Below are 115,472 nucleotides of genomic sequence, written 5' to 3'. Positions count from 1 at the left end.
TTTGCGTAATATATGCAGGCCCCGCCCACAGCCTCCGCCAGGCAGCCCTTCCGGCCAAACGGAGCCCTTCTCATTAGCATAAAGCCTGCCGGCCGCTGCCTATTGGACAACAGCGGCGCCCTCTTTTGCTTGACGCTGCCAGCCGGGTTGTAGTGGCCTGATCGCAGGAATTCGATACTTTGCCTAATTTATGCGGACCACGCCCACGACGTTTCTCAGGGGCGCGACGAAATTCCCCTGTATGAGCAGAAAATGTGCCCCGCCCCTCAGCGGGTGGTGGCCTTAGAAGCCAAGAGTTCGATTATTTGCATATTCCATACAGGCCACGCCTACAGCTGCAACCGACCGTCCTTCATTAGCATAATATAGTAACTGGGGGACTGGGCAACAAACTGGCCGATGACATTCAGTGATGATCAATGCAAAGTAATGCACGGCGGAAAACATCATCCCAGCTATGCGTGTGAAATGGTGGGGTCTGAATGAGCTGTTCCCACCCAGGAAAGAGATCTCGGAGTCACTGGGGAGCGTCCTCTGAGAACATTAGGAAAGGGAGAGATAATCAGTCAGAAAATATCATACTGCCCTCTATAAATCCATGGTACACCCACACTTTGAATACTGCGTGCAGATCAGGCCGCCCCATCTCAGAAAAGATATGTTGGAACTGGAAAAGGTTCAGAAAAGGGCAACAAAAATGATTCAGGTCTGGAACGGCTGCCGTATGAGGAGAGATTAATGAGACTGGGACTTTTCAGCTTGGAAAAGAAACGACGAAGGGGAGATATGACTGAGGTCTATAAAATCATGACTGGTGTGGAGAAAGTAGATAAGGAAGTGTTGTTTACAACTTCTCATAACACAAGAACTAGGGGCCACCCAATGGAAATTAACAGGCAGCAGGTTTAAAACAAACAAAAGGAAGTGTTTCTTCACACAACGCACAGTCGACCTGTGGAACTCCTTGCCAGAGGATGTTGTGAAGGCCAAGACTATAACAGGGCTCAAAAAAGCACTAGATAAATTCATGGGGGATCGGTCCATCAATGGCTATTAGCCAGGATGGGCAGGGAGGGTGTCCCCAGCCTGTTTGCCAGAAGCTGGGGATGGATCACTTGAGGATTCCCTGGTCTGTTCATTCCCTGTGGGGCACCTGGCACCGGCCGCTGTCAGGAGACAGGACACTGGGCTAGATGGACCCTTGGTCTGACCCAGCGGGGCCGTTCTTATGTTCTTATGTAACATCTGGTTCACTAGCATAATAAATGCACCTCCCAGTGGAAGAGCAGATTATACAACCAACTGCCTCTGGTCACCTCATTAGCATAAATTATTCACACAAAGCAGATCATTAGCATAAGGCCTCCACTCAGCCCACACTAAATTGTGCCCAACCTAAACTCCCCTCAACGTGCCAACAGGAGTCAGGACCCAGGAGTTCTGGCTCCCCTCCCCCCCCACCCCGCCAACCAACCCCACTGCCCTCCTAGAGCCAGGAGAGAACTCAGGCATCCTGGCTCCCAGCCCCCTCCCCCCAATGCTAATGAAGAGACATTCCCATATGTAAAATAATTTAATCTGGCTCATTCTCATATCATCTTTCTTGCTGGTTCAGGGCATGTCGCTGTGGATCCCCGGGGGTGGGGGGGTGTATTCGTGCATCTTACATGGGTCACAGCACCCCCTGCAGGGGAGCTACACCCCGTCCACAGATCCCCAGTGTCTGTGCAAGCCAGTCCCTCCCTGCTACTCCCCATATGTGTCCATAGGTGCCCCATGGCATGGGGCTACTTTTCTACGGCTGCGGGAGGGCAAGGCCCTGTGTCTCATCCCACGCCCCCCTGAGCCAGCCAGTCCCCTGCCTTGGGGCTGGATTGGAGCCACTTCTTTCAGTGGGTCAAACCAGCATCATCGTCGAGGGGTGGCCATAGCATTAGGCACTGGTGGGGGGGGGCACAAAGCCCATTTTGGGGTACATCCGTGGGGCCCGGGGGAGAGCATTAGACAGGGCCACCCATCCCATCTCGGATGACGTCGCCGGTGATTTGGCGAGGCTGCAGAAGTTGTTTCGGACACTGAGTCAGACACCCCATTTGGGGGGGGGGGGTCCATTCGTAGGGCAGTGGAGGTCCAGGGCAGCATGAGACACTGGGGAGCGTGATCCCCATTTCTGGGGTCTCTGTGGAGTTGGGGGCTGCAGGGGGCAGCAGACACTGGGGGCATGAATGCACGTTTCGGGGGTCCCCCCAGCTCTCCTCCGAAGCAGTGGTTCCGGAGTTGCCCCCGGCTCGGGAGGGGAGTCCAGCGGGGGTCCGCCCACCCCCCAGCTCAGCTTGGGGACAGGAGCGACTTGAGGGAGGACTGGCTGGTGGGCGCCAGGTTCTCGTAGCTCTGACACAGGCAGGCGCAGTCGGAGGCAGCCTCGTCGTCCGAGCCGGGGAGCGGAGGCGGGTGCCGGGAGCTGTGGCCGGTGCAGATCAGCACCCCCGTGTGCCGGTAGGCCACAGCCCAGGCCTCCCCCGCCAGGCACTGGCAGCGGCACCGGGGGCCCGCGGCGGAGGAGAAGGAGCCGGGCAGCCCCCCGCTCTTCTTCTGCACAAACAGGCAGGTCCTGCGGGGAGAGACCCGGAGCAGGTGGGACAGGCTGCTGCAGTGTTGGCTACAGCCACAAGAGGGCAGTGCATCAAGCACTAGACCCCACTCCCCTCCCAGAGCCAGGGACAGAACCCAGGAGTCCTGGCTCCCAGCCCCCGCCTCCTCTAACCACTAGACCCCACTCCCCTCCCAGAGCCAGGGACAGAACCCAGGAGTCCTGGCTCCCAGCCCCCGCCTCCCTCTAACCAGTAGACCCCACTTCCCTCCCAGAGCTGGGGACAGAACCCAGGAGTCCTGGCTCCCAGCCTGCCCCCCCACCACCACCACTGGACCCCACTTCCCTCCCAGAGCTGGGGTCAGAACCCAGGAGTCCTGGCTCCCAGCCCCCACCACCCTTTAACCACTAGACCCCACTTCCCTACCAGAGCTGTGGACAGAACCCAGGAGTCCTGGCTCCCAGCCCCGCTGTTCTAACCCACCAGACCCCACTTCCCTCCCAGAGCCAGGGATAGAACCCAGGAGTCCAGGCTCCCTTCCCCCCTGTTCTAACCCACCAGACCCCACTTCCCTCCCAGAGTCAGGGACAGAACCCAGGAGTCCTGGCTCCCAGCCCACCCTGCTCTAACCCACCATGCCCGTCCCATGATCTCACCTCTTCCGCAGGTGGTATGAGATGATGAGGAGCATGAGGAGGAAGGCCCCTGAAGCTGTGTACATCATCCAGCCTGAAAGAGAAGGAAAAGGTAGAGATTATGTAGGACCTACAAAAATGGCTGACAAAGCACAGTGTTTGTGAGTAAGGGCAGTTGAATGCTAGCTGGTGGGGGGAGACCCCTGGCAGGGTGTGGAAGTACAGAAAGGCCGGAATTGGGGTCAGTGGAGGGGAGAGGCCCCATGTCCCATTCCCCACGCCCCAGAGCCAGCCAGTCCCCCACCCTGGGTCCGGATCGGAGCCAGCGCCCCCTGGAGGGGAGAGGCCCCGTGCCCCATTCCCCACCTCCTGGCCCGATGGCTATGTCATCGGCTCTGCGGGTCCAGCTGGAGTTGAATTGGTCCGTGAAGGTTGGCTGCAGCAGGTCACTGGGCAACGTCTGGGAGTCACCCTCCGAGGTCTCCAGCATGGGGCCCTTCACCCCTGGACAGAGAGAGAGTCAGCCGTGAGCCCCCTAGCGCCGCCCCGGGGAGTCCCAACAGGAGTCAGGACCCAGGAGTTCTGGCTCCCAGCCCCCGCCCTCCCCCCACCCCGCCAACCAACCCCACTGTGCCTCCTATGGAGCCCCCCTGCCCCACACCCTGCCGCACGGCGCCCCCTAGCGCCGCACTGGGGCCAGCCCTGACGGCCAGGGGAGAGCGCCCCCGAGGGAGCCCCCCGCCCTGGCGCTCGGCGGGAGGATTAGACAGGAGGGGATTCCCTGGAGGGAATTTTCCCAGGTCTGACCGCATACCTGCTGCCAAGGAGTGACATCCCCGCCCCAGCCCCCCCCCGCCCCCACGCAGGTGTTCAGGTGCGTAATTACAGACCCCGGCTCCAGCCCCCAGGGCATCATTAGCAGCACCTGGGACGAGGATCCGAGTTCAAAGGCAGCCCCCCCTCCTCCGCCCCCAAATCCAGGGAGGCTGAGGTGGCTGCAGCTTCCGAACCCTCTGTGGGCGTTACCCAGCCGCCCCACCCCAGAGGGGCCGCATCTCAGCGCCCATATGAACAGCCCCCACCCCCCAGATTCAGCCGCATCGCTCACCCCGGTAGGCCACTGCGAACCCCTGGGCCTGCAGGAGCGGGTCGGAGCGGAAGCTGAGGACAAGGACGTCGGTGGGGAGGAGGAGGCCGGGGCCGGGGCGGTGATGCCCGTCAAACTGCGCCAGGAGGCGGCGGCTGTGCCCATCCTGCAGCTCCAGCCGGTCGTTGGGGTCCCGGATCTCGAAGATCTGGAAGCGGAGCTCCACGGCGCTGGAGCCCGGCGGGCGCAGGACCCAGGAACAATTGCTGTCAGGGCCGTAGTCGTCCGGGAAATCCGGGGAGTAGATGACCCCGGAGGGGGCACTGAAGTTCCCCTGGCAGGCCCCCACAGACACTGGAGGGGGGGGAGAGCAGGGGTGAGCAGCGGAGGGGAGGCCAACAGGGCTGAGGTGCAGAAAGGGTTAATGATCTGGGATATGGTGATCTGCAGCACAGCGCCCCCTAGCGCCGCACTGGGGCATCGGGGCCGGCCCTGGCTGCCCAGGGAGAGCGCCCCCTGCTGAGCCCCCGCTCCCTGCAGCACAGCGCCCCCTAGCGCCGCACTGGGGCATCGGGGCCGGCCCTGGCTGCCCGGGGAGAGCGCCCCCTGCTGAGCCCCCGCTCCCTGCAGCACAGCGCCCCCTAGCGCCGCACTGGGGCATCGGGGACGGCCCTGGCTGCCCGGGGAGAGCGCCCCCTGCTGAGCCCCCGCTCCCTGCAGCACAGCACCCCCTAGCGCCGCACTGGGGCATCGGGGCCGGCCCTGACTGCCCGGGGAGAGCGCCCCCTGCTGATCCCCCACTCCCTGCAGCACAGTGCCCCCTAGCGCCGCACTGGGGCATCGGGGCCGGCCCTGGCTGCCCAGGGAGAGCGCCCCCTGCTGATCCCCTGCTCCCTGCAGCACAGTGCCCCCTAGCGCCGCACTGGGGCATCGGGGCCGGCCCTGACTGCCCGGGGAGAGCGCCCCCTGCTGATCCCCCGCTCCCTGCAGCACAGCGCCCCCTAGCGCCACACTGGGGCATCGGGGCCGGCCCTGACTGCCCGGGGAGAGCGCCCCCTGCTGATCCCCCGCTCCCTGCAGCACAGCCCCATACCCATCTTCCCTAGATTCCCCCCCACACACACTTCTCCCACCTCCCCAGACCCCACTCACCGTCGTAGACCCCGATGCGGCCGTCCCCCCCGCACAGCTCGCTGGCCTTGCCGAAGCAGACCTGGTCGCACTCCACGGCCCCCGCGGGCTGGGCCCACCGCAGGTCCCCCTCGCTGCCGCAGAAGCAGGCGCACCCGGCCTCCACACCGGCGAACTGCGGGGAGCAAAGGGTTCAATCCCCCTGCCACCTGGCCCCAGGGCAGGGGGACTGGCTGGCGCGGGGCGGGGGGTCTGGGGGGGGGTTACCTTGTACCCTCTCTTCCGGCAATATCGGATGCAGACTTGGATGGTCAGTTTGCTGGAGGTGCCGCTGCTTCCACTCAGTGCCGGGGGGTTGCCTGAGTCCAGGAAGCAGCCGACGTACCCGGGCACTGAGGGGAGGACAGACAGGGTTAGGGTGTAACGAGTCCCCATCCCCCCGCCCCCCGCCCCCTGCAGCCCGGCACCCCGCCATTCCCTCCCGCCGGAGCTCACTGTGGCAGCTGGGGATGTCGCAGTATTTCCAGTAGATCCCCTCCTCGGTCTCAAGGACGTAACACCAGGGCTGGACGTCCCCGTCCGGGTTCCGGCAGGCGTTGTGGCTGCCCAGGCCCCACTCCCCGTTGGGGTACTTGGCCGTGTTGTAGGCGTGCTTCTGGGTCTGGTTCCAGTAGAGGCAGGGCTGGCCCCGGCCGTCGGGGGATGTGTGGTTCTGGGCCCCCCGGTAATCGGCGCCGTTCACCGTGAAGCACTCGGAGGGCGCTGGGGGAGGAAAGAGAGCTGGGTTAGCGAACCCAGGAGTCCTGATGCCCAGCCCTCTCACACTAGCCCACCAGATCCCAGAGAGAACCCAGGAGTCCTGGCTCCCAGCCCCCCACCTCTCTTCCCAGAGCCGGGGAGGGAACCCAGGAGTTCTGACTCCCACCCCTCTCACTGTAGCCCACCAGACCCCAGAGAGAACCCAGGAGTCCTAGCTCCCAGCCCTCCCACTCTAACCACACTCCTCCCAGAGCCGGGGAAAGAAACCAGGAGTCCTGCCATCTAGAAGCCAACCGAGCTATGCTGGTTTACACCAGCTGAGGACTGCAGGACTCCTGGGCTCTTTAACTGGACGCCTTCTGGCTTGTTGCTCCGCACGGGGAGGTTGGAGTAGGTGGGTCGATGTAGTGGGGAAGACGCTGGAGGAATATTTTGGTCGTGAAGCCACAAGGAACGAAGGACCAAGTGCTGTCTCCTACCCCAGACAGCTCCAGCTGGAGGAGAAAGCCAGGGGTCGAGCGATCGATGGAGTCAACCAGCCGCGTCTCCTTCCCAACCCCAGGACAAACAGATGGCCATTCTTGGAACAAGCTATGAGGAGCCACCGACAATTGCAAGACTGTCCTACACCCACATGGGATCCAGCAAAGGAGGATGGGCCTTGGGAGAAGACCACATTGGGTGAGAGCACCAGAGAAGATGCCAGGGAAAGACGAAGCATCTGAGAAGACACCGATGGCAAGCAGGTGGCATGCGACCCTTGGGCGTATCACCAGGGCAGTAGTGAGTGGGAGCGGGGAGGTGACTTTACAGCAGTGGTGAGGCCGACACCAGAACATTGTGCCCACTGCTGGGGTGCACATTTTATAGAGAAGGTTGGAAGAGGGGGCAGGGAAGAGCCAGGAAAATGATCCGACGGCTGGAGAAAATGCCTGAGAGCGAGAGACTTAACGAGCTCGGTCTGTTGAGCGTCTTGAAGAGGTCAAGAGGTGACTTGAGCATGATGGATAAAGCACCTTCACGGGGAGAAAATCCAGACATATTAAAAAGCTCTTCAGATCGAGTGGAGGAAGGCAGAGAAAGAACCAATGGCTGGACGTTGAAGCCAGGCAAATTCAGACTAGAAATGAACCACCCGATTTTTAACAGTGCGGGTGATTATCCATTGGGACAACCTCTCCAGGGAAATGGTGGATTCTCCATTGCTTGGTGGCGTCACGTCAAGACTGGAGGTCTTCCTGGTGGAAGATACTTTAGTCAACACACACGTTATTAGGTTCAATACAGGGGGTCACTGGGCGAACGTCTCCTACCTGGGTTATCTGGGAGGTCAGATGCGATGGTGCCTTCTGGCTTTAAGATATTTGAAATCAATGGAAGATGAGGGTTTGCATGGAGAATGGACGATGGGGAAGATGGAGGGATGGAGGAGGGGATGAAGATGTTGAGAAGCTGGAGGGATGAAAGATGTTGGAAGTTGGAGGGAAGGATGGACCGTCGGTGAAGAGGTTCATCCCATAAAGGACACCTGAAGGGTCTGGAGAGTGGAGGGACGGACAAGCTGGAGACACGCTCCTGTCTCCGGGCGGCGCTTTTGGAAAACCCAGCCGAGGGCCTGGCATCAGCCCCGGAGCCCTTCCAAGGCGTGAGAAGTTGCAGGGGGCCTTCCCGGGGAGGTTATACTTAACGACTGGGCGTGACGATGCTGCCCAGCAGAGAGCCATGGCTCAGAGCTCCGGCTCGCCCCAAGATGAATCAGGAGACGCATCTAGCTGCAGGGCGGTGAAGGGGTGGAGGAGTTAGGTGTGACGGGACCGGATTGCAGAGCAGTTTGTCAGGGAGGATCCAGCCCCGGGTGGGAACAGGCGAGCTAGGCCCCGATGGGGTGGCTCCATCTCTGCTGGGAGAACAGGCAGTCTGGATGATCCTGTCCTGATAGCGAACGGTAGATCAGCATATGAACAGCAGGTGATTACAAGGTAATGGTTAGAGCAGGTGGGGCTGGGAGTCAGGACTCCTGGGTTCTCTCCCCACCTCTGCCAAGGGAGTGGGGTCGAGTGGGTTAGAGTGTGTGTGGGGTGGGGGGAGCTAGGACACCTGGGTTCTATCTCTGGCTCTGGGAGGGGAGTGGGGTCTAGTGGCTAGAGCAGGGCAGGTGTCTGCCTTTTTCAGACTCCTGATAGCAGAGCTGTGGCAGGGTGGGGCGGGATCCGGGCCCATTTCATGGCCTGCCACATCTGGAAGGGCTGTGACAGCTGGAAGAGCTGGAGTGCCTCCCCTCCCAAGAGATGCTGGTCTGGGAGGGTGTGGGGGCGGGCAGCCCTGCCACACACCAGGTCACCAGCACAGGAAACAGGATGGGAGCCATGAAAGCCCTAAAAGCACAGGGAGAAGAAGACCCCAATCCCCTCCCAGAGCTGGGGAGAGAACCCAGGAGTCCTGGCTCCCAGCCGCCCCACCCCGCTCTACCCACTCGACCCCACTCCCCTCCCAGAGCTGGGAATTCTGTCCTCAGCTCTGGGAGGGGAGAAGGGGCTTGTGAGTTTGAGCAGGGAGAGGTGGGGGGCTGGGAGCCAGGACTCCTGGGTTCTATCAACAGTCTATTCCCCAGCAAAGATGGAGATGCCCCACCAGGGTCCATCTAGCCCATTCTTCCTCCCCTCCAGGGCAGGAGCTTCCCTCCAAAAAACCTGTAACCAGACCCCCCCACACACACCACACCTCCCCGTTTCAGAGCCCCCACAGCAGACGCGGGGCTCTGGGGACCGGCCCCACCTGTTGTCATGCATGAAAATAGCCGGTGTTATGATGGACAGGTGGTTGGGAGGGGGGGTGGCGCCGTGGGGGGCTCTGATCCCTCACAAGGGGCTTTGTGGGGCGGGCGCGGAGCCTGCCACAGGAGGTGATAGGTTTCCTGGCGCCTGGCAGCTGGTCCATGCAGCTGTCTGCAGCCTTAACTCCCAGCAGGGAGCAGGGTAGTGGTAAGAAATGGGGTTCACCCTGGAGGGGAGGGGAAAAGAGGAAGGGGGAGGCAGGACTCCTGGGTTCTCTCCCTGGCTCTGGGAGGGAAGTAGGGTCAAGTGGGTTAGAGCGGGGGGCCTGGGAGCCAGGACTCCTGGGTTCTCTCCCTGGCTCTGGGAGGGGAGTAGGGTCTAGTGGGTTAGAGCGGGGGGACTGGGAGCCAGGACTCCTGGGTTCTCTCCCTGGCTGTGGGAGGGCATTGGGGGTCTGGTGGTCAGAGCTGGGAGCAGGGTGGGGAGCCAGGACTCCTGGGTTCTATCCCCAGCTCATGGGTTAGAGCAGCCAGCTCCGGTCTGTGCCAAGCAGTGATTCCCCAAACGGGGCACAGGTTCCAGACATTGGTTCTGGGTTATAAAATGTGGCATCTCCTGGATCATGGGATGCCCTCTCCCCGGGGTGGCTGGGATCTGAGTTTCCATTGCCCTGGCTGCCTGAGAAATAGATTTGTGGGGACTCCCCATACCCCGCCAGCCCCCCACTCCCTTGGGGTACAGGGTGGGCCAGAGCTGCCACTCACACAGAGAGCTGGAGGGGTGGGCTGCTGGAAGAGAGACCTGCGGTTCAGATTGGAGAGATGGAGGGTGTGTGAGGATGGATGGATGGAGGAGTGGGGGGGGATGGACACATGGCAGTCCCCCCCCCAACCCCCACTTCCTGTGGCATGGCACCCACTGCCAAGCCCTCTGCCCTGCTCCCTGCTCATGGCACCCCCTGCCGAGCCCCAGCCCCACGGTGCTCCCTGCTAAGGCCCCCGCCCCCCTGCTCCCTGCCACACAGCGCCCCCTGCCGCACCCCCTCCCCTGCTCCCTGGAGCACGGCACCCCCTTCCCAGCCCCACAGCACTGTGTATTTCCCCCTCTGTCTGCCAAGCTGTAACCCCACCTAGCCCCGTTTAGCCTGTTTCTTTCGCGCCGGCACATGGTGCCTTGGCCCTCGGCTAAACCCTCTCCAAAGCGTGTATTGTCTGGTCTCGTCGGGCCCCAAGGCAGGGACTGGCTGGCTCAGGGGGCTGGGGCCTGTCCCCTCTGGGGGGCCTGGCAGCCATGTGGGGAGGAGGGGAAATTTGCTGGTGTCTGGCTGGTGGGAGGTTGGCAGGCCAGGGATCCTCCTTCCACAGCTGACAGCCCTCTGCCCAGCCCTGCCCTCCACCTCCGGAGGCACCCACGCAGGGGGTGGATCTCTGGGGCGAGGGACGTTATGGCCCCCACCTCCCAATGCCCCCCTGCAGGGTGTAACGCTACCCCCTGCCCTTCATATACACCCCCAGGTCAACCCCTGCATGGGACACTGAAGCACAGAGATCTCCAGGACAGAACCCAGGAGTCCTGGTTCCCAGCCTCCCCAGCCCTCTAACCTCCAGACCCCACTCCCCTCCCAGAGCCAGCGAGAGAACCCAGGAGTCCTGGCTCCCACCCACCCTGCTCCAACCACAAGACCCCACTCCCCTCTTAGAGCCAGGGATGGAACCCAGGAGTCCTGACTCCCAGTCCCCCTATTCTAGCCCACGAGACCCCACTCCCCTCCCAGAGCTGGGGAGAGAACCCAGGAGTCCGGGGATCAGAGGCAGGGACTCACCTTCTCCCTGAAGCCCGGTCGAGCTCCGTAGGAACAGAAGAAGGAATCCACGAATCCAGAACATCTCGACTCCAGGTGGCCCCGCCAGAAGGGGGAGCCAGCGCAGGGATCTGCCCCCTTATCCAATGGGGCCGCCAGCGCGGGGGCAGGGCAGATCCAGTGCTCCTGGGATCCCAACAGATCCGGTGACCCCTGGGGAGCCTCTCCCAGGTCAGTGCAGGGAGGGCGAGGAAGCAGATTCCCAGGGCAGATCCTGTAGCCGGGGAAGGGGAAGGATCTATGGCTGCCGGGGTCGGTGGCAATCCTGTCGTCCCGGGAGATCCAGGATCCCAGTGGATCCCGAGTCCTGGCCAGGCTGTGGTCCCAGTGGATCCTGTGATTGGATGGATCAAGCCCCGGGTGGGATCTGAAGGGAACGTGGGCTGGGGTCCCAGGTGGATCCTTTCATGAGTGGATCCCAGTGGGTCCCATCCCGGGATCCCTGGCCCCGGAGCTAAGTTCTGATGTGAGTGGATCCCCAGAGCAGGGGCTGCCGGGCTCGGGTCCTTGTGGCTTCCCAGCCACCCAGCGGCTCTGGGACCCAGTGGATCCTGGGCTGGGTCCGGTCTGGTTCAGGTCCCGTCCTGGGTCCCACGAGCCCAGTGGATGCGCTGGGGCCGGTTCTGGTTCGGAGCCCCGTGGAGACGGTCTCCCGGCTGCGATCTGCCCCGAAGCCGGCTCCGATCCGGATCCCCACCTGCCCGGCCCCGGGGGGCGGGGGGGGGGCGCGAGTGCTGGGCTAGGGGGCTGGCCGGGTCCGATGCCCCGCACAAGGGGCGCACAGCTCCCCGCTGGGCTCCTCCTGCTCCATTGGCCCCGTCTCCAGCCCCGGTCGTGGGACACGGAGTCTCCCCGCCCCCCCCCCCCCGGGACGTCCCAGCTCCCACCCCCACCCCTCCACCCCCACGGGGAGGGCCCACGCCGCCTCACATCTCCCGCAGCCCTTGAAATCCGAGCCCTGCCTGGGACGCCGGCCAGGCGGCTGGGAGCGGCAGCCAGCTCCGCCCGGCCTCGGAGCTCGGGGAGAGAACCCAGGAGTCCGGCGCCCCTCCCCGCTCTAACCCACTAGAGCCCACTTCCCTCCCAGCGCTGGGGAGAGAACCCAGGCGTCCTAGCTCCCCCCCGTTCCCCCTCCGCTCTAACCAGTAGACCCCACTCCCTTCCCGGAGCAAAGGAGAGAACCCAGGAGTCCTGGCTCCCAGCCTCCCCGCTCTAACCCAGGCCCCGGTGGGTTCCAGTCTGGGCTGGCAGGGGGCTGCGGGTCGGGAGTGAGGGGCACTGGCAGAGCTGGGGGGGCAGGGCTGGGCTAGCAGGGGGCTGCGGGTCGGGAGTGAGGGGCACCGGCAGGGCCGGGGGGGCAGGGCTGGGCTGGCAGGGGGCTGCGGGTCGGGAGTGAGGGGCACCGGCAGGGCTGGGGGGGTCAGGGCTGGGTTAGCAGGGGGCTGCGGGTCGGGAGTGGGGGGCACCGGCAGAGTGAGGGGGGCAGGGCTGGGTTAGCAGGGGGCTGTGGGTCGGGAGTGAGGGGCACCGGCAGAGCTGGGGGGGTCAGGGCTGGGTTAGCAGGGGCTGCGGGTTGGGAGTGAGGGGCACCGGCAGAGCTGGGGGGGGTCAGGGCTGGGGTAGCAGGGGCTGCGGGTCGGGAGTGAGGGGCACCGGCAGAGCTGGGGGGTTGGGGGACGGGGGGCAGGGGCGGCCCTGTCTGAGCGATTGGTGTCCGGGGGTTTCCGCGCAGGGAGAACAAAGTGGCTGGGAGCCGGGGCCTGCGGGGACCTGTTCTGGGAATGGAGGCCCCAGAATCCCCTGGGGTGGGGCGGGGGGGGGGCGATGGGGGCTGCAGGTGGGAGCTGGGAGAGCGATGAAGGGAGAATCAACCAGAAACCCCGAAGGGAGAACCCAGGAGTCCTGGCTCCCAGCCCACTCCCCCCCTGCCCTAACCCCACTCCCCACAATCCCACACCCGTCCCCCCAGCCTCACTGCTGCTGCCCCCCGCTGGCCGCGGGCACCCATCGCCTGGCCGTCCCACCCCACGCCAGCCACGCCAACCCGCCACCGCCTGGCCGTCCCGCCCCACGCCAGCCACGCCAACCCCCCACCGCCTGGCCGTCCCGCCCCACGCCAGCCACGCCAACCCCCCACCGCCTGGCCGTCCCGCCCCACGCCAGCCACGCCAACCCCCCACCGCCTGGCCGTCCCGCCCCACGCCAGCCACGCCAACCCGGCACCGCCTGGCCGTCCCGCCCCACGCCAGCCACGCCAACCCCCCACCGCCTGGCCGTCCCGCCCCACGCCAGCCACGCCAACCCCCCACCGCCTGGCCGTCCCGCCCCACGCCAGCCACGCCAACCCCCCACCGCCTGGCCGTCCCGCCCCACGCCAGCCACGCCAACCCCCCACCGCCTGGCCGTCCCGCCCCACGCCAGCCACGCCAACCCCCCACCGCCTGGCCGTCCCGCCCCACGCCAGCCACGCCAACCCCCCGAGGCAGCTCTGATCCGCCGCCGGGCTGGTCTCCACACGAAACGCTCCAGCAGCCGCAGTGGGTCTGTGTAGACAGGCCCTGGCCCGGGGGTCCGGTCGGTAAATCTACGTCACCCGGCGGGGGGGGGTCACACCCCCGGGCGACGTCGCCAACTTAATTCCCGGGCCTTGGCACCCACAGAATAGACCCCGAGGGGGACGCGCGGGACACACACCTTGTCCGTTGGAGCAGGGGGCTCTTGGAGCCAGGACTCCTGGGTTCTATCCCCAGATCTAGGAGGGGAGTGGGATCTAGTAGTTAGAGCAGGGGGGGGCTGGGAGCCAGGACTCCTGGGTTCTCTCCCCAGCTCTGGGAAGGGAGTGGGAGCTGGTGGGCTAGAGCAGGGGGGACTGTGCATTCAACGAGTCCTTGAGAAGCCGTGATGCCAACAGCTGGGCCCAAGGCCGGCGAAGCCAACCCCAGCAGGGACATTTTGCCCTCTGGTTCTGGGAGCCGGACGGGTAACGTCCCCCCATCGGGGCGTCGCATGCCAGGCAGTGCCGTGAGGAGGGAGCAGTGGGGGGCTCTTGCGATCGGGTTGCTGTGGGGATCTAACCGGTTACCCCACATGCACGTAGAGGAACTGCTGAGAAATAACCAGGATCAAAGTTGGGATCTAACCGTACTAGTCCCAGGGTGTAAAATACCCACAGCCCGTCCCCGTCTCCTCGGGGTCGGGGTGAACCAGGCGCGCCCCTCGGATGGGCGCCACTCCTTGGTCTTCTCGCCGCTGGGCTCCAGGGGTGCGTCCACACGGGGCGAGTCCCCGAGCCTGGGGGGGGCCGAGTCGGGGCTCCAGACTTGCCCTGTTGGGTTGGGACCGGGCTCCGGAGATCCCGTCTACACGGCGGTTCTCCAGCCCCGCAGGCCGAGCCCGGCGTCCTGGCTCGCCGGGTAGCCGGGCCCGGTAAGTTCTCAGCGCGCACGGGCCGGGGGTTGTCGGTCTGAAGGATGCAGGGAGCCACCGCCCTGCCCTGCTCTCGCTCCTGGCTCTGACTCCTGGTGGAATTTCGCTGGGGGTCACCGGCCCCCGGTGTCTCAGGTTCACACCAAGTAGCCACATGATAATTCTACAGGGAATGGGGCGCGGGGCGGGGGGCTGGGAGCCAAACCCCATCTCCTTGAGCCTGGGAGCACCCCAGGACTGAGATTGTGGGAGGGGAGGGGGCACACTCCCAGGACTCCTGGGTTCTATCCCCAGCTCTGGGAGGGGAGTGGGGTCTAGTGGTTAGAGCGGGGGGGGGGGGGGGAGGGCTGGGAGCCAGGACTCCTGGGTTCTCTCCGCAGCTCTGGGAGCAGGAGGGGAGCTGGAATTTGGTGTGGGGGTGGGGCAAGGAGCCCGGCTGCCTCTGGGAAGAGTGCATGGTGGGAGCGGGTTGTGTGGGGGCTTTCGACGATCCCACCCTCACCCCGCCGGCACCGGGAACCGGTTGGGCAACTCCGTCCTGTCGGGCTGGCACCAGAGAGACAGTGCTTAATGAGAGAGTGTGAACAGAGTGGGCCTTGGGGCAGGCGGGGCTGGGAGCCAGGACGCCTGGGTTCTTTCCCTGCCTCTGGGCGGGGAGCGGTGTCTAGTGGGGTGGGGAGCTAGCAGCCAGGACTCCTGGGTTCTTTCCCAGCTCTGAGGGGCTGGATGGGGGTAGGGGGCTGAGGCCAAAAACTGTGGAACAGGGGGTACTGGGTGGGGCCTGGGCTCATTCTGGGGTGTCCTGCTCGCATTTCCACAACCCTCTAATCTCTCCCATCTTTCTCCTGCAGGGTTCCCCAGTTCCTCCTCCAGGGAGCCCCCCACAATCCCCAGGGGCTGGGAGAGACGTTCCCGAGGTGCATGACAAGATGGCTGCCCGCGCCAGAGATGCCAGCCCTGGGATAGGCTGGCCCTACCGGCGCTGGGGGGCCTGCCCTGGGTAGCCCCACGGCGGGCCCAGCCCGAGGAGAGGGCCCGGTGCTGGGAGGTCCAGTGGCAGAAGGTTCCGCAGGCCCCGGTCGGAGAAACATCGGCCAGGAGACAGCACCAGGGCCCCGTCTGGCTCGCGCCTGCCCGTCCCCCTGCGGGGAGCTTGACGTGACTCACGCCAACCTTGGGCGCCGAGGCCCAGAGCAGCCCGGAGGCCGGACACGACCAGCATCACGGGAAGGCGAAGGCGGCCAGCTCGCGCGAGCCTGTGCGATGGCTCCCGCCAACCCACGGCACGCCAAGGCCGACAGCAGGCTGGCGATGTCGAGGGGTGTGGGGGGGCGAAGGCGGCCATATTGCGAGCGGTCAAGGAAGCCATCTTGAGGGAGCAGTTGACGCGACTCACGCCAGTCTTCAGCCGTGAGTCCAACTTTCTTCTGCTGGGAGTCGGGGTGAGAGGCCGCCTCACCCAGGGGGTTGCAGGTAGGGGCAGACGGGCGGCAGGAGCATCCCATTGGCTTCCCTGGACGTTGGCTCGCACCCGTAATGCGTGTGGTCACGGCGCCATCCAGTGGCTAAAACCAAACCATCACTTTCTGCGTTTTGGCGGGAACAAACCTACTTTGTTAATTTCCTTCTCAAAAGTGTTTGTGGAAAGCCCAAGTTTCGTCATTCTTTATAGAAAAAAAAGTGAGGGAGAAATATCCAGGTTTTGTCCTTTCTTTGTAAAGGCTGCAGGAAACAAATCGAATGTGTTCATTTCGCTCTACATTTTCCTCCTAGTTTTTGTCATTTTGTTCAAAAATTTTTTGGGGTGGAAACCCCCGCCCCCGCCCCCCCCCCCCCCCCCCCCCCCCCCCCCCCCCCCCCCCCCCGCACACACACTTTTTGTCCTTTCTTTCGACCCTTTCATAGCAAACACCGAGTTCTTTGGACCAGCCCGAGCAGCAATTCCTTTGCCATGTGTTCCCCCAATAGATAACATTACTTTCTTTCTTTCTTTCTTTCTTTCTTTCTTTCTTTCTTTCTTTCTTTCTTTCTTTCTTTCTTCCTTCCTTCCTTCCTTCCTTGTGACTCTCATGGGTTAAAAACCCCCAGGCCATTTATGCCAGTATCCCACCTCCTCCCTATCCCCCTGGATCAGACCCATGGGCCCATCTAGCCCGGTATCTGGTTTCCCACAGTAGCCAGTCCCCTCTGCTTCAGAGGAATGTACAAGGGCCCTCCCCAGTGGACAGCTCTGGTATAACACGCCAGGAAAGAGTGTGTTCCTGACCACCCCCCAGCTCGCGGTTGGAAGCATGAGTGTTAAACCACTGCCAGTCATTTGAATCCTTTCTTGTCTAACTCTGGATAGCTTGATTTTTTTGCCTGTGATGCCTATTAAACTCTAAAAAAAGGAGGATTGTGGCACCTTAGAGACTAACCAATTTATTAGAGCATAAGCTTTCGTGAGCTACAGCTCACTTCATCGGATGCATGCAGTGGAAAATACAGTGGGAGATTTCACGAAAGCTTATGCTCAAATAAATTGGTTAGTCTCTAAGGTGCCACAAGTCCTCCTGTTCTTTTTACGGATACAGACTAACACGGCTGCTGCTCTGAAACCTCTTAAACTCTAGTCGTTGGCGATTTCTGTTGGCAATGAGGTCTGCAGGTTTACGACGATGTGCGGGAACCCGACCAATCGGTTTTGTGGACAATTCTGTGATTTGGGAATTTGTTTTCATTCCAAATGGGTAAAAACAAAAAAACATTTTCCATGAAAATCAATCATTTTAGGTCAATCGAACATGTTTCGTTTGCATAAAATCATTTCGTTTCAATTTTGACTGTTTAAAATTTGCCATGATAATCTAATCACACACAGTAAAATAGGTTTCACAGTAAAATCAAAATGTTTCATATGTTCCATTTGTATCGGTGACTGCTGGTAAATGTCAATTTCACCAAACACGGACAAATTGACGAAAAAATATTTCCATCGATAATCATCGAAATGAGCAGCGAGAAAAAGTGGTGGGTGTGGACGTATTAGAGTTCGAATGAAAGACATTTACTTTGCAAATTTTGACATATGCCGTTGGCAATTTGTTTGAATGGTTTATAAAGCTTTAACGCTTCCAGTCAAACATCTGCTGTCGTTAAAGAATGATCATTTCATCCTTCCCCTATAATTCTCTGCAACTGTGAAAATTTAAATTGATAAAAATGGAGGGGGGGGGACGTGTACACCCCATAATTCTGTGAAAATCTGAATGGGAAAAATTGAAAATAAACCAAACATTGATATTTTCCGACATAAAAAATAAAAACCGAGGTCCACAAAGCCTGTTTATAAAGATGGTTGGTGCCATTACCCCCATTGTACAGATGTGGAAACTGAGGCAGAGAAAGGGACTTGCCTGAGGTCACACATGGAATCTGATACAACCCCGGCATCCTGAGACCCAGTCCAGAGTCTTTACCCACCAGATCATCATTCGCCTAGCTCAGCGTATTGATACAGACCTGCTCGAGGTACCAGAGGAGTCACCTCAGCTGAATGGAAGGGGCTGGGAACCAAAGAAAGCCTGGTGGGCAGATGGAACAGGAAGCCAGGGGCGATCCATGGCGGGCGGGATGAGATCACACAGCGCCCGGGGTGCTCGCTGCAGGCGGGAAGGCGTTTGCCTGGCTAGCCAGCCCTGGTGCGTCAATCCCCGGGACACAAGAGGAGCAGGGGTGGCGGGTGGTGGCGGCGTTCGAATCCCGGATTGGTCGGTCGGTGGGTCTGTCAGGACTGTTCCCTCGTTCGTAATATTCCGACATTCCGTCTGTCTGGGTTGCGTCCGTCTGTCCATATTGCGTCTGTCCATCAGGCTGTGTTGTGTCTGTCTGTCTATATTGTGTCTGTCCCTCTGCCTAGGTTGTATCTGCCCATCTGTCTGTGTTGCGTCCGTCTGTCCATATTGCGTCTATCAGTCTGTGTTGTGTCTGTCTGTCTGTCTGTATATATTGTGACTGTCCCTCTGTCTAGGTTGTATCTGTCCATCTGTCTGTGTTGTGTCTGTCTGTCTGTCTATATTGTGACTGTCCCTCTGTCTAGGTTGTATCTGTCCATCTGTCTGTGTTGTGTCTGTCTGTCTGTCTATATTGTGACTGTCCCTCTGTCTAGGTTGTATCTGTCCATCTGTCTGTGTTGTGTCTGTCTGTCTGTCTATATTGTGACTGTCCCTCTGTCTAGGTTGTATCTGTCCGTCTGTCTGTGTTGTGTCTGTCTGTCTAGGGTAGGGGTGGACAAATTTTTTGGCCTGAGGGAGACATCGGGGTTCCAAAACTGTATGGAGGGCCGGGTAGGGAAGGCTGTGCCTCCCCAAACAGCCTGGCCCCCGCCCCCTATCCGCCCCCTCCCACTTCCCGCCCCCTGACTGCCCCCCTCAGAATCCCTGACCCATCCAACCCCCCCTGCTCCTTGTCCCCTGGCTGCCCCCTCCTGGGACCTTCACCCCCTAACAGCCCCCCCCCAGGATCCCACCCCCTATTCAACCCCCCCTGCTCCCTGTCCCCTGACTGCCCTGACCCCTATCCACACCCCCACCCCCTGACAGGCCCCCCTGGGACTCCCACGTCTTTCCAACCCCCCCTGTTCCCTGTCCCCTGACTGCCCCCCGGGACCCCCTGCCCTTATCCAACCCCCCCGCTCCCCACCCCCTTACCATGCCGCTCAGAGCACCAGGACTGGCAGCCGTGCCGCCGGCCAGAGCCAGCCACGCCGCCGCGCAGTCCACAGCACCAGGGCAGGCCGGCGGCTCTCGTAGCCCCGCTGCCCGGCAGGAGCCTGCAGCCCTGCTGAGGCTGCGGGGGCCGGGGGGCAGCAGGGGAGGGGCCGGGGTCTAGCCTCTCCAGCCAGGAGCTCAAGGGCCGGGCAGGAGGGTCCCACGGGACAGATGTGGCCCGTGGGCCGCAGTTTGCCCACCTCTAGTCTAGGTCAAGGGCAGGCACGTTACGGCCCGCAGGCTTCCCCCGCTCCAGCGCTCCGGCCGGGAGGGCCAGGGATGAGGGTCGGGGGCCGCTCCACACGGCTCCCAGAAGCCGTGGCATGGCCCCACTCCGGCTCCTATGCGCTCCAGTGGCCCCCCGGGTGCTCCAACGGAGGGGGGACGTGGCCGCGGCTTCTGGGAACCGCTTGTGGTACGTGCCACCCGGAGCCTGCACCCCTGAGCCTCTCCCCACGCCCCAACCCCCTGCCCCAGCCCTGATCCCCCCCCCGCCCTCCGAACCCCTCAATCCCAGCCTGGAGCACCCTCCTACACCCCAAACTCCTCATCCCCAGCCCCACCCCAGAGCCTGCACCCCCAGCCAGAGTCTGCACCCGTCCCCGCACCCCAACCCCCTGCCCCAGCCCTGATCCCCCCACCCCGCCCTCCGAACCCCTCGATCCCAGCCTGGAGCACCCTCCTGCACCCCAAACTCCTCATCCCCAGCCCCACACCAGAGCCCGCACCCCTTCCCACACCCCAACCCCCTGCCCCAGCCCTGATCCCCCCACCCCGCCTTCCGAACCCCTCAATCCCAGCCCGGAGCACCCTCCTGCACCCCAAATTCCTCATCCCCAGCCCCACCCCAGAGCCCGCACCCCCAGCCAGAGCCTGCACCCGTCCCCGCACCCCAACCCCCTGCCCCAGCCCTGATCCCCCCCCGCCCTCCGAACCCCTCAATCCCAGCCCGGAGCACCCTCCTGCACCCCAAACTCCTCATCCCCAGCCCAACCTGAGCCTGCACCCCCAGCCAGAGCCTGCACCCCTCCCTGCACCCCAACCCCCTGCCCCAGCCCTGATCCCCCCACCCCCACCCTCCGAACCCCTCAATCCCAGCCCGGAGCACCCTCGTACACCCCAAACTCCTCATCCCCAGCCCCACCCCAGAGCCCGCACCCCTTCGCACACCCCAACCCCCTGCCCCAGCCCTGATCTCCCCCCGCTCTCCGAACCCCTCAATCCCAGCCCGGAGCACCCTCCTGCACCCCAAACTCCTCATCCCCAGCCCAACCCGAGCCCGCACCCCCAGCCAGAGCCTGCACCCCTCCCTGCACCCCAACCCCCTGCCCCAGCCCTGATCCCCCCACCTGCACCCTCTGAACCCCTCAATCCCAGCCCGGAGCACCCTCCTGCACCCCAAACTCCTAATCCCCAGCCCCACGCCAGAGGCCGCACCCCCAGCCAGAGTCTGCACCCTTTCCCACACCCCAACTCCCTGCCCCAGCCCTGATCCCCCCACCCCGCCCTCCGAACCCCTCAATCCCAGCCTGGAGCACCCTCCTGCACCCCAAACTCCTCATCCCCAGCCCCACCCCAGAGCCCGCACCCCCAGCCAGAGCCTGCACCCGTCCCCGCACCCCAACCCCCTGCCCCAGCCCTGATCCCCCCCCCGCCCTCCAAACCCCTCAATCCCAGCCCGGAGCACCCTCCTGCACCCCAAACTCCGCATCCCCAGCCCCACCCCAGAGCCCGCACCCCTTCCCACACCCCAACCTCCTGCCCCAGCCCTGATCCCCCTCCCGCCCTCCGAAACCCTCAATCCCAGCCCGGGGCACCCTTCTGCACCCCAAATCCCTCATCCCCAGCCCAGCCCGAGCCCGCACCCTCAGCCAGAGTCTGCACCCGTCCCCGCACCCCAACCCCCTGTCCCAGCCCTGATCCCCCTCCTGCCCTCCGAACCCCTCAATCCCAGCCCAGAGCACCCTCCTGCACCCCAAACTCCTCATCCCCAGCCAGAGTCCTCACCCCCCACCTCACCCCACTCCCCCGCCCCAGGTCGGAGCTCCCTCCCACACCCTGAGCTCCTCATTTCTGGCCCCATCCCGGAGCCTCCACCCCCAACCGGAGCCCTCACCCCCTCCCACACGCCAACCCCAATTGAGTGAGCAGTCACGGCCCGCCATACAATTTCTACTCCCCCATGCGGCCCTCGGGCCAAAAAGTTTGCCCATCCCCGGATCTGGGTTGTATCTATCCATCTGTCTGCGTTGTGTCTGTTCGTCTGTCTATTTTGTGTCTTGGTGTCTGTCCGTCTGTCTGTGTTGTGTCTGTGCATCTATTTTGTGTCCTGGTGTCTGTCCGTCTGTCTGTGTTGCGTCTGTCCGTCTGTCTAGGATGGGTCTGGGTTATATCTGTCTATATTGTGGCTCTCAAGGTTGTGTGTTGTCCTCCTTATTCTGTCCGTCCGTCTGTGCAGGCTGCGTCCCACGGTCCGGCTGGATGGTTTCGGTCTGTCTCACGTGCGTCTGTCCCTCATCCGTCGGTCTAGGCTGGACCTGCCTGGCCAGACTGTCCCCGTCCACGTGTCGCCGTGGGGCACCCGGTGTCTCTTCAGTCCATGGGCGCAGAAGGCCGGGCGGTCACGGCCCTAACCCTCCAGATTTCGCTCGTCGGCCCCGTCTGCTTTACCAGTCGGCCTGTCCCGACTCTGTCCGTCTGTCCCTGGATCAGCCCAGACGGCGCCTGGCCCGTTCTCTCCCTCTCTCTGCCATGTCGGGCTGACAGCCCTGTGTCGGTCTGTCCGTCCGGCGTCCCCACCGGTGTAAACTATGCCTTGTCCGTCTGTCTGCCATGGCCTGGCCGTCCACCCGTCTCCTGTCTCCCCTGTGTACCCCGGCCCCGGGCCGGGTCTGTCCGTCTCTTTGCGCCCGACCCTCTGTCTGCCCCGGCCCCGGGCCGGGTCTGTCCGTCTCTTTGTGCCCGTCCCTCTGTCTGCCCCGGGCCGGGTCTGTCCGTCTCTTTGTGCCCATCCCTCTGTCTGCCCCGGGCCGGGTCTGTCCGTCTCTTTGTGCCCGTCTCTCTGTCTGCCCCGGCCATGGGCCGGGTCTGTCCGTCTCTTTGTGCCCGTCCCTCTGTCTGCCCCGGGCCGGGTCTGTCCGTCTCTTTGTGCCCGTCCCTCTGTCTGCCCCTGCCCCAGGCCGGGTCTGTCCGTCTCTTTGTGCCTGTCCCTCTGTCTGCCCCTCCCCGGGTCTGTCCGTCTCTTTGCGCCCGTCCCTCTGTCTGCCCCGGGCCGGGTCTGTCTGTCTCTTTGTGCCCGTCCCTCTGTCTGCCCCGGGCCGAGTCTGTCCATCTCCTTGTGCCCGTCCCTCTGTCTGCCCCAGCCCCGGGCCGGGTCTGTCCGTCTCCTTGTGCCCATCCCTCTGTCTGCCCCGGGCCGGGTCTGTCCGTCTCCTTGTGCCCGTCCCTCTGTCTGCCCCGGGCCGGGTCTGTCCGTCTCTTTGTGCCCGTCCCTCTGTCTGCCCCGGGCCGGGTCTGTCCGTCTCTTTGTGCCCGTCCCTCTGTCTGCCCCGGGCCGGGTCTGTCCGTCTCCTTGTGCCCGTCCCTCTGTCTGCCCCTGCCCCGGGCCGGGTCTGTCCGTCTCTTTGTGCCCGTCCCTCTGTCTGCCCCGGCCCCGGGCCGGGTCTGTCTGTCTCTTTGTGCCCGTCCCTCTGTGCCCCGGGCCATGTCTGTCCGTCTCTTTGTGCCCGTCCCTCTGTCTGCCCCGGGCCGGGTCTGTCCGTCTCTTTGTGCCCGTCTCTCTGTCTGCCCCGGCCACGGGCCGGGTCTGTCCGTCTCTTTGTGCCCGTCCCTCTGTCTGCCCCGGGCCGGGTCTGTCCGTCTCTTTGTGCCCGTCCCTCTGTCTGCCCCTGCCCCAGGCCGGGTCTGTCCGTCTCTTTGTGCCTGTCCCTCTGTCTGCCCCTCCCCGGGTCTGTCCGTCTCTTTGCGCCCGTCCCTCTGTCTGCCCCGGGCCGGGTCTGTCCATCTCCTTGTGCCCGTCCCTCTGTCTGCCCCAGCCCCGGGCCAGGTCTGTCCGTCTCCTTGTGCCCGTCCCTCTGTCTGCCCCGGGCCGGGTCTGTCCGTCTCCTTGTGCCCGTCCCTCTGTCTGCCCCGGGCCGGGTCTGTCCGTCTCTTTGTGCCCGTCCCTCTGTCTGCCCGGGCCGGGTCTGTCGTCTCTTGTGCCCGTCCCTTTGTCTGCCCCGGGCCGGGTCTGTCCGTCTCTTTGTGCCCGTCCCTCTGTCTGCCCCGGGCGGGTCTGTCCGTCTCCTTGTGCCCGTCCCTCTGTCTGCCCCTGCCCCGGCCGGGTCTGTCCGTCTCTTTGTGCCCGTCCCTCTGTCTGCCCCGGCCCCGGGCCGGGTCTGTCTGTCTCTTTGTGCCCGTCCCTCTGTGCCCCGGGCCATGTCTGTCCGTCTCTTTGTGCCCGTCCCTCTGTCTGCCCCGGGCCGGGTCTGTCCGTCTCTTTGTGCCCGTCCCTCTGTCTGCCCCGGGCCGGGTCTGTCCGTCTCTTTGTGCCCATCCCTCTGTCTGCCCCGGGCCGGGTCTGTCCGTCTCCTTGTGCCCGTCCCTCTGTCTGCCCCTGCCCCGGGCCGGGTCTGTCCGTTTCTTTGCGCCCATCCCTCTGTCTGCTCCGGGCCGGGTCTGTCCGTCTCTTTGTGCCCGTCCCTCTGTCTGCCCCGGCCCCGGGCCGGGTCTGTCCGTCTCTTTGTGCCCGTCCCTCTGTCTGCCCCGGGCTGGGTCTGTCCGTCTCTTTGTGCCCGTCCCTCTGTCTGCCCCGGGCCGGGTCTGTCCGTCTCTTTGTGCCCATCCCTCTGTCTGCCCCGGGCCGGGTCTGTCCGTCTCTTTGTGCCCGTCTCTCTGTCTGCCCCGGCCACGGGCCGGGTCTGTCCGTCTCTTTGTGCCCGTCCCTCTGTCTGCCCCGGGCCGGGTCTGTCCGTCTCTTTGTGCCCGTCCCTCTGTCTGCCCCTGCCCCAGGCCGGGTCTGTCCGTCTCTTTGTGCCTGTCCCTCTGTCTGCCCCTCCCCGGGTCTGTCCGTCTCTTTGCGCCCGTCCCTCTGTCTGCCCCGGGCCGGGTCTGTCTGTCTCTTTGTGCCCGTCCCTCTGTCTGCCCCGGGCCGAGTCTGTCCATCTCCTTGTGCCCGTCCCTCTGTCTGCCCCAGCCCCGGGCCGGGTCTGTCCGTCTCCTTGTGCCCATCCCTCTGTCTGCCCCGGGCCGGGTCTGTCCGTCTCCTTGTGCCCGTCCCTCTGTCTGCCCCGGGCCGGGTCTGTCCGTCTCTTTGTGCCCGTCCCTCTGTCTGCCCCGGGCCGGGTCTGTCCGTCTCTTGTGCCCGTCCCTTTGTCTGCCCCGGGCCGGGTCTGTCCGTCTCTTTGTGCCCGTCCCTCTGTCTGCCCCGGGCCGGGTCTTTCCGTCTCCTTGTGCCCGTCCCTCTGTCTGCCCCTGCCCCGGGCCGGGTCTGTCCGTCTCTTTGTGCCCGTCCCTCTGTCTGCCCCGGCCCCGGGCCGGGTCTGTCTGTCTCTTTGTGCCCGTCCCTCTGTGCCCCGGGCCATGTCTGTCCGTCTCTTTGTGCCCGTCCCTCTGTCTGCCCCGGGCCGGGTCTGTCCGTCTCTTTGTGCCCGTCTCTCTGTCTGCCCCGGCCACGGGCCGGGTCTGTCCGTCTCTTTGTGCCCGTCCCTCTGTCTGCCCCGGGCCGGGTCTGTCCGTCTCTTTGTGCCCGTCCCTCTGTCTGCCCCTGCCCCAGGCCGGGTCTGTCCGTCTCTTTGTGCCTGTCCCTCTGTCTGCCCCTCCCCGGGTCTGTCCGTCTCTTTGCGCCCGTCCCTCTGTCTGCCCCGGGCCGGGTCTGTCTGTCTCTTTGTGCCCGTCCCTCTGTCTGCCCCGGGCCGAGTCTGTCCATCTCCTTGTGCCCGTCCCTCTGTCTGCCCCAGCCCCGGGCCAGGTCTGTCCGTCTCCTTGTGCCCATCCCTCTGTCTGCCCCGGGCCGGGTCTGTCCGTCTCCTTGTGCCCGTCCCTCTGTCTGCCCCTGCCCCGGGCCGGGTCTGTCTGTCTCTTTGTGCCCGTCCCTCTGTCTGCCCCGGCCCCGGGCCGGGTCTGTCCGTCTCTTTGTGCCCGTCCCTCTGTCTGCCCCTGCCCCGGGCTGGGTCTGTCCGTCTCTTTGTGCCCGTCCCTCTGTCTGCCCCTGCCCCGGGCCGGGTCTGTCCGTTTCTTTGTGCCCGTCCCTCTGTCTGCCCCTGCCCCAGGCCGGGTCTGTCCGTCTCTTTGTGCCCGTCCCTCTGTCTGCCCCGGGCCGGGTCTGTCCGTCTCTTTGTGCCCGTCCCTCTGTCTGCCCCTGCCCCGGGCCGGGTCTGTCCGTCTCTTTGTGCCCGTCCCTCTGTCTGCCCGTGCCCCAGGCCGGGTCTGTCCGTCTCTTTGTGCCCGTCCCTCTGTCTGCCCCGGCACCGGGCCGGGTCTGTCCATCTCTTTGTGCCCGTCCCTCTGTCTGCCCCGGGCCGGGTCTGTCCGTCTCTTTGCGCCCGTCCCTCTGTCTGCCCCTGCCCCAGGCCGGGTCTGTCCGTCTCTTTGTGCCTGTCCCTCTGTCTGCCCCTGCCCCAGGCCGGGTCTGTCCGTCTCTTTGTGCCCGTCCCTCTGTCTGCCCCGGGCCGGGTCTGTCCGTCTCTTTGCGCCCGTCCCTCTGTCTGCCCCGGGCCGGGTCTGTCCGTCTCTTTGTGCCCGTCCCTCTGTCTGCCCCGGGCCGGGTCTGTCCGTCCCTTTGTGCCCGTCCCTCTGTCTGCCCCGGCCGGGTCTGTCCGTCTCTTTGTGCCCGTCCCTCTGTCTGCCCCGGGCCGGGTCTGTCCGTCTCTTTGTGCCCGTCCCTCTGTCTGCCCCGGGCCAGGTCTGTCCGTCTCTTTGTGCCCGTCCCTCTGTCTGTCCCGGGCCGGGTCTGTCCGTCTCTTTGTGCCCGTCCCTCTGTCTGCCCCGGGCCGGGTCTGTCCGTCTCCTTGTGCCCGTCCCTCTGTCTGCCCCGGCCCCGGGCCGGGTCTGTCCGTCTCTTTGTGCCCGTCCCTCTGTCTGCCCCGGGCCGGGTCTGTCCGTCTCTTTGTGCCCGTCCCTCTGTCTGCCCCGGGCCGGGTCTGTCCGTCTCTTTGTGCCCGTCCCTCTGTCTGTCCCGGGCCAGGTCTGTCCGTCTCTTTGTGCCCGTCCCTCTGTCTGCCCCGGGCCGGGTCTGTCCGTCTCTTTGTGCCCGTCCCTCTGTCTGCCCCGGGCCGGGTCTGTCCGTCTCTTTGTGCCCGTCCCTCTGTCTGCCCCTGCCCCGGGCCGGGTCTGTCCGTCTCTTTGTGCCCGTCCCTCTGTCTGCCCGTGCCCCAGGCCGGGTCTGTCCGTCTCTTTGTGCCCGTCCCTCTGTCTGCCCCGGGCTGGGTCTGTCCGTCTCTTTGTGCCCGTCCCTCTGTCTGCCCCGGGCCGGGTCTGTCCGTCTCTTTGTGCCCGTCCCTCTGTCTGCCCGTGCCCCAGGCCGGGTCTGTCCGTCTCTTTGTGCCCGTCCCTCTGTCTGCCCCGGGCTGGGTCTGTCCGTCTCTTTGTGCCCGTCCCTCTGTCTGCCCCGGGCCGGGTCTGTCCGTCTCTTTGTGCCCGTCCCTCTGTCTGCCCCTGCCCCGGGCCGGGTCTGTCCATCTCTTTGTGCCCGTCCCTCTGTCTGCCCCGGGCCGGGTCTGTCCGTCTCTTTGCGCCCGTCCCTCTGTCTGCCCCTGCCCCAGGCCGGGTCTGTCCGTCTCTTTGTGCCCGTCCCTCTGTCTGCCCCGGGCCGGGTCTGTCCGTCTCTTTGCGCCCGTCCCTCTGTCTGCCCCGGGCCGGGTCTGTCCGTCTCTTTGTGCCCGTCCCTCTGTCTGCCCCGGGCCGGGTCTGTCCGTCCCTTTGTGCCCGTCCCTCTGTCTGCCCCGGCCGGGTCTGTCCGTCTCTTTGTGCCCGTCCCTCTGTCTGCCCCGGGCCGGGTCTGTCCGTCTCTTTGTGCCCATCCCTCTGTCTGCCCCGGGCCAGGTCTGTCCGTCTCTTTGTGCCCGTCCCTCTGTCTGCCCCGGGCCGGGTCTGTCCGTCTCCTTGTGCCCGTCCCTCTGTCTGCCCCGGCCCCGGGCCGGGTCTGTCCGTCTCTTTGTGCCCGTCCCTCTGTCTGCCCCGGGCCGGGTCTGTCCGTCTCTTTGTGCCCGTCCCTCTGTCTGCCCCGGGCCGGGTCTGTCCGTCTCTTTGTGCCCGTCCCTCTGTCTGTCCCGGGCCAGGTCTGTCCGTCTCTTTGTGCCCGTCCCTCTGTCTGCCCCGGGCCGGGTCTGTCCGTCTCTTTGTGCCCGTCCCTCTGTCTGCCCCGGGCCGGGTCTGTCCGTCTCTTTGTGCCCGTCCCTCTGTCTGCCCCGGGCCGGGTCTGTCCGTCTCTTTGTGCCCGTCCCTCTGTCTGTCCCGGGCCGGGTCTGTCCGTCTCTTTGTGCCCGTCCCTCTGTCTGCCCCGGGCCGGGTCTGTCCGTCTCTTTGTGCCCGTCCCTCTGTCTGTCCCGGGCCAGGTCTGTCCGTCTCTTTGTGCCCGTCCCTCTGTCTGCCCCGGGCCAGGTCTGTCCGTCTCTTTGTGCCCGTCCCTCTGTCTGCCCCGGGCTGGGTCTGTCCGTCTCCTTGTGCCCGTCTCTCTGTCTGCCCCGGGCCGGGTCTGTCCGTCTCCTTGTGCCCGTCCCTCTGTCTGCCCCTGCCCCGGGCCGGGTCTGTCCGTCTCTTTGTGCCCGTCCCTCTGTCTGCCCCTGCCCCGGGCCGGGTCTGTCCGTCTCTTTGCGCCTGTCCCTCTGTCTGCCCCGGGCCGGGTCTGTCCGTCTCTTTGTGCCCGTCTCTCTGTCTGCCCCGGCCACGGGCCGGGTCTGTCCGTCTCTTTGTGCCCGTCCCTCTGTCTGCCCCGGGCCGGGTCTGTCCGTCTCTTTGTGCCCGTCCCTCTGTCTGCCCCGGGCCGGGTCTGTCCGTCTCTTTGTGCCCGTCCCTCTGTCTGCCCCGGGCTGGGTCTGTCCGTCTCCTTGTGCCCGTCCCTCTGTCTGCCCCGGGCCGGGTCTGTCCGTCTCCTTGTGCCCGTCCCTCTGTCTGCCCCTGCCCCGGGCCGGGTCTGTCCGTCTCTTTGTGCCCGTCCCTCTGTCTGCCCCTGCCCCGGGCCGGGTCTGTCCGTCTCTTTGCGCCTGTCCCTCTGTCTGCCCCGGGCCGGGTCTGTCCGTCTCTTTGTGCCCGTCCCTCTGTCTGCCCCGGGCCGGGTCTGTCCGTCTCTTTGTGCCCGTCCCTCTGTCTGCCCCGGCCCCGGGCCGGGTCTGTCCGTCTCTTTGTGCCCGTCCCTCTGTCTGGCTGCCTTCCCCCCCCCCCCCGCCCCCGGGGCCATACCCAGCCCGCCCGCAGGCCCCTTCCTCCCCTCCCCGACCCCCCCTGCGCCCGGAGGAGCCGGAGAGGGGCCGAGGCCGGGGGGCGGGGAGCCCGCCCAGGTCCCTCCCCCCGCCAAGGGCCCCCCCCCGCCGTGGGGAGGGGACACCAGCGATCCCAGACGCCTTTCCCTTTCCTCCGCCCTGACTGACAGCCGCCCCAGCCAGTCGCCACGGAGCCAGCCGCGGGGACGGACCCGACCTCCCCCCCCCGGCCCGGGAAGCCCCCCCGCCACCGCCGCCGGGTCCCTGCGGCTCCATCCCCCCGCGGCGCAGGTACGGCGGCCCCCGCCTCCCCCGGGGCTGGGGGGGGCCCGGACGCCTGGGTTCTCCCTCTAGTTCTGGGAGGGGAGGGGGGTCTGGTGGGTTGGAGCAGGGGGCGCTGGGAGCCCGGACTCCTGGGTTCTCTCTCCGGCTCTGGGAGGGGAGTGGGGTCCGGTGGGTTGGAGCAGGGGGGGCTGGGAGCCAGGACTCCTGGGTTCTCTCCCCAGCGCTGGGAGGGGAGTGGGGGCTAGTGGGTTAGAGCAGGGGGCGCTGGGAGCCCGGACTCCTGGGTTCTCTCCCCAGTTCTGGGAGGGGAGGGGGGTCTAGTGGGTTAGAGCAGGGGGCGCTGGGAGCCCGGACTCCTGGGTTCTCTCCCCAGTTCTGGGAGGGGAGAGGGGTCTAGTGGGTTAGAGCTGGGGGGCTGGGAGCCAGGACTCCTGGGTTCTCTGGGAAGGACGTGGGGTCTAATGGGTTAGAGCAGGGTGGGCTGGGAGCCAGGACTCCTGGGTTCTCTGGGAAGGACGTGGGGTCTAATGGGTTAGAGCTGGGGCCGGGGGGGGGGCGAGGCTGGGAGTCAGGCACTGCCTTCTTTGTCTGTACAGCACCGGGCACACTCCAGCTCAGGTCCCAGCACACGCTCCCTAGGCCCCGCCACAGCAGAAAGCAGAGTCCTTCTGCGGCATTGGCCCACCCAGGTTGTCCCAAATCATGATTTGGTCCCCACAGAACTGTAGAACTGGCTAAGAAGCCACAATATTATTTTAACCAAATAGCAACCATTGGGGCTCTTTCTTGGCCTTTGGGGCTCCTGGTTTTCAACCTTTCCTCTGTTTTTACAAAAACTAGAAACTTATTTATTTTACTTTTGAATGAAACTGGGAGTCTCTCACAGTCCTAGGAATCTGGGAGCTGGAGATACAAGAAAAATACCAAACATGGCAAAACTTTTCCAGAGCTGGGGATAGAACCCAGGAGTCCTGGCTCCCAGTCCCAGCCCCTCCCTGCTCTGACCACAAGACCCCACCCCCTTTTCTCCTGTCTGTCTCATTTCTATTCTCATTTCCATTTGTTCCTCCTTTACGATGCAGGAACGAGCTGGCGTGTTCCTCCTAGAGCCCCAAATCATCTTACCAGGCCCAGTTGGTGTCAGCAGTGGGATCACCGGCACACAAGTGACCTCAGCACAGGCCCTGTGGGGACAAGACCAGTGGCCTGGAGGTTCCCAACTGACCTACCAGGGAGTCACCATTGGGGATCAAGAGTCGGAGTGGAGAGTCAGCTACCGTCTGCCCACTGAGCTAAGAAAATGGCCGCCACTCAAGAGGTGCCTCCCCCAGCCCTGGGCCTCCATTTCCTGTATCCGCTGGAGGAGACGATGGCACCACGGGTGAAAATGGAGGAGCCCGAACCAGTAGGCCCAGAGCCGGGCTGGGAGTGGGAGGCGGCCAGCAAGGCACCGTGGCTGGTGCAGGCTGGGACCATCGGGGAGCTGCTGAGGTGGGCGGCTCCTCAGCAGGCCCGGCCTGAGGAGACACCCCAATGCTGGTGGGGACAACGGTCGCCCCTGGAAGTCCTCCCGCCCTGGGAGAGCCCCACCCTGCCGGACAACAGCGCCCTCTTTGGGCAAGCAAACGACGCCTGTCCATGGCCCCGAGGGGAGCGCTTGGCACGACTCACGCCAACCCTCGGCGGCGAGGCCTTCAGCAGCCCACGGGCCGGGGATGCCAAGGATTATGGGAAGGTGAAGGCGGCCATCTTGGGAGCGGAGAGGGCAGCCATCTTGGGAGAGCAGTTAACGCGACTCACGCCAACCCTCAGCAACGAGGCCTATCGCAGCCTAGAGACTGGAGATGCCAAGGATTATGGGAAGGCTGCCATTTTGGGGGTGGACAGGGCGGCCATTTTGGGAGTGGACAAGGCAGCCATCTTGGGAGAGCCATTAACGCGACTCACACCAACCCTCAGCAGCGAGGCCTATCGCAGCCTAGACGCTGGAGATGCTAAGGAATATGGAAAGGCAGCCCTTTTGGGGGTGGACAGGGCGGCCATTTTGGGAATGGACAAAGCAGGCATCTTGGGAGAGCAGTTGATGCGACTCACGCCAACCCTTAGCAGTGAGGCCTATCGCAGCCTAGAGGCCGGAGATGCCAAAGATTATGGGAAGGCTACCATTTTGGGGGTGGATAGGGCTGCCATTTTAGGAGTGGACAAGGTGGCCATGTTGGGAGAGCAGTTGACACGACTCACGCCAACCCTTAGCGGTGAGGCCTACCGCAGCCTGGGGACAGGAGATGCCAAGGATTATGGGAAAGCTTCCATTTTGGGGGCAGATAGGGCAGCCATCTTGGGAGTGGACAAGGAGGCCATCTTGGGAATGGACAAGGCGGCCATCTTAGGAGAGCAGTTGACGCACCTGACGCCAGCACTCGGTGGTGAGGTTTACCGGAGCCTGGAGGCCAGAGATGCCAAGGGTTATGAAAAGGCCATCATCATGGGAGAGCAGTTGACACAATTCATGCCAAGCCTCAGCAGTGAGGCCTACCGTAGCCTAGAGGCTGGAGATGCCAAGGATTATGGGAAAGCTGCCATTCTGGGGGCAGACAAGGCAGCCATCTTGGGAATGGACAAGGCAGCCATCTTGGGGGTGGACAAAGCAGCCATCCTGGAAGAGCAACAGACACAATTCACGCCAACCCTCAGTGGCGAGGCCTACCGCAGCCTGGAGGCCGGAGACACCAAAGATTATGGCAAAGCGGCCATCTTGGGTGTTGGCAAAGCAGCCATCTTGGGAGTGGGCAAGGCTGCAGCAGAGAGGTGGCGCCAGTGCTTCCGAGGCTTCAGCTACCAGGAGGCTGGTGGACCACGGGAGGCCTGGGCCCGGCTCCGGGAGCTCTCCCGCCGCTGGCTGGAGCCCCAGCGCCGCACCAAGGAGCAGATCCTGGAGCTGCTGGTCCTGGAGCAGTTCCTGAGCATCCTGCCGGGGGAGATGCAGAGCTGGGTCTGGGAACGAGGCCCCGAGACCTGCGCCGAGGCCGTGGCCCTGGCCGAGGGCTTCCAGCGGGGTCGGCCGGCGGCCGGGATGTGGGAGCAGCAGGTGCAGGGGCGGGGAGGGCGTCTAACCCGTGGCCTGGTTCTTCTCAGGCTGTGATGTGGCACCGTCTGACCACACTGAGCCATCCGGGGCCGCCGCAGACAGCAGCCTGCCCTCCCCGATATGCCCAGGCAGGCCCCTGGGGGCACCAAGCCCCTGGGCATCAGAAACACCCCCCCACGTGGTGCTTGGCCGCGGCACTTGGTCTTACTGCTGGTCCTCTCCATGGTGCGACAGGCTGCCAGGCAGTGGAGATGGGTGGGGCGGGGGTGGCCCCTGGGGCAGGTGGGGCAATGGGGTGGCGGGTGGGAGGTGAGTTGAAAGGGTCGCAGGAGGAGTGCTGTTGTCACCCCAAGTGAAGTCTGGTCTCTTCCCCGGGGATTTGTGGGTAGGGAGAGCGGGAGGTCGGGCCCGGTGCCTCCCCCGGGGCAATGTGGGTAGTGCAATGGCAGAGCCGGGGTATTGTTCTGTGACTCCCATGAGCCTTTGCAGCGCCACCAGGAAATGAGTGATGGTCCATGCTCCCCATGGCTGTGTAACTCTGTGGAGCGCAGGGGTCTCCCCTTGTCACCCCCACTCCCTGCCCCAGTTATCATTCACACCCTGTTTCCGCCATGACAACTTTCCCTCCTTCCCAGGTCACCGTGCGGGTGAAGGTGGAAAAACCCAGCATGGAGGAGACGCCGTGTGCAGGAGCATCATGGGAAACTCCCGCGCCCCCGCTGCCCCGTCCCCAGGAGGGGGCAACACTGAGCCGGCCCGGCCCTGAGCTACCCTGCATCCCCAAGGAGGAGCCCCAGCCACCCCCGGGTATGAAGGGAATGGGGGTGCTGGAGGTAACACCTCCAGGACAAAGCACCACTGGGAGAGGAGGGGTCCCACAGGGGCTGGGGGGACAGAGGGGCACTGTGAGTATGCAGAGGGCGGTGGGAGACATGGGGGGGCATTGGTGCATTGGGAGGGCTGGCTGAGGGGGACAGAGCCACATGAAGGGGGTTAGTGCCAGCCCCAGGGGACTGTGGGTAGGGAGGGCAGGGGATTGTGGGTAAGGATGTCAGTCATCCCAGGGCAGGGGATTGTGGGTAAGGATGGCAGGCATCCCAGAGCAGGGGATTGTGGGTAAGGATGGCAGGCATCGCAGGGCAGGGGATTGTGGGTAAGGATGGCAGGCATCGTGGGGCAGGGGATTGTGGGTAAGGACGGCAGGCTTCGCAGGGCAGGGGATTGTGGATATGGCAAGGAGGTGCCTTCTCGCTATCTCATGTCCCCTCACGCTTGGTCTCTATTCCTCATCCCTCAGCAGCAGCCGTAATGGAGGAGGCGAATCCACAACAGAAAGGTCCAAAGGAGGCCAAAGTGCCCAGCACCTGCCCCCCAAAATCCGATGGGGACAGGAGCCCTGGGAATCAGGGTAGGGCGGATGTGCCCCAGCCGCCGAGGGAACTCACCCAGCATGCCCATGACCCTGATGCCGTGTCTGGCTCCCACCCAGTCCAGGGGCCTCACCTCTGCCCCCAGTGTGGCCGGAGCTTCCGCCAGAGCTCTGCCCTCTTGGCTCACCAGCGGACCCACACTGGCGAGAAACCTCACCAGTGCCCGCAGTGCGGGAAGAGCTTCTCCCGGGGCTCCCAGCTTACCCGTCATCTGCGCATCCACGGGGCGGAGAGATCCCACCGCTGCCACCAGTGCAGCCGCAGTTTCTACCACAGCTCCGAGCTGGCCAGGCACCGGGCCTCCCACAGCAAGGACCGGCCCTACGGGTGCAGCCAGTGCGGCAAGAAGTTCCGCTGGCGCTCGGACCTGGTGCGCCATCAAATCACCCACACCGGCGAGCGCCCCTACGGCTGCCCGGAGTGCGGCAAGAACTTTGGGCAGAGTTCCCACTTGGTGAGGCACCGCAGGACCCACACGGCCTGAAGGAGGTTGTTATGGAGGGCCACCTAGAGGGGCCCATCTAGCCTGGCCTCAGGGACCACGTCAGCTGGATGACTCCGCACCCAATGACTCCCACATCCAGACCGTATCTGGTGGCTTAGCTAGAGCACGTCTCGTAGAGGTCCAGTTTTAGGCTGGAGCAGAACCAAGGACCACTGAGCCTAGCCTCCTCTCACCCACGATGGCCAGAACCAAATAGGACATAGGATTGGCCAGACTGGTCCAAGGGCCATCCAACATTCTCTCCTCTCCAACAATGGCCAGAACCAGAATGGGAGATCGGATTGGCCAACCTGGATCAAAACCTTAATGGCCCTGGCACAAAAAGTAGGAATACACTAATGAAATATGCTGATGACACACAAATTGGGGGTGCACATCATCCGTACGGTGGAGGACGAGCTGGAGAGACAGGAGTAATAGAAACGGGATGAAATATAATAGGACAAAATGCCAGGTCGTAGCCTTAGGGAATAATACCAAGAAAGGCTGCTCTGAACTGGGGGTGAGGGCTCCCTGGTTGGAAATGACATGGGAGGAGAAAGACATGGGTGCGTTTGTCGATTGCAGGACAATAAGCCACCAGTGGAAGGCAGCCGGGAAAGAGGCCAAAGCAATCCCAGGATGGGTGGGATGAGATATTTCCAGCTGAGATCAGGAAATATTGATCCCACCTCATCTGGAATCCTGTGTCCAATTTGGGTTCCCCACGTTGAAGAACGAAGGACCAGGTGCAGAGAAGGACCGCTGGGAGGATCAGGGGACTGGAGAGTCAGGAGCTTGGCATGTTTAGCCTCAAACGCAGCCTGCGAAGGACACTTATTGCTCATCCGGGGGGTGGGGGTGGAGGAGGGAACCACCAGGGAAGTGAAAATAAACGAAATTGAAACAAAAGTTTCCCTTCTGACCTTTGCCAAATAAAATGTTTCCGGTTTTCAGGTCCATCTTTTTCCTTTCAAAGGTTCCTTGCAGAAACAGCAAGACGCGCTCCAGATTGAATCAAAACATCTTTCCAAGACAAAACGTTTCCATTTTTCGACCCAGAAACAACGGGTGTGAAGGTTGCTTTTCTGTTCTTTAAAAAAAAAAAAAAAAAACAAAGGAGGAAAAAAGGGCTGAAAACGGATACGGTTTGGGTTCCGGGAGTGATTGTTGTTGACTTGTCGATTCACCAAAAACTATTCAGTTCAACCTGAAACCAAACCCCCTCCTCCCCCGATTTTTCAGGCTGGCCGACAAACGGAAAGAATCCATCCTCTGTCCCGCTCTGCGTGTGAGTTTGGGCTTTCCCAGCTACGCCCGCTCTCCGAAACAGGCTAAATCCAGCAGCTTCAGATGAAGGTGTGAGAACCCCGCAGCTCTGGAAAACTTCCCCTTCCGCATTTGGTCTCCTCCTTGCCTTGCCCATCTAGAGCTTGCCTCAAACCATGAAGGTTTAATAGCCCTTCCCAAAATGCATAGCGCTTTGCTGTCCTCATGAAGATCCCAGCCTTCTTTGAGCCTGACTGGACGCCTTGGAAGAGCTGGGGATAGTACCCAGGAGTCTGCTTGATGCACGAATGTTCGATGATCCAATTTCTTTTCTCCTTTTAGGGAGGCTCAAGTCACCCCTGAACCTTCTCTCAGTTAGGCTAAACAGATCGAGCTCCTGGAGTCTCTCCCTGTAAGGCAGGTTTTCTAATCCTTCAATCATTCTCGCGGCTCTTCTCTGACCCCTCTCCAGCTTCTCAGCCTCCTTTGAGAATAGTGGGCACCAGAACTGGACACAGGATCCCACCGGCGGCCAAATGCCGAGGGAGAATAACCTCGCGGCTCCTACTCCGTCCAATCTCCGATTATTTGTCGCCGCGCCTACCGCAACCCATGGGACTGAACAGCGTGGTCTCTAAGCATGGGGCGCGTCCCTGGGGTTAACTGGTGGTCGGGGGCGGGGGAAGATCTAGTGTGGAAAATTATGGCTGCCTCCACGCTCGGAAAAGAAGTATCTTTAACCAGGGGGCAGCTAATACATCACCGCTTCCTAGCCGGGGCCTGTGCACAGGTGGTTTCCAGGCCTCGGGTTCCCCTGGACCTGCTCCCGCTCGGAGTCTGCCATGAGTTAGTGCCCACGGTTCGGCTCCCCCGCGGTTAATGTCTAGCAAAGGCCGGTTTTTCCGATGCTGTTTCCGAGCCGGGGCCAGCAGACGGGGAATCCGCAGCGGGGCCGAGTGACGCCGGAGACGTCCGCTCATCGCCTCGGCCCTCCTCACCCCAGCATCGGACGCGGGGCTCGTCTCCAGTTCATTAGCTACTGCACCCCTCCGCGCCCGCCCCCACGGCACGCAGCTTGCTGGGTCTCCGTTTGCCCAGCTGGGAAATGGGGAGACGGATCCGGCTTTTGACAGGAGGCTCTTCGGGGCAGGGACGGGCTCTCACGCTGCGTCTGGGCCACGCCCAGCGTGAGAGGGCCCGAGATCTCATGGGGGGGTGGGGGGGTCTGTGCAGCACCAGGTGCAACGAGGGCCTTGATTTTGGTCAGGGGCAGAGACCTTTGCAGCCCCCAGCGTGACGGGGCCCTCATCTCGGCTTGGGGCGGGGGTACTGATCTCGGTGGGGGGAGGAGGGGAATGCCCGGCCCGACCTTGGTCTGTAGCTGTCAATTTAATACAGATAATAAATAATAAACACCTAAATAAATCTTTTCTTCTTGTGTTTCCCAGAAATATGTCAGTGTCACGATCCCATGTGTGTCAGTTTCCTATGCCAGGCAGCCAGACCCCTTGCATCCATGGGCCTCAGAGGGCCCCAGCTGGTGTAAATCGGTGGGAGAACCATGGGCATCTGGCTCTAACCCCTAGACCCCACTCCCCCCCCCCCAGAGCTGGGGAGAGAACCCAGGAGTCCGGGCTCCCAGCCCCCCCTGCTCTAACCCACTAGCCCCCACTCCGTTCCCAGAGCTGGGGAGAGAACCCAGGAGTCCGGGCTCCCAGCCCCCCCTGCTCTAACCCACTAGCCCCCACTCCCTTCCCAGGGCTGGGGAGAGAACCCAGGAGTCCGGGCTCCCAGCCCCCCCTGCTCTAACCCACCAGCTCCCACTCCCCTCCCGGAGCCGGGGAGAGAACCCAGGAGTCCGGGCTCCCAGCCCCCCCTGCTCTAACCCACTAGCCCCCACTCCCTTCCCAGAGCCGGGGAGAGAACCCAGGAGTCCGGGCTCGCTGGGGCGATTTCCCGCCGGACACAAAGGGGTTAAAACCATGGAGCTCAGCAGCGTCCTCCCTTTTGGGAGGGGGCTCTGTGACGTCACAAAGAAGGGCCCTTCCCCTCCCGCAGCGGGGGCGAGCCCGGGAGCGGGGGAGTCTCAACACCCCCCGTCCGGCTTTGCGGGGCGCTCTTAAAGGGCCAGCGCCGCCCCCGCGCAGCGGTGAGTCCGGGCTGGGAGCTGCGGGCGCGGAGGGGGGCCGGCAGATGTCAGCTCCCCACCCCCCATCAATCCGGAGTCACCCCTGACTGCAGTGGGAGCAGGGCTAGGTTCTGATCTCAGCTCCCCCAGAGTCAATCCAGAGTCACTCCTGATGACTGCGGGGCAGGGCTGGATTCTGATCTCTGCTCCCTGGGGTCAATCCAGAGTCACTCCCTGACTGCAATGGGAGCAGGGCCGGGTTCTGTTTTGAGTTTTCCCTGGGGTCAGTCTGGAGTCATTCTTCATTACAATGAGGGCAGGAGCTGGCTTCTGATCTCAGCTCCCCTGGGGTCAATTCGGAGTCACTCCCTGACTACAGTGGGGTCCTGATCTCCGCTCCCCGCACTGTGTCACTCCAGAGTCACCCCTGACTGCAACAGGGACAGGCTCGGGTTCTGCTCTCAGTTCCTCCGGGGTCAATCCGGAGTCACTCCTGATTACCATGGGGGCAGGGCTGGATTCTGATCTCTGCTCCTTCTAAGTACCACCTTAGACCGTCAGACTGATTATTTAATTAGCGCTACTTAGTCCCTGCACAGACTTCTCCCCACCTGTCTGAGCCCGGCTGCTCAGTGAGGGGCCTTTTATCGTTCCAGGCGACGGGGAGGCGCGTGCTGCCGGTGGACGAGGGGCGCAAGGAGATCGACAGGGACGCCATGCCGCAGAATTGCGGAGCCGGTCTGGCCTTGCCTAGGGGCCTGGCTGCTCGCCAAGCTGGGACGGGCTCGGTTGGGTCTTGGAGAACCGAGAAGGTCTTTAACCCTGTGATGGCCCCTCGTTCAGACACTTCCAGCCTGCGAGGGACCCTGGGGACCATCTGCTTCGGCCTCCCGCCTCACCCAGGCCAGACGTCCCCCCCGGGTGATTCCTCCGCCCAGCCCGTATCTGATGGCTGAGCTAAAGTGGGGTTTTCAGACAGACACCCCCACCCCCGGGACAGGCCTCTGAGAGATGGAGAATCCATCATATCCCTGGCTAGGACCTTCCAATGGTATCCCACCGTCCTCCTCTGCCCCACTGACTCCAAAGGAACAAGGCCCATTGACCCCAGCTGGGGTCTGGCCCCACTGACTCCACCCTCTCCCCATCTTTCTCCGCAGGCTTCCCCCTCCCTAAGGCCGACGTGAGGTGGATGGAGCGAGGGGAGGAGCCGTGGGGCCCTGATCTCCCCTCCCCCGAGGCTGTGGGGACCCCAGGTGAGACCCACACAGGTGAGGAATGAGGGAGACCCATAAGAGGAAGGTCAGAACTGGGGCCCTTCCAAACCGTGTCCCCTGACACTCGCTGTTACAACCTTCAGCACCAGCGCTCCTGGCCCTTTCCCACTCCTCCTGGCCAGCATTGGGGCCCCAGTGTTTTAGAGCAGGGGGCTGGGAGCCAGGACTCCTGGGTTCTATCCCTGGCTCTGGGAGGGGAGTGGGGTCTCGTGGTTAGAGCAGAGGGGCTGGGAGCCAGGACTCCTGGGTTCTACCCTCGTTTTAAGTTCCAGTCCAGGGGAATCAATTTGCTTGCTTCTCCTCCCGGATCTCCCTCCCGTCTCTCTCCAGCAGTTGCCAAGGTGGCCGCACCCCCGGCCCCCCGCCGCAAGCCGGCCGGCCGCTCCTACCAGTGCCCGGAGTGCGGGAAATCCTTCCGGCAGAGCTCGCACCTCCTCCAGCACCAGACCACGCACACAGGCGAGGGGCCCTACCGCTGCCCCGACTGCGGCCGGGCCTTCAGCCAGAGCTCCGACCTGGTGCGGCACCGGCGCGTCCACACGGGCGAGCGCCCCTACCGCTGCCCCGACTGCGGCCGGGCCTTCAGCCAGAGCTCCAACCTGCTCCAGCACCGGCGCGCCAGCTCCGGCGCCCGCCCCTTCCGCTGCGTCCAGTGCGGCAAGGGCTTCGGCCGCAGCTCCCACCTGCTCAACCACCAGGCCACCCACTCCGGCGAGCGGCCCTTCGGCTGCGCCGACTGCGGCAAGCGCTTCGGCCACAGCTCCAGCCTGCACAAACACCGGCGGGTCCACGCCGGCCAGCGGCCCTTCGGCTGCGCCGACTGCGGCGAGCGCTTCCTGCAGAGCTCCGACCTGCTCAAGCACCGGCGGGTCCACGCCGGCGAGCGGCCCTTCGGCTGCGCCGACTGCGGCAAGCGCTTCCTCCAGAGCTCCGACCTGCTCAAGCACCGGCACGTCCACACCGGCGAGAAGCCCTACACCTGCGGGGAGTGCGGGCGCGGCTTCAGCCAGCGCTCCCACGTGGTCAAACACCGCCGGGTCCACAGCCGGGGCGAGCCCTGACGGGGGGGAAATGGGGACAGATCTTCTTCTTCCGTTTGTGCAGCAAGTATCTGCATCTGCCCTGGGTTGTGCGGCTGCGGTTGGGGGTTGCCCATGAACTTGGCGGGAGATCCAAGCCGGCGGCTATTTCATGAGGTGTTTGTGACGTCTTGTGAACGCCATTCGGCTTTCCACGCTTCATCAGTAAGGCCCGTGTCTTCTGGCACCGAAAACAGCCTCAGTTCAGATTTGCGAAACTTTGTCGTTTGGAAACGTCGGTGATGCCTTATTTTAATACAAAAAAATACACGTATCGGCAAACAGGAGCAATGTGTAATCCTTTTACAGCTCGAAAATGCGGTAGCCCTATGTTACGATGTTGACAGACACTTGGGCGTTTTTTTCACAACCAAAATGGTCAGTTTTAGAACATAAGAAATGTGTGACGTGATCGTTGCTATAAATACAAAATTCTTGCCACGCAAGAGAGTGCAATTAATATAACAGTTGGATTATTGTTTTATGCAACGACCTGGCAGCTCAGGGGAATTTGGAATAATTACAGTTCTGCTTAAAGGACACGAAGGTGTTGTTGCAAATATCTGTATATCGCCTATATCAGCATACAAATAGTCATTGACACCTGGTTAGGACACATGACAACTCATTTGGGCATCCGTCCTCATGGTTTCCAATGACATGCTCAGATAAATTGGTTAGTCTCTAAGGTGCCACAAGTCCTCCTTTTCTTTTTGCGAATACAGACTAACACGGCTGTTCCTCTGAAACCTGTCAATGACATCCAGTAACACTGCAGGGTTAGCTCTTGTCCAAGTTTGGCCAAACTGCATTCAGCATCGGCTGCTTGTCAAAAGATCACGAGCAATCTGGCTAAGTTGTGGCAAACCTTCCTCCAAAAACTGGAGAGAGAAATGTCATTAGCCCGAGGAAGTCCATCTCCGGTGTTCAGGTAAACGGCCCACTCCCCCCCAGGTACAGATCACGGCAGCGGGATACAGGAACTCCTCACTGAACGTCGGCCCGGTGAACGTTCTTTCGTCGCCGGTCAATTCGGGAACAGGCTCTTTGAAAGTTGCGCGCTGCTCCCTTAGAACGTGGTTTGGCAGCCGCCTGCTTTGTCCGCTGCTTGCAGGAAGAGCAGCCCGTTGCAGCGAGCTGGGGGAGGGGCTTGGAACCAGGGTGGGCCGGCAGCCCCCCCCATCAGCTCCCCTAAGTTCCCTGTGAGGCAGCTGCCCAGCGGGCTACTGATCGCTGGGCCGTTCAGCTGTCCCTCCCCCATGGCCCTGCGCTGCTCCTGCCCTCTGCCTTGGAGCTGCTCCCCGAGCCTCCTGCTTGGGGGGGAAGAGGGGCGCTAATGTCAGGGTGTCCCCCTCCCGCTCCCCTGCTCCTTCACCCCATCTCCACAGAGGTGGGGCGGGGGGGACACGACAGGGCTCAGGACGGAGGGAGCTTGCTGGCAGCAGCCGCTGTCTCAACTTGCTGATCTACTTAAAAAGGCAATGTACTTAGAGTAGGGTCAGCGTACTTAAAGGGGCAATGCATTTCTCAGGGTGTGTGTCTCTGTCTCTGTGTCTCTGTCTCTGTCTGCCATGCTGTCTCCCCTCCCTCCATTGTGCTGCCTTGTAGAGCATGAGGCTACACTAACAACACTGTGTTAACCCTCGAGGGCTCAGCCGAGTGCTAGTTCATCGTTTAGCAGTAAGGCTTCCCCTGGGAAATATCCCACCCTCTGACTCCACCACCTCAACCAAGCTTCACAATTATCATTGCTGTGTACCAGTATTAAATTGTTTGTTTAAAATTTTATATACATCTATAAATAAAAAATATCGTCTTTTGTCTGGCAAAAAAAGTGTCCCTGGAACCTAACCCCCATTTACATTAATTCTTATGGGGAAACTGGATTCGCTTAACACTTAAAAGTTGCATTTTTCAGGAACATAACTACAACGTTAAGCGAGTAGTTACTAAAAAGAAAAGGAGTACTTGTGGCACCTTAGAGACTAACCAATTTATCTGAGCATGAGCTTTCATGAGTTTTCGAGTAGTTACTGTATTCTGTTCATAGTCACTGACGTTGTGGGAGAGAACACAACCTTGCTTGGAATCAAGGACTTTCACATCACAAAAAAATCTCTATGGTGGCTGTTTGTATGTAAGTACCTCCTACACTTTCTCTGCACAACTTTGGAAAACTTGACACTTGAGATTGTCCAGGGCATTCTGTCCTTTGTACTGAAGTATTGCCAGCAGATCAGATGCACGGTTGTACACTTCTGTTGGGAACATTGACCAGGATTCAAACCCACGTAGTGTCTGAACCCGTGGAGTTGCTTCTGCTTGGATAAAAATTCAGTCTGCCGCAAGCGAGTCACTCGGCAATAAAACACTTAGCTCCTCTAAAATGGTAGTTGTGTACACTGATTTCCCGAGCAGCGACCCCCTTATAGTGCTCCACATGATTGTCTATGGCTTTAAGCCAAGTTGTTAATCTTGTTACATCCGGTTCCGGAGGTAATCTTGGGCTTTCAACCCCCTGGTCGATAAGGTAGTCTCCGAAATGAGTGCATATGAGTGAGGGGTAGCCATTTTCGTTACAGCACACAGACGGTCCACTTCTGTACAGAGACAGCGCCAGCGCTCGTCTAATACAGCTGTAATGCGTCCCCCACAGGTCACATCAATGCAGTTGCTTAAAATGTCACTTAAACTGTCTTTGAATAACTTCTGCATGTCGGTTGCATTACCCGTCACATAAGCCACTGCCTTTAAAAAATCACTTTTGTGTAGGACAAGTGTCTTTATAAGAGCTTGCACAACTGTGTAGTAATGAACATGTTCGAACTCCACTGTTTCTATGAGCTTGGCAGCAACTGGGCAATCTTCTGAAACCTGCATCCGCCGTATTAGAATATTTGCAACATGCCAGAGTAGGCTGCCTGGAGAGTCATCCACAATTACAGCTATGTGCTAATCCTTCCATTCAGTGCTCCGTTGTGGCTTGTTTAGTTCAAAGACGTAGGGAATATGGACTCGTCATATTTAGGAACTCTCACATTTTGGGATTATCTGGTTTGCCTAGTGGGATATCTACACTGCCACCGGCCTCCATCCAGTCTAGTACTGTCATTCCCCTGGATTTCTGATTTTCCTTGTGTACACGTGCCAGTAATTGGGTGCTGTGGCTTTGCAGCTGTCACGTCTCCACTCTCTGTCCTTCATTTTCCTTTTTCGGTGCGGGAACATGACGACCTTTCAGGTGGTCACCTGTGCGGCCCTTTTTAACATGGTCAAGAACTTTGGTGCGAATTGTGTACAATAACTTCCCTCCGCCCACATGGAGCACGTCGGGGCTGAATTCTTTAACTTTCTCCTCCGGCGTAACCGGGCTAGGCATTGGTAGGGAACAGCTCAAATGGCCAAAGTACAAGGTGGAAAATCGGAAGGAATGGGTGATTCTTGAAATCAAAAGTAATTTTGGAAGAACTGTGGCAATATCTGGAGAACATTGGCCCTGTTCATCAGGGTCGAAATCACATTGTGGAAGGTTAAGCGCATGGGTCCGAAAGGGTTTGCGTGACTTCAGGTTGTGCTGAGGGACGTTGTTAAGGTCCTGGTGAATGGGGAAATGTTCGTTTCCCTTGATTTGCTGGACTTCCTGGAGGATTGGAGCAAATGGGTGAGGGAGCAATGTACGACCGCACGGGCAGCCAGGGTGTTGGGGTCGACTTTGCGGGCTCCAGTATGTGACCCCCGGGGTACAACCTGGAACTGTGGGTGCACCGTGCCACCTTAACTCTCCAGCCTGGGCTGTCTCACACAGTGCAGTGCCAGTGACATGCAGCAAAGCCCTCCAGGCGCTGCGATCACTCAGCCGTCACCAGGTGGCGCTCCACACCCAGCTGAGTTGCATGAATTCTCCCTGAGCCACTCACGAATCACACAGAGAGAGGCACCAGCCAAATCCCCCCAGCTCCCAGCCTTACACCCCAGAAATATACCGTCTTGCACTGCTCAAAACTACTTGGACAGTGCAAGCTCATGAATTGGTTCGCCACTCCAACAAAGGGTAGTGGTCATGCAACAACCCTTGTTAACCTGAGCTGGGAGTCTCTAAACATGTCAACCCAAACTGCCCTGTTTTAGATAAAACATAAACCAGATTTATTCACGACACAAAGACAGATTTTAAGTGATTATAAGTGTTAGAATCGCAGTCTAAATTCAATTTCTGACCTCTGTGCCTATTTTTCACTTTAACAGACTAAGCAAGATTTGAATCAAACAACTTTTCTCACCCCACTGGATGTTCCAGGCAGCTCACAGTTCTCAAAACACAGGCTGGATTCCCTTCCCAGCCTGGGATCAATCTCCCGGGCTCGCAGTCTTTGTCTTCCAGTTGATCTTCCAGGTGTTGAAATGGGGGAGGTCAGAAGCCAAGTGGTGACGTCATCGACCCTCATTTATACTTTCTCTCCGGGTGCTAGAAAGCTCCTTGCTGTGATGTGAGGGTCAGGCAGCCCCCACTGGATACATGTCGTCTCTGAGGAGTCTCTGGGAGGGCCACTTGGGAGAGTGCCTTCTCCTTGATGGGCCGTCAACGCCTGTCTGGCCAGTGTAGCTGCTCCTTCGTCCCTACTGAAAGGCCGGTGGTGGGCATCTCTCATCCTCGCCACATATTTCTGTAACCAACACAGAGCAAAACTTCATAACTTCACATACAATGGCAACACGCACAGTCCAACAGGATAGTCGTGTTCAACAGATCACTTCTCAAATGATACCTCACAAGGCATTTATTGTACAAAACATACGATTACATCACAGGGTTCCAGGGTGGTAGTTTGAGGTACAGAGTGTCACAGCATATGGGTGGGGGAACAGCGTGTGACAGCACGGGCAGACTGGGGGTTGGGGTTGACTTGAGGGCTCCAGGGATTCACTTCATTGCAGGGTCGGTCCAGTTGGCACCAACAAGTCGAACGTGGCTACTTCTGATCCGTGCCCCGTGGTGCGCCGGACTCAGCTACAGAGGACACAAGAGCCATCACTGATGTCCGTAGCACTGATGTTGATGCTCCCCAGCTTGTGCCCGCGTTTCTGGACCAGGTCGACCCTTGGCTTTGTCTTGGCAGCCACCTTCTTCAGATGGTTGAGGAAGGTTAGCATGCGAGCCAGCTTCAGGCCGGGATAGGTCACGTCGCACAGCATTGCCGCAGAAGGACACTTTCAGGATGCACTTAGCGTTCATGTTATCAAGATGGGATGCAGTGACTGTTGGTTTGTGGCAGGGTTGGCTTGAGCCTCCGTTTCCGGAGATATTCCTCCCTGGTGTTTAGGTCCCCGTTCAAGGTGGACTCAACGTCATGGAAGGTGGCTGCTTGCATTGCCAGGGCGAGGTCACCTGCATCGGCAGATTTGCGCGACTTCGGTGGCGGCATGTCGCTCGTGTAGACGCTGAAGAGCGTCGGCGCGAGTACTGAGCCTTGGGGCTGTCCGTTGTTGACGAACCGGGGCGAGATGACTCTGTCGCCCAAATGGACATGTAGCCACCTATTGCTCAGCACCGTCCATAGCAGGCATAGTGTTTTGTGGTAGTGGACGATCCTTGCGAGCGTCAGCATCTGGCCTTTAATCCAGACCAAGTCGTAGGCCGATGACAGGAATACAAAGGCTGCGCCCGTCTTAGATTTCTTCTGGAATCCAGCCGCCATGTGCATCGCAAGGGACAAAACTTGGTTGCGTTTAGGCCGGAATCCCGCTTGTTCTTCGGGGATCACTGAGTCGACGGGAGGGCTGATTCTTTGGAGGATCATACGTTCCAGGCGTTTGTAGGTCGTGCACAGGAGTGATATCGGCCTCTAGCTTCCCGAGTCATCCGTTGGCTTCCCCAGTTGGAATATGGCACTGACGATTGCCTCCTACCAAGCTTTTGGGATGATTTTGGTGTAACATTTCGCCAGCCATGGGAGTCCCTTGGGACCTACTTGATGAAGAAATTTCAGGGGGATACCATCTCCGCCAGCCAGCTTCCCTTTCTACATTGGGGCTAAACCTTCTTTATTTCATCTGTGCTGATGGCGGTGGGGTCGTGTGGAGAGACTGGTCATTGGCTGGTGTAGCTGATGGTGGTGTTTCGTCTTTTGGTGCTCTCCACCAATTTGGAGGCTATGGCGTTGGGCCGGACTTTTGAGGTCTGATTTTCTGTCCAATTAGCGATGATGAGATGTCACAGTAGGAGCCAGGCATGGCGACTTGAGTGTGTGAAGTCCAGTCCTTGAACTGGCTGAGTCTAGAGACTAGCAGGGCTTTTGTAACCTGTGGGCTGCCCGACTGGTTGTACTGCTGGGGCAGATCCTGGGTCTCTTTTATCCAGCAGGGAGTGTTTTCTTCCTGGAAGCCCATGGAGATGCTCTTCTTGGCGGTGGTAAGCCGGCCAACAAACCAGTGATAACATGCCGGTGTCACCACGTTTTCGACACATTCCCTATAGCTGTCCCAGTCGGCTTTGGCTAGAGTCCACTGTGGGATTTGTTTGGACAGAATCACAGGGCTTTCGATGCCGAGATGGGTGGTGATAGGCCTAACTTGGCTGTTGGGGAAGTCGGGAAGTATTTTGTGACATGCATGCAGCGTTGAGATGATGGAGGGGTCCGGGTTGTGGTTGCAATGCCAGCGAGCAGCGTGGAAAGGTGCTCGCCGCTTGGGTTCGAAGACCAGTTGCAGATCTTACGCAGACATCCGGTCCAGGGGACGGTCCGTGTGTGCGCGAATACTTGACAGTCCAAAAAATACGAGTTCACCCCCAAACAGAGCAGGGCTTGATCGAAAGTTTGTGGGTTCTGCACAAGACAGTTCAAAATGTAAACCACCCTGGACAAATTCACGGCCCTGTATTGTCCCGGTGGCAGGGAAGACTTCTTTCTTTCATTGTATGCTGCGGTCGACAGCTGTCCTGTGGCCCCCAAGGAACAAAAGACGTAACTCGTCCTCTGGAAAGTGAAATACACCGCCCAAGTAGCAGAGCAGTATCCTCACACCACCGGGCCCTTGTGTACCCGTGGTGAATCCCTCGCTGATAAAGTCGGTCGTTGTTTGTGGACCTTTTCTGGTAGTACAGTAATGTATTCCTAGTACTTTGTCAGATGCGCTTTGCGATGTTCTTTCAGAAAGTTTGGATTGTTTTGAATGAATTCATTTTTTATTGGGGCCAAAATGTTTTCAGCTTTTGGCCCAGTTTTTAGTGTGTCCTGATGAGGGTTAAATATGGGTTAATTAACGAAGCGGATGCCTTTAAAATAGAGTATGTTACATAGACAAAGGAGCACAGACACAAACTTGCCACCCAGAAAAACCCACTCGCTATTTCTCTCACATTATTAAACATCGGTGCATGTGGAAATCTGGTTAAACTCTCTGGGGTGAAAACCTGGACTGCTGGGGGTCGCCGAGACCCTAAGTCCATGTCTTAAGCAATGATCACTGGAAAGTTGTACTCTTTGGGGCTCAGGGACGGTCAACCCCTGGCCTCTCTGCTTTCCGTCACCGCTAGGGCCCAGCCCTGACTGCCAGGGGACAGCACCCCCTCCTGGAAGAGGCTGGGGCAGCCCCCCCCCACAGCCAGCGCCCGCTGCTGGGGGAGGTGCTGGGAGCCAGGACTCCTGGGTTCTGTTGCTGGTCAGCGGGCCCCAGACTCCAGGTGCTGTCTCAGGATAAGGAATAGGTCGGGTTCACCACGCTCCCCAACCAGCTGCATTGGAAATGTGTGAAGAAGGGATTTGACTTTACTCTCATGGTGGCTGGCAAAGGGTTAAACCCCATGCACCCCTACAGCCCCCCCTGCTTGGGATAGAACCCAGGAGTCCGGGCTCCCAGCCCCCTACTCTAACCCACCAGACCCCACTCCCCTCCCAGAGCTGGGGACAGAACCCAGGAGTCCCGGCTCCCAGGCCCCACTGCTCTAACCCAGTAGCTCCCACTCCCCCTCCCAGAGCCGGGGAGAGAACCCAGGAGTCCGGGCTCGCTGGGCGATTTCCCGCCGGCCACAAAGGGGTTAAAACCATAGAGCTCAGCAGCGTCCTTCCTTGGGGGGGTCTGTGACGTCACAAAGAAGGGCCCTTCCCCTCCCGCAGCGGGGGCGAGCCCGGGAGCGGGGGAGTCTCAACACCCCCCGTCCGGCTTTGCGGGGCGCTCTTAAAGGGCCAGCGCCGCCCCCGCGCAGCGGTGAGTCCGGGCTGGGAGCTGCGGGCGCGGGGGGGCCGGGCAGAGCCCCGGTGTGGGATTGGGGGGGTAAGTGATGTCAGTCCCGCCCCCCCCATCAATCCGGAGTCACTCCTGACTGCAACGGGGGCAGGGCGGGGTTCTGCTCTCAGCTTCCCTGGGGTCAATCCGGAGTCACTCCTGACAGCAACGGGGGCAGGGCGGGGTTCTGCTCTCAGCTCCCGTGAGGTCAATCCGGAGTCACCCCTGACAGCAACGGGGGCAGAGCGGGGTTCTGCTCTCAGCTCCCGTGAGGTCAATCCGGAGTCACTCCTGACTGCAACGGGGGCAGAGCGGGATTCTGCTCTCAGCTTCCCTGGGGTCAATCTGGAGTCACTCCTGACAGCAACGGGGGCAGGGCGGGGTTCTGCTCTCAGCTCCCCTGAGGTCAATCCAGAGTCACCCCTGACAGCAACGGGGGCAGGGCGGGATTCTGCTCTCAGCTCCCCTGAGGTCAATCCAGAGTCACCCCTGACAGCAACGGGGGCAGGGCGGGGTTCTGCTCTCAGCTCCCCTGAGGTCAATCCAGAGTCACTCCTGACTGCAATGGGGGCAGGGCGGGATTCTGCTCTCAGCTTCCCTGGGGTCAATCCAGAGTCACTCCTGATAGCAATGGGGGCAGGGCTGGGCTGTGATCTCAGCTCCCCTGGGGTCAATCCAGAGTCACCCCTGACAGCAACGGGGGCAGGGAGGGGTTCTGCTCTCAGCTTCCCTGGGGTCAATCCGGAGTCACTCCTGACTGCAATGGGGGCAGGGCGGGATTCTGCTCTCAGCTTCCCTGGGGTCAATCCAGAGTCACTCCTGACAGCAATGGGGGCAGGGCTGGGCTGTGATCTCAGCTCCCCTGGGGTCAATCCAGAGTTACTCCTGAGGTCAATCCAGAGTCACCCCTGACAGCAACGGGGGTAGGGCCAGGACCAGGTTCTGATCTCAGCTCCCCTGGGGTCAATCTGGAGTCACCCCTGATTGCAATGGGGGCAGGGCTGGTTCTGCTCTCAGCTCCCTTGGGATCAGTCTGGAGTCACCCCTGAGTGCAATGGGGGCAGGGCTGGAGGGGCAGGGCTGGATTCTGATCTCAGCTCCCTCTAGCTACCACATGAGACCATATCAGAGTAATTACTTAATTAAGTGTCTCAGATTCCTGCCCAAGATCGGGTCCGTTGCGCTGGGCGCTGCTCAGACCCCCCTTGTCCGAGATCGGGGGCCCCCATCACGCCGGCGGCTTGTCGTTCCAGGCGACGGGGAGGCGCGTGCTGCCGGTGGACGAGGGGCGCAAGGAGATCGACAGGGACGCCATGCCGCAGAATTGCGGAGCCGGTCTGGCCTTGCCTAGGGGCCTGGCTGCTCGCCCAGCTGGGACGGGCTCGGTTGGGTCTTGGAGAACCGAGAAGGTCTTTAACCCTGTGATGGCCCCTCGTTCAGACACTTCCAGCCTGCGAGGGACCCTGGGGACCATCTGGTTTGGCCTCCCGCCTAACCCAGGCCAGACGTCCCCACTGGGTGATTCCTCCATCCAGCCCGTATCTGATGGCTGAGCTAAAGTGGGGTTTTCAGACAGGCACCCCCACCCCCGGGACAGGCCTCAGAGATGGAGAATCCATCATATCCCTGGCTAGGACCTTCCAATGGTATCCCACCGTCCTCCCCTGCCCCACTGACTCCAAAGGAACAAGGGCCCATTGACCCCAGCTGGGGTCTGGCCCCACTGACTCCACCCTCTCCCCATCTTTCTCCGCAGGCTTCCCCCTCCCCAAGACTGACGTGAGGTGGATGGAGCGAGGGGAGGAGCCGTGGGGCCCTGATCTCCCCTCTCCCGAGGCTGGGGGGACCCCCGGTGAAACCCACACAGGTGAGGAATGAGGGAGACCCTAAGGGGAAGGTCAGAACTGGGGCCCTTCCAAACCGTGTCTGGAGCTGGAGCTCTGGGAGGGGAGTGGGGTCTGGTGGGTTGAGCAGTGGGGGCTGGGAGCCAGGACTCCTGGGTTCTGTCCCCAGCTCTGGGAGGGGGATGGGGTCTAGTTGGTCAGAGCAAAGGGGGCTGGGAGCCAGGACTCCTGGGTTCTCCCCCCAGCTCTGGGAGGGGAGTGGGGTCTGGTGTGTTAGAGGAGGGCAGGCTGGGAGCCAGGACTCCTGGGTTCTACCTTCACTTTCAGTTCTTCTTCGAGCGATGGTCCCTATTGTTATCCATCAAGGGTTGACGCGTGCGCCATGCGTCTGGCCCAGTGTCCGCTGGTCCGCACATGTACCCTTCCTTCACCTCATGGTGTCGTCCGAGGCCATAAAAGGCGGGGCGGGCCGACCGCGCCTCCCGTTCCTTCTCCACCGCCGCATGGTCCGAGCCGGAGCCGCTACTGTCCTCGCGTCTCTGACGCCCTTTAAAGAACAGCCGTGGCAGAGTCGTCCAGAGTTCATTTTATTCTAGTTTCCGCTGTTCTCCGTCTCGTTGAGTGCTGAGCAGAAGTTCTTAGGAGATGAGAGACTTTGGGGACCCCATTTACCAGCCCCCGCCCCCAACCCAGCACCCACGCCTGCATATGGGATTATGCCAAAGACGGCGGGGTTCAAGGTCTGCGCCGGCAGCCCCGGTTCGTTCTCGCATCAACGCTGCCTCTCCTGCTTGGGGGAAGCCCATATTGCATCCAGGTGCAACGGCTGCCTCTCCTCCCAGCCGTACCCGGGAAGGTCGGGCTCTTGGCCTCAGCAAGCATCTCCTGGAGGTTGCCATGAGGCCGCCCTCGGACCCAGGCCGGGCGGCCCCTGAGAAACCCAGGAGCTTGCCTCCGACTGTGGAGGTCGGGTCCGGTTCAAGTGGTACCACTACTATGCAGCCCGTGCGGGGCCTAGCCAGGAGGCGAGGAAGCAGGCCCAGAAGCGTGGCAATAAGTCTTCCTCCAGGCCTAAGACGATGCGCCTTCCGTGAGTTCCTGCCACGGAGAAACGGCGCGTTCCCGGGCTCACGAGCAGGACCAGAAATCGTGTAGGCCGGGGGGATCTGCTGGTACCGAGCGGCTCACGCCAGGGAGGTTAGAGACAGCGCCGGAGCCACGTGAACTGTTCGCCCTTGGGGAGCCGAGTTCTCCTCGTCTCCCTCTGCCGTCTCACGGGCTCCCGCCCAGGGTTTACCTCAGTCCAGTCATGGGCTCGCTCCCCGTTCCCCTACGGCGTAGACGGCTCCGCCTTTTCAGCCTTGGAGGATTCGGATGGCTTCGGGCACCCTCGAGTAAGCGCTCGGAACCGGTTTTGGATGGTGAGCCGCCCAGTTCGGTTCCACCGGCTCAGGAACCCTTCCAGACACGACTGTGTCCTCAGCTCCAGGTGGCTTTCGCTGGTTCCAGGACCTCCCACGCAGGGTGGCGGGGGACTTCCGTATTCCACTGGAGGAAGAACAGGGCAAACACCCGGCCCATCCTCTTTGGTGGGGGAGTTGGCTAGCGCTCTTTGTACCAGCTTGGAGCGCAGTAACAACGGACAAGCGGGTCCCGGCTGTCGTTCGACGTGGCTCTACGATGGAGTTCGCAGCGCTACCTCATCCACGTTCCTCCCGCCCTGATCCCTGCTCAGGGACCACGCTCACGACAGCATCCTCGCCGTAGAGGGTTGGCTCCCTACTGCAAAGGGGAGGCGATAAAGCAGGTTCCTCCGGACTCTCAGGGCCCGGGGTTCTGTTCCACGTATTTCCTGGTACCCCGGAAGAAGGTGGAGACCAGTCCTGGATCTCTGTCTCCTCAATTACTTCATCCACAAGCTGGTTTCGGATGGTCACGGTGGCAGCCATCATCGTGTCTCTGGATGGTTCACGGTTCTCAATGTGCGAGGTTCCTGTTTTCAGGGAGACGTCCACCCAACCCACAGAAAGTTCTTGAGATTCGCGGTGGGCCCTCGGCACTTCCAATACACGGTCCTACCCTTTGGACTCACCCCTGCTCCACGGGTCTTCCCCAAAGTTTCCTCTGTCGTAGCCGCCCACCGCCGGTGTCACGGGGTCTTTAGATTCCCCTCCCTCGACTACAGGCTGCTTGCAGCACAATCCGGGGACGCCGCCATTCCTCCCCTGGAGGCGAGCGTCAATGTCGAAAAATCGACTTTCGTTCCCACGTGGCCCCTGGATGTCACAGGGGCCTCCGTCGATGCGGTCTCGGCACGGGCCGACCTGCCAAGGGACAGATTCCAGGCCCTGCGGGAACTCGTCCCCTGAGTAAGCAATGGTCCTTCTGTTCCGGTCAGTACCTGCCTATCGCTCCTTGGCCACACGCATTTCAGTCGCCATCTCCTCTCGCCTCCGCCTTCACTGTCTGCAGCTGTGGCTCCGGAGAGCCAGTTCACCCATGTGACCGTGGGCTTTCTGTCATCTACCCACCCAGCCACCCCGAGGTGCTCTCCTCGCTCCAGTGGTGGACGGTCCCCAGGCTGGTCATGCCTTTGCTCCCATCCTCTCCAGACACGATCGTCACGGGCACATTCCTCGCTGGCTGGGGCACCCTCAGGCGCGAGCATGTGACGCAGGGGACCTGGACCTCTCAGGGACCTGGGCTGCACATCAACACCCTGGGGCTTCGGGCGGCGCAGAGGCTGCGTTGCACGGGAATGTTCGTCGGCAGCGCAAGACGTACCTCCGAGCAGCAGGCAGGCGTCTACCAGGCTCCTGTCCGGCCAAGTGGATGCATTTCACCCCCTGGGCCCGACACCCTCCCCACGACGACATGAACATGCCCCTTCTCTTGTGCTCCTGTGCTTGACGACGTCGGGACTCGCTCTCCGTCCCATCCCGGTCCACCTACCGGCTCTCAGCGCCTTCCACACACCCCCCTCCCATGTGCAGACACGCCGTCCGTCCGTCTGCAGCCATTGACGGCCAGGTCTGCTCCGAACCTGCCTGCCCATCGCGCCCCTGCGGGACCTCAACCTCGTTCGCGCGACGTGAATGAAATCGCCCTTCCCCATAGCTAGTGCTTCCATGAGACGGGTCAGTGAACGGATCGGGAGGTTGGGCCCCCAAAGTCTCCTGGCGCCTGCACCCCAAGTTTCTCCCAAAGGTCGTCCCCCGGTTTCAGCTCAACCAGCCCATCCGCTTCTTTCCGAAGCCTCCCGCCTCGGCGGAGGAGCGGCGCCTTCCCTCCCTTGACGTCTGCCGGGCCTTGGCCTTCCACCTGCACAGAACAGGACCTTTCCGGACGTCCCCTAGACTGCCCGCCCCGTGATCCTTTCGGTTCTAGCGCTAAACAGTCTCCACATGGAGGTTTTCTAAGTGGATTTGGGGGGTGTTCAGCTCTATCGGTTGTCAGGACGGTCTCTACCCCGTGGGGTGAGGGCCCCTTTCCTCAAGGGCGTGAGTGCCAACTACAGCCGCCCTGCGAGACATGATGCTTTCGGACGTATGTCGGTGTGACGGGTTCCCTGGGGTGCAGCCTGGAACCGGGGTACGGCTGAGCCCTCTGTCCCACCAACCTGGGCTCCCTCTCACACTGGCATGCTGTGACAAGCTGCAAACCCCTCCAGGTCCTTCACTCACCCAGCCAACCACAGGCAGGGACACACCCAGCTGAGTTACGTAAATGATCTTCCAGCCACTCATGAATTAACAAGGGACAGATTCCAGGCCCTGCGGGAACTCGTCCCCTGAGTAAGCAATGGTCCTTCTGTTCCGGTCAGGACCTGCCTATCGCTCCTTGGCCACACGCATGTCAGTCGCCACCTCCTCTCGCCTCTGCCTTCACTGTCTGCAGCTGTGGCTCCGGAGAGCCAGTTCACCCATGCGACCGTGGGCTTTCTGTCATCTACCCACCCACCCACCCCGAGGTGCTCTCCTCGCTCCAGGGATGGACGGTCCCCAGGCTGGTCATGCCTTTCCTCCCATCCTCTCCGGACACGATCGTCACGGGCGCATTCCTCGCTGGCTGGGGCGCCCTCAGGGGCAAGCATTTAACAGTAAAGAGGCTCCGGCCAATTCCCCACAGTTCCCCAGCCTAGGACCCCAGGGCTGTATGGTCCTGCCCTGGTCAGAAGCCTGACCAGTGTAAGTTTATAACTTAGTCCACCCCTCCTTAAATGCAGAGAGGACGTGCACCAGTTCTTGTTCCTGAGCAGATTTCCCAAGCACTTCAACCAAAGCCCACTCTTTTAGGTAAAATATAAAACCGGTTTATTAACTACAGAAAGACAGGCTTTAAGTGATTATAAGTAATAAGCATAAAGATCAAAGTTGGTTTCCTAAGAAATAAAAGTAAAATCGCAATCTGAGTTCTATAAACTAGACAGGATTTGAATCAAGCCGTGTCTCACCCTGATGGTCTAGTTCCTTACTACACAGGCTGGGATTCTCCTGTACAGCCTGGGCCCACCTCCCCAGTTCAGTCTTTGTTCTTCAGACGTGTTTCCAGGTGTTGAGTTGTGGGGGGAGTGAGACCAAGTGATGATGTCACTTCCCCTCTTTTATAGCTTCTTCCAGCCTGCTGGAAAGAGCCTTTGCTATGACCTGAGTCAAGCAGCCTCCATTGTCTGCGTGCTCTCTCTGAGAAGTCACCATTGTATACAGATACTGGGATAATCCTTGGGAGTGTGGATTCCTTTCATGGGCCATCAGCGTGTCTGGCTGCTCCATTGTTGTACCTGAAAGGCTGGTTGTGGGTGTTCCCAACCTCACAATATATTTCAATCACACACACACATAGAAAAACTTCATAACTTCCCATCCAGTGACAGCTCACACAATCCAACAGGGTATTAACGTTCAGCAGATCAAGACTTTTAAAGTGATACCTCACAAGGCACGCACTCTACAAACCATATCGTAATCCTATCGCCCTGGTCAATAGGGGGGTGCCAGGGTGTTGCTTTGGGGTAGAGAGTGTCACAGTCGGGGGGCCATGCGGAGTTCGGCACATGCCTTTGCTGCGCATTGCGCCTTGGTACGAGGCTCTGCAACGGATGCCTCGTTCGGCACGGCGGGCCTCCATCCTCTTCCTCACACCCTCCTCCGAATTTGGCATTGCTTGGTCATCGCCCTGAGTGGAACGCAATAGAGACCATCACTCGGAGAAGGAGAAGAGGTTACTTCCCTGTAACTGGAGGTTCTTGGAGATGTGTTGTCCCCTATTTGGATTCCAACTCCGCCCTCCTTCCCCTCTGCCGTGGAGCTGTTAGATTCGTGGTGGAGAAGGAACTGGAGACGCGGTCGCAACAGACTCGACTTTCGAATTCTCCGGCTCTGGGCACACGAATACAGATCGGGACCACCCGTCTCAAAGAACCTCCAGTTACAGGTACATGACCTCCTCTTCCAGTCCCGTTCACCCACCCCCCGATCTCCTTTCTCTCTTCCCCAGCAGCTACCGGGGCAGCCGCGTTCCCGGCCCCCCGCCGCAAGCCGGCCGGCCGCTCCTACCAGTGCCCGGAGTGCGGGAAATCCTTCCGGCAGAGCTCGCACCTCCTCCAGCACCAGACCACGCACACGGGCGAGCGCCCCTACCGCTGCCCCGACTGCGGCCGGGCCTTCAGCCAGAGCTCCGACCTGGTGCGGCACCAGCGCGTCCACACGGGCGAGCGCCCCTACCGCTGCCCCGACTGCGGCCGGGCCTTCAGCCAGAGCTCCAACCTGCTCCAGCACCGGCGCGCCAGCTCCGGCGCCCGCCCCTTCCGCTGCGCCCAGTGCGGCAAGGACTTCGGCCGCAGCTCCCACCTGCTCAAGCACCAGGCCACCCACTCCGGCGAGCGGCCCTTCGGCTGCGCCGACTGCGGCAAGCGCTTCGGCCACAGCTCCAGCCTGCTCCAGCACCGGCGGGTCCACGCCGGCCAGCGGCCCTTCGGCTGCGCCGACTGCGGCAAGAGCTTCCTGCAGAGCTCCGACCTGCTCAAGCACCGGCGGGTCCACACCGGGGAGAAGCCCTACACCTGCGGGGAGTGCGGGCGCGGGTTCAGCCAGCGCTCCCACGTGGTCAAACACCGCCGGGTCCACAGTCGGGGCAAGCCCTGAGAGGGCGGGGGGCTAGATGGGAGGTGATCTGGGGAGAGATGGGAACAGATGAGCAGGAGGGAGGTTAGATCGGGAGAAGACGGCCTATGGGGACAGTTCCCACGGGGGACAGCTCCGGCCACCGGACTCCTGAGAGACTCTGCCATGGGGCAGCCCAGGACACAGGAACACCCATCCCCCTCCACGGCACAGACATCCCGACTGACGAGGTCACCAGGGGGCTCTCGGTGCCAGCTGGACAGAGGAAACACCTGGCTGAGGGGGAAGCTTGGGGCTCAGCAGCGTCTTGGCCACAGACGGAGACACTCAGTGGGGAGTTACACACGCTGCTTAGGGTGGTGCGGGATGGTGGGAAGGCGATGAGGATGTCAAGTGGGGTGTCTGCCGTGGGGAGGGGTGGAGGCAAGCTCCCAAATTCTCCCCATCCCCTCCCTAAGACCCAACTCCCATCTGCCCACTGTACCCCCAAATCCCCTCCCAGCCCCCCCAGATCCTCTCCCTGCCCCCTCAGCTACACCCTGTCCCCTCATCCATTCTCTGCACCCAAATCCCTCCCTGCCCCATAGCCATGCCCCCCCCAAATCACCTCCAATCCCCTCAGTTATTCCCCCTGCCCCCTCTAGCCATTCCCCTGTCCCCTAAAACTGGATGGGCCCATGGGTCTGAGCCGCGGGATGGTCTGAGGGAGGAGGTGGGATACCGGGCTAGATGGGCCCATGGTTCTGACCCAGGGCTGCGGGTCAAATCCTTCTCTCTCCAGCTGGCCCCGGGGTTCCCTAGCTCGGTTCCCCCAAAGCCCAGGCCCCTCCGGGACAGTTCAGAGCATGGTTCCCGGTGACGTCAGCGCCCGCTGCGAACTCGGGGTGAATTTTCTTCGTCGCCGGTGCGAGGAGACGGCTGAGTGGGGAGCTCGGGGTGCGTCGCGCCCGGGCTCTGGGCAGGAGGCCAATAAATACAGGCTGAGAGAAACGGGCGCCCTGTGTATCTGTCTGTCTCTCCGCCCCATGGCCCCGCACAGGGCTCCGCCAGGAGTGTGGAGGGAGAGCGCCCCCTGCTGGGCGCCCCCACCGCCCCGCTCCCTGCAGCACAGCGCCCCCTACTGCCCCACAGGGGCCAGCCCTGCCTGCCGGGCGAGCGCAGGGGTGGGGTGGCCAATGGGAGGGCAGCCACGGGCGTGTCACTGTTTCCGTTCGCTTCTCGGTGCGAGAGGAAGTGGGCAGAGCAGACGCAGCCAGGTGCACCGAGAGCTCAAAGCAGAGCGGACGCCGCCATGGTGAGCACCCCACGGCCTATCCCCGGCCCCCCTGCCCCACTCCCCACAGCGGCCCCTGCTGGGCGAGGCCGGGCTGGGGTAGCCGGGAGCTTCCCCCCATAGCCAGCGCCCCTGCCCTGCACCCCCACAGCGCCCCCTGCTGGGAGAGGCTGGGACTAGAGTCATCGGGAGCTTCCCCCACAGCCAGGGCCCTTCCTGCTCCCCACAGCGTCCTGCCCCCAGCGCCCCATGCTGGGCGAGGCGTGGGGAGCCTGGACTCCTGGGCTCTATCCCCAGCTCAGGGAGGGGAATGGGGGGCTAGTGGGTCAGAGCAGGCGGGGGGCTGGGAGCCCGGACTCCTGGGTTCTCTCCCCGGCTCTGGGAGGGGAGTGGGGTCTGGTGGCTTAGAGTAGCAGGGGCTGGGAGCCCGGACTCCTGGGTTCTCTCCCCAGCTATGGGAGGGGAATGGGGTCAGCTGGGTTAGAGCGGGGGGTGGGGGCTGGGAGCCAGGACTCCTGGGTGCTGTTGCTGGTCTGAGGGCCCCAGACCCAGGCTCTCTCTGTCTCAGGATAAGGAATACGTCGGGTTCGCCACCCTCCCCAACCAGCTGCATCGGAAATCTGTGAAGAAGGGATTCGACTTTACTCTGATGGTGGCAGGTAAAGGGTTAAACCCCATGCACCCCTACAGCCCCCCCCCCCCCGCTCTAACCCACCAGACCCCACTCCCCTCTCAGAGCCTGGGAGAGAACCCAGGAGTCCTGGCTCCCAGCCCACTCCCGCTCTAACCCACCAGACCCCTCTCCCCTCCCAGAGCCGGGGAGAGAACCCAGGAGTTCTGGCTCCCAGCCCCCCCTGCTCTGACCCACCAGACCCCACTCCTCTCCCAGCGCTGGGGAGAGAACCCAGGAGTCCTGGCTCACCCCCTGCCCCTCCCTGCAGGGGAGTCTGGGCTGGGGAAGTCTACGCTGATCGACAGCCTGTTCCTGACGGATCTGTACAAGGATCGGACCCTGCTGGACGCCCAGGGTGAGTGGGGGGTGGGGCAGGACCCAGGGCTGTATGAGGGTGGGTGGGGGTGTGTGTGGGTGCAGCAGAGGAGGGGCGGAACCCCAGGGTGGATTGGGGGGTGAGTGAGGGGTCTGGGAGGTGGCTGGCGTGAGGCGGGATCCAGGGCTGTATCAGGGTGGGGGTCGGGGGTGCAGTTGGGGTGGGGCGGGACCCGGGGGTGTTTGGGTGCTGGGGAGTTGGGTGGAGTGATCTGGGGTGTAGCGGCGTGAGTGAGGGGTCTGGGGTGTGGCCAGGGTGGGGCGGGACCCGTGGGTGTATGGGGGGTGGGGAGTAGGGTGGGGTGAATTGGGGGGTGAGTCTGGGGGCACGGCAGGGGTAGGGCAGGACTCGGGGTGTATTGGGGTGTGGCCGGGGTGGGGAGGGACCCGGAGGGTGTATCAGGGTGGGGCAGAGGTAGGCGGGACCCGAGGCTGTACCGGGGTGAGGGGCCCATGCCCCCCCGGCGCTGACCCTGTCCCCCCCCAGCGCGCGTCCCGCAGACCCTGGCGATCGAGCGGCGAGCTGTGGAGTTGGAGGAGGGCGGCGTCCGGGTGAAACTCACCGTCGTGGACACCCCCGGCTTTGGGGACGCCGTGGACAACGCTGACTGGTGAGGGGGGGCCGGGGGACACCCCTGCCCAGGCCAGTCCATAGTGGACTATATTGACCAGGTGGGGGATGGGGGGAGGGCGGAGCAGTGCATTGTGGGATATGCTCACGAAGCCCCCTCCTTTCCTCTCCCGCAGACCAGTCCCAGCTGGGAGCCCATAGAGGACTATATGGACTGGCAGGAATGAGGAACTTGGGGCGGGGGCTGGGACAGCAGTGCATTGTGGGAACCCCTCACCAACCTCCCCCTGCCCCTTCCTCTGGGCTGGTCTTAGCTGGGGGCCCATATTGGACTATACTGACCAGTAGGGACCTGGTGGGGGGGGAAAGAGATTCGGGGGGGGCGGAATTGGGAGAGTGGGGGCAGAGTCTGTCAGGGCAGTGCATTGTGGGACACAGGCTCTAACCCCTCCCCAGTCCCTGCTGTGGGCTGGTCCCTGCTGTGGGCTGATACTGGACTATATGGACCAGCAGGGATCCTGGGGGAAGTTAGGGGAGGGAGGGGGTATTTGAGGAGTGGGGGGGGCTGTCAGAGCAGTGCATTGTGGGACACGGACTCTAACCCCTCACAACGGGTGGTCCCAGCTGGGGGTCCATACTGGACTATATGGACCAGGAGGGATTGGGGGGAGATAGGGGAGATTTGGGCGTGGAGGGGGCTGGTGGAGCAGTGCATTGTGGGAGACTCTCACTAACGCCTCCCTCCTCTCCACTCCCCCGGGCCGGTCCCAGCTGGGGGTCCATAGTGGACTATATTGACCAGCAGTTCGAGCAGTTCTTCCGGGACGAGAGCGGGCTGAACCGGAAGAACATCACGGACGGGCGGGTGCACTGCTGTCTCTACTTCCTCTCGCCCTTCGGCCATGGGTACAGGGGGGTGCTGGGCCTGGGGGGCTGCGGAAGGGGGGTGTCATGAGGAGGTGTGGGGGAACTGGCAGTTGTGGGGGCTGGCATAAGGTGTGGGAGCTTTGGGGCACTGAGAGGGGTCACATGGGGTGCTGGGCATGGGGGGTGCGCCAGGGGACACTGGATTATTTGGGGGGGTCACTCGGGGATGTGGGGTGCTGGGGGTATAGGGGCCCTTGGTGGGCTGAGGGACGGCGGGGGGGGGCACTGGGGGTCATTGGAGGGATGTGGGGGGCACAGGGGCTATTTGGGGGTGCCTCACTCCCTGCCCCCCCCCAGCCTGCGCCCCCTGGACGTGGCGTTCCTTCGTGCCGTGCAACACAAGGTCAACATCGTGCCAGTGATCGGCCGAGCCGATGTGCTGACCCCCCGGGAGGTGGGCACCATGAAGGAGAAGGTGAGAGTCGCCGGGGGGGGGGAGAGTTCTACAGGGGGGCAGGGTCCCCCAGCCCATGTGCCCCCATATCCCCCTGCACCCCAAACAGTGCCCCATCCCAACCCTCCTCCTGCACCCATATTTCCATGCTAGCCCCCCCCAATTCCCCATGATCGCCACATTCCCCTGCACCCCAAATTCCTCCCCAGTCCTCACAGCCTGCCCTGGCACCCCAAAATTTCACTCCTTGCACCCCAAATGTCTCCCAATCCCAACCCACATTCCCTGTACCCCCATATCCCTCCTCAATTGAAAGCCCCTCCCCCTACACCCCAAATCCCTCCCACTGCCAAGCCACATCCCCCTGGGCCCCAAATTTGCTGCTCTACCCCCCATCCCTCCCTGATCCTCCCCGCATCCCTCTACCCCCCCAAATTTTCCTCCTTGTACCCCATTGTTTTCCTAATCCCAGCCCACATCATCCTGTACCCCAAATTCCCCCAATCCCCAACCACCTCTTCCTGTACCCCGATTCCCCTGGTGCCCCCCATCCCCGCTGAACCCCCCCCCCCGGCCTCCTGCTTCTCCCACAGGGGCGGGGGATGGGTCTCTGTTGTGCATGAGGGTGTTGGGGTGACGCTTCCTCCCCCCCCCACGGCACCCCCAGATCCGGCAGCAGCTGGAGGAAAACGCCATCAGCATCTACCAGTTCCCCGACTGCGACTCCGACGAGGACGAAGACTTCAAGGCCCAGGACGCGGAGCTGAAGGTGAGAAGTGCTCCGTGCGGGGGATGGGGGAAGGGAGTTCTGGGGGGGCTACAGGAAAGGGGGGGGCCCTGGACACCCCCTAACCCCCCCCTCCTCCCCCCTCCCAGGGCAGCATCCCGTTCGCCGTGGTCGGCTCCAATGACATCGTCCGGGAGACCAAGGAAAAGGCCTTCCGGGGGCGCACGTACCCCTGGGGGGCTGTGGAAGGTAGGGGGCGCCGTGGGGCAGGGAGCGGGGTGGGGCTGGGGAGCTCGGTGGGGTGGCTGTGGGGCAGAGGGGGGCGGGGAGTGTCATGGGGGGCTAGGGAGTGCTGGGGGTCAATTGGGGCACCAGAGGGTGGGGGGATAAGTAGGGGGTGCTGGAGTCATTGGCTGGCATGAGGGGTCAGTGGGGGGCACTGGGTGGCAGAGGGGGTCAGTGGGGGATGCCAGGGGTTGGTGGGGGATACTGGGAGGCAGATGGGGCAGTGGGTGGTGCCTGGGGGCACTGGGGATTGGGGAAGCTGGGGGTTAGTGGGGGGCACCGGGGGAGGCCAGGGGTCAGTGGGATGCGCTAGGGGGCAGAAGAGGCACTGGGGGAGGCCGGGCACACAGGGGTCAGTGGGGGCACAGGGGGAGGGGCAGAGGGGTCAGTGGGGGGCACCAGGTGGCAGAGGGGAGGCTGGAGTCAGAGGGCGGTGCTGGGGGGCACCAGGTGGCAGAGGGGTCAGTGGGCGAGGCCAGGGATCAGCGGGGGGCACCAGGTGGCAGAGGGGGCACTGGGGGAAGAGGAGTCAATGGGGGGCACCAGGGGGCAGAGGAGGGTGCTGGGGGACACCAGCTGGCAGAGGGGTCAGTGGGGGATGCCGGGCGAGGCCAGGGATCAGTGGGGGGCACCAGGGGGCAGAGGGGGCACTGGGGGAGGCTGGGGGCAGAGGGAGTGCTGGGGGGCACCAGCTGGCAGAGGGGGCACTGGGGGAGGCCGGGGGCAGAGGGAGGTGTTGGGGGGCACCAGGTGGCAGAGGGGACACTGGGGGAGGCTGGGGGCAGAGGGAGGTGTTGGGGGGCACCAGGTGGCAGAGGGGACACTGGGGGAGGCCAGGGGCAGAGGGGTCAATGGGGGGCATCGGGGGGGGGGACACAGGGGCCCCATGACTCTGTCGCCCCCCAGTGGAGAACCCGGCGCACTGCGACTTCCTGCGGCTGCGCACCATGCTGGTGCGGACCCACATGCAGGACCTGAAGGAGGTGACCCAGGAGATCCACTACGAGAACTACCGGGCCCACTGCATCCAGAGCCTGACCCGCGTGGGCGCCCGCGACCGCGCCAGCCGCATGTGAGCCCAGCGCCGGGGGGCAGCCGGAGCAGGGGTGGGGGCAGCGGGGTGAGCTGGGGGGCAAGGGGATGGGGGCAGCGGGAGCAGGGGTGGGGGCAGCGGGGTGACCTGGGGGGCAAGGGGGTGGGGGCAGCCGGGAGCAGGGGGGCAGTGAGGATAGGGGGCAGCCGGGGGTTGAAATGAATCTGGGCGTGATGGGGACACCCGGCCCCGCCTCCCCCTGACCCATCTCCCCCCCCCACCCCCCAGGAAACTGTCCCGGCAAAGCGCCACCGAGCTCCCCCTGCTGCCCCTGGCGGAGACGGACACGGAGAAACTGATCCGGGAGAAGGATGAAGAGGTGAGTGGGCCAGGAGGGGGGCGTTGACGGGGGGGGGGCGCTCTGCCCCCGGTTATACCCAGCCCCCAGCGCCGGGCAAGGCGCCCCCCTGTTCCCAGGCCCTGCCCGCCCCGTGTCTCACCTCCCCCCCCCCTTGTCTCGCTCCCCCCAGCTGCGCCGGATGCAGGAAATGCTGCAGAAGATGCATGCCCAGATCAAACAGAGCCAGGGGGAGCAGTCGGACACCCTGTGAGGATTTCGGGGTCCCCCCCCGGCGGGCAGTACCCCCTCTGGAGCCAGCGTCTTCTGGATTTCGCAGCAGCAGAAGGGACAGGGGTGATTCTCTGAGGCAGCCTAAGCAGCACTCGCAGCCCCCCCAAAGCCCTGCTCACCAGAGCCCCCCCCAAGAACCCTAAATTCCCTGTTCCTCACAGTCACCCCGTCTTCTCCCCCTTCCCGGCTTTGCCCCAATGCCTCCTTTAATAAACTCACCCCTGTGTTTGCACCACTGCTCCCTGTCTCTCTTTTGGGGGGCATGATCCCCCCCCTTCTTTCTGGCCCACAGGTGGGGGCAGAGGGGAGCCCCGCCAATGGACACGATGGAGAAAATGACCTCCCCAAAAAGGGAAGGTTTTTATTACTTAAAAACAACAAGAAAAAGAGAGAAACTCAGAACAGAACTTTGGGGTGGCGTCCTGGGGTGACAGGCGGGGCGGGTTCTGGGATGGGGGGGGTCGTTGATAAACTGCGGGCAGGGGGGTTGCTGTAGAAAGGGGGAGCTGGGGTGCAATGAACAGGGGGGAAATCTGGGACTGGGGGGGATTGAAGTGGTGGGGTTGGGGGGGACACACCCCCTCTCTCCGCCAGGGTCTGAGTCCGCCCGTCCATCAGTCCCGGGGGCCGCAGGCGTCCGGGGGCCCGGCCTGGTAGTGGGTGTACTTGCGGGCCGAGCCGTGGGCGCGGTGGGCCGGGTAGCGGGCCCGGTTCCGGTCCAGCTTGCGGAGGGCGGCGCGGGGCAGGTCCACCCGGCACTGCTGGGCCAGCGACACCAGGTAGAGCAGCACGTCGCTCAGCTCCTCCGCCAGGGCCGCCCGCTCGCCCGGCGCCCAGCCCGGCAGCCCCGCCCGCGCCGCCGGCTCCGCCCGCCACTGGCTGGGGAGAGACGCACAGCCGGGTCAGACAGACACGGAGCGGGGGGGGGGCGCCGGGACAGGCAGGCAGACAGACAGACACACGGCGCGGGGGGGGGGCGCCGGGACAGGCAGGCAGGCAGACAGACGGACACGGAGCGGGGGGGGCGCCGGGACAGACAGACGGACACGGAGCGGGGGGGGGCGCCGGGACAGACAGACGGACACGGAGCGGGGGGGGCGCCGGGTCACCGGTGGCCGGGGCAGACAGACCCAGAGCGGGGGGGGCGCCGGGACAGACAGGCAGACAGACGGACACGGAGCAGGGGGGGCGCCGGGACAGACAGACAGACAGACACACAGAGCGGGGGGGCGCCGGGACAGGCAGGCAGGCAGACAGACACACGGAGCGGGGGGGCGCCGGGACAGGCAGGCAGACAGACAGACACACGGAGCAGGGTTAGGGGGCACCGGGACAGACACACACACAGATGGAGCAGGGGGGCACTGGGACACCCCGCCCCCACCCCTTGTGCCCAGAGTTGAATCCACCATGTCAGCTGCAGCCAGTAGGTGGCGACGTTGTTCAAACCCCCCCCCCCCCCCCCGGAGTGTCACAAGTTCTCGGGGCTCAGCCTGCCCCAGCCCCTGGGCTGTGTGTGCGTGCTGGGGGGGGGGCAGCTGGGTCAGGTCCGTCCCTCCATCCCCTTCCCAGGTCTCTCCCGGGGGTTGCAAACCATCATCATTCCCCCCCCCCCCCCCCGATACTCACAAGAGCTCGGCCACTTCCCCCACTTCGCCCACCAGCGCCAGGAGCAGGTTTCGGGGCTGGTGGAACTGGCCCCACCCCCGCTCGGCCACGAACTCGGCCTGGAGCCGCCGGCTGGACAAAGAGAAACGAGGGGGGGGGGGTGGAGGGTTAGAAAAGTGTGCAGGTCGGGAGTGGGGGGGGGGCTGGGCTGGTGGGGGCTGCGGGTCGGGAGTGAGGGGCACCGGCAGGGCTGCGGGGGGCAGGGCTGGGGTAGCAAGGGGCTGCGGGTCAGGAGTGGGAGGGGCAGGGCTGGGGGGGGGAGGGGGCTGCGGGTCGGGAGTGAGGGGCACCGGCAGGGCTGCAGGGGGCAGGGCTGGGGTAACAGGGGGCTGCGGGTCGGGAGTGGGGGGGGCAGGGCTAGGGGGGCAGGGGGCTGCGGGTCAGGAGTGGGGGGGCAGGGGGCTGCGGGTCAGGAGTGGGGGGCACCGGCAGGGCTGCGGGGGGCAGGGCTGGGCTGGTGGGGGCTGTGGGTCAGGAGCGAGGGGCACTGGCAGGGCTGCAGGGGGCAGGGCTGGGGTAACAGGGGGCTGCGGGTCGGGAGTGGGGGGGGCAGGGCTAGGGGGGCAGGGGGCTGCGGGTCGGGAGTGAGGGGGGGAGGGATAGCTCGGTGGTTTGAGCATTGGCCTGCTAAACCCAGGGTTGTGAGTTCAATCCTTGAGGGGGCCATTTAGGGATCTGGGGCAAAAATTGGGGATTAGTCCTGCTTTGAGCAGGGGGTTGGACTAGATACCTCCTGAGGTCCCTTCCAACCCTGATATTCTATGATCTATGACTAAACTACACAAATGTACAGTTACAAAACTCATGAGAGTGAGGGGCACCGGCAGGGCTGGGGGGGGGCCAGGGGTAACTCACATGTCCTCCAGGGAGGGGTCAGCGCTGAATGTAAACTCCCCTGGGGTCCCCCCCTCTGCTCCCTCGTCTCCAGCTTCTGAGATTTTGACAGCAGCCTGCGCCCCCTGCAGGAGCCGGAGGGAATCACATGGTGACCCCAGAACCCCAACTTCACCGGGCCCTGCCACCAAACACCCCCCACGGCAGCATCTGGGACCCCCGGACACACAGCGGAGGGTCAGCATTTGGGGTCACTGCACCAGTGACCCGGGGCAGAGCTGGGGGGCGGGGGGAGCCCAGGGCTGGGCTGGCGGGGGGCTGTGGGTCAGGAGGGGGGGGCACCGGCAGAGCTGGCGGGTCAGGGCTGGGCTAGCAGGGGGCCGCGGGTCGGGAATGAGGGGCACGGGCAGAGCTGAGGGGGGAGCCTCAGAGGTTTCTGGCGGCCTGCCCCCCCCTCAGCCCAGCTGGCCCCACAACTGGAGAAACGCCCCCAAACTGCACCCCCCACACGCCTGGCTGATGGGAGACACCCCCCCACCCCGTCCAACCAAAGCAGGTCGCTCGAAAGCGGCCCCCCCCCCCCCAGGACAGGACAACAACCCCCTTCCGCTACCGTGCTGAGCGCGCCCCCCCCCCCGCACAGCGGTGTGAGTGGGGGGGGAAAGCCCAGGAGCTGGGCGAACACCCGGCTCGGCCCCGAGAGGCGCTTCCCGCTTCGTCCCGCCCCCCCCGGCTGCAATTCACACCCCTCCCCCCATGCACCCCCCCCCGGCTGCAATTCCCGCCCCTCCCCCCATGCACCCCCCCCGGCTGCAATTCCCGCCCCTCCCCCATGCACCCCCCCCGGCTGCAATTCCCGCCCCTCCCCCCATGCACCCCCCCCGGCTGCAATTCCCGCCCCTCCCCCCATGCACCCCCCCGGATGCAATTCCCACTATGCAGCCCCCCCAGACTGCAAATCCCCCCCATGTACCTCCCCGGCTGCAATTCCCGCCCCCCGCACCTGGCCGCCCTCGCGGCACGGCCCGTCCATGCCTCGCTCGAGCCCCGGTACCACGCCTCCACCGCAGCCCTCCAGCCAATCAGAGCAGGAGCCGGCCCCGGCCGGCCAATGGGCTCGCCCGATCGCGCGGCGCAGCCAATCAGGGCTCCCGAGGCAACGGGAAGGGGGGCACGCGGGGAGCGAGGTTGTACCGAGCATGCGCAGTGACGCGGCTGAAGCGGCTGCCCGGCCTTTCCCCGGGAGTGGGCGTCTCGTGCCCGCGCTGTGGGGGTGGCGCGTGGGGGCTGAGTGGGGCAGGAGCCGTGTGCACGGGGGGGGCTAGGAGCTATCGCACGGGCTGCAACCCGTGCGTAGGATGGGAGCCCCCTACAGCCCCGCGCACCCCATTGCCAGCCCTCCCCCCAGCCCTGCCCCCTGCACCCCCATTCCCAGTGCGTCCCCCCAGCCCTGCTCCCTGGACCCCCATTCCCAGTCCCTCCCCCCAGGCCTGCCCCCTGCACCCCCATTCCCAGTGCGTCCCCCAGCCCTGCCCCCTGGACCCCCATTCCCAGTCCCTCCCCCTAGCAGTCCCCCATTCCCAGCCCCTCCCCCCAGCCCTGCCCGCTGCACCCCCATTCCCAGTCCCTCCCCCAGCCCTGCCCGCTGCACCCCCATTCCCAGTCCTTCCCCCAGGCCTGCCCCCTGCACCCCCATTCCCAGTCCCTCCCCCCAGCCCTGCCCCCTGCACCCCCATTCCCAGTGCGTCCCCCAGCCCTGCTCCCTGCACTCCCCCATTCCCAGTCCCTCCCCCAGCCCTGCCCCCTGCACCCCCATTCCCAGTGCGTCCCCCCAGCCCTGCCCCCTGCACCCCCATTCCCAGTCCCTCCCCCAGCCCTGCCCCCTGCACCCCCATTCCCAGTGTGTGCCCCCATTTTCAACCCCCTGCCCCCACACCCCAGTGCCAGTGGCTCCCCCAGCCATGCCCCCCACACCCCCGTTACCTGCATCTCCCCCCAGCCCTGCCCCCTGCACTCCCCCATTCCCAGTGCGTCCCCCCAGCCCTGCCCCCTGGACCCCCATTCCCAGTGCGTCCCCCCAGCCCTGCTCCCTGCACTCCCCCATTCCCAGCCCCTCCCCCTGCCCTGCCCCCTGCACCCCCATTACCAGTGTGAGCCCCGAGTTGCACCCCCCCACCCCCACACCCCAGAGCCAGCGCCTCCCCCCAGCCGTGCCCCCCACACCCCCGTTACCTGCACCTCCCCCCAGCTGTGCCCCCTGCACCCCCAGTGCTGGCACCTCCCCCTCAAGTCGTGCCCCCCCCCCCCCAGGCTGTGCGAACTGCGCCCCCCCGGGCTGTGCCCCCCTCAGTGTGCTAGAGAGCCCCTGGCCAGTGCCTGCACAGAGCCGGGGGCGGGACGCGGGGTCTCCCCCCCATTCCTGCCAGGGGGGCTGAGCCTGGCTGCAGGGCCCTGCCGGGAAAGGCCCTGGCACCGCTCCCCACCCCAGCAGGCGTTGCCGGAGCGGGGGAGCCCCGTCCTTTCCCGCCCCAGCCGTGTGCCCCCTGCCCCAGCCCGCCCCAGCCTGCCCTGCTGCACCTCCGCACGAGTGGGGTGGGGGGCCCAGGGCAGGTGGAGGTGGGGAGGGGAGCCTGGGGGGGAGTGGAGGGCTAGGGGATGATGCAGTGGCCAGCGGGGGCCAGGAGCAATGGGGGGAGGGGAATCTGGGGAGACAGTGGGGGCTTAGACTGATGGGGGGGCAGCGGGGACCAGGAGCAAGGGGGGAGGGAGCAGAGTCCAGGGAGGCAGTGGGGGGCCAGGGGTGATGAGGGGGCCAGCGGAGGCCAGGAGCAATGGGGGGAGGGGAATCTGGGGAGACAGTGGGGGCTTAGACTGATGGGGGGGCAGCGGGGACCAGGAGCAAGGGGGAGGGAGCGGAGTCCAGGGAGGCAGTTGGGGGCCAGGGGTGATGAGGGGGCCAGGGCACCATTTCCCCTAAGGCCGATCCGGGCGTTGGGGGCGGCCACCGCCCGGGGTGTTGCTGGAGGGTGCCCTGGCCCTCCCCAGGAAGCTGAGCGTGGCTGTGATGGCGGGGGGAGGCCCTGCCATGGTGCCCCCGCCATCAGCAGTTACCCCTGGCCTGCGGCACCGCTGAGGAGCTGGTGATCGCGCGGCCCCCCAGCGGGGAGCACCCCGGGATGTTTCCAGCTCTCACGTAACCCAGCCACGCGCGTGCAGCTGCGCGGAGCCGGGGGGCTGTCGGGACCCCAGAGACGCCCAAGCCCAGGGGGCTGGCAGGTCCCAGCCGTGCTTTTGTGCGGGGCAATGTGAGAAACGAGTCCTCTTAGCCCAGCCAGGCCCCGGGAGCGGCTCCTCGTCCCCCGCAGGAGCAAGGGCCCGTCTGCTGTGAGGGCTGCGTCTGGGGCCGACGCCGGGGATTTGGGGACGGAGCTGCCGCGTCAGCAGCCGGAGAAGCCGGGTGCGGCCAGGGCACGTTCTGTCCCCGGGATGCGGACGGTGGCGATTGTGCAGGGCCGAAGGCAGGCGAGCTCGGCTGACGTCACTGCGCACGAGGGGGCCCCGTGTGTTTCCACGGGGGGGGACCAGGCCCGAGCTGGCTTTGAAAAGGAATTCAGAGCTCTCCCAAGCCCGCTTTCCACGACTCTCAATGGTTTGTTTCTTTCCTCATACACTGCATGACCCGATGTCCCGTTTGTAAAGGGACAGTCCTGTTTTGGGGGGTCTTTTTCTTAAATAGGCACCGATTACTCCCCACCCCCCGTCCCGATTTTTTACACTTGCTGTCTGGTCGCCCTAGATGACCTGCTCTGCCGTGGAAAGGAATAATAAAGAAATACTCAGATCTCCGTTCAGGGTTTTACATCCACGAGCCCAGAAACGCGGCTTGTAGGACGCTTTCTAAGCTGTCCTGAAAACACAGACATGGGGGCTGGGTCCTCTCCGCCCCAATTGCTTTTTCTCAAGTGCTGGGATGATGCTGCCTCAGCAGCTTGTCCCAGCTAAAGCATCACCTCTGAGTTCGGGAGGAATAAAGGTCACGGATGTAAGGCTGTGGCACTGTGCACCTCGACGTAGCCCCCCGGCCCCCCCCCCCCGCCGCTGTGAGATGCTGATGAGACGTTTGGTGCAACGCCTGCCTTGCGAGGGGTCTTTACAACTCGTGATCGGTTAATACCCTGTTGGATGGGGCGAGCTGTCGCTGGACGGGAAGTCGTGGACACGCAGGTACGACGCCAGCGTTAGGAACTCACCGGCCAACCACACGCACCTGCTTTGCAACGGGAAGCCCGCAATCAGGCAGCAGCAGAAACCCCTCCCGGCCCCCGCCGCACAAACCCCCCAACACAGGACAGGACTATGTTCAACATAATAAATAAAGGGAGAGCGGCCTTTTTCTTCTGCCTGGTAAAGTTTCCAAGCTGTAGAAGTCCATGATCAGCTGTAAACTTTTGAAGGGACAAACCCGAATGTTTTGTTCAGAGTTCGGAACATTTCAGAGGTAGGAGCAACCCTCGGCCCTGGGGGTTTGTAACTCTGAGGTTCTAGGCAACACACACACCCAGCCTTTCAGTTGCAACGAAGGAGCAGGGCTGGTTGGCCAGACGGGCGTGGGTGGCCCATCAAAAAGTTATCCACTCTCCCTGAGGCGCCTTGGAGAGGGGACAGGGTGAAAGGCTGGTGGGTTGAGAGGGGTCGGGGTCCCATAGTCCAGGTTGCACCCGGGGGACCCCCTCACAAAGACAACACACGCTTTGTGAGCCCATACAAGAGTGCTCTACTAACCTGGTGCTTAACACCTCAAGTGTCTCCCCTGCCCATTCTCCAGTGAGATAACTCCCCTGCCACGAGCCCTTACGCTGTGCCCCTGCAATAGACGTCTGATGGACCCAAAGGTGTAGGGTCCCCCTGGCTGAGGACCTTCACAAAAGCTCCAAAGTCCCTTTGTGCTTTATAAGTGTTTGTCATGCCTGTGATCATCGTGACCCTGAAACGCGTGTGTTCGTTATATGGGTTGCTTTATTTCAGACTCTTCAGCATTTCAGAAAACGGATTTTTCCAACAAGGCTGCACAAGGCCAAAACCTTCCTGTAATAAACAGCAGTATGGCGGGTAGGGAGCGGGTTTCTCTCTCTGTTCTGTTATTTTCTGAACAGTGTCTTCAAACTCCCCTGCTTGTGAAATTCACATTCCTGCCTGGAGTGACTCTGACTTCACTCGGTTAAACTCTTATAGGCCATCTCATGATTTCAAATGCAATTCGATTTCCATGGATCAAAGGCAGCCAGAGTTTGTAAGCCACGAATACTTCAAACTTAGACACGTAGCTCACGTTGACTTCTGTCCCTCTTGGGATTGGCCTATGAACGCGGCCTCGTCGAGTTGGGCTTACCCTGCTTATGCGTCTGCAATTTCCATGTCACACCTACCGTCATGGGCACTTATCCAAAGCTGGTAAACCTGGATTTTAACAAACCCTTCCTGGCGCTCACTGACCCCTCGGACGCGGGGCTGGGTGCGGTGCTGATGCAAACTGATACTAAGTGGGAGAGACGCCCCATTGCCTGCCTGAGCAGGAAGCTGCTGCCCCGGGAGCAGCGCTTCGTCACACCGACTAAATAAATCCGATTGTTGTATGGCTAGATACTGCATGTTTGCCATTAGGTAAATGTTAACAGTGTGACATGTTTTCTTCTGTGAACAATACTCAGGGAAACCCTTTGAGGAAAAAACCGCCCGGGTGTTGGCATTAAAGAGGAGAAACACGTAGCCTGAAGGGATGAATAAAGCCGGCAGACTTCATCTGCGTCGATTTGCTGCCAACTTTTCTTTGGAAGGCGAGCGAGACTTCTTTTCATGTCACCCAGACGCAGAATACAATGGACTTTTCAGCGTGTAACTTACGGTCCCGATGCCCCAGCGCTGGGTTTGTTCGGAGCGTTCACCTGACCGTCACCGGGACCACGGTCAGGAGCCCGGGTTTTCTTCACGGTGCCCAGAACATCGGCGCTACCCCCCTCGGCGCCCTAACAAACGCGTGGGGCAGTTACGCGGCAAAGGAGTATAACTTATGAATACGACCGGACAAACCCTGTCATTCCGCTTTATTTCTCAAGCAGGGATCCAACGTATCCACAAACAACAACCCGCAGGCGTTCACCGAGCAATGATTTCTCGTTTAAAAAACCATTTCAACAGCTAATTAGAGCCAGATATTGAAATCTCCCCCCGCCCCCCCCCCGCACTTTGTACTCAAGCCATGACGAACCACACTGCGTTCAGATATAACAAGGAGTCCGGTGGCACCTTAAAGACTAACCTTGTTTTTGTGGATACAGATTAACACGGCTCCCCCCCCGATAGTGTGCAGATATCTTTGATATGCATATGCCGTATAATTAAGGCTAAGATTTTGTCACGCATATTTGTAGTAAAAGTTACGGACAGGTCACGGGCAATAAAGAAAAATTCCTGGAAGCCCGCGATCTATCCCTGACGTCTACTAAAAGTATGCACGACAAAATTGGGAGCTGTGGGGTCTCCACACCACTCCTGGGGGCCCGGCTGGGGCATCCCCCCCGGCCTGTGGTTCCCAGCGGCGGGGCGCCCTGGCCACCCGCAGCGGCTCCGAGCTCCGGGGGGCTCAAGTCACAGGGGTCTTTGGAAGTCACGGATTCCGTGACCAAACCATAGCCCTATGAACCGGTGACTTTGAAAATATCTGATAATTGCTTATCCCCGCCTCAGTGTCCCCCTCTTCTCCGATCAGCAGACGGACGCTTTTCCGGACTGGCAAAGGAAGAAAGGCTGTCGTCGTGCGCACCAGGAAGCAAGCCCGACAACTCTTCCAACAGCCTCATGGGAGTCCCCGGGGCCGACACCGAGGAATCTTTAAAACGAGAAGCGCGATGACCACACGATACTATTGGCCTGGGATGACGAAGGACATCGTCGAGCGGGTCTGTAACGAACCCAGACCCGGCCACACGTCGCTGGCCGCGGCAGTGCCGAGTTGAACCCGTGCCGTGCAAAGCACGCGGTTCCCACACGTGGCGTGAAAATGTAAACGCCTTTCCCGTGCGATCGTACTTTCGTACGAGGACGTTCACGCTGTCGTGTGGTTCCGTCCAAACTCGGCGGAGCGATGGGTGAAGTGCCAGAAGGGGAGAAAGGACGTGACTCTGCCCACCCCCGTGGAAAGCAAAATGGACACCCCCGTGGAAAGCAAAAAGGTGCATTTTGGACTCGGAGGGATCTCCTGTGTATCTTCTGAAATGTCTTTTACAGCCACATCGGTCAGAATTTGCTACCTCTGGAGGATGGCACACGGGGTCCCCTCGCCTGGTGCTGGGACGTGGCCCCTCTGGGGTGGGGGGGCTGGGCTCACAGGGACCCCTCGCCTGGCACTGGGACATGGCCCCTCTGGGGCAGCTGGGGGCTGGGCTCACAGGGACGCCTCGCCCGGCGCTGGGATGCAGCCCCGCTGGGGCGGTGGGGGGCTGGGCTCACAGGGACCCCTCGCCCGGCGCTGGGACGTGGCCCCTCTGGGGCAGCGGGGGGCTGGGTTCACAGGGACCCCTCGCCCGGCGCTGGGACGCAGCCCCCGGGGGAAGCTGTTTATACTCTGTGTGAAATGCCTCCTAGGTGTTTTCTCAGCCCCCCGCCCCCCCCTGGCCAGCCCCACCTCCTGGCCAGCCCCTCCCACACCCCAGCTCCTTCCAGGCCGGGAAGCGTGTCCTGTTCCAGATCTCCGTCCAGCTGCCCCTTGTTCCCGGACTCCACCGAGTGGCGGTGGCAGGTAAGATCCCTCCCGCTCAGGGGGTCCCCGGCCCCCCAATCCCAGGCCCGGGAGCTCGGGGTCTGTGGCCGTGGAGTGGGAGTTGCTCTGCCCTGTGTGTTTGCTCTGGGTCAGACTGGGATGGCCTGGACTTTGCCTTGTGCTGGGGGAGGGGGTTTGGTGCAGACAGGCCCGGGGCGGAGCGGGAGACGCAGACAGGACCCTGGGGTGGGGGGAAGTGGGAGGAGCTGGGAGTGAACCCCTTCTCCGCCTTCCCTTGTCAAATGGGGGGGAGGGGACCCAGGGGAAAAGGGGGAGCATGGGGTGCTGTGGGGAGGGGCGCTGGCTGTGGGGGGAGCTCTTGGCTATTCCAGCCCCAGCCTCTTCCAACAGGGGGCGCTGTGGGGAGCAGGGTGGGAGTGCTGGTTTTGTGGGGAGCTCCCGGCTGCTCCAGCCCGGCCTCTCCCAGCAGGGGGCGCTGTGGGGAAGGGGCGGGGCGCTGGCTGTGGGGGGAGCTCCCGGCTGCTCCAGCCCGGCCTCTCCCAGCAGGGGTCGCTGTGGGGAAGGGGCGGGGCGCTGGCTGTGGGGGGAGCTCCCGGCTGCTCCAGCCTGGCGTCTCCCAGCAGGGGGCGCTGTGGGGAAGGGACAGGGTGCTGGCTGGGTGGGGAGCTCCCGGCTACTCCAGCCCGGCCTCACCCAGCAGGGGGCGCTGTGGGGAAGGGGCGGGGCGCTGGCTGTGGGGGGAGCTCCCGGCTACTCCAGCCCGGCCTCTCCCAGCAGGGGGCGCTGTGGGGAGGGGGCGGGGTGCTGGCTGTGGGGGGAGCTCCCGGCTGCTCCAGCCCAGCCTCTCCCAGCAGGGGTCGCTGTGGGGAAGGGGCGGGGCGCTGGCTGTGGGGGGAGCTCCCGGCTGCTCCAGCCCGGCCTCTCCCAGCAGGGTTGCCCTGGCTCTGGGCACAGGTCCCCTCTTCCTCCACTCGGTGGCGCCATAAAGATGCCCCGACTTGTAGGAGCAGTGTACGCTCTGGTATATCTTCTCCACAATGCCTCTATGGTTTCCCGTTGCAGACGGACGCCATGACCTCCCGCCCGGATCTCTCTCACCTCCTCCCGCCCCCCCGCTTGCGGCAGCTGGTCCGGGACTGGCTCCAAGAGGATGCCCCGGCCTTCGACCCCGCTGGCTGCACAGTGGGAGAACGCCCGGAGCGCGCTGTGCTCCTCTGCAAGTCTCCCGGGGTGTTGGCTGGCTGCCCCTTCTTTGACGCCGTCTTTACCGAGCTGGGCTGCACCGTGGAGTGGTTCCAGCCCGAGGGGGCCTGGCTGGAGCCCGTGGCCCGCGTGGCCGAAGTCCGCGGCAAAGCCCGCCACCTGTTGCTCGGGGAGAGGACTGCTCTGAATTGCCTGGGACGGTGCAGCGGGGTGGCCACGGCCACGGGACGGGCCTGCCGGCTGGCGCGGGAGGCCGGCTGGCGCGGGCAAGTGGCCGGGACGAGGAAGACCACGCCGGGTTTCAGGCTGGCCGAGAAGTACGCCCTGCTGGTGGGGGGAGCTTCGGGCCACCGCTACGGCTTGGGCAGTCTCGTCATGCTGAAGGATAACCACGTCTGGGCTGCGGGAGGAATTGCCCGGGTAAGGGGGCGGGCCTGGAAGTACTGGAGGGGGGGTGGTGTCTCCTACCCGAACGCCTGGGTCGCATTACCCCTCCCAGTGTCTGGGAGTTTGGGGGGGAGACCCCTAGGGCAGCCATCTCAGATGCCTGGACTCCATCCCTATCTCTGGGAGTTACTGAAATGTCAGACAATCCCATGGAATGGAAATTCAGTCATAGAAGGTCAGGGTTGGAAGGGACCTCAGGAGATCATCTAGTCCAACCCCCTGCTTGAAGCAGGACCAATCCCCAATTTTTGCCCCAGATCCCTAAATGGCCCCCGCAAGGATTGAACTCACAACCCTGCGTTTAGCAGGCCAATGCTCAAACCACTGAGTACTGGGTGGTGTCTCCTACCCGGACACCTGGGTCCCATTCCCTGCCCAAACTCTCTCTCCGCCTCTAGGCTGTCCAGGAAGCCCAGCGGGTGGCTGGCTTTCATCTGAAGCTGGAGGTGGAGTGTCGTTCGCTGGAAGAGGCCCTGGAAGCCGCAGAGGCCGGATCTGACATCGTCATGCTGGATAACTTCTCCCCGGAGGTACCAGGGAGTTTGGGGGCTACCAGGTGGGGCGGGGGGTCTCCCAGCCCCCTCCCTTATAACCCTGCCCCTTGTTCTCTAGGACTTGCATCCCGCCGCCAGCGCGCTGAAAGCCGCCCACCCCCGGGTGATGGTGGAAGCCAGCGGTGGGATCTCGGAGGAGAATATCTCCCAGTTCTTCGGCCCGTGTATAGACGTCCTTTCTCTGGGGTGCCTCACCCAGTCAGCCCGAGCCGTTGATTTTTCCCTCAAAATCTGTCGGGAGACACCGCTGCAGAGAGATTTTGCCTTCTAAGACCATAAGCCCCAATTTTCAGGGCAGAGTGTGAAATTTTAGCGCAGTGAAATCATGGGTCAGGGAATTTCACAGATTAACAGATAAAATTATCTAGTTTCGTCCACGTATCGTATGCTGTCTGGTTTTCTCACCTTGAATCTTTTCCTAAGAACCATCAGACACTACATTTCCTGAACTGGGAGTGAAATTTTAAGCTCTGTAAACTCATGTGGTGGGGAGTTCCTCTGGCTACTAGTTACAATCATCTTCCTACTGAAATGTGCTACCTTAATTTGCCCAATATAATTTCTGTTCTAAAATGTGTCGCATGCTAAATTTTCCAAGCCATGTGTGAAATTTTAACTCAACGAAATGGTGTGTCAGGGAGTTCTAGAGGTTAATTGATACATTTATTTCATATGTTCCCTCTAAGATGTGCTGTCGTGATTCATGCACTTTAATTTTGCCCTAAGAGCCATCACATACTAAATTTTCTAAAGCCACTTGGGCAGTTTTTGCTCCCTAAAATCATGTGGCAGAGTGTTCCACAGCTTAATGTCTAAAATCATCTCATATCTTTCCCCTGAAATATGGTGTCTCGATTTTACATTTTTGAATTGCTCCTAAGAACCATCAGATCCCAAATTTCCTGAGCCGTGTTTGAAATTGTAACTCCATAAAATCATGTGGCGGGGTGTTCCATAGATTAACAGATAAGAAGTATCTAATTTTTTCATTCCAAAACCTGCTGTGACATCCTGACCTGGCTGAAGTTATAGGAAAACAACCACAGACTTCAGTGGGGCCAGGATTTCAACCTCTGCCGCTTCATTAGCCCATCTTGATCCCTATCTAAACAGCCACCGTGCCCCACTCCAGAAGCAGTCACAACACGACAGACTAGGACACCGAGAGAGTTAAAAACAGGTTTCCTCATCTTTATTGAAACATTTTTTCTCAATTCTTGTCACGGGTCCTGATCAGTTTCTTAAGACTCTGGCTGCAGGGTGGAGAAGGGCAAGGTTGTGGGGTCCCAGCTCCCCACCCCAAAATCACAATAAATAAGACCGGCATCTGCAGTTTGGGGGTCCAAAACTGAAGCCGATTTGGCGTCATGTGGGGGAGATGCCCCCAACCTGGGGGGTGTGGGTGGATGGGACCCCACAGCGCCAGCCCCCTGCGTCAGGGGGGCAGGGCAATTTGGGTAGGCCTGATGGATTTACTCCCCCTCTTTGTCTTCACCGTGTGTAATGACGTAGCAGATGTTCTTGTAGTCCACGTTGCCGGCCACATCTGGAGGAAAAGCTGCCCACATGTTCTTGATCTGGGGGGGGACGACAGGTGCAAGAGGGGAGTTAAAATTGGGGTGACCCCCACCCCCAAAGCTAGGGTTTGTGCCCCTCGATCCCAGACACCTCCCCCCACTGCTGCTGCGGGAGGGATTAGGTTGGATGGGATGATCTGGGGGGGATGGGTTAGATTGGGGGGATGGGGTTTGTATTGGGGTTCGGGGGGGTCACCCCCAAATTTCTCACCTCTTCTGGGGTGAATCTGTCGCACTGGGTGGTCAGAAGTTCTTCCAGGCTGCGAGGGGGAAGAGAGAGAGTGGCGATCAGACACCCCAAATTCTGGGGAGACACCCCCGATTTCTCAGCCCTGGCATACCCCCCTACTACCACCACCCCACATCCTGGGCAGAGCGCCCTCTGCTGGGGAGACCCCCCTCCCTGGGCGCTCTCAGGGCTGGGATCACCCCTAGCGCCCCCTGCCCTGGGGAGACCCCCACACCCACCCCTAGCGCCCCCTGCTGGGGACAGGGATACTCACAACTGCTTCTTGATGGTGCCTTTGGCGTCGCTGTCCAGGACCTTGAACGCCCCCATGATCACGTCCTCGGGGTCAGCACCTGGGGGGCGGAGAGGGTGAGAATTGGGGGGCTGGGGCATACCAATGGGGGGGGATGGGATGTACCAATAGGGGAGAGGCTAAGGGGGAATGGGATGGGGCAGTAATGGGACATACCAATGGGGATGGGATGGGAGGTACCAATGCATAGCAGGTTGGGGGAGCATGATGGGAAGTACCAATGGGTAGTGGGTGGAATGGGACGTACCAATGGGGTTGTGATTGGGGGGATGGATGTACCAATGGGTAACAGGGAGCAGGATGGGGATGTGATGGGGGGTGGGGATGGGGATGTGTCAGAGGGTGGGAGGTGGAAGTTGGGGGGGGAAAAGATGGGGACATACGCAGGGGGAGGAAATGGGGATATACCAAAGTTGGGGGAGGAGGAAATGGGGATGTACCAAGGGGGAGCAGGACGGGGGGAGATAGGGATGTACCAAGGGGGTAGATGGTAATATACCCAGGGACAGTGGGGTGGGGAGGTACCAAAGGGGAGCTGGATGAGGGGAGATGGGAATGTACCAAGGGGAAACAGGATGGGGACATACCAAAGGGGAGTGTGATGGGGGGGAGAGGGGGATGTACCAAGCGGGATGGGGGGGTCACTCACCCTTGAGCTTCTCCCCAAACATGGTGAGGAAGACGGTGAAGTTGATGGGGCCACTGGCTTCCTTAATCATGGCGTCCAGCTCCTCGTTCTTCACGTTCAGGCGCCCTGCCAAGGGGGGGAAAGGGTTATAAAGTGCAGGGGGGGGAATCCCATTCCCCCCCTCCTGGAACAGGTCCCGCCCTTCCCAGATAGACCCCACCCCCCTTGGAATGGCCCCTCCCACCCCAGAGAGGCCCCTCCCACTCTGGTCTGGCCCCGCCTCTTTACCCATGGCAGCGAATGTGTCTCTCAGGTCTTCCTTGTCGATGATGCCATCTCTGTTCTGGTCAATGACGGTGAAGGCCTAAGTGGGAGAGGAGCAAAGGATCATGGGAATGGAGAGATGCCAAGGGCCGTATGGCTCTCTGCAGCCCGGCCTCCCCCCACTGCCCCCCCCCCGCCTTGCAGCTGTCCCCCGAGACACCTGTCACCCAGCCCCCGTTCCTGACTCCTTGGGGACAGAAGGAACGCCAGGAATCCTCGTCTGGCGGCGTGCCCCCGGCCCCGTGCCCCCGGGAGCTGCCGATGCAGCCCCCCTCCCGTGGGGGACAGGTGCTGCATGCCGGAGGAGCTGACGAGCTCTCCAGAGAAGGGGGGAGGGAAGCTACTGACCCCCCCCACCCCCCCGCACTGCTTTTGCTCCATCCCTCCCTCTATCCCCCTCCCCTGGCAGCCAAGCCCCCCCCAGCGTAGATGGAGATGCCCCATTGGCACCCCTCCTCCCCCAAATTCCACGTCTCCAGGGATTTCCTTGTAAGGCGCCTCCAACCCAACTGCAGATGTCGCGTCTCCACCCACCGGCCCCCAAAATAGACGCCCGGCCCTTGGGATCCGGGGAAGGAAACGGCCCCGTCCGTGCTGGGAGGGATGGGAGCTGGGGAGACGGCCGCACCCAGGGAGAAGGACGCAGTGGGGTGGCGTCTCTCTCTGTCAGATCGGGCAAGGTGGTGTCATTTCGGGGGGACGAGGAGGACTTGGGGAGACGGCACCCCGGACCCCACCCTAGAGCATCAAGGTTTGGTGGGACGATCCCGCCCCCTGGAGACAGGGGGAATAGACTGGAGGGGCCAATCTTCCCCTCACCCTCACCCCTCCCTGCCCTTCATCCACCCTACCTCCTCCGCCTCACCTCTTTGAACTCCTGGATTTGGGTTTGGTCAAACATAGAGAAGACACTGGAGCTGCCTTCGGCTGCCTTCCTCTTCGCCTTCTTGGGTGCCTGTTTTTTGGGGGGCGGGGGAGTGGAGGGGAAGAAAAGCAGACAGGCCGTGGCATGCAAAGGTTAATTCCATGGGCCACCATACCCCCACCCCAGATCTGAGCCCCGAACATAGGCCTGGTGCCCCATAACACCCTCCTCCTCCCTGTCTGTGATCAGCGGGGGCAGAGCCCAAGAGATGGGATCGGGGGGGAGGACTGGGGGAGTTCTTGGGGTGAACTTAGAGAAGTGGAGGTTATTGGGGGTGTATGGGAGCTAGCGAGGGAATTGGGGTGCAGTGTGCAATATTGGGGGGCTACAAGGAACTTGGGTGCAGGGGAGATATGGGTGGAATTGTGCACAGGGGGACGTTGAGAGGTGTATGGGAGTGATTGGGGGTGCATGAGAATTACTGGGATGTGCATGGGCATTAGTGGGGAAATTGGGGTGCACAGCAGTTATTGGGGAGTATATTGGAGTTAGTGGGGGAAATAGGGTGCATACGAGTTATTGGGGTGCATGGGAGTTAGTGGGGGAAATGGGGGTGCAAGGGGAAACACCTGTTAAGCAATGCAAGTGAGGGGTGTCAGCTGTGTTGAGGGGCAGTTATGAGATGGGGTGTCTGTTGGTGAGAGGGTAACAGTCCCCCAATGGATAATAGGGATATCCCAGTTTTTTCCCTTGGGGGAGCTGGCCCTATGTCAAAAGTGGGGTGTTTTTGCCCAGGCTAGAGGGAGATGTTTCGGCTCCCCAAGATTTTAGCCCAAAGGACACAGATTCTGCTGCGTCCCCCAGCACCCCCCCCAATACACAAGGGATTAATTTTTGGCTCTGTGCCCCCCCCCATCCCCAATGGGGCCATCATGGCTCAGTTGGGTGTCGGGACCCAGATGACCCCACAGTCTCAGCGACGGAAGGGCGGTGGAAGGGGACAGAGATCCGGTGGGGAGGGGGCCCAAGCGCTGTCTGTCTGTGCATCAGACTCCATCTCTCCCCCCTCCACGCCCAGAGCACCCTGATGGCGTGGGGAAATCGCAGGGGAAGGGACCCACTGGAGAGAAGGGACCCACTGGGGAGAAGGGACCCCCAAAACCTGCAGGAGAGTAGGACATGCCTGAGCCATGTTAGGGGGATGCCTGGAGACGGACGGGTGCAGGTGGGAGGGGGTGTGTGGGGATGGATGGGTAGATGGGTGGGGGGGGATAGATAGATGACTGGGGTGGCTAGATAGGGTGTGTATGGGTCTAAAGAGAGAAAGAAGTGGGGGGGGATGGATTTAGAGAGATAGAGGGGTGTATGTGGGGATGGATAGATAGAGCGTACAGGGATAGATGGATGGATGAGAGGGGTGTATGGGGATGGATAGATAGAGGGGGTGTATAGACAGATAGATAGATAGATGGGGTGGATGGGGGTAGATAGATTGATCAATAGATAGATCGATAGAAGTGTGTATGGGGGATCGATAGGTAGATAGATTGGGTGTATGGGGATAGGTAGGTAGGGGGTGTGCGTGGGGATAGATAGATAGAGGAGGTGTATAGATAGGTAGATAGAGGGGGTGTATGGGGATAGGTAGGTAGGTAGGGGGTGTGCGTGGGGATAGATATATCGATGATCCCCTGGTCATTTCTCTCCACACTATAGCTTTCCACAGGCGGGTCCGAGTATCCCCAAGCTGCGGCGTGTGTGGCGGGGGGGGGGCCTCTGTTCAAATCCCCGGGGTGCATCCGTCTGCCCGGGTCCGTCTCACTTACCATCTCCTCTCCGCGGGCGGGCGCAGCTGTTGGGAAGTCTGTGCTGGAGGGGAAGCTGGGCAGGCTGGGGAGTGCTCCAATCCCCCTGGGGTTATATAGAGCTCCCGGGGGGTGCCGGGGGGGGGGTGACGTGCCAAGGGCTAACTATAGCAGCATCTTCAAGTTTGGCTCGGAGGAGCCCAGGGCTTGAAATAGATCCCGGCCGGGACGCTCCTTTCTTGGAGAAAGGAGACAGGAGAGGTGGGATCCCTCCAGTCTGCTTGGCCCCAAGGCTGCCCCACATGAACCCCCCCATAGGGTCCCCCCCGACCCCATGTATTGTCCCAACATAGAGCCTGGCTCAGTCGATCCAGGTTCTGCCCCATTCACCTCCTCTGCTGCCCCTCGTGTGTCACCCCAATACCGGGCCCCAACTGATCCATGTCACCCCCACTATGGGTTCCCCCTCTTTTGCATCATCTGCTGCCCCCCCGTGTGTCACATCTTTATGAGTCCCCCTCTCTTGTCCCATCTGCTTCTCCCCCATGTGTCACCCCAATATGGATCCCCTAAAAGATCCAGATCTCATGCTCCTGCCCCATCTCCCCCTCCCCCCTATATGGACCTCCCAGCTCTGTGCCTTCATGTGTGGCACCCCAATATGGGCCCTCCTACAAGGTTCAGATCCCCCCCTTCCCCTCTGAGGGACTTCTCTGCCGCCCCCACCCCCCATGCGTGGGCCACCCCTCTGTGGGTCCCCCCTATAATATTCAGCTATTGCTCCAACTCATCACACACGCACCCTGTCTCCTCCCTCCATGTGTCTCCCCAGTAGAGGTCCCCACTGAAAGGATCAGTTCCCCCACCCTCCATGTGTCACCCCTATACAGGTCCCCCCACAAGATCCAAGTCCCCTGTTCCTGAACCCCGAGTCTCTCCCGTTGCTCTCATTTGTGTCACCCCAATAAGGGTCCCCACTATGGGGTCACCCCATCCCACCCCAGTGCTTGGCCTCTGTGCCCCGGGGCAGGGACTGTGTGGGACTATCCTGTGTGCGCCGTATCCCTCTGTCTGTCCCCCTCCCCGTTCCTGGCTATCGGGGCATCCCTGAGAAAGTTTGCTTCTCAAGACGGGCGGCACCAGCTGTCTCCTCAGAGCCACCAAGAAGTTGGCAGCCTTCACGCCACTCAGTCCAGCCCTGGGGTGGCCCTCCCCACCCCCAGGGCACACCGATCCCTGGTTAGGGGCCAGCCTCGTGCCCCGCACCCAACACACACTCGGATCTACCACCTGCCCCCATGTGCCAAGGGCTGGCACAGGGGAGGGGGAAAACCGAGCTGGATAAGCCACGGGGTCGATCCTGGAGGACAAACCAGGCGAGATGGGTTGAGGGGCAAGTTGACGGGGCGGGGAATCTTGTGCAGAAGCTCCCCCCACACCCCAGAGCTCCAAAGGACTCTGCAAACAGGCTCCAAATGATGCAGTGGCCATCCTTAGGGCCCAGAGTGAACACACATGCAGGTGAGGGCAGGGGCGGGGGCGCAGCCCTGTGTTATGGTTATAAACAAGAACCAGCGTCAGCTTTTTCGGGCTCCCTGTCCCACCTCACTCCCCTCCCAGAGAACCCAGGAGACCTGACTCCCAGCCCTCGCGTGTGAAGAGGGGATGGGAAGAGGCCGGGGGTGGGAGGGAAAGGGGGGGTCCTTCGGGTCTTGATCCACACGAAGGAGAGAAGTGTCCAGGGGGAGGAGGGGCCGGCCCAGCCCCCCCAGCGCAGGGTAACCCCGTCCCCAGGGGCTCCTGCAGCCCTGCTGAGCCAACCCTGCCCCCCCGCCCCAGCAGGTGCTGGGCTGTTTCCAGCCCCCCCTTCTGCCACCCCCATGGGTGACCCCCCCGCACAGGGACCTGCCATTTCATCCCATGTGACTCCAATCCCCCCCCCCGCCCCCGCCCCCGCCCCCGCATGGGCAGCACCTGCCAGGAAAGCCTGGGACCTCACCCCTCCCCCAAGCTAGGCAGAGAACCCAGGAGTCCGGGCTTCCAGCCCCCCGCAACCCACCAGCCCCCACTCCCCTCCCAGAGCTGGGGAGAGAACCCAGGAGTCCTGGCTCCCAGCCCCCCCCCAACCCACCAGCCCCCACTCCCCTCCCAGAGCTGGGGAGAGAACCCAGGAGTCCGGGCTCCCAGCCCCCCCAACCCACCAGCCCCCACTCCCCTCCCAGAGCTGGGGAGAGAACCCAGGCGTCCGGGCTCCCAGCCCCCCCAACCCACCAGCCCCCACTCCCCTCCCAGAGCTGGGGAGAGAACCCAGGAGTCCTGGCTCCCCCTCCCCCTCTAGCTGGTCTAGCACCCCTTGACCAAACTCCCAGAATCCTTTTCAACACGGCCAACCCACAACCCCCGTCCCATTGGCTGCTGCTGTGCCCCTCCCCGCCTCCCTGCCCATTGGCTGCCGCTTCCGCCAGCCCTCCTCTCCTATTGGCTGAGACAACCGCCAATCAACCGCCCAACTGTCACCAACAGCCCCTCCCCCTTGGCGGAGGGCGCCCCATTCTGAGCTTCCGGGAAGCTGCCCGCTCTTGGGTGTCCATTTGTCGAGGAGCCTGCCACTCCCGCCCTAAGTCCGCGCTCATTGGCCCGAGGAGTCGCCGGTCAGTTTCCCGCTCCGATGTTTTATTGGCCGACAGACAAGGCGCTCCGGTCGCCCGTGACAGCTGGAGGTGTCCCCGACACTGATTGGTTGAGCTGCAACCCCTTCTTGACGCTAATTGGCTGACCTAACGCCGGTTCTCCTGGGATTGGCTGGAATGTCGCGCTAGATCCGCCCCTTCCTCTCACAGGCCCGTCTCTCCTGTCTCTGTATTGATTGGTTTAACCCCACCTTCCGATTGGGCGGCTGGGGCGATACCTCTTCTCTGATTGGCCACATGCCCACTGGTCCCGCCCCATCACCCTAGCCCTTCTCTCACCCGCCCTTCCTCTTTGATCGCCATCTCCCGATTGGCCGGAACCCCGACCTTCCTTGCCCTGACTGGCCCAGCCCGCAGCCGCTCCCGCCCACGCGGACCCGCCCGCCAGCCACCCTCCTCCCCTCTAATTGGCTGGCCCGATTGCCCTCCCGGCCTGGGATTGGCCGCCCTCCCACGTGGCACTGCTGGGCTGCGCGCGCAGCCTGGGGGGGGCTCGCCCTGGCTTCTGGTTGCTGGATGCTCAGGCTAAGGCAGGGACCCAGCCAGGCTCCTGCCTCCGCCTCCCTCCCCCACCACTCTAGGCCAGGCTTCGGTGGGGGCAACTAGGCCGCCCCCCCCCAAGGGCTGGGGGGGGGGAGGAGCCGGCTGTCGCCATGGAGATGGGGGCCGGCGACGCCCCGTCGCCCCCGCCCCGGTACAACGCCCCCCGCTCGGCCCTCTACGCCGCCAAGATGAGCGCCATGGCGACGCCACCCGCCCCGGCCCCCAGAGCCCCGGCCACGGCGCCCTCGGCCTCGGCCGGGCCCGGGGGCCGCGGGGCGGCGGCGGGCGGCCCGGCGGCGGCGGCGGCTCCGGGCACCGTGGGGGCAACTGGCAGCGGGGCGGCGTCTCCGGCGGCGTCTCCGGGCAACCTGCCGGCGTCTCCGGCAGCTACCGGCTGCGGGGCGGCACCTCTAGGCAACGCGACGGCGTCGCCGGGCAGCGTGGCAGCGGCGACGAGCAGCGGGGTGGCGTGTCCGGCGCTGACGGACAGCGTCGGCGATCCGGCGGCGTCTCCCGTGGCAACAGCAGCCGTAGCCACCATGGCGGCCGCCGAGGGGATGGTTTCCGTGGCAACGACGCAGCTGGCCGGGGTCGACGTGGTGGCGGGTCCCCCGGAAGCCGTCACCGCGCCGGTGGCCTCTCCCACGCCGTCTGCCGCCATGGAAACTGCACCCCCGTGCACCCCGGTTAAGCCCCTCCCGGCGCCCTTCCCCTCGCCGGCCGTGATGGTGGTGGCGCCCAGCCCGGTGGCGCCGGAGACCAGCTCCCCCACTGCGACGGAGGGGCCCGCAGGCCTGGGTTGCACCACCTCCCAGGACACGGGGTCGCAGTCCAGCCTGGGTCCCGGAATCCCACCTCCCAGGCCCCCGCCGGCTCCAGACACCCTGAGTTACCTGGATTCGGTCAGCCTCATGTCGGGCACCTTGGAGTCCCTGAGTGGCCCCGGCTTCCTGGACGACGTCAGCTCCCTGGGCTCGGACTCGGAGATCAATGGCTTGGCCTACCGGAGAACAGACAAATACGGCTTCTTGGGGGGCAACCAGTACTCGGGGATGCCGTGAGTACCCGAGCCACCCCCCCTCACGTTTGCTCTTTCCTCTCTAGGGGGCGCTGGCTCTGGTCTGGCGCCAGGGCAGGGGGCTGGCTGGCTCACAGGGGTGGGACCTTTCCCCTCTAGGGGCGCCATCTCTGAGCTGGTCCCAGGGCACTGAACGGGGCTGGGGTGGGAAATGGACCCAGGGCCTTTCCCCTCTAGGGGGCACCAGCTCCCATCTGTTCCCAGTGTCGGACAGCCATTCCCCGCTGCCCCCCAGTCACTGTCCACAGCAGGAAGCAAGTGTGGTGGGTCTTAGCCCAGATTTGTGCAGGGCCCGCAGGTGCTGCCCAGCCCAGCCCTGGCAGCCTCAGCAGAGAGGCCGAGAGCTGTGGAGTGCCTGGAGCAGGGATCTTCCCTGCTCTCCCGACCCACAGCCTCCCCGCCCAGCCCCATGCTGCCTCCCAGGAATATCGCCTTGGGGGAGCCATGCCTGAAGCCCGCTTAGTCCTGTTTTCTGTCCCTGGGAGCCACTGTCCCTCCATCCCCCTCCCAGGCCGAAACAAAACTCCTAGCAAACTTGAGATCACTTCCCCGTCCGGCCCCCTGTCTCCCCTCGCCCCCCACAAACTAGCCCTGGTCGGAGTTGGGGGGCAGGGGCCGAGACCTGGCCTGCTTGTCACATGGGTGGCTTGACTGAAGCAGGTGTCTTTCCACGCTGGGTGGGGTCTATCCCATCCCTGGGGCTCAGGGCCTCCCCCGCCATGCAGCTGAGGCCCGGGGGCTGTGTGCAGGCTCAGGGGTGGGGGGAGGGGGAATGACTGAGTGGAGGAACCACGGGGTTGGAAGCTAGGCCCAGGGGCTGATCTGGAGGCAGGGGAAACTGGGTTGGGGAGACCGAGGGGACGGGAGAAGGCAAGACCAGATTGGCTGGGCCAAGGGGCTGATCCTGGTGGGGAAGGGAGCAGGGGAAGACCAGGATGAGGGGTCAGATCAGATGGGTGGGGAGACTGGGCCTGGCAGGGAAGGATTGAGCTGGGGCCGAGGGGGAAGAGGTGGGGATATTGGGCACAGGTATGGATGTGGGGGAAGACTTGGGTGTGGTGTGGGGCCTGGGTGGGGAGGGGCTGATGCTTGTGGGAGAGGGGGAGACTGGGCCGTGGGGGGGGAGACTGGGCCGTGGGATGGCGGGGCCGTGGGGAGAGAGACTAGGCCGTGGGGGGAGAGACTAGGCTGTGGAAGGGCTGGGCCGTGGGGGGAGACAGACCCTCCGGACACAGCTCTGCAGTGGGGGGAGATGGTGTAGAAGGGGCATCTCCCAGCTTCTCCCTCCCCCCCCCACGCTCGTGCAAACGCCCCCACTTCCCTTCCTGAGTTTCTCAATGAGGCAGCCCCAAGCTACCACTTCCTGTTTCCCCTCCCTGCTCTTCCTGTTTCTCCGCCCTCCCCCTGCCCATCCACTCCCTACCCTGGTCCTGTGGAGTCTGAGCTCAGTCTGGACCCCCTCCCCCCTGGCATATACCCCAAGGCCACCTTCATGGACCGTTCTGCCCTTGGCCTGTCTGCTGAGGCTGCTGGGGGCCTCATCATCACCCATGGCAGGGCGGGGAGGGTGGGGGGTGGGGAATGGAGAGGCTGGGGACGCATTGGCTGAGACCCAACAGACTCATCACATGACAGGGCATCCGTTTGGGATGGCTTCCCCGTTTTTGATCTAGAGGGGAAAGGCTCCGTGTCCCTGTCCCCTTCCCCTTGAGCCAGCTAGTTCCCCAGCCTGGGGCAGGGTCGGAGCTGGTGCCCCCCAGAGAGGGAAGGCCCTGTCTCCCCCTTCGGTTGGGCCTTCACACAGCTCCGGGAAGGGGAGAGAACAGGCAGGGGGGCTTCTCGGGAATCGGCAGCACGAGGCGTTTTGAAGTAGGAACTGAGAGCTCGTCTGCTGGTACTGGGAGGCTGCTGCGGTGGGGCTGGAGGGGAGCCTCCCTGGCTCTATCGGATGCAAAATCATTTCAGACCCATGTGTTTCCTTCTTCCTCCTGGGGGAATGGAACCGGGCTGGTCTGTTTCACTTTGGACCTTGTTAATTTCACTTCCGGTCAAACCCACCCATGGCATCCCTGGGATGGAGCTTTGGTAGAGCTAGGGGTGGGGGCAGGGCTGGGCTAGCAGGGGGCTGCGGGTCAGGAGTGAGGGGCACTGGCAGGGCTGGCTGGGGGCTGCGGGTAAGGAGTGAGGGGCACTGGCAGGGCTGGCTGGAGGGCAGGGCTGGGTTGGCAGGGGGCTGCGGGTCAGGAGTGAGGGGCACTGGCAGGGCTGGCTGGAGGGCAGGGCTGGGTTGGCAGGGGGCTGCGGGTAAGGAGTGAGGGGCACCGGCAGAGCTGAGGGGGGAGCTGAGGTCCCTATTATAATTACAAACATCCTAGATGGATTGATAGGGCCCCAGTTCGCATTGCAGTCTGGGAGCCTACGTACCCCAGCGGGGGTGGTCTGCTTCGTGCCCCCCCATCCCCTCCCATGCCCTCCTGTGGGTGGGGCAGCTCCCAGTGCCAGCAGCCCTGCTCCCCCCCCCCATGGCACTGCTGTGGGAAAGCTCGCCCCACTGGCAGTCCTCCCCTCTACCTGGCCGGTGGGGTGTGGCTGCTCCGTGTCACTGATCCCCTCCCTCCCCGCAGGGAGAGCGCCATCCCGGTGGACGTGGCGCGGCAGCGGGAGCTCAAATGGCTCGATATGTTTTCCCACTGGGATAAATGGCTGTCACGGCGATTCCAGAAGGTGAGTAGCTTCTGCAGCCCTGGCAGCTCCTGGCAGGGGTCGCTGTGGGGAGAGGGTGGGGCGCTGGCTGTGGGGGAGCTCCTAGCTACTCCAGGACCGGCTGCTCCCAGCAGGGGGTGCTGTGGGGAGGGGGCGGGGCGCTGGCTGTGGGAGGAGCTCCTGGCTCCTCCAGTCTTGGCCGCTCCTGGCAGGGGTCGCTGTGGGGAGAGGGCGGGGCGCTGGCTGTGGGGGAGCTCCCAGCTACTCCAGGACCGGCTGCTCCCAGCAGGGGGTGCTGTGGGGAGGGGGCGGGGCGCTGGCTGTGGGAGGAGCTCCTGGCTCCTCCAGTCCCGGCCGCTTCTGGCAGGGGTCGCTGTGGGGAGAGGGCGGGGCGCTGGCTGTGGGGGAGCTCCCAGCTCCTCCAATCCAGGCCGCTCCCAGCAGGGGGCGCTGTGGGGAGGGGGCGGGGCCCTGGCTGTGGGAGGAGCTCCTGGCTCCTCCAGTCCCGGCCGCTTCTGGCAGGGGTCGCTGTGGGGAGGGGGTGGGGCGCTGGCTGTGGGGGAGCTCCCAGCTCCTCCAATCCAGGCCGCTCCCAGCAGGGGGCGCTGTGGGGAGGGGGTGGGGCCCTGGCTGTGGGAGGAGCTCCTGGCTCCTCCAGTCCCGGCCGCTTCTGGCAGGGGTCGCTGTGGGGAGGGGGTGGGGCGCTGGCTGTGGGGGAGCTCCCAGCTCCTCCAATCCAGGCTGCTCCCAGCAGGGGGCGCTGTGGGGGGGGCGGGGCCCTGGCTGTGGGAGGAGCTCCTGGCTCCTCCAGTCCCAGCCGCTCCCAGCAGGGGGCGCTGTGCTGTGCTAACATGGCGGCTCCTGTTTGGGCAGGTGAAGCTGCGCTGTCGGAAGGGAATCCCCTCTTCTCTCCGTGCCAAAGCCTGGCAGTTGCTGTCGAACAGCAAGGAGCTCCTGGATCAGAACCCCAACAAATTTGAGGTGCGCGGCCTCCCCCTGGGGGGTGGTTCTGGGGGACAGGGAGAGGCGTGGGGGTGACGGGCAGCGTCTCACCCCCTGTCCCCCTGACTCCTAGGAGCTGGAGCGCCAGCCCGGGGACCCCAAGTGGCTGGATGTGATTGAAAAGGATCTGCACCGGCAGTTCCCCTTCCATGAGATGTTTGCCGCCAGGGGAGGCCATGGGTGAGTGACCGGGGTGGGGAGCCTCCATTGGACCAGAACCTCCTAGTCCCTTTCCTGAGCTGGATCAGAGCCAGCGCCCCCTAGAGGGGACAGGCCCCGTGTCCCATTCCCCATCCCCTGAGCCAGCCAGTCCCCGCCCTGGGGCTGGAGCCGGCGTCCCCTAGAGGGGACAGGCCCCATGTCCCATTCCCCATCCCCTGAGCCAGCCAGTCCCCGCCCTGAGGCTGGAGCCGGCACCCCCTAGAGGGGACAGGCCCCGTGTCCCATTCCCCATCCCCTGAGCCAGCCAGTCCCCGCCCTGGGGCTGGAGCCGGCGCCCCCTAGAGGGGACAGGCCCCATGTCCCATTCCCCATCCCCTGAGCCAGCCAGTCCCCGCCCTGAGGCTGGAGCTGGCACCCCCTAGAGGGGACAGGCCCCATGTCCCATTCCCCATCCCCTGAGTCAGCCAGTCCCTGCCCTGGGGCTGGAGCCGGCGCCCCCTAGAGGGCAAGGCCCTGTGTCCCATTCCCCATCCCCTGAGCCAGCCAATCTCCGCCCTGGGACTGGAGCCGGCGCCCCCTAGAGGGCAAGGCCCCTCCGTGTGTCTAACCCCCGTCCCTTTCCTGCCCACAGGCAGCAGGATTTATACCGCATCCTAAAAGCCTACACCATTTACCGGCCCGACGAAGGGTACTGCCAGGCCCAGGCCCCCGTGGCTGCTGTCCTGCTGATGCACATGCCCGCTGAGGTAAGAGCAGCCCGCTAGCGCCCCCTGTGGCTGAGCGAGAGCTCCCCCCTTCCTTTTGGGAAAGTCCCAGCGTCACGCCTCCCCCGATCTCTCGCTTCTTACATGTCTGGCTGGTTTTACCTCCGGGCACTGCTTGGATTTGGGGCTGGGAGTCAGGACTCCTGGGTTCTATCCCAGCTGTGAACAGGGAGTGGGGGCTGGTGGATTAGAGGAGGGGAGCCTGGGAGCCAGGACTCCTGGGTTCTGTCCCAGCTCTGGGAGGCGAGTGGGTCTAGTGGTTAGAGCTGCAGGGCTGAGGTTCTGTCCCCTTCTCTGGGCAATACCCCTCCCATCTGAGATAGTGTCCATGCAGTTTGTCCGTCTGTCCAGGTCTCTTTTGCATGACTGTGTTTTATGTGTCTGTGTTTTCCGGCTCCTGTTTCTTCCTCTGTCTCTCCAGCCTGAAGCATTGTCTGTTGCTCTGTCCATCCCAGTCTGGTCAGTCTGTCCGTGGCGTGCATCATCTTTCCCTGGTTACGCATGTTGGGGTTTCCCCCCCAACCTCCCCCTTCCACCATTTCTGTGTTTTCTGACTGGCTGTGGGTGTGCCCGGGACTCTCTTAGGGTGTGTCTGCACTGCAAAAACCTCCGTGTGTGTTTTAACCCCTGGTAGCTAACTGGAGTTAAAATAGCAGTAACACCTGAGCGGCTATTCCAGTCCGAGTTAGCTGATGTGGATTAGGAACATGCCTGTGTGTGTGTGTGTGTGTGTGGACATATCCTAGGTGCGTGCCTGGGTCTCCTCTCTTGGGGGGTCTCTGAGACCTAGTCTACAGCTAGAACTTGAAGTGACCTATCTGTGCCACTCCGGGCTGGGAGAATCTCGCTCTGAGCACCGCAGTGAGGTCGACCTACGCCCCAGGGTAGACGTGGCTCGGTCAACAGAAGGAGCTGGATTAACCACATGGAGGGGAGGAAACCCGTTCTGTCGACATAGCGCAGATATGCCTTGGGGTTGGATCCTTTCTCTCTAGTGTCTGTTGCGTCTCTTGGTGTCTAGATGTCTGTCTGTCTGATGTGTCTCACTTCTCTCCGTCCCCGCAGCAAGCCTTCTGGTGCCTGGTGCAGATCTGTGAGAAGTACCTGCCAGGTTATTACAGTGCCGGACTGGTGAGTAGCACCCCCATTGGTGGAGCAGGGCAGGGCGGTCTCGGGGCTGGGGTCCACCTCCCCCTCTCTGGGAGGGGAATTCTGCCAAGTGATCATTGGTGGAGAGGGGTGTGTTGGTTTTGGGGGATGGGGACAGGGGGGAGCGTATGGGGAAGGAGGGGGGTTGATGGCAGGAGAGGGGAGCCCTGTGGGGGAGAGCAGTGAGGAATGGGGGTGAAGGGGGAGTGTTGGGAGATGGGGGAGGGGACAAAGGAGGGTGTTTGGGGATGGGGTGGGGCAGGTGGGGAATGGCAGAGTTGGGGAAGGGGCTGATGTGTTCCCGTCCCCTGGCAGGAAGCCATCCAGCTGGATGGAGAGATCTTCTTTGCCCTGCTGCGCCGGGCATCCCCCATGGCCTATCGGCACCTGAAGAAATACAAGATCGACCCCATCCTCTACATGACGGAGTGGTTCATGTGCATCTTCTCCCGCACCCTGCCCTGGAGTTCTGTGCTGCGTGTCTGGGATATGTTCTTCTGCGAGGGTGAGATGTCCGCCAGTTCTGTATCTCCGTCCAGCCCTCTGAATGAGTGTCACCGTCCAACACAATCCATCAGCCTAATTTAGTCCAACCCAGCCAATCAAACCGAACCAAACTTCCAACTCAGTCCATCATCCTATCCCAATCCTCCCTCCATCCATCCGACCTACCCAACCCATTCTCCATCCATCCATCTGTCCAGCCAACCCAACCCATTCCACATCCATCCATCCGACCAACCCAACCATCCATTATCCCATGTCATCCATCCAGCTGACCCACCCAACCCATTCTCCATCCTGCCATCCATCCGACCAACCCAACCATCCATTATCCCATCCCAACCCACCCTTCCTCCATCCGTCTGACCAACCCAACCCATTCTCCATCCATTCGTCTGACCAACCCAACCATCCATCGTCTCATCCCAACCAGCCAGCCAGCCATCCATCCATCCGACCAGTCCAACCCATCATCCATCCATCCATCCGACCAACCAACCCAACCATCCATTATCCCATCCCAACCAGTCATCCATCCAGCTGACCAACCCATTCTCCATCCATCCGTCTGACCAACCCAAGCAGCCATTGTCCCATCTCTACCAGCCATCCATTCGTCTGACCAACCCATCCCCAATCCGTCCATACCAACTATCCATCCATCTGACCAACCCAACCAGCCATCCATCGATCCATCCGTCTGATCAGCCCAACCCATCCCATCCATCCACCTGACCAACCCATCCCATCCCTCCACCTGACCAACAGTACCATCCATCCATGTGACCAACCCATCCCGTGTCCATCCAGCCATCCCATCCATCTGATTAGGCCAACCGATCTCCCATCCCAGCCAACCATCCATTCCTCTGACCATCCCAACCCATTTCCTATTCATCCAACTGTCCCCTCCAACCCACTGTCCGTCCATTTGACCACCCAGCCCACCCTCATCCATACATCTGACCTATCCACCCCAACCAGCCAACCACCCATTGATCCATCTGACCCAGCCATCCCATCCAACCAACCACACAACCCAGTCCAAATCAACCATCCATCCCTCAACCACTCCATACAACCCAATCCAACCCAACTCAACCCCGTCCCTCCAAACCAACCATCCGTCTGATCAGCCCAACCCATTATCAACCATGCGTCCAACCCAACGCATGGCATCAACCCAATCTGTTAACTCATCTTCCATCAACTCAACCATCCTATCCAATTCAACCCAGTCCAACCCAACCCAGTCATCCTATCCAACCCAACCCAATCCATCAACCCAGAGGTCTCATCCAACCCAACCATCCATCCAACTGACCCACCTCCGCTCTCCTTCCTGTGTGTGCATGGCTGACACCCAGCACCAGGTCCCTGAAATCCCATGACTCACACCAGTCTCTATACCCTTTTCCCCACCCCAGGGGTGAAGATCGTCTTCCGGGTGGGCCTGGTCCTTCTCCGGAACGCTCTGGGATCGGTGGACAAGCTGCGCAGCTGCCAGGGCATGTATGAGACCATGGAGAAGCTGCGCAACCTGCCAGCTCAGAGCATGCAAGAGGACTTCCTCATCAACGAGGTGAGCCCCATCCAGACGGTGCTGAGTAAGGGCCTGGCTGGTTCAGGGTGTGGGAGGGAGACCACCATGGCTCGGCAGGGGGTGCTCTCCCCTGGCAGTTGGTGTTGGCCCCAGGGTGGCACTAGGGCAGGGGTGGGCAAACTTTTTGACCCACGGGCCACATCGGGGAATATAAGTTATATGGCGGGTCATGACTGCTCACTAAATTGGGGTTGGGGTGCAGGAGGGGGTGAGGGCTCCGGTTGGGGGTGCGGGCTCTGGACTGGGACCGAGGGGTTCGGAGGGCAGAAGGGGGATCAGGGGTGTGCGAAGGGGTGCAGGCTCCGGCTGGGGGTGGGGCTGGGGATGAGAGCTTTGGGCTGCAGGAGGGTGCTCCAGGCTGGGATCGAGGGGTTTGGAGAGCGGGAGGGGGATCAGTGCTGGGGCAGGGGTGTGCGAAGGGGTGCAGGCTCCGGCTGGGGGTGGGGCTGGGGCTTGGGATGAGAGGTTTGGGCTGCAGGAGGGTGCTCCGGGCTGGGATCAAGGGGTTTGGAGAGTGGGAGGGGGATCAGGGCTGGGGCAGGGGGTTGGGGCATGGGGAGAGGCTCAGGGGTGCAGGCTCCGAGCGGCGCTTACCTCAAGCGGCTCCCAGAAGCAGCGGCATGTCCCTTCTCTGGCTCCTATGCGGAGGCGCGGACAGGCAGCTCTGCACGCTGCCCTATCCACAGGCACCGCCCCTGCAGCTCCCACTGGAGCGCCGGAGGTGGCCATTGGAGTGGATAGAAGCTGGAGCGGGGCAAGCTCCAGACCCCGCTCCCCAGAGGGAGCTTGCGGGCCAGCTTAAAACGGCGGGTGGGCCGTAGTTTGCCCACCCCTGCACTAGGGGGTGCTGTGCTACAGGGGATGGGGTGGGTTACCCAGTAGGGGGCGCTCTGGGTCGGTGCAGAGCCCAGGCTAGTACTCTAGAGGGCACTGTGCCGCCGGGTGTCTGAGCGGCGCCTCCCGCCCACAGGTGGTGAACCTGCCTGTGACGGAAGCGCTGATTGAGCGTGAGAACACCACGCAGCTCAAGAAGTGGCGTGAGAACCGCGGGGAGCTGCAGTATAAACCCTCGCGCCGCCTCCATGGCTCCCGTGCCATCCACGAAGAGTGTCACCGCATGAACCCCGCGCTGACCCCCAGCGCCAGCCTGCTCAGCCTCACCGGCTTCAAACAGCGGGCGACTCGCGGTGGTAGCATGGGGGGCAACTTCTCCCCTGCCCACCCCACGGGCAGCCTGGCCGCCTCCGCTGACCCCGCTCCAGCCGCTGCCCCAGGCCAGGTGGTGTCGGAAGGGCTCCACCCCGCTCTGCCCTCCCCCACAGGGAACAACGCGCCGCTGGGGGGCCCCAAGAAAGGGGGAACGAAGGAGAAGAAGAAGGAGAAGGAGCGGGAGAAGCAGGAGAAGGAGCGCGAGCGGCTGCAGAAGGAGCGGGAGAAGCAGGAGAAGAAGGAGAAGGAGAAGCTGGAGCGGAAGCAGCAGAAGGAGCGCGCCAAGGAGGAAGCCAAGCAGAAGAAAGAGAAGAAGGTCTCCATGCGCCGGAAGGAGCCCAAAGCCCCACCCCGCGCTGAGGATGGGGGGCAAGATGGGGATCCCCCGGCGGGCTCTGTGCTGCAGGACACTTACTTCTGAGCTGAAGGGGGGGGAATGACAGCGGGGGGGGCCCTGCTGCCTCCGACCCACCACAGATTCAGCCAAGGACCAAGGGGTGGGGAGACTCAGATGGGGGTGGGGTCGCTGACTGGGAGGAAGCTGGAATCTAAAGGACAAAAGGGTGTCGGGGTGGGCCAGAGAGTATTGAGCTCTGAGCTACCCATCGGGGGCGCCCCACAATCTTCCTCTTGCCAGGTGGGGACCTGCTTAACGACTTTGAAAGCCAAACGACTACTGTGCTCTCCCCACCCTCCCCCTCTTTTCTGTGTCCTCCTCTCCCGTCGGTGGAACAAACAGGTACACCCCTCCTCCCAAGCGCTTTCCCAGAGGTGTGGGGCATGTCCCCCTCAAGTCTTAACAAGAATATAATTGTATTAATAATCGTCTGGCCCGTTTACTGTATATAGGAGAATCCCCTTTAAACTATTTAACCACTCCAGCCCTATGCTCCCCCTGTTCCCTTCCTCAGGAGAGGCTGGTTTTAAGAGCCGCCCTCTTGCCCCCTTGCTAGCAGGAGCACTCCTCTTTGTGCTGTTCACCCCCAAACGCAGTTCTTGTTGATGGACGCAGGTATCAATAAAGTTCTTCTACTTTGACTTTCAGTGGCAAGATGGATGAACTTTATTGACAGCCCAGTGTATGCGGACATGGCATTAGTTCCCAACACCAGATTTCGTTATTGATCAGTAGCCCAGTGTTCCCCAACGGCATCAGTAAAGCTCATCCGCCTCTCAAGAAGGCATCGATAAAGTCACATGCCAGGTGAGAAACTTTATCAATAGCCCAGTGCTTGCGGACAAGAGAACAAGAAAGTTCTTCCATCTCCCAGCACAGGATTTTTGTGGCAAGGAGTGAACTTTATCAATAGCCCAGTGTTGGTCGAACCGGTCTGTTCTTTTGTCTGCCAACCCTGGGCTGTCAATAAAGTTCACTCCTTGTCCCCACCTAGGGCTTCATTACTTGTGTGGCACCTTGGCGGCCCACTGTTATGGTCTCCTTCTGGGAAAGACGGTGAACTTTATTGGTGGCCCACTTTGCTGACAAGGTGCCAATAAAGCTTCTTCCCTGTAAGAGTGGGGGGATGAACTTTATTGACAACCCCCAGCGTTCGCAGCCAGAGCATGGCATTCCATGTAAGGGCAGGGATGAGCTTTATTGACGTCCCAGTGTTTGCAGACAGGGTATCAATAAAGTTTATTTCACTTGAGAGCCGCGATAAATTTTATCGAATACCCCGCGTTGCGGGACAGGGAGTCAATAAAGACCCCCAGTGGCTGACGCTGTGGGGCTTTTTCAGGAGCAACTGTATCCAGCTAGCACCGCATAGCCCCTCCGAATTTGCCCCGGGGGGGATTAAATTGGCCCCTAGACAATAACCCCCCTTCCCAGGATGCCCCCTTGGTTATCTCTTTTGTTTTTTCAATTCCCAGCCTCCCTTCCCCCGGCTTATTTGTGACTCTTCCCCCCTCCCCTCCCCATCAACACACTCCAGTCCCCCTAGACCCATCAAACAACCGCCCCCCCCCCCCCCCCCCCCCCCCCGCTTAAAAAGCATGAACAAACACCCTTAAAATAACTGGAATTTTCTCTCTCTCTCTGAATGTGGTACGCTGTGCGACCACGAGGGGACACCCGCTGGCCCTACGGAGGGACAGCAGGGGTCTCTGGTTGGGTCTCAGATGGGACGCCAACACTTTCACGCTGGCTGGGAGAGGGGTGGGGCTGACCCACTGGGAACCCCCCAACTCCCGTTGTCTTGTGTAAAGCTAGCAAAGAGCACCAGGGCTCCTGGGTTCTATCCCCGACACTAGGCGGGGAGTGGGGTCTAGTGGGTTAGAGTGGGGGGTGGGCTGGGAATCAGGACTCCTGGGTTCTATCCCCGACACTAGGCGGGGAGTGGGGTCTAGTGGGTTAGAGTGGGGGGTGGGCTGGGAATCAGGACTCCTGGGTTCTATCCCCGACACTAGGCGGGGAGTGGGGTCTAGTGGGTTAGAGTGGGGGGTGGGCTGGGAATCAGGACTCCTGGGTTCTATCCCCGACACTAGGCGGGGAGTGGGGTCTAGTGGGTTAGAGTGGGGGGTGGGCTGGGAATCAGGACTCCTGGGTTCTATCCCCGACACTAGGCGGGGAGTGGGGTCTAGTGGGTTAGAGTGGGGGGTGGGCTGGGAATCAGGACTCCTGGGTTCTATCCCCGACACTAGGCGGGGAGTGGGGTCTAGTGGGTTAGAGTGGGGGGTGGGCTGGGAATCAGGACTCCTGGGTTCTATCCCCGACACTAGGCGGGGAGTGGGGTCTAGTGGGTTAGAGTGGGGGGTGGGCTGGGAATCAGGACTCCTGGGTTCTATCCCCGACACTAGGCGGGGAGTGGGGTCTAGTGGGTTAGAGTGGGGGGTGGGCTGGGAATCAGGACTCCTGGGTTCTATCCCCGACACTAGGCGGGGAGTGGGGTCTAGTGGGTTAGAGTGGGGGGTGGGCTGGGAATCAGGACTCCTGGGTTCTATCCCCGACACTAGGCGGGGAGTGGGGTCTAGTGGGTTAGAGTGGGGGGTGGGCTGGGAATCAGGGCTCCTGGGTTCTATCCCCGACACTAGGCGGGGAGTGGGGTCTAGTGGGTTAGAGTGGGGGGTGGGCTGGGAATCAGGACTCCTGGGTTCTATCCCCGACACTAGGCGGGGAGTGGGGTCTAGTGGGTTAGAGTGGGGGGTGGGCTGGGAATCAGGACTCCTGGGTTCTATCCCCGACACTAGGCGGGGAGTGGGGTCTAGTGGGTTAGAGTGGGGGGTGGGCTGGGAATCAGGGCTCCTGGGTTCTATCCCCGACACTAGGCGGGGAGTGGGGTCTAGTGGGTTAGAGTGGGGGGTGGGCTGGGAATCAGGACTCCTGGGTTCTATCCCCAGCTCTGCCACTCCCTGCCCACGTGACTTCAACAAAGTCACTTTCCCCCTTTTCTGTGCCTCAGTTTCCCCTCTTTGTAAGACATGGCTTTAACTTAACCTTGTAGAGTCACTCCTTGGAGCAGGAGACCACATTACTGCTCTTTGCCTCCCGCCAAGCCTCATTCCCACAATTCACCTCTCCCACAAACCATGTCGTTAACAGCCCCCCCCAGCCAATGTAACTCCCATCTGCCACCCAGCAAGCCCCCCTTTTCTCCCTCCCACCTTTTGTATATACGTGTCTCTCTATACACATATATTATATATATGTCTCAGTATTGTAATTATGTATACAGACATTTTGGGTTTGGCCATGAGGTCTTATTTAATGGGACAGACACTGGAATATAGACATACAGCCCGCCCGCTCCAATCCCTAGCCTCTCTTTTTATGCCACCCCCATCCTGGGCCGGGAGGGCAGAAAACCGGATGTTTACGTTTTACATCTCTCCTCTTTTTCCTTACTTCTCCGTTCCTCCCCCCGTCCCTTTCTGTTGTTCGTGCCTCTTTCTCGGAGATTTTATTTTGTCGCTTTGTTTAAAAAGGTTAACAAAAAAAAAAATATTGCAAACTTGGTGGAAGACGCAGCGCTGTTCTTTGGGGAGTCATGGTTGTGTTGGGGGACGAGGCTCTCTGAGGATCGTTTGGGTTGTAGGTCTCAGAATCGTGGTCTCTTGGGGGGGTGTCACTGGATTGGGGGTTATAGTGCTTTGAGGGCCTCTGGGTTGCGGGTGATGGATCTTTGAGAATCATTGGCTCTTGGAGGGTCATTTGAGAATCATTGGCTGATTGGGGGTCATGGCTCTTTGAAGGCTGGGTTGGGGGTCACAGTTCTTTGAGGGTCACTGGATTCCAGGTCTTTGATGGTCATTGGGCTCGTTGGGGGTCATTGGGTTGGGGGTCATGATGGTTGTTTGAAGGTCATTGGGTTCTAAGTCTTTGAGGGTCATTGGTTCTTTTCGGGTCATTTCAGAATCCTTGGCTCATTGGGGGTCATGGCTCTTTGAGTCATTGCGTTGTCAGTCTGGCTCTTGGAGGGTCATTACCTTGTTGGGGGTTGTGGTTCTTTGAAGGCCCTTTGTGTTTTAGATCTCCGAGAATCATTGGCTGATTGGGGATCGTGGCTCTTTGAAGGTCGTTGGTGTGGGGGTCTTGGAGGATCTTTGGGTCTTGGAGGATCACGGTTCTTTGAGAGTCCTTAGACTGTGGGTCTTAGTTCCTTGAAAGTCCTTTGGGGGTGTCACAGGTGAACAGGCTTGGCACTCTTGGACAGCCGTGAGTTGGGCCCTCTCCAGGGCGCGCGCACACTCGGGTATGTCTCCGGGGCTTCACCACCTCCGTAGACCGACCTCAGATCCATCAGCACCCGTGTTCCACGCAGTGAGCTCCCCGCAGCGAGTCCACCTGAGTAGGACACCTTATGCACCCCCCCAAAGGGGCCAGGCACCCTAACTTCTGCACTCAGCAGTGATTCCCAGCCAGGGGGGTACACCAGAAGGGTTTGTTAGGCATCTGGAACAGCGGAGAAATGTTCATCATTCGCACAGAGAGCAGGACGTCACAGCAAAGTCCATCTTGGTCAGACCTAGAGCCCAGGGCGGCTCTCTGACTTCCTAGACCCGTCCAGCAGCATGTGTCTCTGTCCCACGGCAGGCGCCCCAGCTCATGGCTTTGATTTCCAACTGGTCAGAACTGGCTGGCTTCCTGCCCAGGCCAGGCTCGTCAGTTGCCAGGAAACAAATTGTCCCTTGGCTGGGCCCAGGCAGCTAGGGACACTCACACTTCGTCCTCTAGGGGTCTCTGCAAAGACCAAATGCATGTGTCCCACCACCTGGTTAATCATGCGGCACATGAGGGAAACAGAGAGACAGTATTCATACAAACCATGAAGAAACGACCCCCACTTCATCACAGAGTGTCAGTGGGTTCTGGTCCTGGGGTTGTTCTGGATCATTGGCTTGAGGGTTGCTGAATTGTGAGTCTCAGTTCTTTTAGGGTTACAGTGTGAGGTTAGCGAGTGCCAGGACTCCTGGGTTCCATCCCCAGCTCTGGGAGGGAAGTGGGGCTTCGTGGGTTGGGGAGGGCTGGGAACCAGGACTCCTGGGTTCTGTGGGCGGGGAGCAAGGTCTAGTGGGTTAGAGATCTTGACTGGGTGGACGAGCAGTGGCCACAAGGGGCCGGGCTGTGAATTATGGAAGGACAACGCCGTGCAGTTCTGTGCTTGCGTAGGTTCGGCGAGGACGGTGGGGGACTGGGTCCCGTCCCCAAGGGCGGGGGCTTGGAACAGAAACGGTTGCCGCACCATTGTTGAAGGAGGTCAGAGCTAGAGTCTGGAGGGACAGATGGGGACGATCCTGCCCCAGGCAGGCATGGGCTACATGGGCCTTGATGGAGCATCTCCTTCTCTGCTGGTCTCCGTGGCACGAGATCTTCCTTTGGTGCGGGTGGGGATTGGCTGAAATGAACTGGGACGTTCTCAGACCTCAGAGCTGACCCCAATGCCTCGGTGCCGCGCTAGGGGGCGCTATGCTGCATGGAGCAAGGTGGGGGGCTCTGCAGGGGGCGCTCTCCCCTGGCAGTCAGTGCTCCTGCTCCCCACTGCGCCCCCTGCTGGGAGAGGGCGGGGCTGGAGTAGCCGGGAGCTCCCCCCACAGCCAGCGCCCCCCCTCCCCACAGCGCCCCCTGCTGCTAGCTGGATGTGACCAAATGGTGAATTCACACGGCTGGTACCAGGGCCTGGATACGATAATTTTATTATTGTAAAGGCATCTTCACAGTGTAAATATTTGGCAAATATTTTGTCCCCATTTTCCAGTCACCCCAGACTACAAAGGCTTAATCCCGACCTGCAGCCCCTGCTAGCCCGCCCCTGGGTTCCGCATAGTTTCTCCTGTATTTGATGGCAATGAATGTGGATTCCCTACCCCCTCCAGCTCGCCTCCTTTCCCTGCTCCCTCTCTCCCTACTCCAAATCAATCAGGTCCCCCTGCACCGTCTGGGCCCCTCCTGCTCTCTCCTCCCTCCACCTCACCCTCAGTTTCACAATCTCCTTCCCAAACTGCCGATGAAGCCTCTCAAAGTCTGGCAATCCCACTGCTGACACCAATGGGCTGCACCGCGCAGCCCCCTCCTCCAGTGGTGTCACCCTGAGGGCCCCGCTGTCCCGGTACTGTCCCTCCAGCTCCGTCAACAGGACCCGCAGGTATTCGAAGCTGGCCGTGCTCAGAGCCCGCACCCAGCCCTCCATGGAAGTCTGGTCTTCAGCAGCCATCTTGTAGGCCCGGTGGCCCAGCGGACCCTGAGGGTAGGAGATCTGGAAGGTGAAAGGCTCCGTGGCGGATTCCTGTAGCTCCACGGTGCAGCCCTCCAGGAGGATCAGCCCCAGCGGCTCGCGGTCCCCCCTGCCGCTCCCAGTAAAAGAGCAGGTTCCCCCGCAGCTCGCACCAGCGGCGCTGGTAGCTGCTGCTGCGTTCGCTCTTCTTGTACAGCCGCCCCTGCCGGTCGGGGGGCGCCGCCATGCGGGAGTAGCCCAGGACGCTGCTTTCATGCAACTTCATGTGGCCGGGGACCTGGGAAGGGGGAGACAGGGAATGGGACCCGGGGCCTTTCCCCTTTAGGGGGCACCGGTCCCAGGGCGGGCGCTGGCTGGCTCAGGAGGGCAGGGAATAGGAGATGGGGCCTTTCCCCTCCAGAGGGTGCTAGCCCCAAGGTGGAGACTTTACCTGCCTTCTCCTGTTTCTGTGATCAGCCGGATCCCCCGTTGTCCTGGAAATCTGCTGCCAATTTGGGGCGTGGGGGCTCCCCAGTTTTCCCTTCTCTCTCTGGGTCAGAGCAGGTGTCACTTTTAAGGTCCAGCTATTTGACCTTAATTGTCCCTTCAATCCAGCTATGAGCCCTGGACTCCTGTGTCCGCCGTGGGGGGTGCACCGGTGGCTATCCAGGGGTGCAGCCCCTCTGGGCCCCCTTCTTATCCCCGCCCTAGAGCACCTTACTGGGCATGGGAACAGAATAGCTAGAACAAGGAACTATAAGGAAGTTGCCTAGGCTGGAGTTCCCCTTGGTCCTAAGGAGAACCGTGTTCCTGGGGGAATTGGGGGGGGGGCAGGGAGACTGATTTGGGGGGCTGTCCCAGATTAGAGGGTGTCCCCCCCAAAAAAACTAAGACCAGCCCCGGTTAAACACAAGGGTGGGGGGTCATACCACATCCTTAGCCCCAATTTGGGGGATCTGGCTGCCTCGGGTTGGGGGCCCCCACCTAGATGAGGGAGGTGTCCCCCAGGAAGGTGCGACTGCCACTGGACAAATACAAGGGGGTTCCCAAAGTTTAAGCTCAGGGTAGTGGGGGATCCGGGGACCCCTTCTGGTTCCTTCCCTTGCTGGAAACGTGCCCCCCATTTCCCAGGGTCTGGGGATAAATTTGGCCGGGGGGGGGGGTTATACAGGGCCCCGCAAAATATTCCTCTGGTGTTGATCCTGGCCTCTCCCTGGGAGTTTCATCCTGATCCGTGGGGGCTGAATGGCTGTCAGGGGGACCCACAGGTGTGACCCCAGGTGGGTTGGGGTTCACCCCCCCTACAGGGGCATCCTTGGGGGTGCCCCGGGCTTGAAAACGCCACCGGCCCTTCCCAGGGGGTTGCGGGCGTCGGGCTTGCGGGCACCAGACCCGCGGGCAAGGGGGCAGGCAGGTCTCCGATCCTACGGCGGGGGCACAGGGGTTTCCTTGTGTGTGTGTGTGGGGGGGGCCCTGACAAAATCAGGCGCGTGGGGGGGCATGTGGGGGAGCAGCTTGTCCCAGCGGGGGGCAGAAGGGGTGGGGGGGTTGGGGTACGGGGTGGGGGGGGAGTATTCCCCAGATGCCGTAATAGGGGGGCTGGGGGGGTCTTGGGGACTAGGGGCTGCAGGGCCCCATAGTGGGGGGATGGGCGGTTCTGGGGGTGCAGGGGGGGGGACGTGGCCCCGTGCTGGGGGATGGGGGGGTGCAGGGGGGGGGCCTATGGCCGGGGGATGGGCGGGGGTTAGGTCGCGGGGGGATGCATTTGGGGGGGCATTTCCCAGCCCCCTCCTCCCCCCGGCGCCATGGGGGGGTCAAGGATCACGCTGGGGGGGAGGGAGAAGAGGTCGGAGAAAACCGGGCGCTGCCCCTTTAAACGTTGCCATGACGCCGGCTCCCCATGGTAGCCAATGGGCTGAAGCCAGCGGCTGCCAGGAGATGACGTCACTTCCGCTGCCTCCCCGCAAAATAGGCTCCTGCCCCTTTAAGTCCTGCCCTCACTCCAGCCCCGCCCCCCATCGCCGTCGGGGGTGACGTCACTTCCGTCGAGGCCCTGTTGGGGGCGGGCCAAAGGTCCAGCTTCCGGGGGGCTCCGGCCCCAGCCAATGCGAGGAAACGGCGAGAAACGGGACCAACCCGGGGCGAGGGGCGGGGAGGGAAACGGCCCGCGGGTGACGTCACATCCGGGCCGGAAGGAGGGCGGGCTGACCCGGAAGCGGTTGTTGCGCGAGGCGCCCTGCGAGCTCCGGAGACGGGTGAGCGGCGCAGCCGGCGGGGCGCTGATTTGCATATGCAAATGCGGGGGCTGTGGGGTCCCCGGGTGGGGGGCGCCTGTCAGGCCCCGGGGGGTGATTGGCGTATGCAAGTGAGGGGGTGGGGCTGGGAGGACGCAGCCCCCCTCCCCCCCCGTCCTATGGGGCCGCCCTCTTGCGGGGCTCCCCCAAGGGAGGAGGGGGAGAGTAGGTTATTTGCATATGCAAATTAAGGCGTCCAGGTGTCCCCTGATTGGGTTCTTGGGGGGGGCTGAAATCGGGGGAGAGTCGTTTGCATATGCAAATTAGGAAGCTGGGATGGGGGCTGCCCCTTAGATCTCCCCCCCAGGGAGGATGGGGCTGTTCTGTGGGGCCCCCCGTGTCCCTCCTGGGGGGCCGAGCAGCGAAGTGCCCCATGCGCCGTGGGGGTCCCCGTCAGGGACAGGCAGGCTGGGAAAGCTCCATCTGGAGGGGAGCTCATTTGCATATGCAAATGCGTATTAGCGCTAGGCCAGAGTTTACTAGCCTGGACCCCCAGACAGGGCTGCAGGTCGAAATCGCTCCTTGCCGGTACTGCGGGCGTGGGAGGGACACGTGGCCTCCCCCTGGGACCCTCCATGGGCCCCCCCCGTCCCCTCCGACACCCCCGTTACCCGTCTAAAATTTTACAACTGCATCTGTTAAACAGGGGCTTTGGGCCCCTGGTGCCATCGAGGATCCAGCCACACCCCGAGCGGAAAACTTCTCAAATGAAAGGAGGCCTGAAGGACGATCGCCCCAGTTCCCCTTAACAGGCGATCCGCGCCCCCCTTGTGGCCCAACTAAGCTTCTGCCGGCTTGCCTCTATCGAAGTCGCCAGGCACGAGGAAAGCAAAGACGCGGCGCCGTCTGGGTTCGATGGGGAAGGGGCGCAGAACTGTGTGCGCCGTGGACACCTTGGCAGAACTCCAGCCCAGATTGTTTTATTATTTTCCTCAGCACGACCTACGGGAGGGGCGACCAAAATCAGCCTGGCAGAACGCGCCTGAGAACTGTCTCTGGGCGGAGAAGCAGTTGATCGAAATCACATTCTCTGATCTCTTGGGGCCAAATCCTGTTCCCACTGAGATCAAAAGGAATTTTGCTGTTGAGTTCAATGGGAACAAGCTTTGACATCTGGAGAGGAAAGAACAAAACCACTCAAGCAAGGGCTATGTTGCTTATACCACCGGTATCAAAGGCTGCTGACTCATGTGAGAAAGTCAGCGGAGATCTGATCTTTCTCCATTGCAAGGGAGAAATCAGCCATCAACGAGGCTAGAGCAGTCTCTGTACCACATCCAACTCATAAGTCCATCTGAAAGCATCAAGGAAATATGAAGGCTCCAGAGTACCTTAAAGTCCTCAGTCAGGATGCTCCCATTAGTAGATGTTCATAGTCCAGAGGCTGGAGCTGGAAAGAAGCAAAATGGAGATGTTTCCAGGCCAGGGCGTTTTAGCTTCTGCCAAGTGCCCAGTAAAGGGAAATCTGTTCTCGCTGTGAAAGATGGTGTTTGGAGTCACGTGGGCAAGTCACACGTCCATCACCCCCACCCATCTTCTAGTAAGAACGTTCACAACAAGTCCATTAAGTGTCGACAGGCGTTTTCCGGGGTCCATCGTGAGCAAAGAGTTCCTTAATGGGCCGTTCAGCTGGACTTGTCCCTTCATGTGCTGGCTAAATACCTTGTGGGCGTTACCACAGGAGCAAACATGTAGTGAACAGAGCGAATATTCATACCTTCAGATACCACGGTGAATATATGCCATTTCTGTGCATGTAATCATAAGTACCAGCTGTTTCACCTGCCTGACTGTTCCCAAAAGAGATTCTGAATAGTCACACCACGTACCTGAGACCCTCTGTGCCAGCCCCTCGCCCCACTGGAGTTTTGCTATCTGTTATGTAACAACAGAGATGCAGCCAGTGACAGGACTCTGTTTAGCCTAAAAGGGCAAGGTTAATTTTGAGCTGTTTGGGTGTGACTGAGCCTTTAGTCCGGGAGGGCACACTGGCTGGCCCACATTCAGGGTAACGGGCTTCGGTAGTCCCAAGTCTTTCCGTACCCCGTACCCACTAAAAATCTCTTGTCGGTACTGCGTACCGGAGCTTACTCCCCTACTTGCACTCCTGCCCACAGATAAGGGGCTTATCGGTGACCAGCTGGGGCGGGCGTGGCTGGGACAGCAGCCCCGGGTCATGTGGGGCCTGTTATCGTTTGGTTTCCTCTGCCAGGGCCTGGTGGGTTGGCGCATGGTCTCTTGTGAGTTGTCGGTTTGTTACGGCAGGGTCCTGTTTAGCCAGCTCCCGTTATCGTTTGTTGTGAGTGGCGGTTTGTTATTGTAGGGTCCTTCGTTTGTTACCTTAGCACTCCGTGGGCCTTGGTTTGTTATTGTAGGGTGCTGCTTTGGGATCGTCCCTTTATCGTAGGGTCTCTTCAGCGCTCCTCCCTGTCGGGCTGCAGGCGGACCCCAGGGCGGGCCAGTGAAGCCCATCTTGGGGCTTGGCACTGGGGGACCCCCACCTTTCTCACCCAGCTCTCCCCCACGCAGGACCGTCAGGGGCCACCATGCCCAAGCGCAAGGTGACATTCGAGGATCAGGCCGAGGGGGATGAGGAGGAGGAGGAGATGGCCATGCCCAAGAAGAAGGTGAGTTATGGGGATGGGGTGTGGGGGGGGGGACTCCTGGGGGGGGAGGGATCTCTGTGGGGTGGGGAGGCATGGGGGGGGAAGGGTCTCTATGGGTTAGGAGTGCAAAGAGGGTCCCTGCTGTGAGGACGGGGGCATGAGGGGGGTTCCCAGAGGGCACAGAGTCCCTTTTGGGGGGATGGGAGTGCAGAGGCATCCAGTCGCTGGTGGAGGTAAGGGATCACTGGGGGAAAGGGGGGGGCCCCTGAGAGGGTAGACCGGGGTGGGTGGGAGTTGTGTTTGGGTGCCCCCCTGGGGTGTCTTGGAGTGACTTGTGGGTGGTATCCGGGGGGTGGCTGTGTGTCGGGGTGATCTGGGGGGCTGTGTCTCAGGGTGACACGGGGATGGTATGGGCTGGGGGGGGTCTGTGTGTCTGGGTGATCCAAAGGGGGTGATATCCAGGGCGGCTGTGTCTTGGGGTGATTCGGGGGAGTATATAGGGGGCTGTGTGTCGGGGTGACCTGGGTGGTGGTGCCGGGGGTGGGGGTGCTGTTTCTCAGGGTGGCTGAGGGAACCTAACATCCCTTCCCACCGCAGCTGGCAGAGCCCGGCCTGGGGGCCAGCGGCCCAGGGAGCCGGTTCAAGGGTAAACACTCCCTGGACAGTGACGAGGAAGACGAGGATGAGGAGGGGGACGGCGGCCGGGCCAGTAAATACGACATCCTGGCGTCGGAGGACGTGGAGGGTGAGACCCTGGTCTGGCTGAGGGGGCAGAGATCCGGTGGGCAGGGGGCTTCGGGGGGAGTGTGTGATCCAGGGGAGAAGGGGGCTGGAGCGGGGGGAAAGGGGGGGAGACTGGGGGGTTGGGGGGTGATCCTGCAGAGCAGAAGGGGGGCTAATCTGGGGCTGGGCAGAGCAGGGAAGTCGAGGAGATTGTGGCGGGCCTGACGGGCAGGGGGTCTCCCCGGGCAGGGCAGGAGTCGGCCACCATCGACTACGAGGACGGGGTGCGGATCACCCCCTTCAACCTGGAGGAGGAGATGGAGGAGGGGCACTTTGACTCGGAGGGGAACTACTTTCTGCGCCGCGAGGCGCTGATCCGGGACAACTGGCTGGACAACATCGACTGGGTGAGACTGGGGGGGATCCGGGGGAGGGGAAACCGAGGAAGGGGGGGTTGGAATCAGGGAATAGAGGGGGGAGGAGCAGAGACGGGGCCGGGCGGAGTGGGAGGAGAAGGGAGACGGGGTGGCTGGACCAGGACTGATCCCCGCCCACCCCCAGGTGCGGATCAAGGAGCAGCCCCCTGGGAGCCGGCAGCCCCCCGGCGGAGATCAGGAGGAGGATGGGGAGCCCCCAGGGGGGCGCCCCCTGCTGGACAAACAGACCCTGCTGGAGGGGATGGTGGAGATGGTGCGGCCGGGGGAGACGGTGGCCCGGGCCATCCAGCGCCTGGGCAGCAAGGGTGGGGCCCGGGGCTCGCGCCCCCGCCGGGCCTGGACCCGGGCCAAGGCCGAGGCCCCCGCCCCGCCGGAGGAGGGGGAGGCGCCGGGCTCACCCCAGAGGCGGGAGCAGCTGGAGCGGCTCTCGGGATTGGCTGACCAGATGGTGGGGCGGGGCGTCTACGAGATCTACCAGGAGACCCGCGAGAAGCTGGCGCTCCGGCTGCGGGCGCTGACCCAGCCCCCGCCTGCCCAGCCCCCCCCGGCCCTCGACATGTTTGCCGAGGACATCGACGAGGCCAGGCTGAGAACCCAGGCATCCGGTGAGACACTGGGGGGCTGCGGGTCTGGAGTGAGGGGCACCAGCAGATCTGGGGCTGGGCTAGCAGGGGCTGCGGGTCGGGAGTGAGGGACACCGGCGGGGCAGGGCTGGGCTAGTTGGGGGTTGGGAGTGAGGGGCACTGGCAGGGCTGGGGGGGCAGGGCTGGAGTAGCAGGGGGCTGTGAGTTGGGAGTGAGGGGCACTGGCAGGGCTGTGGGGGGGGGGGGGGGGGGGGGGGGGCTGGGCTAGCAGGGGGCTGCGGGTCCGGAGTGAGGGGCACCGGCAGAGCTGGGGGGGCAGGGCTGGGCTAGCAGGGGGCTGCGGTTCGGGAGTGAGGGACAGCGGTGGGGCAGGGCTGGGCTGGCAGGGGGCTGCGGGTTGGGAGTGAGGGGCACTGGCAGGGCTGTGGGCGGGGGGGGCTGGGCTAGCAGGGGGCTGCGGGTTGGGAGTGAGGGGCACCGGCAGAGCTGGGGTCGGGGGCTGGGCTGGCAGGGGGCTGCGGGTCGGGAGTGAGGGGCTCTGGCAGGGCAGAGTTGGGGTAGCAGGGGCCGTGGGTCGGGAGTGAGGGGCACCGGCAGAGCTGGGGTCGGGGGCTGGGCTGGCAGGGGGCTGCGGTTCGGGAGTGAGGGACAGCGGTGGGGCAGGGCTGGGCTGGGAGGGGGCTGCGGGTTGGGAGTGAGGGGCACCGGCAGAGCTGGGGTTGGGGGCTGGGCTGGCAGGGGGCTGCGGGTCGGGAGTGAGGGACACCGGCGGGGCAGGGCTGGGCTAGTTGGGGGTTGGGAGTGAGGGGCACTGGCAGGGCTGGGGGGGCAGGGCTGGAGTAGCAGGGGGCTGTGAGTTGGGAGTGAGGGGCACTGGCAGGGCTGTGGGGGGGGGGGGGGGGGGGGGGGGGGGGGGGGGGGGGGGGGGGGGGGGGGGCTGGGCTAGCAGGGGGCTGCAGGTCCGGAGTGAGGGGCACCGGCAGAGCTGGGGGGGCAGGGCTGGGCTAGCAGGGGGCTGCGGTTCGGGAGTGAGGGACAGCGGTGGGGCAGGGCTGGGCTGGCAGGGGGCTGCGGGTTGGGAGTGAGGGGCACTGGCAGGGCTGTGGGCGGGGGGGGCTGGGCTAGCAGGGGGCTGCGGGTTGGGAGTGAGGGGCACCGGCAGAGCTGGGGTCGGGGGCTGGGCTGGCAGGGGGCTGCGGGTCGGGAGTGAGGGGCTCTGGCAGGGCAGAGTTGGGGTAGCAGGGGCCGTGGGTCGGGAGTGAGGGGCACCGGCAGAGCTGGGGTCGGGGGCTGGGCTGGCAGGGGGCTGCGGTTCGGGAGTGAGGGACAGCGGTGGGGCAGGGGTGGGCTGGGAGGGGGCTGCGGGTTGGGAGTGAGGGGCACCGGCAGAGCTGGGGTCGGGGGCTGGGCTGGCAGGGGGCTGCGGGTCGGGAGTGAGAGGCTCTGGCGGGGCAGAGTTGGGGTAGCAGGGGCCGTGGGTCGGGAGTGAGGACGCTCTGACCCCCGGGTGTTGTCCAGCAGGGGGCGCTGAGGCAGGGCTGCAGTCCGAGGACCGGGAGGAGCCCCTGGCCGAGGTGATGTGGGAGTACAAATGGGAGAACACGAATGGGGCCGAGCTCTATGGGCCCTTCAGCAGCACCCAGATGCAGGTGAGACCCCAGTCCAAAGCCAGGGGTCCCCGTGTGCCCAGCTCCCTCCGCCCCCGAGGGGCCACGTCCCAGCGCCGGCCGCGGGGTCTCAGTTTACCCCCCTCCCCGAGGGGCCGCATCCCAGCACCAGGCGAGGGGTCAATGCGTGCCCAGTCCCGGCCCCACAGGGGCCACGTCCCAGCGCCAGGCGAGGGGTCCCCGTGTGCCCAGCCCCCTCCGCCCCCAAGGGGCCACTTCCCAGCGCCGGACGAGGATCCTCATGTGCCCAGCCCCCCTCCCGCTCCAGAGGGGCTATGCCCCAGCGCTGGGCAAGGGGTTCCTGCGTACCCAGCCCCCACCTCCCCCCGCCCCGAGGGGCCGCGTCCCGGCGCCGAGCCCCGTGTAACCAGCTGCGTCTCTCCCCCGCAGGAGTGGGTGAACCAGGGCTATTTCAAGGAGGGCGTTTACTGCCGCAAGGCTGACAATTCGCAAGGCCAATTCTACAACTCGAAGCGGGTGGATTTTGACCTGTACACGTGATCCGCGACCAGCCTGCGACCCCTCGAGCCGAGGGGGCTGGACTCGAGTCTGGGGGAGCCAGGGAGGGAGGCCGGGGTGCGTACGGGTTGGGGGAGGGTTAACCCCTAGCTTGTGGGGCGTGGATGTCACGTTGTCTTTATTTTTGGGGGGGATTAAAATATGTCTATGTCTTGTACTGTGCTGGTGCTGCCCCCTGCTGGCTGGTGTCTGAGTCAGCGGGCCTGGACAGCCCCTGGCAAATGGGGATTCTCCTGCCAGCCCCCGGGGTCAGGTCCTTGGTGTCCTGGATACATACATAGAGCCCGTGGCCTGGGTTGTTATGGTAGGGTCTCTCGGGAGAGGCAGGGCTGTTTGGATCCGTTTGTTTTTGTAGGGTCTCCTGGCAGGGCTGATTTGTTACTGTTGGGTCTTAAGAACGCTATGAGTTGCGTGTGTCGCTTTGTTTTTGTAGGGTCTCTTGGGAGAAGCAGTGCTGTTTGGCTCAGTTTGTTTTTGTAGGGTCTCCTGGGAGAGGCAGGGCTCCGTGTGTTGCTTGGTTTTTGTAGGGTCTCTTGTGTTGGCTGGCTTGTTACTGGAGGGTCTCATGAGAGCTAGGGCTTTTGTGCGTGTTTTGTTTTGTCATTGTAGGGTCTCCTGTGAGTACTGTTTTGTTTTTGTAGGGTCTCTCATGAGCGCTTGAATACTAGAGCCTCTCTGTGTGTCATTTTGTTCTTGTAGGGTCTTACAAATGCTAGGACTGTGTGCTTCATAGCATCAGAGAATATCAGGGTTGGAAGGGACCTCAGGAGGTCATCTAGTCCAACCCCCTGCTCAAAGCAGGACCAATCCCCAACTAAATCATCCCAGCCAGGGCTTTGTCAAGCTTTAATATTGGGGCAATAGCAAATGTGGCTTTGTTTCTGTAGGGTTTTATATGTGGCAGGGTTGTGTGTTTTGGCTGTTGTTGTCGGGCCCTGACAAATGCTGCTTTGTTTTGATAGCGTCTCTCACAAGAATAAAGCCGTGTGTGGTGCCTTTGTTGTCATATGGCTCTTGTGTGTTATTGTCCGGTCTCCTAGTCTGTTGTTGCCATATCCGGGGCTGCGAGTGCCAGCTAATTTCTGCTGGGTTCCCTGTGAGTGCGGGTTTGTTATTGTGGAATCTGGAGCCGTGTGCTGGTTTGTTGTTGTAGGGGCTTCTGTGTTGTTACAGGGTCACCTTGGCTGTTGTTGCAAGATCTGGGACTGTGTGCACGTCCGTCGATTATTGTGGGTTCAAAAGCGTTCCCAGAGAGTCGTTATCAGTGGTTCACAGTCATGCGGGAAGGGAAATCGAATGGGGTCCCGCAGGGATCGGTTCTGGGTCCGGTTCTGGTCACGATCTTCATCAGTGATTTCGATAACGGCACAGAGAGCGCACCGATAAAGTTTGCGGACGATATCAAGCCGGGGGGTTGCAAGTGCTTTGGAGGACAGGATGAAAATTCAAAACGCTCTGGACAAACGGGAGAAATGCTCGGAGGTAAATAGGATGAAATTCAATAAGGACAAATGCAAAGTCCCCCACTTAGGTGGGAACAATCAGTTGCACACATACAATGGGCAAGGACGGCCTAGGAAGGAGTCCTGCGGACAGGGATCTGGGGGTCACAGTGGATCACAAGCTAAATATGAGTCAACAGGGTAACGCTGTTGCAAAAAAAGGCAACATCCTTCTGGGATGTGTTGTAAGCAGGACACCAGAAGTATTTCTTCCTCTTTACTCCGCTCTGATACGGGATCAGCTCGAGTATCGGGTCCGGTTCTGGGCACCACGTTTCAGGAAGGATGTGGACAAATTGGAGAGAGTCCAGAGAAGAGTAACAGAAATGATGAAAGGTCTAGAAAGCATGAGCTGGGAGGGAAGATTGAAAACACGGGTTTGTTTAGTCTGGAGAAGAGAAGACGGAGACGGGACGTGACGTCAGGTTTCCAGTAGGTAAAAGGTTGTTCCAAGGAGGAGGGAGAAGAATTGTTCTCGTTAACCTCTCAGGACAAGAAGCAATGGGCTTAAATTGCCGCAAGGGCGGTTTAGGTTGGACATTCGGACAAACTTCCTGTCAGGGGGGTGAAGCCCTGGAGTCAATTCCCCAGGGAGGTTGTGAAATCTCCACCATTGGGGATTTTTAAGAGCAGGTTGGACAAACCCCTGTCAGGGACGGTCTAGAGCAGCGTTTCTCAAACTGGGGTCTGCGGACCCCACTCATCAACTCCTCCCCCTCCGTCCCTCACTTAGAAGCCACTGCCAGAGGGATGTGCACCCAAACCCCCTCCCGCACCCCAAACCCCTTCCCAGAGCCTGCACCCCGCCCCCCCTCCCGCATCCCAAACGCCCTCCCAGAGCCTGCACCCCGCACCCCAAACTTCCTGCCCCAGCCTGGTGAAAGTGACTGAGGGAGAGGGAGAGCGAGCGATGGAGGGAGGGGGGATGGGGACCAGAACTTAGCACTGTGGCTAAACGACAGAGGAAAAGAGAAGTTAGAGGCAAACTGGAGTCCTTTGGAAAGTGGAAGTGAAATCTCACGGAGGAGCATAGAAAGGAACCTGGACTCTGGTGAGTCAAGTGTAAACGGAAAACTAGGCAGGACGACAAGAGAGTTTGAAGAGCATCTCACCGAAGATATGCAAACTAACAGCGATGTTTGTTCCGTCCATCAGAAGCAGGAAGCCTGCCAAACGACCAGTGGGGCCACGGGACGGTCGAGGTGCTAAGGGAGCACTCAAGGACGATAAGGCCATTGTGGAGAAACTAAATGAATTCTTTGCATCGCTCTTCACGGCTCAGGATGTGAGGGAGATTCCCAAGCCTGAGTCATTCTTAGATGACAGATCTGAGGAACGGTCCCCGATTGAGGTGTCACGAGGGGAGGTTTTTGAAGAAATTGATAAACTAAACAGTAAGAAGTCCCCGGGCCCAGCTGGTATCACCCAAGAGGGAAACCGCAGCACTGTGGTATGTAACCTGTTGTTTAAATCCGCTTCTGTCCCAGATGACTGGAGGACAGCTAGTGTGACACCAGGTTTTAAAATGGCTCCAGAAGTGATCCTCAAGAGTGGCCAGACTGGGTCAGGCCAAAGGGCCATCCAGCCCGGTGTCCTGTCTGCCGAGAGGGGCCAGATCTGCCTGCAGGATTCAAGCTGCGGGTGGACCAGGGATTTGTACAGAGGCAGTATATTTTCTCTCTTATTATCTCTCCCTTTCCTAATGGTTCCCGAGGTTGGCTTCGCTTTGCGTCGGCCGCTGCACAGTGCGGGGATGTTTCCAGAGAACGACCCACAGTGACTCCCCGAGGAGACCCGTGGCAGAGACGGGTGCAGGAGGCCGCCGGGCGCGGTTCCAGGAGGCGGCGGGGCCAGAGGGTGACCCCGGCAAGAGAGTGCCAGTTTCATGGAGGGCTGGCAGGCGGAAGGGGGTTCCTCCCAGGGAGCGTACTGAGCCGGGAGAGAACTCGGGGCCTGTGAGTCCGTGGCAACGTGGTAGCAGAGGACGGCGGGCGGATGCACCCTGTAGACAGGTGGCTGCCAGCGATAAAACGAGATTGAAGGAACCAGCGAGGAAGTGGGCTCTAGTCAATTCCCTAAAAGGGGCCTTGCAGCCGGTGCCAGGAGAGAGGGCTGAGCGTTGGGGGGCTCACCCGGGGCAGCGGATTGCCCGGCTGGCAGAGAATGACTGGGCCGAGCCAGATTAACAGCAGGGCTCCCGGGATGCCCGGAGAGCCTGGGCGTAGCAGGGGGTCCACCAGACCCGGTTCCCCAGCAAGGGGGGACTTCCCAAGCTGGGTTCCCCCCGGTGGATGTGAAGAGATGGGAACGGGAGTCGGAGGAGAGGCAGGCCAAGAGGACTGGCTGTAGGGAAAGTGGGGAAAGGCCCCAAATGCCCATTCCACAGGGACCCTAGATTCCCAAGTGGGCCCCGGCGCAGTGGGGTACAGCCCCGGGCATTATCCAAGGAGGTCACCAGCCCGCTGGGAGAATCTCTCTGCACGGGGGGAAAGGGCACGGGGCCACCTCTGCAGGGGACGGGTGTAATCGGGGGGTGGGCAGGAGTCACCCAGAGACCCCAAAGACACAGGGAATCTGCGTCCAGGAGACCCCTCGAAAGGTTCCTGTGGCGAAGGGAGGACGGCCGGGAGCCGGGCTCAGCGGAGGGCACGTACGCTGGGGACGCGAATCGTCTCTCTCAAACTGGATCCGGACCCTGTGGCAGTAACCGCCAAAGAGCGAAACCGAGAGATCCTGGATCTCGCTCCTCCAGACGGGGGGCCAGGAGAGGGCTCAGCCCCCGGGGGGAGCCCGGTGGGGGGAGCTGGGAGGGGGGTCCGGGGGCCCTGGGACACGGACGCTGAGATGATGCAGGCACGGCCGAGGTGGGAGAGGCAGTGCCCAGTGCAAACCTCACCCTGAGGGGGGTGGTCAGACCCCCTGGATTAAGGTGCATCTAAATAGGGGCCTGAGGGGGGCCCCGAAGAGGTTGGGGGGCCCAATCAGCTGCCAGCGGAGGTGCTGATGGGGGACGGGTCGGAGAACTGGCCAGATGGTGCCCGCTTGGCCTGACCCTGCAGGGGGCGTAACACCTCCAACCGGGGCAGAGAGTTCCCGGGGCAGGGCTTAACCGGGCTGAGACCCAGACTTTGTCACGAGGTGGGGAAACTGAGGCATGGCCAACAAGGGCCGGGCCCCGGCCCCAGCCCCAGCCGCTGAATTCCAGACCCAGCCACAGAAGGATCCCTCCTGGAAGAAGCCAGGGGCAAGACCCTGGGGAAGGATCGCAGGGAAGGAGCCCGGTGAGAGAAGCGACTGGGCGCCCCGCGGGAAAACAGCCTTGCGGGATCAGAGGGCGGCTGGTGGCGATGCCCCTCTCTCTAAAGATCGGGGGGTCCAGCGCACCCGGTGAGGGGGCTGCGGAGTGTTTACTGCCCCGGAAATTCACGGGGCACCGGAAGAGGGGTCTCGCCTCGGGGCAAAGGGCCCCCCGGGACGGGCCCTGTGAAGTCAGCAACCGGCGGAAGGGGGTGAGTGGTGCTGGGCCGTGAGGTCAGCACCATGTCGACGTGGTGGAGCTGGGGAGATGCTGGAGCGGCCGTGGGTGTGGGCAGGAGAAGGGGAAAGTGAGTCCGCTGAGACGGGAGCCGGCTCTCTGCCCCAGTGAGCCCTGCCCGTAGGGGCAGGGGGGTTTCCCCTGCTCACAGTCCCCGGGGAACGGCCCAGGGCCCGGAGAGAGCTGAGAGTCATGCTGGTGGGGCTGGCCGAGGTGTCGGACCTGGGCCCCAAGGTGGGGAGCGGCTGCCTGAAGCCAGAGCTGGCCAAGGTGCAGGGGATCAGAGACTGGCCCGTTCCCCAAACCAGGAAGCGGGCCCAGGCCTCAAAGGGGACTGGACGTTCGTGCCCCACTTTAGCTCCCATGGCAGGGGAGCCGGACAAGGGGGTCTGGACCGAGCCGTGCCAGGGGGACGCTGGAGGAGGCTCTAACCTAGGGGCCGGTCCTGGTAAACCCAGACTTGGACACACCCTTTATGGCCTTCAGCGGACACCTCAGACGCAGGGCAGGGCTTTACCGGATGAAAGGGGCCAATGCCGAGCCCGAGGGGGGCGTCTGATCCCCCAGGATGAAGTTGTGGGGGTGTCCATGTGAAGGGGAGCGCGGACGTTACAGCTGATGCGTTGTCCCGGAGAGGGGGGCCTGATCTTCCCCAGGTCACTGGCTGGACTGACCCCCTCAGCTCCGTCACGAAGCGGAGAGATGTGATGAGGTGGGGAGGGGGGGGTTTCTTAGCGTCTTGCCTGAGTGCGGGGTGTGCCTCAGTTTCCCGGTGTGTAACGAGGTGGTGGGAGAGGGT

At 62.2% G+C, this 115,472-nt stretch overlaps 9 protein-coding genes and 1 pseudogene across 20 annotated transcripts; 6 read left to right on the top strand and 4 right to left on the bottom strand.

The window, feature by feature from the left end:
• Positions 1 to 1,558: 1,558 nt before the first annotated feature.
• On the bottom strand, positions 1,559 to 11,711 carry KREMEN2 (kringle containing transmembrane protein 2). The gene is made up of 8 exons (XM_037898735.2): positions 10,800 to 11,711; positions 5,940 to 6,206; positions 5,712 to 5,836; positions 5,466 to 5,619; positions 4,335 to 4,667; positions 3,593 to 3,730; positions 3,248 to 3,320; positions 1,559 to 2,611 (listed from the first exon to the last, which is right to left on the bottom strand). Exons 1-8 carry the CDS (start codon positions 10,861 to 10,863, stop codon positions 2,329 to 2,331), a joined length of 1,437 nt encoding a protein of 478 aa, XP_037754663.1. The 5' UTR covers positions 10,864 to 11,711; the 3' UTR covers positions 1,559 to 2,328.
• Positions 11,712 to 28,590: 16,879 nt separating this feature from the next.
• On the top strand, positions 28,591 to 39,940 carry LOC102947627. The gene is made up of 6 exons (XM_043548294.1): positions 28,591 to 28,698; positions 29,775 to 31,780; positions 32,416 to 32,587; positions 33,078 to 33,691; positions 37,748 to 37,994; positions 38,375 to 39,940. The coding sequence occupies exons 2-6, from the start codon at positions 29,993 to 29,995 to the stop codon at positions 39,427 to 39,429; spliced, it is 3,876 nt and encodes a 1,291-aa protein (XP_043404229.1). The 5' UTR covers positions 28,591 to 28,698; positions 29,775 to 29,992; the 3' UTR covers positions 39,430 to 39,940.
• Positions 37,006 to 56,626, top strand: ZNF771 (zinc finger protein 771). 5 transcript variants are annotated; one of them, XM_043549684.1, is made up of 4 exons: positions 37,006 to 37,105; positions 47,641 to 47,652; positions 49,427 to 49,537; positions 55,011 to 56,626. In XM_043549684.1, exons 3-4 carry the CDS (start codon positions 49,459 to 49,461, stop codon positions 55,655 to 55,657), a joined length of 726 nt encoding a protein of 241 aa, XP_043405619.1. In that variant the 5' UTR covers positions 37,006 to 37,105; positions 47,641 to 47,652; positions 49,427 to 49,458; the 3' UTR covers positions 55,658 to 56,626. The 5 variants fall into 5 exon arrangements, with proteins under 5 accessions (XP_043405619.1, XP_043405618.1, XP_043405617.1 ...); XM_043549683.1 differs by lacking the exon at positions 37,006 to 37,105 and adding an exon at positions 48,924 to 49,188 and having other exon boundaries at positions 47,515 to 47,652; positions 55,014 to 56,626; XM_043549682.1 differs by lacking the exon at positions 37,006 to 37,105 and adding an exon at positions 48,924 to 49,188 and having other exon boundaries at positions 47,515 to 47,652.
• Positions 55,660 to 62,757, top strand: SEPTIN1 (septin 1). 2 transcript variants are annotated; one of them, XM_043549678.1, is made up of 11 exons: positions 55,660 to 55,992; positions 57,478 to 57,568; positions 57,851 to 57,937; positions 58,445 to 58,568; positions 59,300 to 59,434; positions 59,753 to 59,870; positions 60,517 to 60,618; positions 60,726 to 60,825; positions 61,768 to 61,933; positions 62,183 to 62,273; positions 62,425 to 62,757. In XM_043549678.1, the coding sequence occupies exons 1-11, from the start codon at positions 55,744 to 55,746 to the stop codon at positions 62,503 to 62,505; spliced, it is 1,344 nt and encodes a 447-aa protein (XP_043405613.1). In that variant the 5' UTR covers positions 55,660 to 55,743; the 3' UTR covers positions 62,506 to 62,757. The 2 variants fall into 2 exon arrangements, with proteins under 2 accessions (XP_043405613.1, XP_037754668.1); XM_037898740.2 differs by lacking the exon at positions 55,660 to 55,992 and adding an exon at positions 56,820 to 56,930.
• Positions 62,665 to 66,137, bottom strand: DCTPP1 (dCTP pyrophosphatase 1). Of its 2 annotated transcripts, none has more exons than XM_043549686.1 (4): positions 66,031 to 66,137; positions 65,049 to 65,152; positions 64,155 to 64,265; positions 62,665 to 62,860 (listed from the first exon to the last, which is right to left on the bottom strand). In XM_043549686.1, exons 1-4 carry the CDS (start codon positions 66,058 to 66,060, stop codon positions 62,665 to 62,667), a joined length of 441 nt encoding a protein of 146 aa, XP_043405621.1. In that variant the 5' UTR covers positions 66,061 to 66,137. The 2 variants fall into 2 exon arrangements, with proteins under 2 accessions (XP_043405621.1, XP_037754682.1); XM_037898754.2 differs by lacking the exon at positions 62,665 to 62,860 and adding an exon at positions 62,867 to 63,404.
• Positions 66,138 to 72,701: 6,564 nt separating this feature from the next.
• QPRT (quinolinate phosphoribosyltransferase) lies at positions 72,702 to 75,385 on the top strand. The gene is made up of 4 exons (XM_037898742.2): positions 72,702 to 72,822; positions 73,867 to 74,427; positions 74,853 to 74,984; positions 75,067 to 75,385. The coding sequence occupies exons 2-4, from the start codon at positions 73,876 to 73,878 to the stop codon at positions 75,277 to 75,279; spliced, it is 897 nt and encodes a 298-aa protein (XP_037754670.1). The 5' UTR covers positions 72,702 to 72,822; positions 73,867 to 73,875; the 3' UTR covers positions 75,280 to 75,385.
• A 789-nt stretch (positions 75,386 to 76,174) lies between these two features.
• MYLPF (myosin light chain, phosphorylatable, fast skeletal muscle) lies at positions 76,175 to 81,347 on the bottom strand. The gene is made up of 7 exons (XM_007071142.4): positions 80,771 to 81,347; positions 78,945 to 79,034; positions 78,044 to 78,119; positions 77,777 to 77,881; positions 77,089 to 77,167; positions 76,797 to 76,845; positions 76,175 to 76,585 (listed from the first exon to the last, which is right to left on the bottom strand). The coding sequence occupies exons 1-7, from the start codon at positions 80,771 to 80,773 to the stop codon at positions 76,481 to 76,483; spliced, it is 507 nt and encodes a 168-aa protein (XP_007071204.1). The 5' UTR covers positions 80,774 to 81,347; the 3' UTR covers positions 76,175 to 76,480.
• Positions 81,348 to 83,884: 2,537 nt separating this feature from the next.
• On the top strand, positions 83,885 to 95,200 carry TBC1D10B (TBC1 domain family member 10B). 2 transcript variants are annotated; one of them, XM_043549667.1, is made up of 10 exons: positions 83,885 to 84,264; positions 84,298 to 85,039; positions 87,685 to 87,784; positions 88,637 to 88,744; positions 88,839 to 88,945; positions 89,559 to 89,673; positions 90,757 to 90,822; positions 91,156 to 91,345; positions 92,772 to 92,926; positions 93,918 to 95,200. In XM_043549667.1, the coding sequence occupies exons 1-10, from the start codon at positions 84,093 to 84,095 to the stop codon at positions 94,575 to 94,577; spliced, it is 2,415 nt and encodes an 804-aa protein (XP_043405602.1). In that variant the 5' UTR covers positions 83,885 to 84,092; the 3' UTR covers positions 94,578 to 95,200. The 2 variants fall into 2 exon arrangements, with proteins under 2 accessions (XP_043405602.1, XP_037754659.2); XM_037898731.2 differs by having other exon boundaries at positions 83,885 to 85,039.
• A 2,633-nt stretch (positions 95,201 to 97,833) lies between these two features.
• Positions 97,834 to 104,262, bottom strand: LOC114020157 (annotated as a pseudogene).
• CD2BP2 (CD2 cytoplasmic tail binding protein 2) lies at positions 102,925 to 110,642 on the top strand. 5 transcript variants are annotated; one of them, XM_037898737.2, is made up of 7 exons: positions 102,925 to 103,061; positions 105,630 to 105,727; positions 106,304 to 106,451; positions 106,679 to 106,836; positions 106,991 to 107,471; positions 108,969 to 109,099; positions 109,508 to 110,642. In XM_037898737.2, exons 2-7 carry the CDS (start codon positions 105,647 to 105,649, stop codon positions 109,616 to 109,618), a joined length of 1,110 nt encoding a protein of 369 aa, XP_037754665.1. In that variant the 5' UTR covers positions 102,925 to 103,061; positions 105,630 to 105,646; the 3' UTR covers positions 109,619 to 110,642. The 5 variants fall into 5 exon arrangements, with proteins under 5 accessions (XP_037754665.1, XP_043405612.1, XP_043405611.1 ...); XM_043549677.1 differs by lacking the exon at positions 102,925 to 103,061 and adding an exon at positions 104,390 to 104,408; XM_043549676.1 differs by lacking the exon at positions 102,925 to 103,061 and adding an exon at positions 105,322 to 105,340.
• The last annotated feature ends 4,830 nt before the right edge of the window (positions 110,643 to 115,472 follow it).

This window comes from Chelonia mydas, chromosome 6 (assembly GCF_015237465.2).
Source record: "Chelonia mydas isolate rCheMyd1 chromosome 6, rCheMyd1.pri.v2, whole genome shotgun sequence".
NCBI lineage: Eukaryota > Metazoa > Chordata > Testudines > Cheloniidae > Chelonia > Chelonia mydas.
This window is presented reverse-complemented; position numbering and strand designations above follow the sequence as displayed.

What these genes read in the sequence shown, in the direction of transcription:
- TBC1D10B (XM_037898731.2), top strand. Translation starts at nt 84,093, where the DNA reads ATGGAGATGGGGGCCGGCGACGCCCCGTCGCCCCCGCCCCGGTACAAC. An exon ending in TGTCACGGCGATTCCAGAAG is followed by an intron (nt 87,785 to 88,636) that starts GTGAGTAGCTTC and finishes CTGTTTGGGCAG; the next exon opens with GTGAAGCTGCGCTGTCGGAA. An exon ending in GGATATGTTCTTCTGCGAGG is followed by an intron (nt 91,346 to 92,771) that starts GTGAGATGTCCG and finishes TCCCCACCCCAG; the next exon opens with GGGTGAAGATCGTCTTCCGG.
- ZNF771 (XM_043549682.1), top strand. Translation starts at nt 48,984, where the DNA reads ATGCCGCAGAATTGCGGAGCCGGTCTGGCCTTGCCTAGGGGCCTGGCT. An exon ending in AGGCCAGACGTCCCCACTGG is followed by an intron (nt 49,189 to 49,426) that starts GTGATTCCTCCA and finishes CTTTCTCCGCAG; the next exon opens with GCTTCCCCCTCCCCAAGACT. An exon ending in CCCCGGTGAAACCCACACAG is followed by an intron (nt 49,538 to 55,010) that starts GTGAGGAATGAG and finishes TCTCTTCCCCAG; the next exon opens with CAGCTACCGGGGCAGCCGCG.
- KREMEN2 (XM_037898735.2), bottom strand. Translation starts at nt 10,863, where the DNA reads ATGTTCTGGATTCGTGGATTCCTTCTTCTGTTCCTACGGAGCTCGACC. An exon ending in GACCGGGCTTCAGGGAGAAG is followed by an intron (nt 6,207 to 10,799) that starts GTGAGTCCCTGC and finishes TTCCTCCCCCAG; the next exon opens with CGCCCTCCGAGTGCTTCACG. An exon ending in CCGCATCGGGGTCTACGACG is followed by an intron (nt 4,668 to 5,465) that starts GTGAGTGGGGTC and finishes CCCCCCCTCCAG; the next exon opens with TGTCTGTGGGGGCCTGCCAG.
- DCTPP1 (XM_037898754.2), bottom strand. Translation starts at nt 66,060, where the DNA reads ATGGACGGGCCGTGCCGCGAGGGCGGCCAG. An exon ending in CGTGCCGCGAGGGCGGCCAG is followed by an intron (nt 65,153 to 66,030) that starts GTGCGGGGGGCG and finishes CGGCTCCTGCAG; the next exon opens with GGGGCGCAGGCTGCTGTCAA. An exon ending in GACCCCTCCCTGGAGGACAT is followed by an intron (nt 64,266 to 65,048) that starts GTGAGTTACCCC and finishes CTCTTTGTCCAG; the next exon opens with CCGGCGGCTCCAGGCCGAGT.
- MYLPF (XM_007071142.4), bottom strand. An exon ending in AGACACATTCGCTGCCATGG is followed by an intron (nt 77,882 to 78,043) that starts GTAAAGAGGCGG and finishes CCCCCTTGGCAG; the next exon opens with GGCGCCTGAACGTGAAGAAC. An exon ending in GGCACCATCAAGAAGCAGTT is followed by an intron (nt 76,846 to 77,088) that starts GTGAGTATCCCT and finishes TCCCCCTCGCAG; the next exon opens with CCTGGAAGAACTTCTGACCA.
- SEPTIN1 (XM_043549678.1), top strand. Translation starts at nt 55,744, where the DNA reads ATGGGGACAGTTCCCACGGGGGACAGCTCCGGCCACCGGACTCCTGAG. An exon ending in GACCCTGCTGGACGCCCAGG is followed by an intron (nt 57,938 to 58,444) that starts GTGAGTGGGGGG and finishes GTCCCCCCCCAG; the next exon opens with CGCGCGTCCCGCAGACCCTG. An exon ending in CGCGACCGCGCCAGCCGCAT is followed by an intron (nt 61,934 to 62,182) that starts GTGAGCCCAGCG and finishes CCCACCCCCCAG; the next exon opens with GAAACTGTCCCGGCAAAGCG.
- LOC102947627 (XM_043548294.1), top strand. Translation starts at nt 29,993, where the DNA reads ATGGCCGCCACTCAAGAGGTGCCTCCCCCAGCCCTGGGCCTCCATTTC. An exon ending in GGAGCCCCAGCCACCCCCGG is followed by an intron (nt 32,588 to 33,077) that starts GTATGAAGGGAA and finishes CTCATCCCTCAG; the next exon opens with CAGCAGCCGTAATGGAGGAG. An exon ending in ACCGCAGGACCCACACGGCC is followed by an intron (nt 33,692 to 37,747) that starts TGAAGGAGGTTG and finishes TTATCGTTCCAG; the next exon opens with GCGACGGGGAGGCGCGTGCT.
- CD2BP2 (XM_037898737.2), top strand. Translation starts at nt 105,647, where the DNA reads ATGCCCAAGCGCAAGGTGACATTCGAGGATCAGGCCGAGGGGGATGAG. An exon ending in GCTGAGAACCCAGGCATCCG is followed by an intron (nt 107,472 to 108,968) that starts GTGAGACACTGG and finishes GGTGTTGTCCAG; the next exon opens with CAGGGGGCGCTGAGGCAGGG. An exon ending in TCAGCAGCACCCAGATGCAG is followed by an intron (nt 109,100 to 109,507) that starts GTGAGACCCCAG and finishes TCTCCCCCGCAG; the next exon opens with GAGTGGGTGAACCAGGGCTA.
- QPRT (XM_037898742.2), top strand. Translation starts at nt 73,876, where the DNA reads ATGACCTCCCGCCCGGATCTCTCTCACCTCCTCCCGCCCCCCCGCTTG. An exon ending in CTGCGGGAGGAATTGCCCGG is followed by an intron (nt 74,428 to 74,852) that starts GTAAGGGGGCGG and finishes CTCCGCCTCTAG; the next exon opens with GCTGTCCAGGAAGCCCAGCG. An exon ending in TGGATAACTTCTCCCCGGAG is followed by an intron (nt 74,985 to 75,066) that starts GTACCAGGGAGT and finishes CTTGTTCTCTAG; the next exon opens with GACTTGCATCCCGCCGCCAG.